Source organism: Malus domestica, chromosome 15 (assembly GCF_042453785.1).
Source record: "Malus domestica chromosome 15, GDT2T_hap1".
Taxonomy (NCBI): Eukaryota; Viridiplantae; Streptophyta; class Magnoliopsida; order Rosales; family Rosaceae; genus Malus; species Malus domestica.
This window is the reverse complement of record NC_091675.1, coordinates 45,018,862-45,162,015: the sequence shown is the minus strand read 5'-3', so window position 1 is coordinate 45,162,015 and position 143,154 is coordinate 45,018,862. Positions and strand designations below refer to the sequence as shown.

The following is a 143,154-nucleotide window of genomic DNA, read 5'->3' as shown; positions in this document are numbered from 1 at the left end:
ACCCCTATTTTATAAGGACGAAGAAAACTTCATTACAAATATATGATTTAGGCTAATTGATTAAGATATAGAATCGTTTTTCTACATTTGAATTTGAACAATACCTACTCACAAATTAGAATAATTTCGCATAGGCTTATTGATCAGCTTGTATGACACACTCCGACTGAAGTCGAGACGTGATAGCCGTCACGTGAGTGTACTATCTGTCAGTGCTAATGCTATATGGGTTCATTACTTAGGCCTCAACATCTAAGGCATCACAATCCTCTCAGTCATCTCAGCAATGCACTCAGGAAGCTCCACAACCTTCATCTCAGCCAACTCAAGCCTCTCAAACCACTTCAAAGTCTACTGTAATAGGTCAGAAAAGGAGGAGGAATGTTCCATGATGCTACTTTAATGTTTTAGGTTGTTTAATGGTTCATTTTGTTATAGTTGAATATGCCCTTAGTTTTTTTGGGAACACTTTTCGATAGATCTTTAGTGTTTTGGGCATAGTTCAATTAGTTGTTAAAGTTGACCCATTAGTGTTTTGGACAGTTTTTTGGACAGATCTTTAGTGTTTTTGGAAGAACACCTTGACCCATTAGTGTGAATTGGATGGTGTATATTGAACTTTGTTGTGAATTGAAAGTTGTTGAGAATTCAACTTTGTTGGTAGTTAAAATGATGAATTTGCATATTTAGAATTCAAAGTTTGTTTAGAATTTAATTTGCAGATTTGGAATAGAAAGTTGTGTTATTTTTCCTAGGAAGCTTGATTTTTTTTTTTCAAAAAATTTTGATGGGAAAAAAGTGTCAGGTGCATGGGTTTGGGAAAAAAAAATTTGGCAGGAATTTTTTATTATTTTTTTCACTGAAACCCCTCTCTTAAAAAAAACACATGGACACATGTGGTAACCCATGTGGCGCCCAGTCATTGGCCACATGAGCGCCACGTCACAGTTAACTGGAGACTTAACAATTTGACTAACAGATGTATGAGACTGTCCCAAAATTTACACTTTAGGTATGACTCTGAGACAAAAAAAACTTGATATACTAAATGTTGAAAACCACTCAATTTGAGGGTAGTAAACAGTCTTTTACTCAAATATCAATGTACTAAAAAAAAAAAAACTATTGATTTGTTATAAAAAAAAAAAGGTCAATATTATCCTATACAATGCTAAAAAGTATAATTAATGACTTCAGAATAGGTCTCGTTAATCAACATCTCTCGACATTAGATAAAACAACACTACCCTAAATAATACCCGTATAGGCGATTAGCAACAATTAATTACAAAAAATTTGAAACATATATCATGAATTCAAAAAGCAGTATGCATGTTTGACATGGTTACCATGTTATAAAATGATATCCGCAACCAAAATGATGAGGAAAGTGGATGGAGGACAAGTGACCAAAATAATTGGATTGACACAATGCGCCACTAAACCAACTCCTCCAATTTAACAAGTATTATTTACATTGTATATGTGATGTTGTAGAGTAGTAGCGCTGTTAGAATCTGTCTTATACCATACGTTTCTAATTTTTGAAGGATTAAGACAGCCCACGTTCTGCAAATTATGAAAGCTTCTCGACCAAGATATTGATGAATAACTCATCTTATCGACTAATTAAATCATTAATCCTCCCCACCATCTCATCTTCAACCATAATTATTTAATTAATTATCATAATAAAGAAGTCGTATGCGCGTGGCAAATGACCAAACCCTAGTTGGAGTGACACGGACTTCAAGGAGCAATGACAGCCGTTGATCTGACATGAAAAGTGGTCTTTGACGTCATGATTGCATATCTGATGGTTGAGAGGTTGTCCCTTTCTCTGTCTTCCATCAAGAGGAGCTATCCAAATTGACAATTGTTGGCAACGCGGAAAGAATGAAGCTTTGAGTTTTAGAGGTCTTAACTTAACCATGGTACATGATTTGATGTTTGCTAACCATGGTTAGGAAAATTATTATTTTTATTTGTATCGATGACAAATTTTACTGTCAAGTTCAGTAATGTATGTAGATATCATCAATACGAGTTTTAATTCATTGATACTTCCATATAGATTCAAACAAGTTTTCAGTTTTCATAAAAATAAAATTTTAAAAATAAAAACTAATAATTGAAAACTGAAACGTTATCAAGCAAACATTTAATTCAGCGTGCGAGTAGCTAAATATAATTGTCAAAATCATTTTCCAGGGTACAAACAATTGCCATGGGTGAGTTTGCTACTTCCAACTGGTGTTGTATGTTACGTCAAGAACTCACATGCAATTGAAATGTTAAAGTGATGATATTTCACGCTAAATCTACTATATCATAGGTGGCAAGCTTTCGAAAAGTTAAATTTATTCATATTCATTGTGAAAGCTAACCATGTGGCACTCCGACTGAATAGCTGTGGGAGAGACTACTTGCAAGAGTTTTTATGATTTAGAGAACCATTCGATGTAATCTAAAATGTTTTATTTGATGATAGTATGTCTATCTAATTAGTAAAGGGAAAAATTAGCTTTCGGTCCCTAGTTTCTAATGTCCATTAACTAAGACCTTATCAGTTTTTAGATTTTGATCAAAGTTCCTATCATTAATATATTAATGAATTACATGTAAATTACGTAATTTTTATAAAAAAATATTAGTAATTGATTTAGAGTTTTAATACTCACACCCTTATTAAACTCCTAATTAATTTTCAATTCAAACATTTCTCAAATAAAATAAATAAAATTAGAATAAGTTTGTACCCATTAAATTTTTATAAAAAAAATTTCAATTTTTTAAGCTTATATGTATCCATTCTTAAATATACCAATTTGTTAAAAATGTATCCTTTTTTAATTTAAAATGTACCCATTATTTTAATATAAAATTTCATTCAATCTTTTCTCTAATCCATTTTTAAACTTATATGGATACATTATATTTTCGTTGATTTGAGAATGTATCCATGTCAAGTTTAATAGAAGAAATTTAATAATGTTATTAAGGCTTTTTTTTTTCTGTGCCTTTGAAAAATGTACCCATGCTTTGGTACAATAATTTTTTGGTTAGTTTTGATGAACTTACCCATGTACACACACACACACATATACATATATACACATACACAATATATTGGAGAGTATAATTCATCTTTAATATTTTTAATCCCATAAAATATGGGTTCATTTAAAATCTCATTAATATAAATAACTACAAATTTTATTTTTAATTTAAAAATATAATAACCTACATAAAAATACATTATTACATTAATATCAGGGACTTCAATCAAAAGTTAAAAACCACTAAGGTTTCAATCAAAGAATATTGGTAGTTAAGGACCGCATCCAAAGTATCCCATTAGTAAAGTGTGTTTTTTTACTTGAACTCGAATGAAAACTCCAACAAAGGCTTTTTTTTCTGAAACCTGCTAAATTCCTTCCATCCTCTTGTACTATTTCAATCGTTATTTCAAGTAATATTGTATTTCACTTAAAAAAAATACATTATGTCGTGTGAGGAGATTAAAACACCTAATAGCTCATTTTTAATCGTTATTTTAACGTTTCAATTGCATGTAAGTGATCCATAATGTAGTTAGCTCGATTTTATACACCACATATACAACATAGAGCGCACCGCATTACGTATAAAATAAGCTCAATAATTTTTTCGTAGTTCAAAGTATGCCGGAGAATACGGTGTAGGCTGGAGTGCGAGCCCATCATGTCACGTGCCGCACCATGAGTGTGGGACAGCCTCTTCAATTGCGGCGCCAGACTAGTCTCTAGATCCTGACCCACGCGCACCGGCGCGTATCCTATAATGTACAGAAGCTCCCACACATGTTACTTTCCAGTGGAACGTGAAATCCACGCAATATCAAATAGCGTGGGAGCAGAACAACGCAGGCGTGCTACATATGTTAATGATTAAAATTGCAGTAGTAATACTAATTGTAGTGGAAGGAAACGTTGGTTAAGTTAGTTGACCAAATTGGGTTAAGAGAATCGTGAATGCATGGTGCGGCATGTCGGGCGGAACCTGGAGGCCCATCTTTTTTCCCATCGTGCTACGATTTTGTTTTCGATGCTTTTGGATCCATCTGACTCATGCCTTTGTCTTCAAGTTTTCCAAATTCTAACGTAAAGCAATGTCTCTCCCTATTTACTTTTATTTCCATTTTGTATTTTAATTATGTTTAGGGTTTTGTTGGTGGCTGAAAATTGTCTATTTAACTACAAGATTCGTATGTATTTAATACAATTATCTTCTCGACGGTTAAATATTTTTTAACAGACTCTAATTGAGAAATCATTTTCATGTTTATTTTTTGGCGAATATCAGAGGGCACGTTGAGGGGAAGCAAAAGTTGCAGTCGCACAGAGCTCCAAATTTGAAGGGGCACCTAAATTTTTGTCATCTAACATCATGTAATAATGTTCTATATTTAAAAAAATTGCTTTTGTTAGCACTTTAAAACCGCATTGTGCACTCCTTATTAGAGATTTTTTTTTCTTTCTAAATATAAAAATTTGGAGTACAATGATGTAACAGCCCGTCCCAAAAAATTATGATTTATATAATTTTAATAAGTGAATTTATGAAAATGCCCTTCGAGGTAAAAAAACGTTGACTCTTGTTGACTGCCGTGTCATTTCACGTCAGACTCGTTTCCTTGGCATATCATCTTAGTATTCATCGCTACGAACACGTGGGTACAAACAAAACGCAATTTAGAGTTATAACGAATGAAATATTAACGTTTAAAGTCGAGGACATTTTAGTAAATTAATTAGTTTCAGGAAAACACCAGACTTTGATTGAGAAATCATTTTCATGTTTATTTTTTGCCAATATTTCTTTTCTAAACTATTTCACTCGTGCAAACAAACTGCAATAAAAATATAGTTAGTCAATTGATTGTGAAAATTCCAAAAAGCCTTTGTAAAGTTGAATGGGCAAAAGGAGAGAGAAGAAATCGAAACGTGAAGAGAGAAGCGTATTTAGATAACTTTCACGTGTATTGAACAACCACATAAGATCTCTATTATCCCATCAAAATACACCATTCTCTTTAAAGACATGAACAACCACCAAATGTGTTGGCTTTTTTAGTAATCAAATTTTGGCTTTAAGTTTTTTGTTTTTATTTTCACTTTTTTTTGGAGAATTATAAGTTGAAAATAGTTAGCAAACAAGTTTTTTTTTTTGTTACCTATTTTTAATTTTTAATATTTAATATTTTATTAGTAACGAATGGATCGAAATTGACATCATATCAATCATTTATCTGTAAATCTACTCCACTAAATGTTACTTTCCATATGGGACTCTCCATAACATATGACCCCAATATTCTCCCTCAGCTCGAATAACACAAACTCACTCCAAATATTTTCCCCGCATTCAGTTATTGGTTTAATTCCTAAACAAAACCAAACCCAAAAACCAAAAAAACAAAAAAAGAAAAAAAAAAAAAACGTGAAGAGTGAGGACAAATCGGTGGTGTAACTGAAAAGTGAGACGCATGAGAGTTGTGGGCCTCTCCTCACTGGGAGCGCTTTTTACGAGGTTTCGCCTTGCCTCTTCTCTGTCACACAACGGTTCTTGCTCCTGCTTTCAATGCACCAGCCGTTAACTTTGCCGACGTTTTATTTAGACTTATTTTTAGTTAACTGAAACTTCATTTTGATTTTATTTTGTCTCTTATAATTCAAAATTTTAAATTTATTTCATTTAGACTTATGGACTCAGCTCCCAATAAGATATACTTTATTAACCTTCTTATTTTGGAGATGCGATGCATGTTATTAATCTTATCTGTCACACACGATTTTGGATATGCAATGCACGTTATTAACCTTCTTATTTTAACATTCTCTTTTAACCTTTTATCATACTTCGTAATGTTACTGTAGACATCGAAATTTCGTAAATAAATGTTGACCGGTAAATCAAAGTGTCAACGCTCATGTATTACATAAATTTTACACGTAGCGTGTGACTCAACGAAAATTGAAATGAGTTGGAAAAGTCATCAAATAGGACACGTGTCAACACCTGGCAGAAAAGACTTATTTCATCTGGAATATTATATTCAAAATTAGGCCTTGGAAAATTCTATAAATACAAGCCCATTTCATTCATTTGGGGGGAACCAATTCATATTACACCTTGAAGCTCTGAAGCTCTGAAACTCCGAAGCTCTCAAGCATCCAGGTTCCCGAAGAATCAAGAAAGTGTTATTCGTTCTTCGTTCATCGTTCTTCCAAGATCAAGCCTCGACGGCCCTTGGATCAACAATCATCCACCTTCAAGATCAAGCCCCGACGGCCCTTGAAGAAAGCGTTCTTCGTTCTTCGTTCATCGTTCTTCCAAGATCAAGCCCCAACGGCCATTTGGATCAACAATCATCCACTAATTCAAGATCAAGCCCCGACGGTCCTTGAAGAAAACACCATCGTTCATCATCCGTTCATCCAAGATCAAGCCCCAACGGCCCTTTGGATCAACAACGTCGACAAATCCACACATCCAACCGTTCTTCAAGATCAATCCCAAAAGCCCTTGAAGATCCGTTCATCACTGTTCTTCAAGATCAAGCCCAAAAGCCCTTGGAGATCCGTTCATCACTGTTCTTCAAAGATCAAGCCCAAAAGCCCCTTTGAAGATCCGCTCAAATCCACCTTCAAGATCGAGTCCACGGCCCTTGAAGAACGTTCATCCTTAGATCAAGCCCAACGGCCCTTTGGATCAATCGCACATCCACAAATACACACCTTACGGAGATCGAATCAGAGGATCAAAATAGAGAGAGATTGTAACCCAAAATCATCAAATACAAATATTTTGTTTGTGCACGTTCGTTCTTGTCTCTTTCGTTTCAGGAATTTTCCGTGTTCACAAATTGGCACGCCCAGTGGGACAATCTCTACCTCTCATCTCTTTCTCCGTTCAAGAAATTCGAGCACACTTCCAAAATTAATGGCTTCAAGGAAGGCTCAAACTGTTCCCGCAACTGGCGCAAAGAACAAGAGCGCCCTCGTCGCAAGAGGTGTCACTTTAGGCATCACGACTCGAAGCATGGCAAGAGCTACTTCTGCCGCCTCTTTCACCTCTGCATCAACTCTGTCAAGGGAATAAAAGCACCCAAGGCACGAGCCTTTGATCACCTTAGCCTCACTAAGGGCACCAAGGGGGGAAAGCCCAAGGAAATACTCCGAATCCATGCTCTCCGATGCCGATTCAAGCGACAGTTCAGCCATGCAAGTCATGACCATTGGAGCAACTTCAATCGATGAGCAGCTGGCTCAAATGAATGAAGCAATCGCAAGGCTAACCCGAACTGTGGAAGAAAAAGACTTGCAAATTGCAGCACTAGTCAACCGACTGGAGGCGCAGGACGGCGATAAACCCGACCCAGATGATGATCCACTAAAGGGAGGAGCTGGCGGAGACGAAGAACCCCCGGTGAAGAAAATCGATGGGAAGCCGGAGCCAGACCAAGCGGCGGCACTCATGGGATCTCTTTCTATCCAGCAGCTGCAGGAGATGATCACCAACACCATCAAGGCACAGTACGAAGGGAGCTCACATACCTCCTTGTTCTACTCGAAGCCCTATTCCAAGAAGATTGATGCCCTAAGGATGCCAAGGGGTTATCAACCACCAAAGTTCATGCAGTTTGATGGAAAAGGAAACCCAAAGCAGCACGTTGCACATTTCGTCGAAACTTGCAACAACGCGGGGACAGAGGGAGACTACCTCGCCAAGCAGTTTGTGCGCTCGCTGAAAGGAAATGCCTTTGAGTGGTACACGGACCTAGAGCCCGAGTCCATCAACAGCTGGGAGCAATTAGAGCGGGAATTCCTCAACCGCTTCTACAGCACCCGCCGCACTGTGAGTATGTTAGAGCTAACGAGCACAAAGCAGTGGAAGGACGAGCCAGTCATTGACTACATCAACAGATGGCGCACTCTGAGCCTCGACTGTAAAGATAGGCTCTCGGAAACCTCTTCAATCGAGATGTGCATCCAAGGCATGCAATGGGGTTTGCAATACATCCTTCAAGGCATTAAACCGCGGACCTTCGAGGAATTGGCTACTCGCGCCTATGACATGGAGTTGAGCATCGCCCATCATGGGAAGAAAGAACCGATCGCCGACTACAAGAACGACAAAGTTCTTGGGACAAATGTGGAAAAGGCCGCATGGAAACCCACCAAGGAAGCGATGACGGTCAACACAGCTCCCGTCAAAATCTCCACACGAGGCAAGGCGATTCAAACCGAAGCTTTTCGTGATCAAGAGATGCGTAGACGCACTTTGAAAAAGCTTGAGGAGAAGATTTATCCATTCCCCGACTCTGATGTAGTTGCCATGCTGGATGACCTGTTGGACAAGAAGGTGATCAGTTTGCCTGAGTGCAGACGGCCGGAAGAGATGAATCGTACCGACAACCCAAGATACTGTAAATTCCACCGCTTCATCAGTCATCCAACGGAAAAGTGCTTCGTACTGAAAGATCTCATCCTGAAGCTAGCACAGCAAGGGGAAATCGAGCTTGACCTCGAAGACACGGTGGCGGCACACACTACTACTATCGTGTTTGAATCACTCGATCCTGTGCATCTCCGAAGCATGCATGATCATTCCCGTCAATGTTCAAGTCACATGGCACCTCCTACACAACCATCACCGGGGGCAAGCAACCAAGATGCATCTAGTGGTGATAAGAAATGGCGGACATCGGTGACCTACAAAAAAACGAGGAAGCCAAGACCACAAGCCACAAGGCCAAAAGATGAGCCTAAACCCGCCCCTCGAACTTCAGTCTTCGAAAGACTGAATTATTCAAAACCTAGAATTGCAGCACTTGATCGCATCAGTGGTCGAGACCAAACTTCTGTCTTCAAAAGGCTTGAGACGCCAACACCGCAAAGATCAGTCTTTGAAAGGTTATCAAAGCCCAAGAAACAAAGCGGCACAGCTAGATCTCCTCCGCAACGGTCGGCTTTGGACAGACTTGAAGAAACTAAGAAGCCTTCTAGAAACAGGAAGACAACGCTAAAGGGAGAGAAGCTCGACAGTCTAGCAGGAAAAAACGATGTTCAAAGCTTGATTCCTTCAAGGATGAAGCGCCAAGCAACTTTGGAAGTCGACACAAAAGGACCACTGAAGGTAAGGAGGCGCACCATCATCTACACCGGCCAATCTTCACGGCAACAAACCCAAGAGGACCGCACTGAAGAGAAGGCCCGAGAAGACAAAGAAGACGAGATCCTGGAAGAAGACGTCACTTCCGGCTCTGTCAACTCAAAATTTTCACCTCAATCGCTGGGGGCATGCTCCAAAAACATGCCAGTCAAGCCGAGTGAAGTTGAAGGATGGACTTATGTCACTCCGAAGAAATTGCACAAAAAGCATATGTCTTCTCCACAAGCTCACAAATGGGAAAGGGGGCAAAACAGCTCCTGTTCACCTCTAGAACAATGTGAAAGTGTTGGAGATAATGAAACTTTGACGCGAAGATCATCCATCCCCATCACGATGTGTGACATCTTCCCAGAAGACTTCTTCAACTACTCAGTCAAGGCTCCTTGCTATGAAGATTGCGAGGAACGACTCTCTCAAATCGCTTGACGAACCAAAGCTCCTTGTCCGCACGAGCCTAAACTGTAGGACACAAAGCTCCTTGTCCGCACGAGCCTAAACTGTAGGACACAAAGCTCCTTGTCTGCAAGAGCCTAAACTGCAAGACACAATGCTCCTTGCCTGCACGAGCCTAAACTGCATGGCACAACGCTCCTGGTCTGCACGAGCATAAAAGGCAACACCAACGCTCCTTGCCTGCACGAGCTGAAACTGCAACACGGCACCAAATGCTCATTGTTTGCACGAGTTGAAACTGCAAACGGCACCAAAAGAAAATACAAAAAAAAAAAAAAAAAAAAAATCTCTCTATTTGAACTACGTTTTGACTTGATCTCTTTCTTTGGAAGGGTACGTAGGCAGCTTGAATATTCAATTTCGAGTTCAGTCACATCAAAATAAAAAAAATAAATAAATAAATGTTTTATTAAATAGAGTCAATTTTATTACAAAAAAAAAAGAAAAAAAATGAATACTTATGTTATTATGTATTTACAAAAAAAAAAAAAAAAAAAAAAGATTTCTTTTACATACATATACATACAAATATATATATATGTATGTATATCCATCAGCGGCAAGCTTCTCAAAAAGAGGCCATCCAGGCCCAAGTGGCAGCCTCCAAGCCCAATTCGTCATCTCCCCCGCCTACACAAAGTCCAGTGAGAGAGTTGCCAGAAAATTCCACTCAAGTTGTGGAAGCAGTGCCGGTGTGGCAGGTAGAAAGGGAAATGGTAGCAACAGCTCAAGCAGCAATGACAGTACAAGCAGTGGTGTATTTGCAAGTTTATTCGCTTCCTCAACAACATCGGCAAGCTTGCAACCTCGTCATTGGACCTGCATCATCCTTCAAACCCACAGAAGAACCCAGCAAACACCATGCCTCCAATCTTGCAGGACTTCTCCAACTCCGTCAAGCTCAAGTATGTCAAGCTCGGCTACCAGTACCTCGTCGACTACGCCTGTTTCAAGCCTCCGGTCACCTGCCGCGTCCCCTTCTCCACCTTCATGGAGCACTCCTGCCTCAACCTCAGCGACAACCCCAAGAGCGTCGAATTCCAGATGAGGATCCTCGAGCGCTCGGGCCTCGGGGATGAGACCTGCCTCCCTCCGGCGATTCACTACATTCCGCCCAACCCCACCATGGAGGCCGCTAGGGGCGAGGCAGAGCTCGTCAAGAAGACTGGGCTCAAGCCCAAAGACATCGATATTCTCATTGTTAACTGTAGCCTCTTCTCGCCGACGTCGTCGCTCTCGGCGATGGTGATCAACAAGTACAAGCTCCGAAGCAACATCAAGAGCTTAAAACTCTCCGGCATGGGCTGCAGCGCCGGCCTCATTTCGATCGATTTGGCGCGCGACCTCCTCCAGGTGCATCCCAACTCCCACGCTGTGGTCGTCAGCACCGAGATCATCACCCCAAACTATTACCAAGGCAACGAAAGGGCGATGCTCCTCCCAAACTGCCTCTTCCGGATGGGCGGCGCCGCCTTGTTTTTATCAAACAGGGGGTCCGAGCACCACCGCACAAAATACCGATTGGTCCACGTAGTAAGGACACACAAGGGAGCCGATGACAAGGTGTATAGGTGCGTGTTCGAAGAAGATGACAAAGATGATCTTGTATCTGTAGTTGTATAACAGCTGCTGCTGCATGCGCATACTTTTTCCATTGAATTGCAATTACGATTGCTGCACTTGAATTATCACAAAGATTGCAGTTGCAGTTTCCAAATTCTGAAACACCACCACCGTCACCACCATATATATATCTGCAGTAAAAGTTGATCGAAAAGTTGATAGCAGCGCAGCTAAAGCGGGGGATATCGTGGCAGTTCTCCACGGGGTCGCTGAAGCGGACTCTCAGCCACTACTCCCTCCATAGCACCAGCAGAACAACTCTCTGCCCATCCTCACTTGGCCCTAAGCCTTCGTCTCCGCTAGTCTCCTTCGTCCTCACTCCACCCAAACCCTACCTCTACACATGGTGTGCACACCCGGAGCTAGTGAGCCTCCAAACCAGCCACACGTCAACGAGATCAGGGTCTATTTGCCACCGCCACGTGCTGCATCGCCTCAGCCGCTACACCCGGCCTCATCGCCACCTCCGGCGAGGATGGCTGCGTTTGCTGGTTCGATAAGCGATGCAAAGATGCGATTGATATCATGGAGGTAGGAGAGGATCCCATTTTATCCTTACGTTTCAGGCCGGGAAATGAAAATATGATATATGCTGCATCCGGGAAACAAGTCAAGAGCTTTGATGTCCGTTTGGGTAGTCCATGCTCATGGAAGCTCCTGGAGAGCTTTGATTATAACAAAGAAGAGATAAATCAGATTGCGTGCAGTTGTAAGTCCTCTTTTCTTGCTGCTCATCTCTGACGGCGGATATGGGCTGACCGAAGCGGCGGGGCTAGTAGAGCCAGCGAAGCCAGCGACTGAGAAATGGAGGCTGAAGTCGAAGCAGGTAGTGAGGATGGTCGTGCTCCCTGAAGCTTGCAGGACAATGAAGTTCGTGGCTGGGCTTTTGACGACGATGTTGATTGACGGATGGTGGAGCTCGTGATGGGCAGAGATCTTCGGCGAGGCTCTCGTTGGGAGAGTAGGGTGTCTTGAGAGATTCCCTCGAGCTCGTCACTATGACCACCATGATAGCCAACAACTTCAAAGACCGCTGTCAAATGACTAGCCGGCCGAGAAGCGCTTCCTCAAACTCCAGCTCTCCGTCCGTCTTCGTCCGCTCCCTGCAAATTCCTCTACCCACCATCCTAATTTATACAGAAAGAAATACAAAAAAAAAAAAAAAAAAAGGGGGGGTGGTGCGTCTGGCACCACGTGAATAAAGAAGGGATGGTGGAGTCTTTGGTGCTCTGGCACCATGTGAAAAAAAAAAAAAAAAAAAAAAAAAAAGGAAATCTGGATTGATCTAGCACCATACCTAAAAATAAAAAAATTAAAGAATTAAAAAAGGGAAAGCAAGTAGGAAGGTGGGATGGTGCGGATTGCACCATGTAAATATACATATACATGTATGTGCATGATATGTATGTATATAGCAAAAAAAAAATATATACATCGAGAGAAATAAAGTCCGTTTTTATTTATTTCTTTCTGGAATTTTTTACATAAATTTGCATTGTACATACAAAAAAAAAAAAAAAAAAAAAAAAATCAAATCAAATCAAATTTACAAGAGGGGATCTTCAAGGACGATCATATACCACCTCACCACTCGGCAGAGCTCCAGAAATGAGAAGCGCTGGAGGTTGATTGTTTGAAGCCTCGCCACTCGGCGGAACTCCAGGAAGAAGAGGAGCCAAAAGTTGATCATTCGGAGCTTCACTACGCGGTACAGCCCCAGAAGACGAAGGCAAATGTTGTTGGAACAAACCCACAAACCTCCGATGATCAAGTAAAATCTGACCATCAGATTCCTGCATCTGGTCAATCTTCCTCTTCATGTTTGTGGCATAGTTGTGTGCGAGCTTGTGCAACTGTTTATTCTCATGCTTGAGCCCCCTAATCTCCTGTTTGAGACTCATCACTTCAGCCGCCAACGATTCAACTTGACGGGTTCGAGCAAATAGGCGTTGGGCCATGTTGGACACAGAACCTGCACACTGCATACTGAGAGCCAGAGAATCCTTAACAGCCAACTCATCAGACCGTTTGGAAAGTAGTCTGTTATCTTTGGGAGTGACAAGGTTCCGGGCCACCACCGCAGCGGTCATATCATTCTTCACCACTGAATCCCCGACGGTAAGAGGACCAGTGGGGGATATGAAGGATGGGCGCCATATGTTATCTGGAGAAGACGGGACTACCTCTTCATCAAGGTTCAAATCAAAACGACGATCGGAGGGTCCAGACATTTTCAAAGGTGTTGAAGAAAGAAGAGGTCGGACAAATCAAGATCTTAGAAGTGCAAGAAGGGAGTTTCTACAAGCGAAAATTCAAGTGTGCTTTGAAACGAACTGCGTGCCTCTATAAAAAAATCAGCACTCGACGGGATTTCAGAGATCGAAGAGGTGAGCTCAAAGTTCGAAAATGCCGATTCAAAAATCGAAGAGGCAATCTCAGAAATCGGAGAAGCATCTTGCTTTTCCAGACGCGTTAGCACCCGTCATAAGCAAGCTCAGCTTTGCGGAAATCACAGGCAACTTGTTAAAAGCGCCAATCCCAGGTATCGAAGAGGCGCCAGTCTTTTTCAGACACGTCGGCACCCGTCACACGTAAACTCAGCTTTGCGAAAATCACGGGCAATTTGTCGAAGCGCCGATCCCAGATATCGAAGAGGCGCCAGTCTTTTTTCAGCCGCGTCGACACCTGTCATATGCACATTCAACTTTGCGCAAATCACGGGCAATTTGTCAAAGATTTTCAGTGAAGGAGAAAGCACGTGAAGTTTACTGTTCAATCACGCGTTAGTTGCCGACACGAGTGAAAGAATAATACCTCTACAGGTATTAAGGGACCTCCTATAACTGTCCACCTTCACCTTCCATAGCAAGGCAGACATACAGAGCCTTTCTTCATCTCCAAAAATGCTTTCCCAACGAAACCTCTCGAGTCATTCAGTGTTCCTTATTCCTTGGGGTACCTCTGCAAGCCAATGACTCCAAAGCAAAAGTATCTCATATCACCAGGGTAGAAAGCAAGAGTATCTCATATCATGCGTTCTCCCTGTCCTTTCCTTTGTCATTGTTCTTACCTACAAAGACAAGGATAAAGAAAACAATATGTCGGAACTTCCACTCAAACTCGGGTAAGGAACCGACTGCTTGGAACCCTTCCCTGATTGCCTACCTAGCACTGCTCTCGAGTACTCGTTTCCCACTGCTGCTGTACTTCCAAAGAAGTTGCCCCATCTGCCTGGAGAACAGATAATGCAAGTGAAAATGATACCTTGCAGCATGTGGAGACAAGGTGCAGAAGGAACAAGCAGAGAAGAATGCAGTCTGCACAGTCAACTCAGGAGAAGGAGTCCGAGCTGAAGAACTCGAGAAGCTGCCATATCTGCCTGAAGAAACAAGCAGAGAAGAATGCAGCATGCTCAGTCAACTCGGCGGAAAGAGTCTGAGATGAAGAACTCGAGAAGATGCCACATCTGCCTGAGGAACAGATAAAGGAAATGAAGATGATACCTTGAAGCATGTGGAGACAAGTGCAACCAAGCACGTGCCGATTCATCCGCTACTTCTTCAAAAGCAAGAGTATCTCATATCATCAAAGTTGCAATCACTCTGACGGTGAATTCGTTTTGACCCTCAAATTCTTGGGTCGACTTACTAGGCGTTGTAGGCTGCACGTGCCGATTCACCACCCTTGAATCAAATCCTTAAAGATCAAGTCACCAACTGGAAGAAAAGCCCATCAATCTTGAAGATCATACCGTTGACCAAACTGCTCAGGTGTGAATTAGAAAGATTGAACAGAGCAACAAGTCGTCACCTTCACCTAGTGCCTGCTTGTCATGTGTTCAAGTCAACCTTCAAGGATCAAGCCCTAACGGCCCTTGAAGAAGTTTCCAACCAAATTCAAGATCAAGCCTCGACGGCCCTTGAGGAAATCACAAGTCCGATTCAAGATTAAGTGTCTACCACCCTTGAATCAAAACCTAGTTCAAGAATAAGCTGTGGAAAATCAACAATTGGAGGAATCCAGAAAATCTTCCAACCCAGTTCAAGATCAAAGCTGTGGAAAGTCAACAAGCGCAACAAAATACGTACCGATTCATCCATTACCAGAGCCAAAGATCATCTACCACATGAAGCTCCTTGTGGCCCAATTTCAACCTTCAAGATCAAGCCTCGACGGCCCTTGAAGAAATTTCAAACAAAAGTTCAAGAACAAGCCTCAACGGCCCTTGAAGAAATCTCAAGCCCAATTCAAGATCAAGCCTCAACGGCCCTTGAAACAATCTCCAGCCCAATTCAAGATCAAGCCTCGATGGCCCTTGGATCGACATCTACAGTAAGGGACTTCAAAAACGCATCTCCTACACGTGACAAGCACATGTATACGACGTGCCTTGAAGTGGGGGCATTTGTAGACATCGAAATTTCGTAAATAAATGTTGACCGGTAAATCAAAGTGTCAACGCTCATGTATTACATAAATTTTACACGTAGCGTGTGACTCAACGAAAATTGAAATGAGTTGGAAAAGTCATCAAATAGGACACGTGTCAACACCTGGCAGAAAAGACTTATTTCATCTGGAATATTATATTCAAAATTAGGCCTTGGAAAATTCTATAAATACAAGCCCATTTCATTCATTTGGGGGGAACCAATTCATATTACACCTTGAAGCTCTGAAGCTCTGAAACTCCGAAGCTCTCAAGCATCCAGGTTCCCGAAGAATCAAGAAAGTGTTATTCGTTCTTCGTTCATCGTTCTTCCAAGATCAAGCCTCGACGGCCCTTGGATCAACAATCATCCACCTTCAAGATCAAGCCCCGACGGCCCTTGAAGAAAGCGTTCTTCGTTCTTCGTTCATCGTTCTTCCAAGATCAAGCCCCAACGGCCATTTGGATCAACAATCATCCACTAATTCAAGATCAAGCCCCGACGGTCCTTGAAGAAAACACCATCGTTCATCATCCGTTCATCCAAGATCAAGCCCCAACGGCCCTTTGGATCAACAACGTCGACAAATCCACACATCCAACCGTTCTTCAAGATCAATCCCAAAAGCCCTTGAAGATCCGTTCATCACTGTTCTTCAAGATCAAGCCCAAAAGCCCTTGGAGATCCGTTCATCACTGTTCTTCAAAGATCAAGCCCAAAAGCCCCTTTGAAGATCCGCTCAAATCCACCTTCAAGATCGAGTCCACGGCCCTTGAAGAACGTTCATCCTTAGATCAAGCCCAACGGCCCTTTGGATCAATCGCACATCCACAAATACACACCTTACGGAGATCGAATCAGAGGATCAAAATAGAGAGAGATTGTAACCCAAAATCATCAAATACAAATATTTTGTTTGTGCACGTTCGTTCTTGTCTCTTTCGTTTCAGGAATTTTCCGTGTTCACAGTTACAAGATAATATAAAGCTTCTATTTTTTTAAGTATTTTTTTTTAAAATTATTTATACAAAAAATCAACTAAATTGGACTCATTTAGAAACTAATTGTTGTCAAACAAATAAACGAACCAAGTTTTCTAGTAGACAATAGAATTTTGTCAGCGGTAATTGAATGGTTAACTATTTTTCAACTTGGTTGATTTTCTATAGAGTTAGTCTTTCAAGGTGACATAAAAAAAATAAATGATTCTAATCATCACGTAACATTATAAATTTATAAAGTATAGTAATTTTTGTAAGAAAATTAGAAGGTGAATGTCCATGGTAGAAAGCAGCATTCTTGTAAGAAAATGATGTTTTCCCCCCTTCTCCATCTTCTTATTTTCATATTTTATAAACTTATTTACAATTTTTGTAGGAAAAAAAATATATGGAGGTGCCACCCACACATTTATTTTTACCTCTCACATACGTTTCTTAATTTTAGACCATCGGATTAAATAAATTGAAAAAGATAATGAACAAAATTTAACAAAGTGCGCGAGAAATAAAGATGAATGTAACAAAAAAAAAATTGAACCAAAAACAGCTTATTCGTTGTTTTCACAAGAAGGGTTATTTGATTACTTGAAGTAATAACCAAAGATTAATAAAATGAGAGTTTGTGCTTGCAATTGATTGTAACCAAATTCCAAGTAGAGAAGAGATGTTTCTTTCGCGTTCTAAAAGATTCTTCACATTTCGTGACAATAATTTGTCGATTTCTTTTTATTTTAACGTAATTCCTTATTAGGCAATTTCTTTGTCTGTAAAAGTTGAACAATTTCATCACCCAAACTCATCGAATAAGGAAAAACCATTAGTCGACAAGAATTAGCCAACTGTGTTGAGCTCACCACGAAAGCTTTTCACATTTTAGATTAGGGTTAGGTGGATTTTAAATCTAATATTATGTTACTACTCTACACAAATTTATTAATATACGAAATTTCTGGTTATTCATTCCAAATTTTAGACGCTAACATATCTTCGTTTGATCTTTTACAAAGTAAGCATAGTACTAACATAAACTTCTGGGTTCCACATACTTTAATATGAGCGGTGTCCGCATTACGTGTCATCTGTAGGTCAAGTTTCGTTGTTGTTTACAGCTAAGCTACTAGAAGAAGACCTTGATTTGATTAACCAAAAAGAAAAACAATCACTTGCATTACTCGGGACGTCCAAATCTATTGACCTTATTCAAAATAAGCTGCCTAGATATAGCATGAAATTTAAGGTTACAATTTGGCCACCTGAAACGCAACCAATACTAACAAAAGATTTGGTTCACACATACACAACTTTACACCACCTTAAGTCTTAAAGAAGTACAAGTGCAACCACCACCTTTTGTCACAAGGTTCAACCAAGTCAAACTAATTAAAGCTTCTTGAAATTTCATGTACCATGCATGATATATATGTACATTCCATTTGGGGATGGAAAGTAATTATTAGAGAAGGCATGTCATAGATGTTTGACAATTGTTCACACGTATAATTTGATCGTAATTATTTAGTTATATAGTATTATAATTTATTGATATTTTTTTTCACTTATAAGTAAGAGGTTTTAAATTTAAATATCATAAAAATGACAAACCTTAACGTAGTTTTGATTTCATTAAAGCTAGAAGCCTAGAAGAATGGGGAAGGGCAATGAGAGCCATTGAATTTGAATTTGTTTTGCGACTAAGCAAAATTTTTTTTTTTTTAACAAACGATATTATATACATTAAGAAAAATGAGATAAACTTAGCTTACAATGAACTAGTAATAATATAATTTAAATTGCCGCGACTAAGCAAAGTTATATGTTGTCATTTTCAAGGTGGTATTATGTCATTATAGCGAAAGATATTTGAAAGGATTTGGTGGGTGTCCTCCAACTCCAATCCAACTTTTTCACGACACTGCTCGATCATGACTATTGACTCCTCCGACAACATGGCTTATTTCTTGAAACTTCTTTTTTCCTGTACATGCTTTTTAAGTGCTACTCGACCCTGAGGTACAATTCAAGAGATTTTCATGGTGCAGCGGAGTATATAATATTTTAAGGTTTAATTGCTAATTTCTTTTTTTTCAAAAACATATAAATTAAGATCGAACAGTAAGAAAAAAAAATGAAATACTTTGTAGCACCGTAAAGATTTTTATGAGACAATACTAAATTTGAATGCATGACCAATTAACCTATCAAAAGTAATGTTAGACTAGGAAAAATTTTGGTACCTTGGTTGGAATGTTGCTTAAAAGTGAGCATATAGAATTCCCCAAAAGTCTTCTATTTTCTTCATGCTTTGCTGTCTTTCTCTTCCTCTTCTTCACTTTTCCCTTCCCACCTTACTTGGACTTGAATTTGAAATCAGCATGGCGTGCAATACAATACAGGAGAATATATAGTACTAAATTATTAAATTTTTTATCAAATGACGTATGAATACGAACGCATATACATATCAATAACTTAAATATCAAATTATGTATAAAATTATATGATTTATAGTAGTCCGAATTTGAATAAACGAAATATTGTTGCATATCGTTACACATTGAACAAGTTTGGTAGCTCTAGCAAGTTTGAAGATGCACTATCCTACAAAGATTGTCCACGATCTTATACGTTAGGGAGTGAATACCAAATTATCGACTAAGTTACATTTTCCCAAACAAAATTCTTATTCTTGTACAGTTTTCCCCTTTAAGAGTATAGATGAGTAGATTATTAATTACACCTCTTGATCGTGTTTTAATATCATACAATAATTTGTCGTTAGATTTAGAGTGTTGTTATGCACACTTGCGTAGCAAACGATAAATTTGTGCTGCGGAAATAGATCACTATACACCACTTGACTTGAGTGCTCTTCAATACCAAACTCAAGTGGATCACTGCATGTGTTTGAAAACAGAGAGATGATAACATACACACACATCATTAAGTTTTTTCACATATTCCTTTTTATTTATGTTATGACCATCATATTGAATAAATTTAAAAAAAAAAATTAAAGAAGATAATCAAACATGATGTGTATACCCTTGAGGAATCGATTGACACTTTACCTCCTTAAGTTTGTCCTATGATGATATATTTATATACAGTTTTGGATTAGGGGATTTGCCTTTGTGTCCACTTTTTTTACTAAGCACTCATTACACATCAACTTAATGAAATAAAAAATAAAAAAATAAAAAACCCACTAATCCATGTTCTCTTCAAGCATCTAGGGTCAGCATTTAGGTTTTTCACTCCATTTTAATTAGAAAAAAAGAAGTTTAAAGAGATAAACAACTATCAATTGTCACATCATGTGGCCTAACATTTTGTTTATTTAATATCTCCTATGTGTTCATTTCTCATTTATTTTTATTTGTGTTTAGTTTGATGACATCTCTCATATGTTTAATTTGGTATCTGACTCTTTATTTTGTTCCAACTCTGTTAGTCACAACATTGATTCTTAACCCATTGCATTTTGAGTTTAAATCTTTCCTCTTGACTTGATTTTTTTTAAATATTTTCTTTTATGATTTTATAGTCCAATTTACTTTTACAAAAAGGGGGCCAGACTATTGGCCCAACTAAAGTAAAATCCACTTTAGGGACGCTTCAGTTCGAAGCCATCGGCCCATATTATGTCCTCTCTACTGCTCCAGATAACCGCAAAAAAGTCCCTTTGTTCGCCAAACAGAAAACTTCTAGTCCTACGTGACGAGCAAAATTGTCTTTCACAACATTCTTAAATTTATAGCTTATTTGAGAGTCGGAAAAATTTACAGAGACATTTTAACTTTTCCATGATCACCATCGTATGATTCAAGATAATAAGAAATTTGAATATATGAATTATATGACCAATTAACCTATCAAAAATAATGTTAGACAATGGAAAGTTTTAGTGCATTGGTTGGAATGTTACCTAAAAGTGAGCACGTAGAATTCCCCAGAAGTTTTCTACTTTCTTGTGTTTCTCTCTCTCTTTTCTTCTTCATTTTTCCCTTTCACCCTACTTGGACTTGAGATTTGAAATCAGCATGGCGTGCAGTACACGAGAATATATAGTACTAAATTATTAAATTTGTTTATTAAATGATGTAAGAATATGAACGCATATACATATTAATAACTTAAATTTCAAATTATATAAAAAATTAAATTATTTATAGTTAATCCGAATTTGAATAAACGAAATATTGTTATGCATTTGAAGAGGCATTATTCTATAAATATTGTCCACGACCCAACACGTTAGGGAGTGAATACCAAGTTACCAAGTTACATTGTGTTGTTATGCACACTCACGTAGCAAACGATAAATTTGTGCTGTTGAAATAGATCCCTATACACCACTTGAGTGCTCTTTAATACCATACTCAAGTGGATCACTGCACGTGTTTGAAAACAGAGAGATGATAACACACACATCATTAAGCTTTTTACATATTTCTCTTTATTTATGACCATCATATTGAATCAATTAAAAAACTAAAAACTAAAAACGAACATGATTAAACATTGATGTGTATACCCTTGACGTTTGAATTGACACATTATCCCCTTAGGTTTATGTTATGAGGATATAAAAAAATACTGTTTTAGATTAGGGGATTCGCCTTTGTGTCCACTTTTTTACTAAGCACTCATTACATATCAACTTAATGAAACTAAAAAAAAAACCCACTAACGCATGTTCTCTTCAAGCATCTAGGGTTTTCACTTCAGTTTTTAATTGGAAAAAAGAAAGTTTAAGATAATTAGTCATCAATTGTCACATCATATGCTCTACAATATTCTAAAAGAAAAACTAATGAAAAAGACTTGAAAACTTTGAATTTTAATGATAATGACAAAATAAAGGGTAAAATGAATAGTATTAGGATTGAATTTTTAGTGTAAAAATGTGATTTTTCGTTAAAGTGAACAGTACCGGAAGCTTTTCGTTAAAGTTCCTTATTCTAAAAGCATGATTTTCCTAGCATTTTGTTTATTTGTTTATCTCCTCTCCTATGCGTGGCGTGGTGCATTTCTCACTTTTTTTTCTTTTTTTTTTTCTGTTTAGTTTGATGACATCTCTCATATGTATGTTTTATTTGGTATTTATTGTTGCAACTCTAGTAGTCAGGACATTGATTATTGAGTAAATTGCAGTAATGGTCCTTCAATTTTAATTAAATTAGAGCTATGGTCCCTTAACTAAAAATTTATTACTATTGGTCCCTCAACTTATCAAAATGTGTAGCTATGGTCATTTTCATCAACTTCGTTAGATTTTTGTCAAAATAAATTATGTTGGAAAAACTATTGCTACAATCGGGATCTTTTAACTCATCAAAACGTGTAGTTATAGTTCTTTTCGTCAACTTCGTCAGAATTTTGTCAAAATGAGTTATGTTGGAAGGATCATTGCTACAATTTGGTTAAAGTTGAGGGACTATTTATCTAGTTGGATTAAAGTTGAGGGACCAATAGTAATAGATTTTTAGTTGAAAGACCATAGTTGCACGTTTTTATGAGTTAATGGACAAATGATAATGAATTTTTAGTTGAAGAACCATTGCTCCAGTTGAATTAAAGTTAAAGGACTATTGCTACAATTTACTCTTGATTCTCAACACACTGCATTTTGAGTTTAAATCTTGGGAGTTTTAACGAAACACTCCTAGTACTATTCACTTTTAACGAAAATAACATTTTTACTCTAAAAAATCACTCATGGTACTATTCACTTACAATACATTTTTGTTATTTTGATTAAAACTTAAAGTTTTCAAGTTATTTTCATTAGTTTTCCTTCCTCTTGATTTGATTTTTTCTTTATAAATATTTTCTTTTATGCTTTTGTGGTCCAATTTACTTTAACCAAAAATCAGGCCAGACTTTTGGCCCAACTAAAATAAAACCACTTTAGGGACGCTTCTGTTTATTGTCATCGGCCCAAATTATGCTATCTCTACTGCTCCACAATTACAAACTCGTTTGGAAGTACTTTTAAAATAACTGAAAGTGTTTTTGGTGAAATTTGTTTTTGAAAACAATCCTTAGTAAAAATTCTAGTAAATCCTAGAAAAACATTTAAAATGCTTCCTAGAAGAAACACATAATTGATGTTTTTTGTAGAAAGCACTTCAAGTGCTTTTGGAACCTCAATACATTTCTCTTAAAACTCTTTCAGTTATTTTAAAAGTACATCTAAATGTGCCATGCCACAGTGGTGGAAAGGAGTTAAGTCTTTGCATGACGTCATGGGTTCGAATCCTGTCGGCAGCTAATTTAACATCTAATATAAGAAAATTTATTGTTTGATTGATAAAAAAAAAATTTAAAAAAAAAGGGAGAACCGCAAGAAGGTTCTGTTCGTCGCCAAACAAAAACTTATGGTCGTACGTGACGAGCAAAACAGTCTTTCACAAACATTTCTTATCGAAAATCTTGAATTTAGAGCTTACTTTGAATATTTATTATCTTTTTTTGAATAAGGATCAAACCTTTTAAAAAATATTATTTCTTTGGAATATAGGATGACTAGAATTGCTTTTAGATACCCAAAATCACGTATTAAAGTGTTTTACATGCACAATTTTTAAAGGGGAATTGTTATTAGTACTTCAAAAACCTCATTTTACACTCTAAACTTTCTATATTGGAAAAGAAAAATACAATTGTGAGGAGTGTAGAATGAGATTTTTGGAGTGCCAATAATACTTCTCTTTTTAAAGTACTAATATGTTATAGCACTAGAACTGCTTTTAGTTAATCAAAATCACTTACGATAGCAGTGCTACGAACAAAAGTTGGGCAGAGTCACTTCCAGACGGGCCCATTTGGATCCTTTTGTAACAAAAGGAAAATGAAGCTCAATAGTTGTATGATTGTATCTATTTCTGAATAAGGATCAAACCTTTTAAAAAATATTATTTCTTCAGAACATAGGATGACTAGAATTGCTTTTAGATACCAAAAATCACTTATTAAAGTGTTTTACATGCACAATTTTTAAAGTACTAATATGTTATAGCACTAGAACTGCTTTTAGTTAACCAAAATCACTTCTTACAATAGCAATGCTACGAGCAAAAGTTGTTCAGAATCACCTCAAGACTGGCCCATTTGGATCCTTTTGTAACAAAAGGAAAATGAAAGCTCAATAGTTGTATGATTGTATCTTCTAAATCCACTATATATTCATTCAACATTTTACACCACTTCCATTTTACTCTTACCAACCGCTCCAAAATCCAACTACCTTCCTACTGTCCTTAAACTAAAGCGAACTTTCAAACCTACTACTCAAGATAAATCAATTCACATAAAATTTGTTTCAAACCGACAACTGATTTTTTATTAAATTTGTGGGGCGCTACATGTGCCACCGGATAATCTGCTTGTTATGAAACTTGTAGGTCTTGTTGGTATCACACTCAGAATTTTCGGCCCACTGTAAAAAGCTTACGAGCATGAGACCGACGAGGCAACTTTGAATGAAAACCGTCAACGTATGTCTGGATTGAGCCGCACGCAACTGCATCCGAAAAATTCTCAGGCAGGTCCCTTTCATCATAGTTTTAATTTCAAATGATACATATTACACATTCCAACTAGTCAAACTTATCAATTTCTGCACCAAACATGACCTACCGTAGAAAGACTGAAGCTTCAATTCAAATCTCATGCATGATACGCTATTGTGTAGAGACAATTTAGAGCAATAGATATCCATTTCGCTTTTAATTTTTATTTATTTATTTTAAACTAAAATTTGTTTAGTAACAACAAAAATGAAAACTATGAAACAAATTTTAAAAACTCTTAAGAAAATTATTTTCACATTTTGGTTATCAAAAAGGTTTTCAACTTTCAAATAAAAGCAAACAAAAACTGAAAAATGAAAACGAAATGGTTATCAAACGAATAGCTTCTTTCTCTTCGGCTTTGCTCTCATATAACCGAAAACAAAAAAATATATAACACTTGAGATCAGTCGCCCCAGAATTTATAAGAACGAAAGACTGAACAAACTAGAGCTGTTTATAAATACACACTTGAGACTGAAATGTGCTTTACAAAACCAAAAAGTTAATTTTCTTCCATTTCTGCTTGCTCAGAAAGCACCTTCACAGACTAAGCTACCCAAAACGCCAAAACCTATATATATATATGTAGAGTATTTGCATGCAGACATGAGGGCATGAACATGGAGGCACTGTACTAGAAGACTGCTTCGAGATATCGGTTGTGATGCCTCTTGTTGAATTCTAACACGCTACCATACGTCCGATCAGCGACCCCAACAAACAGAGCTTCTGTGTCGGGGCTAAACGATATTCCTGCGATTTCACCGAACAGGTCTATCTCTTGTTCCTTGAGGTACCCAGATTGGGTGTCAAGGATGTGAACAAAGTCTGCCGGCTCAGCCATGGCCATAAACCGACCATCCGAAGTGAACTTTATGGCCCGTATTGCTCCCATTCTTCCCTTCAACACGGCTAGCGACTCTGAGAGGTTCCTTATGTCCCATAACCTGCAAGTGGTGTCTTGATTCCCGGTAGCCAAAATTTGTCCGTTCGGATGCCATGCTGAGGAAAAGCAATAGTCCAAATGACCCTTGAGGCTTCCGACAGCCTTTGCCAAGTAGGTAGGTAAATCATCAGATCTTTGCATAGGATTTGCGTAAACGAAATAAACACACCGCACCACAATAACGCTACTTACTTTTCCAGACTGAGCATCAGCAATCAAGCAGTCCGCACTATCTCCGAGTATTGCAACCAGCTTACCATCTGGACTGACAGAGGTGTTCTGCCAAGAACCATAAACAAGAAAATCTAAGACGAGACATAAAAATGACAAATCACTCGCAACGGTTTCAGTAGAGGGTACTCACATTCACGGACCAATCAAAAGAGAAGTGACTGAGGCAAGTGAAATTTTGGACATCAAAAATTCTAACTTGAGCATCATTGTTTGCAGTCATTACCCTCATTGAGCCACTGCAGAAAGAAAGTTCAGTTATAGGTCTTCAAGTGAAGCAACCTACTTCAGTTAAAGGTGGATGACTTACGAAGGGTTTTGGAAAATGTCCACTGCATTTGTGATGGCATTGTCATCTGTTGTTAATTTTGAGCAGAAAGCAACTCCAGGTTGATTAATGTGCTGGGCACATAGACGAAAAACATTAGAATAGAGAGACAATGGCTATTATGATGGGTCCAGTAGTCACAAAGGAACATGTATTTGAGGAATACCTTGCAGATTAGTTCACCTTGGAATCCCCCAGCAACCAATAAATTTTCCTTCACAGCCATAGTGCTTATTTGCACTCTAGAGAGTGGACGAACCAACAACCCAGCTCGTTTCTGAAAGAATGTACCAACTCAAAATCAGACTGGTCTTTTAGCCAGGATTTCAACAAACCCGATTTCATCAATCAAATCTTTACATACCTCAGTCGGGACAACTGGTTTTGATACGTTCAATACTTCTTTGCCTCTCCTGAGTAGGGAAGACCAATGCATTACTGAAAAGTTCTGCATAAGGTATACATCGTGCTTTGATGTGGCCCATAACAGATTCCTCAGCTGCACAGGGAGAAGCAAACCAAGTTGACGGGCACCTTAGTAACAACATTCAACAATCCAAAAAAACCAGATATGATCATCACAACAATTATGTCTGTTTATGCCAGATATGAACTAACGGTTAAAATGCTACGACAGATATACAAAAGTTTTAACCAGCCATAAGACAATAGAGAAGTATAAAACCAAAATCATTAAGGACAGTGACCAGTATATAAAAAACCATGCAATGCAGTCGTTACTTTTCAAGGACCCGAAAAACCACCAACCAAGAAATCCAAAACGAATAACGTTTCGTTGCAGACTGTTACAAGAGGATTTTATGAAAAATTGGATGCACAAGGAATGAAAAAGTAGACTATAGTGCCCTGAAGTAATGAGGAGATATTTACGCTACGCATTTTTTTTTAGATATGTGACAAAGGAATTTGTTCAGTATTCCACTTAGCTAAGGGTAAGACTACATCTATCCACATCATTAGGCACATAAATATGGAGATTAAAATGATAATGCATCAATACAAGACAAATGCATCCAACCAGGAATAAAGCACATGTAAATGGAACAAAAGGACCACTCTTCGATGTTCAAAGCAAAGACACGTGCACAGAATAGGGCTGAACAACAAAATGATCATGACCAATCCAATGGCATTTCAAGGTCACAAAAAGACGCAAAGTCTCTTGCTTGAAAAGTACCAATCCAAATTATCATGATCAAATATATAGAGGAGTATGAGCAGATAGTATGTAACCACAACATATACTTTGGATGACAGTTAAAGAATATAAAAGATGTGCAAATTTGAAGTCCCCGGATGCCTACAAAATTCTAGGGAAATTTTGAAGTCTAAGAAAGCAAGAACTGTGTTAGTCAGGCCCCTCATGAACAGAACGCATTGACTTATTATGAGGCCTCTTAATGCTCAAATATTTTCCTACCATACCATATTAACAATGTCGCGCCAGCAGCTCTAACTTCCACCCTGCTGTAAAAGCTGAAATAAAGAGAGAAATAGCAATCCTAAATGCAACAGATGGGTTAAAGTTATATATTATAGTCAACAGTCAACAGAAGCAATATATTTACCACCACAAACCACAAATCAAAATGCAAGGACCAGTGACAACATTCAAAAGTAATAATGACCGCGATATGCAAAAGAAATGGCATGCTGAAAAATTCAGAAGGTACAAAAGTGAACTGATTAAAAAATATTTGAATATTATGTGTAACCCATGGTTAACTATGTAAGATCCAACAATTTAAGAGGTCTAGTTTATCTACAAGCTCAAACACAAGCCTCAAGATGTATGAGACTTGTAAGTTCAGGTGTTCACGACTACTCTTAATCTTACACAAATGCACACTTTGTTAAGGTTTAGTTATTGATTAACTGTTATTCTAACTCCTTTAATACCAAAAGTTAAAACCGGTAAAATACAAGTTAATTTCAATTATAGTGGCTGCCTAATGAGAAAATCTATGATGCCAGTGAATGCAAAAATGCAGCAAATTTGTGACGCCTATTGTCTACAGTCTAAGCGGGAACCTTAATTAATTATAGGTTAGGCAAATAAGTTCATTATTACAATTTAGTTCTCAATAATACACACGATCTACAATACAGGCCAACAAAGAGAGAACCATTATGAACTCCATACCTTCCTGTGAATGGTTGAGGGACATAACCACAATCATAAAATAAGACACCCTTCATAAAGCATAAAACATATTTTTATAAGACCTGCAAAACTACAACAGAAGCTTATATCTAGCAGCAAGGCACACAGTTCAAACGTAACATAAGCTTTATGAACATGACACACCATCTATGATCAGTGAAAAAATGGGTAAATTATCTTGATGAACAATACCCTAAGAAAAACGAATGACCTACATGAAAGGATGAATATTTATATGCATATGATTGCGAACTGAGTACGAAGATGAAAGTTATGCAAATGTTACAACAGTACAAGTGGATGAAGTTTTGAAAAAGAAAAACAAGGGGATTGAAAAATTAAACAAACTCAACAACAAAAGACTCTTATGTTCCTGGCATCCAATAAACTCACAAACAAATTTCTTGTAAAACATTTTCCAAATAGTTTAGAGAAGCAAGAACAAAATATCTACCTGGAAATGCACAATTGTGGACTTGACAATCCTTGTATTGTAGTGAAAGTCATAGAAGGTCTTCCCCATCTCCACTGGCAAGCACTCCTGTCAAGGCAGAAGATTTACAAACAAGTTACAAAACAAAGAAAACGAATCTGGGGCAGCCCTAAAATCAGCCCTCTTAAGAATTACATAACAAACATGAAGGGAAGCATCAATACACAGGTAAAGATGAATTCTTTAAGACCAACAAGGCACTTTTCGATATATCCGAGCGATATTAATCTAATACAAGGAGCACGCTAATCTAGCCAACTTGGTACCGCCGATCTGCACCAGCAATGCAATTCTAATTAATCAGAACCTATAGCAAAAACATAAAGAGCAGGATTCATGCTATATGATGGGTAAAAATCATTTTGCTACATATTGCAAAAGATGTAGCCTTTAAGACCAACACGGCATTTTTTATTATTTATTCGAGCGATCTTCTAATTAGTCTAACCGGAAGCACACTGCTCTAGCCAACTTATTTACACCTACACCCGGCAGACCGGCAATGAAATCCTAAAGCCAATCAATCATTTCTAAATCGTATTAAAACAGTGCACATATGCAGACCCCACAAAAAATAGAGTGAAGATGGATATAAAATGGACACCTTTTCGAGGTCTTGGCGAGGCAGAGAGAGGCTTTCGTAGTTCTTGTACTGCTTCAATCGGGTCTCACGGTACCTATCTCTGGTGAAGTTAAGCCGCTCCCACGGAATCCCCTGTATGTCCTTCCCATTTCGAGCTTCCATTGCCGAAGTATCAGTCTTCTCCTTGCTCTGCAAAAAACCCCAATTATTAAAAAATTCTTGTAAAAAAAAAAACAAAAACCCAAAATTCGACACACGAAAGTAACACTGCAGGCGACCTCAGCGAAGTCGTCGTCGTCAAAGTCCGAGTCGGCGCCGTGGCTTCCCCGTAGCTGGTTACCGGCAAAAGCGTCGGTGTCTTCGAAGTCGGAGATGTCGAAGTAGTCGTCGACGACGTACTCCAGCTCGTCGTTCTGAAATTGCGCCATTTTCGACTGCGGAAAAACTCAGGGATTAACTGAAATTCACATTGGCCGTTTAATCGAAACCGAAAGTGGGAGAAGTGGCGAAGGAATTTACCTGGAATTTGTTTCCGGGGGCGGGAATTCAGCTGGCGGGTTGAGAAAAACAGAGTGTGTAGAATTTTCCCAAGAAACAAACAGAAAAAGTGAGTCTTTTTTTAGGTCGGTGAAAGAAAACGCTCACCCACGGCGCTCTACTTATAGACTTTGGCTGGAGAGAGAGAGAGATTGCTGGAAGGTGACAGCCAGTAGATTATTTACCCGCATCAATGGAGGATTTATTTCCCATTTTAATTATATTTGATATTTTGTTTTGGTAATTATTATTGCATACTCGTGAAATATGAATGCAACGTTTATTGATTTGATTTAAAACGAAGATTTTCTCATAAAATTTCCTTTCTAAAGCGTAAATAACATCTTTTATTAAGATTTAAATATGGAATGAATGCAAAACTTATTTATCATCAGCAATTCAAGACATTCATCTCAATTAGAGTAATGGTTATTTAACTAAAAATTCATTACCATTGATCCTTCAACTCAGCAAAATGTGCAAGTATGGTCATTCAATTAAAAATTCATTACCATTGGTTCCTCAACTTTAATTAAACTGGATACATGATCCCTAAATTTTAACCAAATTAGAGCAATGATCCCTTAAACTTTGACCAAATTGTAGCAATGCTTCTTCCAACATAACTCATTTTGACAAAATTCTAATGAAGTTGACAAAAAAGACCATAGTTATAATGAAATTAAGGTTCCGTCATAAAACCAATTGGCAATATGGGGAGTAGCCCAAGATCATATAAGCACATAGCAAACCTTATCCCTTACTAATGTGGGACAACTCTCAACACGCCCCGCACGTGTGGTGGATTTTCAAGCCTATATATGGACAACAACTAGGTGACGTGGAGTGCGTGTGGCCGTTGGGTTTCATATGTGGACAACCTTGCTCTGATACTATAATGAAATTAAGGTTCCATCATAAAACCAATTAGCAATATGGGGAGTAGCCCAAGATTATATAAGCATATAGCAAATCTTGTCCCTCACCAATGTGGGACAACTCTCAACAAGTTACATTTTTGATGAGTTGAGGGATTCTAATTGTAGCAATGGTTATTCCAACATAACTTATTTTGACAAAATTCTGACGAAGTTGAGGAAAATGACCATAGTTACATATTTTGATAAGTTGAGAGACCAATAGTAATGAATTTTTTGTCGAGGGATCATTGCTCCAGTTTGATTAAAGTTCAAAAACCATTGCTACAACTTACTTCTTTATTTAAGATGTTCAAACATAATTTTTTTTTTATATAAGTGAAGAAAATAGCAATGCCGTAGTACTTAGTACTTAGGGATTACGGTTAATCTTTCTCAATTCTTGTCCTCAGTTTCTTTTAGTTTTTTTTAATTTAATGGTTAAAAAATCATAAAGAAAATGAGGTGCAATTCGAGACTCACAAAGACCTGACAGCTGTCAGTTAATCTCCATGGACCCCACGGTATTAAACAATTCATGTGGGTCCCGGTACCAATGCAAACAAAATGAGGTGCACTCCACCAGGTATATATGGGGAGTCCACGTGGTGAGCTTCCAGTGCGAGCTTGACACACTTGGCAAACGCCGGTCCCAACACGTGGCTTGCGCAAGCTGGCGGGTCCCCCTTACCTCGGATTCCACGACACATACAATATAGTCCTCTAACGCGGTTGACATACCGGTGTTCTATTGTTCATCATGATTGGTTAGGGCTGGTTTGATATTCCTGTATTTAAAAAAAAAATTGATTCTGTTATGTTATGAGAATGAACTTATTTTTACTGTTTCACGTTTTCAGTTTATTTTTATCTAAAATTGTAAAAATAAGATATTTTAAAGTATTTATTAAATATCTTTTTAAGTGTAACTTTTTTTTATATTCACTTTTTATAAAAGTATCTTAATATCAAACCAGTACTAATGGATAGGTTTGGAATTTTCGTTTAGTTAGCGTACACCGCTTTCTTTTGTTTCTAAGGTCGGGGGCGATGGGTCCCGCTACAACTTGATTCAAATGGGCCCACCATGGGATCTTTCCTAGGTCGGTAAGGTGAACAAGCACTGGATTCAAAGGCTCGAAAGTGCCCTATCCGTTGGATAAATTTTCTAGTGTTTTCATGGGAGTCTCTTCCCTCGAATCCCTCCTATTACCGTCCACTTCTCTCCCACTCCCAGCACTATATTTTTGTCTTTTTACGAAAATGTTATTTTTACATTTATTTGTAGTATTTGTTTAATAGAGATGAAATCCACATGTGTTGATAGATCATACTTCTATTAAAAATATGTGACAAATAATAATATAAATAGACGATAAATGTAACACTACTCTTTTTTTTAATATATTTAGAACAAGATACTGACGTAACTTAATTGTAACAATTTATATTAGAAGAGAGGAAAGGAAAAAGAGATTAAAATGAAAGAGAATCGGTTTCATGACCTTCCCTTACGAAGGTTAGGTAAGAAATTGGATTGTGTTGTTTTCCCTCGTTCTTTGGTAAGTTTATCTTAAATGAACAACCATTTATCATGAAATGGAAACAAAGACCATGACGTAGTTAACATCAGTTCCCTTCTATTCAGAAAAATATTAGAGATATCTTTGTGGAGTTCATTTTGTAACATTATACAATAATCCAAACAGATTATATTTAATGTTTTTTATATCGTAATATTTTTTAATGATTCAAACTATTTATATTTTAACTTTATATATATATATATATATATATATATATCTTTACAAAAAATTAGACCATCTAAAATTATTAAAACATTTGTTCAAAAGAAAAAAAATATTAAAACATTATAATTGTAGTGAACAAAATAAGCGAATAAGGTGTCTCAAAAAAATACTAAAATGACCATCATTTAATCTAACACTCATATGATTTATGATTTGAGTGATTTTTTTTTTAAATGAGCTAGCTTCAAGAAAAGAAAATATCAATTGGGATTTAATTGATAAGGTCTAATAATTTTTTAACATATATGGTTACAAAATTACACCCAAACCATTAGGGGTGAGTAGCTTATCATTCCAACCGACCTAATTACGATGATTAGTTATTTAATTGAAAACTTATTACCAATAGGACGATGACTCGATAACCAGATAAGCTGTGGTCGTCGCTGTGAAAGGCTTCAATGTCAAACTTTAGCCACCCAGCCAATGAAAGGCCAGCGTATAGGATTAGCCCATGAAAAAAGTAAACTAAATTTTTATGTTTTGACAATCGATAGCATTAGATGCATAAATTGTTAGTTGTTAAGAAGAAGGATGGGTGAGGATTGAATGCGTATCAAAATGCATAGGTATCATTGCTTTCCGCTAAACGTCATCTACGAGTAAAGAGCTATAGCAGCTAGTTTTTTATATTATTGAGTATATTGATTTAAGCGATTATCCTGAAAATTAATTACTTGGTCCGTAATTTCTCTATTGAAAGGATGGTCGTAACTGTATTTCTCTGCAGGTGAAAGTCGTACTGTTTCTTCGATCTTATCAAAAAACAAAGTGGTTCGAAAAGAAGAGAAAACGAGGTGTTGCTCCCGATCAAACTTAATTATGTTAGTTAGGGTTTGTGGTGGTTCAATATGTCCTCTATAGTCTTTTTCACACAATTAAAAAGTTATAGAGAAAATCCTAGTTTAAGCAGATAATTTATGAGAAAATCCTATTGGGACTATGATTCAAGTTTCCCTGTCCAGTTAGGTCTATCAGAAAACCCTAAATTAAAACTGTCTGTCTGTCTCAAAGGGTTTTGCTGTGTAATGAGTGAGGGATTGCTGTCTTTCTGCTTCCTTGGATCTCTATTGTCTCTACTTGGAGTTGGAACCGATCCGTGTAATCCGTCGTACGTGCCCAGGCCAAAGACAACCTTCAGTATTGCAACACCGTAACTTAAAAAAGGACACACCCAGGCGAAAGGTGAATATTTCTTTTTATTTAAAACTTTTTTTATTTGTTTTGTTTACAATGCATAACTTTTTACTTTATTGTAATGCCAGATTTTGAACTTGGAACACGAAAAATAGAACATACTAGAAAAGTGTCCGCGCGTTGCTGCAGGGGTTTGAAATCGTAATGCAGGACATACATGAATCATTCTAATAGAAATAGACACAAATTATTGATGATAGCACGTCTCACCAAATTATATTGAAATGTCAGGAGTCTTAGAATTAGATTTGATGGTGCATAGAGTGTGGATTGCAAGTTTAATTCCAATAAATATGTGTAATTATGAATCACCATTATCTAAAGTCCTACAAAATCTACATCTAACCACCTGATGGCAGAAGCAATATTAGTCTACAAATATAGAACCCAACTTAGCCAATCTTAAAAAAGTATAAACCAATAGAAATGGTTCAACATAATGTGAAAACCAAACATAAAAGCTAACCGTAGTTGTAGAATAAGTATTTTAGCTTGCAATTATATCAAATTAACTTTACATAATCAGTGCATTGATATTCAAGAGGGCTATTTAGAAGTTTGACATAACCAAAAATATAATCACAACGAAATATTGTTTTAACATAAGGAACTGAAGCAACATGTAGTCCACACATATTTTGTCTGTGCATGCAACTCGACAAAATACATGTCTTGCAAGCTATGTTATCGCCTTAACGATTGGAAAAAAAAACATAAAAACATAATCTTCCAGTGCCTGCAGTGCGTAAGTTTTGAAGTAAAATGCCCAAAAAATGTACATAGGTATAATCACATGCACCAGGCCATCATTAAATCTTTGAGAAATCATTTTTTCAGGAAATCAACATCTCCAACACTGAAACGGAAATGAGAGAGTAAATCTCAATAACGGGTTGATGCAAAGATAGTATTTACATAACAGTTAAAATAATGCACCATAATTATACCTTTCTTTGAGTTTTTTGGTTTGCGACCTGCTTCTCAGTGCGCTTATAGGAACTTTGTCTAAAGGCTCTATTTTCGGAATGACTGGCTTGGAGAATTCCTTTGATATTCTTGCTAAAATTGCGGATTGTGGCTGGCTTTCCTCACATGTTTTGCTGTCAATTGATGTCCAAGTTAAAAGGTCAAAATTAAAGGTTCCAAATGTACACAGAATTCATTCATATACTGTGAAGTTGTGTGGTATAAGGAAAAATAAACCTTTGTTTTTTTGCAGCTTCTGATTCAACGAATAATGCTCTTTTAGCAGTCTTGTTTGATGCAGGTAGTTGGATTTCTTGAGCACATGGTTCTAAGGCCGCAAAGGAGGCAGGGGTTGCAGCATTAACAATCTGTTTCTCAACATTTGCAGCAGGTGTGCACAGTTCAACTAAGCTAGTTGCTGTGGCAGATGGTGGTTGGTCCTCAAATAATCCGCACACAACAAAATCCGTCTTGGGAAATTCCTTGTTTTGATTTCCAAATCGAAGCTAGAATTTTTTTGTGGTGCCAATAAATTTCTTAAGATTTGGCGGCTGCATAAAAGAATCATCGTACCCTTCTTCTATGATAAAGGAGTGGCAAGATACATGTCTTCCACAATAAAATTTATCTTGAACCTAAGTAACAGATGATGACACATTGCATCAGATTGTTTGAAAGATAATGTTTGCTGCTAAAAGTATACACAGTGTGCTGCTAAAAATATACGGAGTGTGAAGAAATGTGAACAATGTTAAAAAATTAGATGCGATTGTTACCATGGTTCAGGCAATGTTTTCAGCAACCCATGTTCATAGCACTCAAAGTCTGCAGACATTTTCTTTGCATCCTTGTGGCAAGAGGGGTATGATTTGTACCACAATCCCTTGCTTAGATCAAAACCCACAATCGTCACTCGACACATGAATTTTGTATCCTGTTATGATATAGATGCATTACTCGCATTAAAACATTGAGTAAAAAAGATGATGAACCCAAAAGGTAGAACACAATTGGTGACAACTTGTTTCCGCAATCAAAATGCAAGAATGGAAAACAAATAAAACGCATTTGGACCAAAACTAAATTCAAAACAGAAGAAACATTTTCTCATAAAAAATGGATCAACCACTTGAAAGACATGAACACCACTAAAACTTAAGTAGATACCAAGATATGCATTTATCATGCTTTTGTGTTCATGTAAAAGAGATCAACTAAAATGCATAAGGTTTATTAAAAGGATGGTGCAAACATAATAATGTCAGACACAATCAACAAATGACACGTTTTTTTTTCATATTATGTGAGTGAATCAAGCAAGAAGTGGTTGCAACACATACAATTCACAAAAGAAGAAACATTTTATTTAACAGTGCAAAGATAGTGAACTAACTTTGTTCAGTGTATGATCAAGGAGAAGCAACTCTTCAATTGTCTTTAACTCAGAATCAGCAGTCACATGGGGTTTTGCATAGCTTTCAACAGAGCTAGGTAGAATCTCAAGGGGCAAGTTCAGGTATTGAAACCTATTTTGTACATTTTTAGTGAGAAGAAGATGGTTAGTAAAATAATAAATTTGTAAAACAATAAAGAAGACTTGTTGATTTACCTTTGTTTATATTCCGTGAGCTGCGGGATGTCGGGGTTAAAAAAGCACATCGTTGAGCCTGTGTTTCCTAAAACAGGTTTTCCTGTAAATACAAAGATTGCAATTAGTAAAAAAGAATTTGAAGTTGTCACATTAAACGATGGGGTGGTATAACCTTGGTACTGGTTGACTTTAAGAGCAGTCAAAGCAATGAACACAGGCGGCGCCAGCGATTTGAGTGCAACCTCCTAAAAACCTGTTGCACTCTCTGCCCACAGGGTGACCCTTACTTGATCTCCTCTATGATAAGAAAATGCAGTTAGTGTTTTGTACCTCATGTTTATACGGTCATTTATGTATAAATTTATAACACCAATTTAATAAAAAGATCATTGACCTTATATTTTGTATCTGCAGGTTTCGTTTTTTCGCAACCCTAACATTTTGCACATTCACCTCTTCAGTTGGTTGTAAGGCCATTAAACAACAAAAAAACATCTATGCAGAGTATAGTCAAAAGAATAACGGTAAAGTCAATTACATTAAAACTGCTAAAAATGAATTTAAAGGTTTACCGACCAAAAAAATGTTATGGTTTACCTGTTAGCTCCACATATCTGTCAACTTTTTTGTGAAGCTGATCAAATTCAACCAGATTAAACCACTACATTGGGATGACTTGGCCAATTCTCTCAACAGGGACTATGGTTGTCCACCTGTTCAACTCAATCATTGCATTATGAGGGACAATTTTGCTCGAAGTTCTGTTTTGGATGACACGAAACTTATTTATCTCATAAGTACAACCGACATTAAGCTACTCAAAAAAGAATTGGATATCCCAGGAGTTCATAGTTGCATGGATCGCATTTCCCTTATAGTATAAAAAAATAAACAATATGAGTACTGCAAGCAGGTTTAAAGCATTTAATAAGTATTAAGTATAAAGTTTCAATTTTGTAACCTATTTATCAACAAACACAGAGTCCAAGATTGCAGCCTGGGGATCAGCTCCGATAGTCTTCGTGACCTAAATTCGACATACTCTAATTTCAAGTTTCCTTGCTGGTTCGTATGGCACCAAGGACCGAATCAATTGAGGTTCCATTAATCTACAGATGATCAGATTTTATAAGCAAATAACAACTGTGAAAACTACAATATCATGTTCATGGAACATAAGATAGATTAACATTTAGAAAAATAGATGGTGAGCGAAAGAGAAACTAAAATTGCCAAAAACGAACACATAGACCTTCACACAATGAATTAAAACATCTTTATAAACAATGTTTTTGGTGTATCCATAAGGAACATCAGCATCATGAGCAATCACAATTTTAAGACCTCTTTTTGATATATGTCATGTCAACTCTATGCAACTGAATATATAAAATTTAAGCAACTCCAGACAGTCTCCTAAGCATCTGCAAACCATTAACATTATTTCCCCAATTTTCTTTCCCAATTTTATCGAATGTTGCATAAATGATCACACATTTACTCCCTTCCAATTTCCACTTAACCCCGAACAAACAATATTGATAAGTCTTTATCATAACCTTTAACAAAACAGATTACAGCGAAAAAAAAAGAGTCATGTGCAAACAAATTTAAGCAGTTTTAGATAGTTTATAAGCACAAAATTATAGTTCAATAAAGAAAAATCCCAATCCAAAACTCCAACTTTTTAACCCAAAATGAAAATGAAAAGCATGGAACAAATAATTCAGTTTTGTTATTAAATTCTCTAAATCCCCATTTTAAATCCATTGTAAAGATAATACCACCAACTAAGGGTGGCAATCTGATTGCGGCTGTGCATGTTAGTGGACCCTATGCAACTCAACATATAACATTTAAGCAGCTTCAGATAGCCTACCAAGCATCTGCAAACCATTAACACTATTTCCCCTATCATCTGCAAACCATTAACATTACACCAGCTTAAGAGATAGCAATTACACATTCCACTATTATCACGGTCATACATAGTCAAAGGATGCCACAATTATATAGCCAAATCCAGTACTAACATGCATGAAAAAAATGTAACAATACAGTTACAAAATCATTGTAAATAAATATACCTCAAAAGCCAAAGGGTCAAGTGCTCCCTCCAACAATCCAAATTTCTAAAAATCACAAACACAACAAATCCATCAGCACTAAGTTACATGACAACAATGCAAATATTATATTACAAACAGTGTTGAAAAACCATTAACACCAATTACTCACTGCCGGAACAGAGATCACAACAAAGCTACACCACTCAAATGACAAAGATTAATAACCAGACACCCATCCATTTTCTAAAGTGACCTCAATGACTAATTCTCTAATAAAAAAAATTATGGCCTCCGCTCAATTTAAAACCACATATAGAAACATTTGCTCTAATTTGTGCATCACGCACAACATACTCATTTTAAAACAAACAATAACAATCACAAAAGAACCAACAGAGTGATGGCATAAAAATCTCAAGCCTGTGGCATCATCTATCAATGAACAAAAATCAGATGCATCATGTATTCTAGAGGAATAGATAATTGAGAATTCCATTCACAGGGTCACCACCACAACAACAAACAATAGAAACATGAACAAAACAGGCAAAACACATACAATGTATTTTTGCAGAGAGGTTGTAACACTAAAAAATCAGCAGAGCAGGAAGAAAAAAGAGGAATGGAGAGCAAGGTGGTTGGCAAAAAAGAAAACCAGAGTTATCAGATAGCAATTAGCACAAAATATCTTCTTAGCTCTCCTAATTTAATAATTTAAAAACATCTGTTGTACCTCAACCAAAAGGTGGAGAACTGAACCATAACCAAACAGTGAACAAACCAGAAAACAAAAATAAAAGCTCTCTTCAATTAGGATCAAACCATAAACAACCAAAGAAGGAAAAAATTGGTTCGAAACAGGAACTATCTTTTGAACCGAATGAAATTGCCAGCTAGGATCAATTCTGGTGGAAATGACCCTCATCAATTCTTATAGAAATCACTTCCAGCTGGAACAAAACTCCCAAAAGCAACCCTCTCCCTCCCTCCCTCCTTATGAGAGCATTAATGATAGAAAAAATATCTATGACAATTTTAATAAATGCAATGGCAAAGTAAACAGTGAACAACAATTTAAAACAATAAGCTGAAATAGAGTTAATCCTAAGGTGATCTAAACAATCTACAAAGATCTATGATAAGTTTAATGAAGGAATATAAAATCTGTAACAATTGCTAAATAGAAAAATGATGAATCATACAAAAATTTATGAACAAACAAATAAATTAAATCAGTGCAAAGCCCTAATTTACAAAATTTGAGACATAATCCTAGCACCCAACCGAAAAAATTATTAACATGCATTGCAATTTGAATGAAAGAACCAAATAGCAATTTTAACAAAGCAAATGACAAATTAGACACTAAACAATTAAGGAAATACAGTGTGTTACCCTTTGAATCAAGGGAGAAAGCTGAAAACCCACACCCTACCATTCCTCCCTCACCCATCCCGTCCTCACCGACTCTGTACGTAACCTCTTAACCCTAAACAATGCACACACGCATGCTTTCCGTTATGTATCTCTCTCTCTGTTCATTCCTTTCTCTAAAATCGCAGAAAATCCTAGAAATCTTGGCACTAAACCCGTAGCTCCCATCTCTCTCCAATCTGTCAGTCTCTCTGTTTCCATCCTCTCCACTCCCTTTATCCCTTTCCTCTCATGTCGGCACAGCCACACCCAGCTGTCTTCAAGTAAAAAATCAGAGCCATGGTCTTCTCTTTCCAATTTGTCAGCCGTTCTGTCTCCCTCCGCTCTCTCTTCTCGAGTCAAAGGTTGAAATGCAGAGGGTGGAAATCGGGGTTAAAGGATGAGTGGCAGTTTTGTAAATAAAGAGACAATCGATTTAAAGTAATTCCAAGTTTTTCTCTGACATGTGGCAGTCTTGTAAAAAAAATGAAATGTGGTTGTAATCCGTCCTAAACCCTAAACCCTGCTGACAAAATTACCCTTCTAAGTTCTAATAATTACCCTTCAAACCCAGCCCAAATCTCATGGTTTGTTGTAAATAAAGTGAAATCGAGTGGCAAACAATTGACTGTAGCCATGAACAGTCCAATTGCCCACCAACTTTAGAATAGATAATTTATTGGTTTTCATATGTGCATAGATCATTGTTTATATATATATATATATATATATATATATATATATATGTAGGTTGTTCCTTTCTCGAAATTGTACTTAAATGAATTATTAGATCATTAGTTCTTCATCACCTATGAAGCGCGGATACGGATATGGCCAATAGATACGACAATTAAAATTATATAGTAATATAAAAAAATAAAAATATATAATTTAAAACATATTTTGATAACACAAGAATTAGATTTCATCATTCAAATTCAAGTTCATTTGATTTGTTGGAGAAGCAAAGTTGGAAATCTAATTCCCTTGTTGTATAGAAGAAGCGTGATAGTCGTATTGTACTTATAGTTTCAATTAGAGGCTAACTCTTTATATTCATCAAATTTCAAATGAAGCTCCGTTTCTTAATAATTTTTTCCTTTTAATTTATTACATGAAAGTGTAAAAGTATCCTAAAATTATGATACATGGGATACGTGTATCCATCAAGTCAAAGTCGTATCTGTTGACCATGATACGTATCCGATGAGTATCCAAGAGTATCGGACAAGTATCGTATCTAATCCGTGCATCATAGTTCATCACTGAATATTTATGTCCCTCATATATTTTATTTTTGTTTTGTTTGAAGTTTCAGATAATATATCGCAGAGTTGGTTAATTGTTATAGGAGGAGGTAGCGATCAATGAAGGTAGCGATCAATGAAGATTTGTATGAAGACAGGGAAGCATTTGGCTGGAGTAGTTGCTTTGAAAATTAGAAGTTTTCTCGTTATACTTGCAGCTTACCGACTATCAACACTATTGTTGTTATGGTTAGCTCTAGATTTTATTAGCCTTGAGCTCACTTTGTCCTTTAGAAGGGTTCCAATGGAGACGAGGTTGCCCCTTCCAAGGCTTTCGTTGGAGACAAGGAAGAAATTGGGTCTAGTTTTCTCGAAAGCTTTTTTGGTTATATCACATACAATCGCTTCTTAAGAACGTTTGTCATAAAGCTCTTCACTCGACATATTATAGGTAATGTCAAGCTCATCAAAATTATGATTCGACATAACGTTCAAGAACTTTATTATTATTTCAACGACGAAGATAACAGGTGGTCCAAGCAACTCCCGGAAGAGATCATGCAGTCGATTCTACATCTGCTTGGCGTGTTGGATTATCCATGATGTGGTGTAGTGTGTCAATCATGGAGAGTCGCTGTTGATAGGGCAATCAAGAGGAAGTTTTGTTGTCCTGTTCCAGAACTCCCTTGGCTCATGCTTCATTATCATGGGTACTCCCTCAAAGATCATGGTTAATGTTTAAGTTTTGTGTCCCGAGGGTTTTGTGGATCTTTGGTCGAAATTCTACTATCATGATATGAAGACTCACATTACTATCAACTTCTTCGTGAATCCAATCTCAGGTACCTGAGTGATGCTCCCATCATAATGCACAATTCCATGCCAGTATAACATTTTACCTCAATTCTTAAGAAAAGTGGTAACCTCTTCAGTACCAACAAACACCAACTCCTCCTCATCACCATGTATTGTGGCTAGCCTTTGTTGGGGTGGTAAGTTGACTTTCTATAGTCCCACTGACAAAACATGGATTCTCATTAATGGCGAAGAGGCTAAAGATGTACCTTTCTCGATATAGAAATAATTGATGGAAAATTATATGCTGCAACATGTCGAGCATTCGAGTTTTTAATGGTATTTGACATTCACGACCCTCCGAGTCACAAGGTTGAACGCTTGGTTATGCTTCACCCTAGACCAGTTCGTGCAATGCATCAACATGATACAAGAGATGGAGTCGTGTACATATATAATGCATAGTTAACTTAACCTAGCAAAGGATCATACATCAAATGAGTTGCTTGTGATTATTATTGCAAGTTTAATAGTTTTTCTAAAGAAGAGGATCCAATAATTCCTTATTCCATCAGTGGTGAAAATTTTGTTATCCCACCTCTCGTCGAAAGATTTCGAGTGTTCAAGCTGGACTTATGTGATGAAGGTGCTGGTTGGTTAAAGGTATATGACTTGGGTGATAAGATACTGTTTTTGAGCAAGGTAAGCAACAAACTCATCTTTGTTGGGAGTCATGATTCTGCTCGTTACAATAACGTTGAAAGAAACTGCATATATTTTGCTTTCTATTATCTTTGTTTAAGAACACCTTCATTGGCGCGCGATTTTGGGACGTTTTTCTTGGGAAACAAGAGCATCACATGTTTTGTTCTTCCTGAAGATCATTCTCACGCATAATTGCATACTCAAACTGTTTGGTTTGCACCAAATCTTTTGGTAATTTTGTTATTTTTGATTAGCTATTGGTGTTATCTTTGTTACTTGGAGCTTAGTATAAATCTCCTCTGTAATTTATTTTAAGATGAACAAATATCAATTTTCAGAATTCTTGCATCTCTCTCTAATTATTTTTTTCCTATTAAAAAGACTATCTAACATAATTCTATTCATATATGTTTTTAATATAGAATAAACTTTTTTTCTAGTTTACTTGCAATGCATACATAATGAAAATGAAATTAAAACAGTATATGAAATATACAATAATATTAAGAAATGTAATATTAAATCAAGTATTTTGAATACAAACAACGTTTATACCAAAATTAAATCTGATTGAACCGTAATTTGGACAAGTATTTTAGAACACGAGCTGTAGATATTAGAGATCCTTTACATCGCCATAGGCTTTCATGTGTCCAGAACAGGTTGCTTTGCATCAATGAAGTAATGAGACAATCAATTAAGTTTAGGCAATAACATCATTCAAGGCAACATGCATATGGGGGGAGATGGTGGAGGTGAAGCAAAAAGAAAGCAATTAAGCAACTGGAAACATCACCTCCTTTAGCTTCAGTTCAAAATAACAGTCAACAATGACAAGTTTCCATCACTCACAAGCACTCCAACACTTAAATCCCATAAAAAAGTTGGCAAGGTGTGACGACCCATTCCTAATTTTATGTTTTTTTATTAATTTTAAAAGTGTGAATTTACGAAATGCCCTAAAGGCAAGAACTTTGACTTCCATTGACCATCGCCGAGAGAAATGTATGACTTATTCTTTTAGTGTACCCTCATAGTGCTCGTCGCTACGAACACGTGAGCGCATGTTAGACTTGAATCAGATCTATAACGAAAAAGTTACACTCCGTTAAAGTACGTTAGTCACAGGTAGTTTTGTACCCGTGCGTACGAGTTTACGGTGTCGAAACATGTCGAAAGGATATATTTGTACATTAAAATTTGTACAAATCCATTCAATCCCTAAGAGCAGTTCCACCGGAGGTGGAATAGCCTGGCACCCAGTGGAAAAAACAAGCTGAGACTCAGCCAATTCAATCCAACCCGTGGAATAGACTGGCACCCAGCCCAAGCCAGTCCACATGCCGGCCAAAAATCGACAGAGGAAGGAGACAGCTCATTTGATGCCATGTTGACGTCATGGCTACCATCTCTCTTATCCAGAACCCCATCTGACGCCTGGAACCCGATCCTTGGAACCCCATCAACTCCATTTCCCCGATAAATCCATATATTCAACACCATGTCCCCCTTCCCCTTACGAGCTCCGGCGAGGAGACGACGACGAGGTTGCGCTGCCTTATGCGGAGGAGGAAGCAGTCGCCGAATTTCTTAGCAAGGTCAGTGGGATTACGGTGGTTGAGGTCATTGTCGACCTAAAGCCAGTTTCCAAAAACGGGTACGGGTATGAGACCAGGCGGGAGCTTGAATTTCTTGCCACGGGGAGGCCCAGAAGGTTCTTTTCCAGGATGAGGAGGTCCATTTTTTGGGGAGCGTTGGTGTGGTGAGGAGGAGGTCTATTTCCAGAAGAAGAAGAAGGGAAGAAGAAGTCAGAAAGTAAAAAACCAAATTAATATTTTATAATAAAAATTAATAATATTTTAATAAAATTGACTAGGCTATTTAGTTTTAGAGGTGGAGATTCATTGGTCTATTACTGTTCATTAGAGTCTATCACTGTTCACTGAAGTGGATAAATTGGCTGGGTGTTGGCACAAAGTCCTTAGGGGTGGACTTGCTCTAAAAGGGATCCGGTCCCTTCTTTCACACTCATCAACCATCAAACTTTTGCTTTTTCCTTCTTTTCCTCTCCACCAATCAAATTGTTTTCCCTCAACCTTGCACCCAATCAGAAATCAGAAGGTTCTCTTTCTCTCCCACTTCCTTATTTCTCTCTCCCTCTCAAAACTCTCTTTTCTCTACAACAAGGAAGACCAACCCCAAATCTTCGCTGTTCAAGCTTAAAAACCTTTTCATTATGTTCACCTTACCTCCACGAACACAACCATACCAACCAAACTAAGAATGGACGAGTTTTGACTCGCCAACTCGGAAGGTCCGAACTCAGATGAGTTGAGTTCGACGTGTTTTCAACCGAGTCACGATGTTTTAGGACTTGGGAAAGCCTCTACACAACTCCCTAGGGTCCCTAGTCAAGGTTTGGGAAGCTTTGACGTGAAACAACTCGGTTTGGAGAAGTTCAAGTTTCACCCATGCCTTTCGAGCCAATTTTCGGCCAAACCATGGAAATTTGGCAGGCGTCCAAGGTATCAATTTCTTCGTCTCGCTGATTACTACAACTTTCCTTTTTGTTTCATCCAATTTCGTTGAGTATTGAAGAAGTTATACTCATTTGAATCTTACCCAGTTTCCGATGACCTCCACGGATTTCGAGGAAATTTCCGACCAAACCACGATGAGTTAGACGTTGTACGAGATACCATTCTCTTCATCGATTTGAAAACTACAACTTTCGTTTTTGAATCACTCAATTTCGTTGAGTATTGACAAAGTTATTAACGTTTAAAGGTTGTTCAGTTTTCTGGCCGAATCCAGCCTTCCCTTCCGTTTAGCTTTGACGAGCAGCAACCCAAACCCAGGCCCTTCGGGCCGTTCCTGCCAAGCCTAAAACCCTGGGCAGCCCAACCTAACCCTTTATTTATTTATTATTATTATTTGGTTAATTAAAGGCCTTTGGGCCATTTCCTTTTAGGGCTTTAAACTCATGCATTTGAAACCCTAAACCCTTTTAGTTTAGGGAGTTTTAACAAAACATGCCCGGTACTATTCACTTTTAACGAAAAACCACATTTTTACCTTTAACTGGCACTATTCACAATATCTTTAAAAAGGGATTTTTGTTAAAAGAGAAGTTTTTTTGGATTTTTCGTTACTTTTCCTTTTAGTTTAGGCCTTTAGGCCTAGAACCCTTAAGTCCAACCTATTAAACTAACCTAACCTAATAACCCTTAACCCAGATGAAATATTCTGTTAGGGAATATCCCATCTGTCTGAGAATATTTCGTCATTCAGGGAATATTCATCCTGTTGACTTTTCGGAAATTTAAGCGGGACCCTTCTTAGGGTAATTCGACGTCCTGAATCCGTTTTTGACGTCCATTTTCCCAAATTCAATTGTTATAATATAGTTTTATTAACTTTACCTTTATGTGCTTAGGGGCAATTATTAGCGGTGTTTCCATCTTCGCTAGGTTGTGTGGCTCGTCAGCGGCGAAGTATCTATGAGTGGACAGTTTATTTTATACCTATACATATTGACAGTTTCCCTAAATGCGTAGTTACTTCACTTTTAGGCTTATATTGCCAAGTATTCGATATTGTGATATGAAATGTGTTAAATGCTATTATATGGTTGAGATACTATTGTCATGACATTCATACATATTTGTTCATGCTCATCTTGTTGCACCCCGGTGTTAGTACTCCGCCCAGGGCCAGGGCCAGTCATTCACGTGTATGTTCACATCCGCACCATTCGCTCACCTTGGACTTAAGTTAGGTGCCAGTCCTGTCGGGTAGATTGCATTAGGCAATCCGACTTGTACGTGACCGTGCTTCTGCACCAGTTTTCGTGTGATCGTAGTACTAGAGTGCCTTGATTACACCCAGTCCTATCGGGTAGAATTGCCTTAGGCAGTTCTGACTTATGTGCTAGCTTAGATGATGAGCAAACTGCTTATAATTGATTATCACATGATTATATTACTTTGGCATTTGATATATCATGACTTGGCATATTTCTAGTTATATTGTTGTTATATTTGATTACATACTTACGTAGTATGTTTTAAGGAATCTATACTTGTTTTACGGCGAGGAGTTAGTATATTCAAAAATAAAGGTTTTCGTATAAGCATTGTTTTGCTGACCCACTCAACTTTGTTTTTCACCCCTCCAGGTTTAGTAGCTATGTTTACACGTATATGAGGATTCTGGCAAATCTCACGAGATGGTTACCTTCAGTGGTATAACCCTCATCCTATTTACTATACTGTCTTATGCTCTGACATCACGTGTGAAAATGGTTCAATCCCGCTCACCCGTGCACTCTTTTGATTGGGCACTTTTAGGTTTAATTTATTCACTTTTTCACATCACTACACTTTATGGCTTCGTCACCTTCCAGGTGTCGGCTAGCACAACTCGATTCGAAGTCCAAGTAGACATTCTGGGTCGGGGTGTGCCAGAAGGGGACTACACAAATCAATAAAAATATTGCACGCAATGGTTACAGGTTTATAACGTCTTTCATTAACGTGTTCAGTAGAGAATTTACACCATTGCTAATTATCCATACAGCAAACAAGGTTTGAAATAAACAGAAAATAAGGGTATATTTACTTACTGCTTATATCATCAATTAATCATGTACATAATGTTGGAAACATTATCAACATATCTGATAATCCTAATCACTTGTATATACTAATTAGAACTCTTACATGAAGAAGACATTGTCTCAAGTTCACATCAATTCTTCTACTCACTCAAGGCCTTAATATTCTTATGGTGATAGAATCCTATGTCTAAGAATGAATGCTTTGAGAGCAGGGAATCACACATATATATTGAAAACAATGACAGCCAACTCCCATCTATCGTGGGGTGTTGGTTATAGTCCCATTGTATCAACAACTAAAAGTAGTGGAGTATTGGTGAGGTCTGATTCAAAGCACGATGAATATGTTTCCACTAATATAGGAGATTAATTTATCCACGTATTTAACTCTTAATGAATTTGAAATACCAACATATATCTTAACCTTTATCACAACAAGTTGAGTCCACGTAGTATTCTTACATTCTCCAATATATACGTTAACTAGTTGTGGTTTACAAGATGTATGTCAATGCAAATTCATTACTTAGTGATCACAGAGAGTTTACGTCACTAATCATCATATACACATTTGCCAATATTCATTAGAAACTTGAACTTCAAGAAATAATACACTACTACATTGACCCTGAAATCACAAGTTTTAAATTTATATCGCATAATGCAAGTGAAACTGCATTTATACACAATCTATATTTTTTCACTTTATTGCTCCAAATTATTATCCAAATCCCTTTCATTGATTGAACTCAGAATGCTCAATTACAAAATAATGATTCAATACCATTTCAAGTCCATGCATTATAAAATTCAGTCAACGTGCTCTTTGGAACAAGGATTAGACATTTTATTACATGCTAATAATTAAGAAAAACTTATACTTGCAATGTCAGTGATGAACTTCAAATAACCTAAACTGAAAAGCAATCAGTGAGTACTCTACACTTTTACTCCCACACTTATGCCGAGTAAAACCCATCATGCACTCCCATATTCGAAACATGATCTTTGACAATTCCCATAGCAAGTGGCTTAGTCAAGGGGTCTGCAAGCATCAGTCTTGTGTCAACATGCTCAATTTTGATTTCCCTTTTCTTCACATGTTCCTTCACTGATAGATATTTGACATCCATCAATTGAGTGGCCTCAAATTTCTTGTTGTTTCTTGAAAAGAATATGGTTGCTTTGTTGTCACAATGTATGGTTACTGGTCTTTGAATGGTGTCCACTATTCTCATAAATGTTATGAGAATTTTCAGTCATAAACATTTCTTAGTTGCCTCAAACAAAACTTTAAATTCAGCTTTCATAGTCTATGTAGCCAGGGCCTTTTGCTTGGCACCTCTCCATGACACTACAGCTCTTGCCAAGAAAAATAAATATCCACTAGTTCATCTTCTATCATCGATGCAACCTGTGAAGTCGGAGTTTGAGTATCCCACAAGCTCCAAGTCTTGCACCCTTTTGTATGTTAACATGAATGCCTTGGTCCTCTACAAGTACCTTAACACCTTTTTGGCAGCAACCCAATGTTGTTCCCTAGGATTCGATTGAGACCTTCCCAATACACTAATTGCAAAAGCAAGGTCCGATCTCATACAAACTTGAGTATACATTATACTCCCAACCAATGATGCATAGGGTTTGGTTGTCATATCTTACTTTTCGAGATCATTCTTGGGACACTGCAACTTGTTCAACCTATCTTATTTCCCCGCTGGCACTTCACCATTCGAGCACCCATGCATATTAAATCGTTGAAGCACATTCTCTATGTATGATTTCTACGAGAGTCCAAGCATCCATTTAGCTCTATCTCTAATGATTTCTATCCCAAGGACAAAATACGCATTTCCGATGTCTTTCATCTCAAAAGTTTTAGATAGCAAAGCTTTTATTTCCATCAACAGGTTCATACAATTGCTTGCTAGAAGAATATCATCCACATACAATATGAGAAAAATGTACCTTGGGCCACAAATCTTCAAGTATATGCAGTCATCTATTCTATTCTCATTAAACCCAAAAGCAGTTACTTTCTTGTCAGACTTAAGAAACCATTGCCTCGATGCTTGCTTTAATCCATATATGGATTTGTTGAATTTGCAAACCATTCATTCTTCTCCTTCTTTCACCAAACCAAATGGTTGCTCCATATATATTCCTCATCCAAATTGCCATTGAGAAAGGCTATTTTGATGTCCATTTGGTGTCAAGATCATAGTGGGCCACCAGTGCAAGGATAATTCACAGGATGTCTTTTGTTGAGACTGGAGAAAATGTCTCACTGTAATCAACCTCTTCAGCTTGAGTGAATCCTTTCGCCACCAATCTCACTTTATATCTTTCAATCTTGCCCGTTAAATCTTTCTTCGTTTTGAAGATCCATTTACACCATATTGCCCTTGTGTTCTCTGGTGCTTGTACTAGGGTCCAAACTCTATTAATTTTCATGGGGTCCATGGAGTTCATTTCTCCATAACTCTGATTGTTCAGATTGCATGGCTTGATCAAATGTTGTTGGATCCTCAATCATTCCCTCAATCATTCCCCCAGTCATCTCAATCTCTTGATAATAAACAAAATAATCGTCGGGAATCGATGATCTTTTTATTCTTAGTGGCAGCGTTCTTCTCTCAACAATGGCTTGTTGCTCAAGTGACTTGTTTCATGCTTACGATGAAGAACCTGCTATTTCCATTGCTTGATTATCATTGATTGCATGATTGTCATCTTCTAGTAGTAACTCATTCAATACTTACTGTATAGGTAGAGTTTCTTGATTGTGTTGCAAGTCATCGAAATTAATTATTTGACCACCAAATGGTCCATCAACACTTCCTTTTGGCAACACCACCTCAGTTTCTTCGAACCATGAACTTGAACTCTACCCATTTGAACTCACTGAATTATCATCTTCCTCAATAAATTTTGCTAAGCCAGTCTCAAAAATTCTGAGAGGAAGATTCGGAGAATAAAATATATATCCCTTAGACTTGTCAGGGAGCCCCACAAAATTACATGAGACAGTTCTTGGATCAAGTTTCTTCTCCATGGGATTATACATTCTTGCTTCTGCATGACAGCCCCAAACATGCAAATAATTTAGGCTAGGCCTACGTCCAGTCCATAGTTCGAACGAAGTTTTGTTCACTGCTTTGGAAGGAACTCATTTGAAGATATGGTTTGCCATCTTCAAAGCTTCGCCCCATAAGAATTGTGGTAGTGTCGAACTGGTCATCATGCTTTTAACCATCTCTTTAAGCATTCTATTTCGCCTTTTTGGGACGCCGTTTGTTGTGGCATGCTTGGGTTTGTATACTACTATACTGTGCTTTTATTCCACATTGCTCCAAAAATAATGCCAATGGCCCCTTAGCTTAACCTGCCTCAATATACCTGCCATAATATTCTCCTCCTCTATCCGACCTTAACATTTTTCATTTTTAAATCCAATTGATTCTTTACTTCAGTTTTTAAAACTTCAAAAAAATTCAAAACTGAAGATTTTTCCGAGATCAAATAAAGATATGCAAATCGTGAATAGTCATCTATAAATGTCAAAAAGTATATATTTCTACAAAAAGTTTAGTGGAAGGGTTCACAAACATCGGTATGGATTATCTTTAAAAGCTTTAGACTCCTTGTTGAACGCTTCTTCTTTATTTTTGTCAATTTTCCTTTAAAACAGCCTACGCAATTCACTAGGTAATTGAAATCCAGATTAGGTAAAATATGTTCTTTTATTTAACTTTCCATTTTGGCTTTAGAAGTATGACCTAGTCTTTTATGCCATAGCATTGATGAAGATTCATTTGAATTTAATCTTTTCGTTGGCAATGAGGAAATCACATTAAAACAATCCAATTCATTTGCAACTGAGCAAATAAACTGCCAAAGACCATTCATTAGAAAACAAACTCCCAGATTTTACAAGTATGACCGGATTTATTTTTCAAGTAAATCCGAATACTTTCATCGTCATCAGTAAAAGCATAACCGGATTTTACAAGTTGTGGAACCAAAATTAAACTCCTTCTTAAAGAAGGTACATATAAAACATCAAATAACTCCAAAATAAAACCACTAGACAGTTTTAGCTTGAGGTTGCCTACTGCTTCCACAGCCACTTTATTTCCATTGCCAACGTAGACTTGAAAAACTTCATTTCTTGTTGTTGTAGTTCCTCTGGTAAACACCTGCAAGGAATTGGTGATATGAAGCGAACAATCAATGTCAAACCACCAAGAATTTGGAGAGACTTCAACAAGATTAATTTCAAAACACACAAAGACATTGACAAAAATTTTACCTTTCTTTGTTTTCCAAAACTTCATTTTATCACAAATTTTCTTAATGTGACCATTTTCTTGCAAAAAATAGCATTTTATATAGTCCAAATTCTCCTTATGTGTCACAAGTCCATTAAAGGAGGATTCATGTATGGTAGTTGGATAAGGAGAGTTAGTTTTAGGGACCTTACCAACATGATATGCAAGCTTTTTACCCTTATTAGCAAGCACGAAGTTCACAACACCATAAATTTCAGCCCACTTGATTCATGCTTCCTCCTGCGCACAAATGGAGATTAGTTCATCCATAGTCCACTTCTCATTTTGTTTGTTGTAGGAAACTTTCAGTTGATCAAACTTGGGAGGTAGGGAATTGAGCACCATGTGCACAACAAATGCATCATCCACTGGAACCTTTAGGTCCTTGACCTTGCCAGCAATTTTCACCAGTTTGAGGATATGTTCCCTCACACTTTTGTTCTCATCTAGCTTGAGAGATGTCAAGGTTGTCATCAAATCTCCTATCTCAGCCTTCTCGAACTACCTAAACTTTGCCCTCACTGCATCCAAGAAGTCCTTAGCTTTGTCACATGTTGCAATGCTGCCCCTCACTGACTCGCCTATGGTTCTCTTCATCACCAGCAAGGGCATTCTGTTACCCTTCTCTCATTTCTCGACTTTCTGCCTATGATCAGCAGTTGAATCTTCAATCAATGGTTTCGGTTCATCTTCCTTTGGTGCTAAGTCAAGATTCATAAGACCCAGCACTATCTCCACATCTTGTTTCCATTTTTTGAAGTTTCCCCCACTTAAGTGTTCAAGGGATGACAGGTTCATGGCTGAAGTATTCACTGAAGAAGACATTGAAATCAAACATTAAATACATAAATGCATGTTCGCATCACATCTCTGGGCAAGAGATATAAACTGTCATTTATGAGCTTGTTTGGATGCGCTTTTAAAATGACTGAAAGCGCTTTTGGTGAAAATATTTTTGGAACCAATTCTTAGTAAAAATGCAAGTAAATTATGGAAAAGCACTTAAGGTGCTTCCGGGAAGAAGCACATAACTGGTGCTTCTTGCAAAAAACACTTTAAGTGCTTTTGGAACCAAAAAATATTTTCTCTAAAAGCGCTTTCAGTCATTTTAAAAGCACATCCAAACGAGCCATATTACTTCACTGCATAACCAACAATACAGAACCTTTTCATGCATTTATATCATGCCCTTGGACAAATATATAGCCTGATCAATGTTATGTTCTGATTAGAAAACTCTGAACAATTTATGCATGCTCTTCTTTAGAAAAGTACATTAATATTTCATGAGTTTAAGAACCACAATTGTGCATAATGCACACAATCATATCAACAATACAAAAGAACATTGCATATTTAAAAAAAACAAGGATAAGGATCAGGTATGTTGGCTCTGATACCAAATGTTGGAAACATTATCAACATATCTGATAATCCTAATCACTTGTATAGACTAATTAGAACTGTTACTTGAAGAAGACATTGTCTCAAGTTCACTTCAATTCTTCTACTCACTCAAGCCCTTAATATTCTTATGGTGATAGAACCCTACGTCAAAGAATGAATGCTTTGTGAGCAAGGAATTACACATATATTTTGAAAACAATGACAACCAACTCCCATCTATCGTGGGGTGTTGGCTATAGTCCCACTGTATCGACAATTGAAAGTAGTAGAGTATTGGCGAGGTTTGATTCAAAGCACGATGAATGTGTTTCCACGAATATAGGAGATCAGTTCACCCACGTATTTAACTCTTAATAAATTTGAAATACCAACATGTATCTTAACCTTTATCACAACAAGTTGAGTCCATGTGGGATTCTTACACGTAAAACATCTTACCATTTACTACCAGTAGATGACCATGATTCCCTGAAAAAGTCCAGTCCCAATAAGTATAACCTGAATATACCAAAACCAAACCTATAACTAAAATAGTCCTGGACCACACCCAACCAAGAAATAGAATATTCAGGACTAAAACTGTAGAGTCCGTCACCTCGCGGCATGCTCGCTGAAACTCTTGGTTTATTTCTGAATGACTGCGTTGATTACTTTTCAGCTAAAGGACATATGCCTATCCAAAACCATGTTGAAAAATTCAGATATGTTTCATATACTTAGAAGGGCAGAAAGCTCAACAAATAGCAGCATTGCTATACTGGTCAAAAACTTAAAAAAGACATCTTCAGAATGTTCATAAAGGCTAAAAAGCCAAACAAGATTTTCACATTCAATACTTGACTCATATTTCGAACTAGGGAAGTTAACAACTTTTGAAATATATCACAATCCCCAGAAAAGAACGGGCCAAGCAATCACACTAAGAAGGTACACAGCTAGAGCAACAAAATATACCAGAGGAAGTGAGATCATACCTAGCAATTGTAGGGAGACGAAAGACTGATTATTTCCAGGTTTAAGGAAAAATCAAAACCCGCAAAACAAGGACAATAACATAAATGAATAAATGAAAATCAAAGATTACAAAGAGAAAGCATCGAAAATGAATCAAGCTCATACGAACCCAAGATTAAACACCCATAAAAATAGAGAAAATGAATCTTACTCACATGAACAACGAAATAACAGACCATGTTAAAGTTATCAACAAACCCAAATAGAAATTACTAGCCATTTAAAGTTTGTTACCTAATCCAAATAACCAAAGGTCAAAGCAGCAACATCCTGCATTAAAGCATCAAAATATATTATAAATTGGAAACCTAACCTACTTTTTGGTAATTTAGTAACGAAAGCACCTGGATCCTTGAATATAACTATGAACATTTTTTAAAACCAAAACCGAGGTTATGGAGGGTGGGGTGAGTTTTTGCGGTATTGGAGATGAAAGAGTCGGTACGGTGAACATCTCAAAACCATGACCATGAATTGAGACCAAAAATCAACACCCAAAACCTATCAACACAATATGTTAAGACCAAAAATCAACTCTTAAAATTGAGAAAATTAAACTCCAAATGAACACCCAAGAAATCAAATTTTCAAAAGAAAATATTGGAAAGTTATATCAAAACAAAACAAAAGCTAAAGTTTTCCAATTACCTTGAATGATGGTGGCTCAACGACATGTATACGAGATGGGGTGGTGGTTAGCTTGCTGAGATTGATTAAGAATGATTTTGGGAGTTGAAATTCCAAATGGCATATTGACAGGCAAATGGCAAAATGAGAGAAGTATATAAATCAATTGAGCAAAATACTAGAGTATCTAATTCACCATAACCCATCCAACTTAATTCCTATAGCTAAATATTAACAATCATTCCTCCTAATTAATGGTCAAGTTCCCCTAATTCACATAGTATCCATAACATCTAAGATTGCTAACATATTCTCACATGCTAGCCATCCATGGCATCTGATTAGCTAAAACAAATACTAATTCATTAAGAACATCGAAAAATAAATCAGCGACCACATGAACCCTAGTGCATGACATCTACATCAAGAAATTCATGGCATCAACTGCAAGAAGCTTAAATTCAAATTGAGCATGGTGATGTGTATGTAAACTAACCTAAACAACAGATTAATTTAAGCCAAATTAAACTCGCAAGTGCACGAATCAATTGTAGTAAGATATGCAAATACAAGGCCGATATAACATGGATTGCTTTAACACCATTTATCTGATTAATCACGCTAGACTTTATTAAACAAACAAAGGATAAATTGAATTGTATAATTGAGTATTTGATTAAGACTAAAATTGTGACAACCCATCCCAAATTTTACATTTCTATTAATTTTAAAAGCGTGATTTTACGAAAATGCCCTTAGAGGCGGGGGTATTGACTTTCGTTGATCAACGTATAGCGAAGTATATGAATTAATCCATTAGCGTTTTCAAGAAGTACTTTTATTTTGGTTACTATTTATATGTATACTTTTACATGTATATAATGAGAAGCATTATTATTTTATTAATTGTTGTTAGAATTAGGGGAAAAGGGAGATGAAGGCGTCAGAAGAAGAGGAAGGAAAAACAGGGAAAAAGAACTGGGTAGAGCTGCCCAATTGGAACATGAGAGAGGGAAGAGTTGGGCCAACCAAAAAGAAGAGAGGAGTGAGGGACCAATGGGAGAGGAGAGAAAGAAGAGAAATGAGAGGAGGAGAGAAGGAGAGGAACCCAACGGGTTCCCCTTGACCCAGTTACGACCCGCACCACTACTAGCAATTCCGACGGGTTTTCCGTCCAATTTTCAGTGTTTTACGACCTCCCACCACCTGCAAACATCATCACACATTCCCTCCTTAGTTAACCACCAAAAAAATTCGAAGTAAATGAAGCTATTTCATGGGGTATGGCAGCAATGGTGTCGTGGAGCTTTTGGCGACAATCCACTCATTTTCGAATGAAATACATTCGATCTTCACCACCAAAATACTCCTCTAAAGACCAGGAACAAAGCCCAAACAAGTTTGGAGGCGTCCGAGTTGCTATGGAGTCGAATTGAGGACACCCAAATTCTAGGGTTCTGACGGATTTTGATGAAATTGGAGCCTTTCTAGGCCAAATTGGCCTTGGTCATAGGTATGAAAGTTGTTCTACTCATTGAGATCTTCAAATCTAAAAATTTTGGTAACTTTTAGAAATAGTTGATTTTTCCGGCAAGTCGGGGCGGCCAACCGCCATCCACGGTGGCGCGTGCGGTGGCGATTGGCCAGAGGGCCGCAATGCTATTTTTAGGCTATACTTGACTCCTTGCATTCAGTTTTGAGAATTTAATGATGTAGATTGATCGTTAGAACCAAAATTCTCTAAGATACGTTAATAGGCCATTATATGAATTGACGAACTATCCATTGGATCGTCATCGAACTTTAATAGGTTATTATTCATAATATTTAAGGAATATAGGAACTTACGGATTGGGAATCCGACGTACGGATCTTCTCAAATTAGATTTGTAAGTTCGTAAAATAAAATGCTAACCGCCACTTGGTTTTGGCAATTGGTGGAGATCCGACTGTTGGATCGTTCCGAAACTTTAGTATGTTATTCTAGAAGCATAATTTGGATCCTTCGAAGTACGGATCAGAGATCTGATTTGTAGATCTTCTGGACCGAATTACGTAGACTCATGTGCGATGTAAGTTATATATTGTATCAACGAGAATTATAAGATATGGTTTGATAATTAGTCACAGGCGCCGATCGTTTATGATGCCTCGATGTTTGTGCTAGGAAGTTGTAGCGTGGACTCCAGGTGAGTGGATCCTTCCTTGCTTATCATATTTTTCATGATTGATAATTCTATAAATGCTTTTAAATAAAACTGAAAAATCTATGCCATGATATATCCATATGTGTATTACTATAAATGATTATACGAACTACGAATGGCTTGATCCTTGTTTAGGGTACGTAGGCAGTCTAACAAGACTTTAGATGCAGCCATATAATAAATGAGAACGAATAATCGAGACAATAGTCTAGTTTGGGAAATTGAGTAGTTTGAGGGACATTGGTGGAAAGAGTATAAGAGTTGACCCTATATTTTAGTGGTTAAATGTTGATCATAAATCATTGCGTGAATAATCAAGAAATTGAAGTAAGGATAGGGAATTAATTGATAGTTAATTTAATAGTGTTTAATTAGGCTTATCATCGATGATTACTCTCAAAAGTAAATAGTTTGGGAATGGGGCACTACAGTTTAGACATTCTAGACTAATTGTTTATATGTTTATATATCTGGAAATATTACGAAATGCTTTAAGTTTAGATTTCATCATGGCATATCCACACGTATATTCCTTGCACATAATTATTGTGAACGCTCTGAAGTGCAAAGGTGAACGCATGACACACAGGTAAGTTTAGGTAAGTTCAAGTAAGTATATGGTATTAGTTGATTGATGAGATATGTGATGAGATATGAATATGTTGTATAAGTCACTAGAGGTGACTCCGATTTAGATGCTAGCCTATATGTGATGAAATACTAGCATATATAATGAATATACATGATGAGCTAGCATATGTGGTGAATACGTGATAAGTTAGCAGACGTGATGAATATGCGATAAGTTAGCATATAATTATAAATATGTGAAGCATGACTTGAACTGATATATATATATATATATATATATGTGTGTGTGTGTGTGTGTGTATTTTTATATTCTAATTCTGGAAATTATATAGGTGTTGTAGTGAGGGGTTATAGAAATTTATATGGTTTCTATTAAAATTTTATCTACTGGGCCACTCACCTTTGTCTTGTCTTCACCCTCCAGGTCTTCTTAGCTGAGCTTTCTTATCGTCGAAGGTTCGTGGCGATCCTTAGTACTGGAAATTATTTCGAGGGTATGATTCCCAATTCACTCTTCTGTACTTACTCATGCTCTAACATCACGTGTGCAGTGGGTTTATTCCCGCTCACTAGTGCACTCTTAGGTTTAAATTTATTCACAATTCTTCCACATCATCATACTTTATGGCTTCGTCACCTTCCAGGTGTCGGCCAGTACAGCTCGATTCGGAAACCTAGTGGACATTCCGGGTCGAGATGCGTCAAAAATTAACAAGAAAAATAATAGACAATTGATTAAATAAACACACGACACAAGAAAACCTAAGGTTATGAATTCACCAATAACAATTCTATTTACTTTTTCTAAAGACAACTGCTATTAAATTACCATGCCAATGTTAAAGGTTGTTCTTTCTAAGGTATGAATTAATTTGTGGCCAGACATCAACTCTTGTATCTCTACATGATAATTACATCCTATTGATTACACATATAATTAGACCCATAAAAACCCATTAAGTGTTGAAGAATCATGTCAACCAAGTAGGACTAGCTTGTCTACTCTTCTTAATCTTAATGCCTAATTGATTGGTCATCCTCATAGATTTATCTAAATATCTAGAAGCAAAGGTGATCAGTCATTAGAAACTCGAACCTAGAAAAATACACACAAAGATTCAGAATATAACATGGCATATAATGGGATAATAATTAACAAGTACTTGGTAAATATTCATGTCAAGGCTTCATCTACACCTTAGAAAATAATTTAGTTACACATATAAATAAAAGTAAAAGAAAGATAGAACCCGGAGTCCATGATAAAGCACCCTAAGCTCTTCTTCATGAATTGTGTAAGTGGTGAATGGTAGTATGGTGTGGGGGTGATGTGGGGGGACACCTTATTTATACTAGAAAACCCTAAAAGGTCTGGGAGACACTCTCCTAAAACAAAACAAACTCCTAAACAATTAATGACATAAACTAGGAAAAAATCTTTCTTAGCTTGGGAAACACGTCATCTGTCTTGCACATCAGTTTTGGGGTCGATTTACCTTCTGGAAAATTCTATAAAAATATTAGAAACATAGCTTTATGTCTTATCTTTCTAAGCATATATCGCATGCCACTAAGAAAAACCAGGAAAGGCCCCGAATCTTCATTCTCCCACAACTACACAGTTTTGACGTGAAAGCAACTTCTAAGGGATTAACTTGCAAAACTGGAACATTTGGCTTCATGGAAAATTATGAAATTCGGACACAATGATCTTCAACCTATTAGCTTACCTCTCCAATTGGTCTTGCATGAAAAATCCTCCGGAAAACCGATTTATCACTGAAAAAGTTCTAAGTGCGCAGATTGGTTGAAATTAAAGAAATGAAAGTAATAAGGCTCTTTTATAATCAATTCCTTAACAAAAGCTAGGGATAATTAAAATGAAAATATGATAAATAATGCACCTATCACATGGCATCTACTATAACTTGCATCGGATAAACTCGATTAAAAGCAAGATGGTAGCTAATCACCAAGCACATACATACAACAAAAGACAATTAACATGGAGGACAAACCAGAAAATAATTAAACAAAGGTTTTATAATCATAGTTATGGGTACACCACAGCCATAGCTATAGAAAATTTGCTCATGATCATAATAAATAGGTGTTTGATCACAAATGGTCCCTGAAATTGACTCTCATCATTAAGATGGTCCCTAAAATTGAAAATCAATCAATGTAGTCCCTGAAAATAAGTGCCGCAAATCAATGCGGTCATTCCATCGCAATTCTGTTAAAAATTATGTTAAGTGCTGATGTGGCATATAAATGGGCCCCATAAGCCCTATTTTTTTTTCTTTTTTTTTTATCACAAATGGTCCTTGAAATTGACCCATGACCTCAAAATGGTCCTGAAATTGACCCGAGAAATCAAAATGGTCCTTGAAATTGAAAATTGACAAATGTAGTCCCGCAAATAAGTGTATCAAATCAATGTAGTCATTCCGTTATAATTCTGTCAAAATTTTTGTTATGTGCTGATATGACACATAAGTAGGTCACACAAGTCTAATTAAATTAAAAAAAATTACAAATAGACTTAATAATTTAATAATTAATAAAAAGGTTATCAACCAAAAAACCCAGTCCCGCAATCATCTCTGATCTCAGTCCACATTCCTCAACCTCCATCTATGGTAGCCTTCGCTGTCTATTCTCTAGAGAAAAAAAATTCTCATTACACCCACATTTACACACTTTGACACCTTTCACTGAATTGGACTTGGACCGGGATCACCTTTGGTGACGGCTTGGATTGGTGATGACTTATGTGACATCATTGTTAACATTTAGACGATCAACATACTTATAACTAATTTTGAAGAGCTTGTTGGGCGCTCCCCTGGTGGTCTGGTGACCTAGAGAACGGCGAGGTTTGCCTTGAGATAATAAGGTTCTAACCGAGGTGGGTCTATTGTTGGTTGAAAAATATTTTCAAACCCCCTGTTAGGCCTTGGTTAAGTCTTGTGTCTTTGAGAATTTATGGAACTGATCTCTCTTTGGAGTAGGCCCTCCTATAAGAAAAACAAATTCTATTGTGCAAAAAATGTATTTAGACAACTTTTTGAATTAATTATTAAAATATTAAACTCACATCAACACATAATAAAAAAATTATAGAGTTGTGACAGAATGACTATATTGATTAGCAACGTCGACACTTAACATAATTTTTAACAGAACTGTGGCAGAATGACCACATTAATTTGTGACACCTATTTTCAAGCACTATATTGATCAATTTTCAATTTCAGAGACCATCTTGATGGTGATGGTCAATTTCAGGGCCCATTTGTGATAAAAACCCTAATAAAAAAACATATCTAAATCAATCATGAAATAAGAAAGTTATTTTGACCAATCAAGATAACATACAATCAAAACATAAGGAATATAATAAAAAATTGCATTAGGAAACACATGATTCAACCATTTGTAGGAGAATTGCTAACAATGAAAAGATATTGAATTCTTTCTTCACTATTACTACACAGGGTACAACAGCTGTCAATATTTGGAAGAAATTGAGCTAGAAATGTGAATTCCTTCTAGTTTGCAATATGTTTTCTAACAACAAACCGAGCAAATGTCCTTTGATGATATTGATTACTCTCATTTGCAGATTTAACAAAAGCATAAAAAAAATAAAAAAATTCTCGAAATTTCACATAAACATAAACATATTTGTATCTTGCACCAAAACATATTTGGACATAAACATAAACCGAATTTGCACTGAATTATTATTATATCTCAATTCAAATATACATTTCTTTAGTCTATAGAAGTTTAGCACTAGTAAACACATGTATTTCTGTTCACTACATAAGAAACCCAAATGGATATAGCATATCAGACCTAATACAAGCAAATTCCATATATTGATTTGAAAGTTGACACATTTCTAACTTTCATGCCTCTATGTAACCTCTTTAATCACTATTCTTCACTAACAGAATCAAGAACCACCCACTCACCGAAATTGGAACAACATAATCCGTACAATGACCCCTACCACCTAGTGAGTCCTCGACTAGAAGGAGGCAGAGGCGGCAAACCTTAGGATGGGCATTCAGTAGCCGCATTAGGTAGGAAACGTAGTGGCAGGTGGGCCATTGGTGGTGGTGGCGGTGATGGTCTTACGCGTGCTAGTTTGACTTTCAGCTGTGGTTGTCGTATTTCTCCCTATAGGTCTCTGAAACAACCAATTGACAAGTATTAATCCAAGAATGGTAGAAGCAACGATGAGAAATTGCATGAGGCTCTGTTGACCCTAGAAACTACAAAAGCCTACGTGGCGCGCAGGCCGAGTATTTTCTAAGCTAACTACGTCCTTCGGTGATTGCGGGGCGTGCCAACTCGTCGGCCGAGCTCGGCCGAGGAGTAAATTTGATGATGTTGCGTCGAGCGCGCTGCTGACTTCTGTGTCTTGCGATTGCGGCCGAGGAAGGAACAATTCTCGGCCTCTTGGGTTCTAAAGCCTGAAGACAAGGCTGCTAATTTGCGAAGTTCAATCTCAAATTCGGCTGTCAATGTGCCGAATACAGTAACCTGGTAACACCTCACTTCGCCGAGAAGGCTGATGAGATGACCTCGACCAATAGGGATTCGGAAATCCTTCTCGACCGAGACTTGGATAGGTAACCAGTCGTCCTCGCCGTAGTGCTGTTGATGCCAACGGAAGATGCTGCGAGATCGGCTGATTCTACGGTGACAGAGCTATCTATGCCGACTTAAGATATCACCGGTTGCCTTCACAGTGCTGTTGATGCCAACGGAAGATGTGTCGGCGAAAAAAGAAAATAAAAAATCTCAAGGTGTTGAGAAAGTTTGCGCAGGGCAATTTTGTGTGTGTGTGTTGGAGCTCTTTTGAATGATCTGCCGCTTAGTATTTATAGAGATTTGCATGCTCAAGTCGTGGAAACCAATCCCAATTGTACTGTGACTCTAAGTCTTTATCTGTTGCTAATCCCACACCTTATCACATCAACCACAACTTGCCGACATCTTGAGAACCTGACCTTCCATCAAATTCGGCTTTCACATATTTATCCTGATGCAATCTTGGCAATATTCAATGCACTTTGTTGTTTTGATTATGTAGAGAATAAAAGAATATTATTTTATTCTTTACCATCTCTATCTTTCGCATGCCCCAAGAGACCATATCCATTTTAAATTATATCTCCTCTTAGATGGCACTTATCACTAACTTTTTGCTTGGTCAAGTTCCAACTTGATCCATTCTCATCCATGCAGATCTTTTTTCATATCTTTGTGCTGATCACTCCACGTATACACAAATTGCATGAAAAGTCCCTCACCCACACGCATATGCATCTCGCATGGAAGAAAATCTGTAACGCTAAACGGCTTCGATCACTCGAGCCGATTGTGTAATTTTAGGCCCAAACAAATTCATTATTAAAGATAATTATTATGATTAAAAATCATAATATTATCCTAACAACAAAATTATCCTAACTTTTCTATCTGACGGTGTGGAGCTATGCTTACTCAACGGCCTAGATTACTTGGGCCGATGATGTAAAATCGGGTCCAAACAGGCTCTAAAGAAGAGAACCATGTTTACTACTCAAAACGGTTAGAATCCTCAAAATCTTAATTGCCTCTGCTTTGATTTTTTTTCAAGTATTCGATCCCAAAATTCTTCCGAGAGGAAATGTGGGTTTATGGGAATTCTTCTAAGAGGAAATTTGATGTTTTTTCTGGGAAAGTGTTGGAGCAATTCTTGGTGGTAGCTTCAATTTAGGAATTCTTTTGAATAGAGATTTAGGGTTCTGAGAATTCTTGAGACTTCCTATGTGATATGTAACCTCTTTAATCAATATTCACAATCGAATCTAGCACAACCCACTCATCGAAACAGAAAGAACATAATCCATATAACCACCCCTCACCACCAGTGAACCCTCGACAAAAGTAAAGGGTGATAAGGAGGTAGAGGCAACAAGCCTTAGGATGCACGTCCATCGGCCTTGTTACGTAGAAAAAGGTCGTGATAAGTGTGGCGTCGATGGCGGTGGTCATGGTGAGGTAAGTGGCGTGTCGTGTTGACTTTCAGCAATGGTCGTAAGTTTCTCAATGCATGTCAACAGGTTGACGAATATTATTCCACAAATGGCAGAAGCAGCGATGAGAAGTTATATGAGGCTCTGAAAACGAGAACCATCTTCACTGTTGAAATCCTCGATTTCCAACATGATAGAATCATTTTCACTATTGAAATATTGTTCCTCGGAGTGAAATCTTTACTAGAAATTTAGGAAATTTGGGTTTCTGTGAAATCATAGAAGAGTTTTTAGTAGTTTCATCGAAAATAGAATTGTGTTCTTCAATTGATAAATTCTTTTTTGACATAATGTTCTTGTGAGTGGAATCTTGACTGAAAATTTGCGGATATTGGGGTTTTCCGAAATCTTAGAAGAATTCTTGAAAGTTTCATCAGATACAAAGTTGTGTACTTTAATTAAGGAATTCTTCTTCGAATTATTGTTCTTCTGAGTGAATCTTTACTGAAAATTTGTGAAATTTTGGGGTTTTGAGGAATTTGGAAGAATTCTTGAAGATTCATCGAAAACAAAACTTTGTTCTTCAGTTGAGGAATTCTTCTTCAAAATATTATTCTTTTGGGTGGAACCTTAACCTAAAATTTGTATTTTTTGCAAAATCTTGAAAGAATTTTTTGACGTTTCATTGGAAACAAAACTTTGTTCTTCAATTGAGAAATTCTTCCTCGAAATATTATTCTTCTAAGTGAAATCTTTACTAAAAAATTGGGAAACTTGTGGCTTTTGAATCTTGGAAGAATTTTTTAAGGTTTCATCAGAAACAAAGAATTGTTCTTTAATTGATGAATTATTCTGTTATTGTTCTTCTAAGTGGAATCTTGACTGCAAATTCCGTATATTGATTTGAAAGTTAACATAATTTTGACTTTCAATATTAGGAAAATAAATACCATTCATGCATCTTACATTTACTCTCAATCAATTAATTTGTGATATGTAACCTCTTTAATCAATATTCACAATCGAATCCAACACAACCCACTCATTGAAACAGCAAGAGCATAATCCATGTAACCACCCCTCACCACCAGTGAGTCATCGGCAAAAGTAGAGAGCCACAAGGAGGTAGAGTTGGCAAACCTCAGGATGCACCTCTAGTGGCCTCGTTACGTAGAAAAAGACCATGGTAGGTGTGTCGTTGATAGTGGTTGTGCCTGTGGTCATGGTGAGGTAACTGTAGTGTTCTGTCGACTTTCAGCAATGATCGTAAGTTTCTCCGTTCAAATATAAACTGAATTTGCACTGAATTATTATTAAATCTCAATGTAAATATACATTTCTTTAGCCTGTAGAAGTTTAGCACTAGTAAACACATGTATTTTTGTTCACTACCTAAGAAACCCAAATGGATATAGCATATCAAACCTAATACAAGCAAATTCCATATACTGATCTAAAAGTTGACACATTTCTAACTTTCATGCCTCTATGTAACCTCTTTAATGACTATTCTTCACTATCATAACCAAGAACCACCCACTTATCGAAACTGGAACAACATAATCCATATAATGACCCATACCACCTAGTGAGTCCTCGGCCAAAAGTAGAGGGCCACAAGGAGGCAGAGGCGGCAAACCTCAGGATGGGCATTCAATAGCCACATTAAGTAGGAAAACGCAGTGGTAGGTGGGTCATTGGTGGTGGTGGCGACGATGGTCCTAGGCATGCCAGTTCGACTTTCAGTTGTGGTCATCGCATTTCTCCCTATAGACCTCTTAAACAACGAGTTGATGAGTATTAATTCAAGAACGGCATAAGTTGCAATGAGAAATCACATGAGACTCTAAAGATGAGAACCATCTTCACTAGTCAAAACTATTGGAATCCTCATAATCTTGATCGCCTACGCTTTGATTTTTCTTCAAGTATTCAAACCCAAAATTCTTCCGAGAGGAAATTTTAGGTTTCTGGGAATTCTTTTAAAAGGAAATTTGGGGTTTTTCTGGGAAAGTGTTGGAGCAATTCTTGGTGGTAGCTTCAATTTAGGAATTCTTTTGAATAGAGATTTGGGGTTCTGGGAATTTTTGGAAGACTTCCTATGTGATATGTAACCTCTTTAATCAATATTCACAATCGAATCCAACACAACCCACTCATCGAAACAGGAAGAACATAATCCATATAACCACCATTCACCACCAATGAACCCTCGACAAAAGTAGAGGGCCACAAGGAGGTAAAAGTAGCAAGCCTCATGATGCATGTCCAACGACCTCGTTAAGTAGAAAAAGGTCGTGGTAGATGTGGCGTTGATGGTGGTGGTGGTCATGGTGGGGTAACTGGCGTGTCGTGCCAACTTTTAACAATGGTCATAAGTTTCTCAATGCATGTTAACAAGTTGATAAATATTATTCCGCGAATGGCAGAAGTAGCGATGAGAAGTTATACAAGGCTCTGAAGACGAGAACCATCTTCACTATTGAAATCCTCGATTTCGAACAGGATAGAATCATTTTCACTGCTGAAATATTGTTCTTCGGAGTGAAATCTTTACTAGAAATTTGGGAAATTGAGGTTTTTGTGAAATCATAGAAGAATTTTTAGTAGTTTCATCGAAAATAAAACCTTCAATTGATGAATTCTTCTTCGACGTATTGTTATTGTGAGTGGAATCTTGACTAAAAATTTGCAAATATTGGGGTTTTTCGAAATATTAGAAGAATTCTTGAAGGTTTCATTGGAAACAAAGTTGTGTTCTTTAATTAAGGAATTCTTCTTTGAATTATTGTTCTTCTGAGTGAATCTTTACTAGAAAATTGTGAAATTTTAGATTTTTGAGGAATTTGGAAGAATTCTCGAGGATTCATCGAAAACAAAACTTTGTTCTTCAGTTGAGGCATTCTTCTTCAAAATATTATTCTTCTGGGTGGAACATTTACTAAAAATTTGGGAAATTTGTGGCTTTTGAATCTTGGAAGAATTTTTTCAGGTTTCATCGGAAACAAATAATTGTTCTTCAATTGATAACTTCTTCATGTTATTGTTCTTTTAAGTGGAATCTTAACTACAAATTCCGTATATTGATTTGAAAGTTAACATAATTTTGACTTTCAATATTAGGAAAAATAATACCATTCATGCATCTTACATTTACTCTCAATCAATTAATTTGTGATATGTAACCTATTTAATCAATATTCACAATCAAATCCACAACCCACTCATTGAAACAAGAAGAACATAATTCATAAAACCACCCCTCACCACCAGTGAGTCATCGACAAAAGTAGAGAGTCACAAGGAGGTAGAGGTGACAACCTCAGGATGCACCTCTAGCGGCCTCGTTACGTTGAAAAAGATTATGGTAGTTGTGCCATTGATGGTGGTTGTGCCAGTGGTCATGGTGGGGTAACTGGCGTGTTGTGTCCACTTTCAGCAATGATCGTAAGTTTCTTTATGCTTGTCAACAAGTTGACGAATGTCCCGAGAATGGTAGAAGCAGCGATGAGAAGTTGTACGAGGCTCTAAAAACAAGAACTATCTTCACTGTTGAAATCCTTGGTTCCTAACAAGATAGAATCATCTTCATTGTTGGAATCCCTCAATTTTCATGGAATCTTTGTCACTTTACCTTAGTTTTTCTTGAAATTTTCTTCACCACTTCTCTGAGTTTGGTTGCAAACACGCCTGAAAATTCGATACCAAGAATTCTTCTATGAATTATTGTTTTTCTTAGTCGAAATTTGAGGATTTTGCAAAATTATGGAAGAATTCTTGGGGATTTCATTGAAAACAAAGCTTTGAATTTTAATTCAGGAATTCATCTTCAAAATATTGTTCGGGAATTTAGGGTTTGGGTAAGATCTTATAAGCATTCTTAGAGGTTTTGTTGAAAACAAATCTTTGTTCTTCAATTACGGAATTCTTCTTCAAATTTTTGTTCTTCTAAGTGGAACCTTTACTAGAAATTTGGGTCCCCAAATTCATGGGAGTTTCATCGGAGACAAAGCTTTGTTTATCAATTGAGAAGTTTTTCTTCAAATCATTGTTACTATGAGTGGAAATTTTTACTTGAATTTTAGGGAATTTGGGGTTTTGGTGAAATCTTGGAGGAGTTCTTAAGGATTCATCGGAAACGAAGCTTTGTTCTTAAATTGAGAAATTCTTCTTGAAATATTGTTCTTCAGAGTGAAATCTTTACTAAAAATTTGGGGAATTTGGGGTTTTTGCGAAATCATAGAAATATTTTTAGTAGTTTCATCGAAAATAAAACTTTCTACTTCAATTGAGGAATTCTTCTTCGACATATTGTTCTTGTGAGTGTGATCTTAATTGGAAATTTGGGGATACTGGGGTTTTTCGAAATCTTAAAAGAATTCTTGAAGGTTTCATTTGAAACAAAGTTGTGTTCTTTAATTGAGGAATTCTTCTTCAAATTATTGTTCTTCTTAATGAAATCTTTACTGAAAATTTGTGAAATTTTGGATTTTTGCTGAATTTGGAAGAATACTTGAGGATTCATCAAAAACAAAACTTTGTTCTTCAATTCTTTATTGAAAATTTGTAGTTTTTGCTTGTTTTTAAGATTTCATTTGAAATAAAGCTTTGTTCTTCACTTGATAAATTCTTTTTCGAATTAGTGTTCTTCTAAGTGGAATCTTTACTAAAATTTTGGGGTTTTTAAATCTTTGAAAAAAAATTTGGGGGCTTCATTAGAAACAAAGATTTGTCCCTCAATTGATAAATTATTCTGCTATTGTTCTTCTAAGTGAAATCTTGATTGGAAATTTGGCAAAATTGGGGTTTCTGCAAAATCTTAGAAGAATTCTTGGAGCTTCATTGGAAAAAAGTTTTGTTCTTCAATTGAGAAATTCAAGTTCGAATTATTGTTTTTTCTAAGTGAAATCTTTAATGGAAATTTGGGGTTTTTGCAAAATCTTTGAAGAATTCATGGGGTTTCTTTAGGAACAAAGTTGTGTTCCTCAGTTGAGAATTCTTCTTTTAAATATTGTTCCTATGAGTGGAATCTTGATGGAAATTTGGGAAATGTTCGGTTTTTGGCGAAATATTACAAAAATTCTTGGAAATTTCACCGGGAACGTAACTTTGTTCTTCAATAAAGGTGGAGCCATTGGGAAATTGCTGCTAGATAGGGAGTCTCTGTCGAGGGGAAGGTCAAATTCGAAGGTGTGGGGGGCTTAGGCAATGAAGGCGACATGACAAAGGATGAGCCTCAACACAAACAACATTTTACTATGGTGAGAGGTATATGGATTTTACACAGAGCGACGAGGTAGAGAATTAGTTATTTTGGGGATTTGAAATTCAAATTGATAGGAAGTGATGGAAAGGAAACATAGAGAGTCGATGAGAAAGAAAAAAGAAGATTTCTTTCAAAATTAATGCGTGAGGTGACGAGTGAGGGAAACGAAAAGCTAAGATCGAGAGGGTTTTATTGAATATTGAATTTAAATGCCAAGAGACAAGGATGAGAAAGGGAAACAGTATTTCAATATTTCACTCAGATAATGCAAATATAGGTACAACGACAATAACAACAAAACCTTATTCCACTAAGTCTTATTTTTTGCACGTGCTGATGCTACAAAATAATGATAGAGAAATTAATAAATCATGTCCTTTATCGACATGTTTAAATAAAAAATACCCTTACTTGAGGAATTGGGTTGGTCTATCTTACATGGGTCGAGCCTTTTAAATTTGATGTGTTTAAAGGTAGCTCATAATTTGTTTAACAGGTCAACAACGAAGGATTATCTTCATGCAAAATCAAAGGTAAGCAATAAACACTCAAGCTCTAGTTAAGGCCATCTCTAAATATCATTCGTTTAAATGCAAGCAAAAACTAACAACCAAAAGAAAGAAAGAAAAATTTGAAAATTAATACACAAGTGATTTACAAATTGTTTACGGATTGTTTTTGGGAATTGTCTTCAATATGTTTTTTGCTCGCACCCTTCTTTTTCTTCTTTGCCCTTTTTTTGTTGCTAGGTATTTTGCCAATCTTGGCTTCGGGTCCCTTCTTTTATTCTTGTTCACTGGCACAACCGGGGTGGATTAAGGTGAATATAGATAGCTCTTGTTCTATGTGAGTTTTGGAGGGATTTTTCGTAACAGTGAGGGCCAAGTCCTTGACTCTTTTTTTTCTTGTACAGAATTGCGAGTTAGGTGGCAGCGAAAATTTTAGCTTTTATTGAGACAGTTCATGTCGTTGGGTTTGTGATTGGAAACTCCTTAGATTGAAACTAATTCCACTTTGGTTCTGCATTACTTATATAAGGCTATGTCTAAAGTTCCATGGTTTTACTGACATATTGTAATAATTGTTTATGGTGTCTTCGTCAGATGAATTTTGTTCCTACACATATGTATCTAGAAGGCAACCAGGTCGCCGACTTGCTAGCCTGTTATGGTGTTGCAGCTTACGTTTATCGTTGGTGGTCTACTATCCCTCCATTTGCAGTCTCTCCTCAAATATGTGATTTGTCTTATTTTCTTACTATTTGCGGTGATTATTTGCTTGTGGGTTTTAGCTTAAGTCCCCTTGCTTGTACATTTTTATTCTTCTCTTTATTAATAAAATTTGATAGGGAGGGGGTTTTTGGATGCAATGGTCATTTTAACTTTGACAAAGAATAGATGTCTCACACTAATCTCATCTAATCTTTCGTTACTTTAAAAATAATTAATTTAGTTTAAACCACAAAACAAAGATGATTTTCCAGAAAATAAATTCGTGATGGATGTTTTATTAAATGAAAACTCACTCAAAAACAATTTTCCATACAAAAGAACATTTTAAGCAATGAATTAAAATTTGAATTAGAGGTCGATCTCAAATTAACACTGTATTTTCAACCAAAAGAGTCGGTTCAGTCACGAGTGAAAGAGACCTTTTGTCCATGCCCAGCGGCTGCCCTTATAAACTCTCCCTCTCTTTCATTCCTTCTGCATTCATTTCTGCATCTAACCAAACCACTCACAATGAAACTCCATTCACACGCTCCTCCTCCCTCAGCCCTTATCTTCTTCTTCACCACCGCCCTCCTCCTCCTCCTCCTCCTCCACCCTACCGAGTCAACTCAGCCTCCATATTCCTGTGACTCGTCCCAACCCTCCACCAGCTCCTACCCTTTTTGCAAAACCACTCTCCCCATCAACCAGCGAGTCCAGGACCTCATCTCCCGCCTCACATTGGACGAGAAAATCTCCCAACTCGTCAACTCGGCCCCTCCGATTCCCCGACTCGGTATCCCGAGTTACGAGTGGTGGTCCGAGGCTTTACACGGCGTCGCCGACGTCGGCAAAGGCATTAAACTTTACCCCACCATTCACAACGCCACGAGCTTCCCTCAAGTCATCCTCACCGCCGCTTCTTTCAACGACCATCTCTGGTACCGCATTGGCCAGGTGCGTCCGATTCACCGAGTCAAAAGCCCAACTCGGCTTCGATCAGTTACTTTTTTTGGCCGAAATAATTACAACCCAATACGTTTTTTTTTAATGCAGATCAAAACCCAAGTTCTAATTTTGTGCTCTTGTTCAAAAACATTAGAAAATAAATAAAAATGCCCTTCTTTTCCCTTCATTTTTAGGTGATTGGGACTGAAGCTCGAGCGGTGTACAATGCGGGACAAGCAACAGGGATGACATTTTGGGCACCAAACATCAACATCTTCAGGGACCCGAGATGGGGGAGAGGGCAAGAGACCCCTGGCGAAGATCCAACGGTCACAGGGAGATACGCCGTGTCGTATGTGAGAGGGGTTCAAGGTGATTCCTTCTATGGCGGGAAGCATAAGCTTGGTGCCGGTGGACGTCTTCAAGCTTCAGCTTGCTGCAAGCATTTCACAGCTTACGATTTGGACAATTGGAACAATATCACTCGATTTGGCTTCGACGCTTGTGTGAGTTCTTCTCTTTATTTATTTTTTCATCTATTGGTCGATTAATTATCGAAAATATTTATTCTTTTTATCTAAAAGTATTTGGAATGTTTTTTATTTTTTCTTTTAGGTTTTCAGTCCTTCTGTGACCTTATTGGACCAAATTCAAGATTCCTCTACTTGATTGGTGTGCCATAGATCTATATATTGGAAAATGATTGTCTGCACTCTTATTTTGGATGACCTTCTTTACCTTCCTATTTTGTATGATCACGGTTAAACCACGTTAATATTTTATATTATTTTTTTATTAAAATAATAAGATAAAAATAAATAGTAATATAAAATGTTACGTAATTTAACAGTGATCACACAAATAGAAAAGCATGAAAATGCATCAAAAGTGGGCCGAAAGTGCAAGGGCCCTTGTCCCTATATATTTGTTCCGGTAATATAAAAAAAATTAAAAAAAATTAAATCTTTATGGGGTTTTGAATTTGTCGGTGAATAATTCGTTTCAATGAATTTTCCTCATGTTCCCGTGCCGTGTGGTCGGCCTGAAAACGGAGATGGCAGTTCATAATATCTTGGTGTTCTCCTCCGCTTAGGTCTAGGTGGTTAGCCGTCGTTCTGATTAGTTCTTAGGCGGTTTAGGCGGCGCCGGTCTAGGTCTTGTCTCTCATTTAGACAGAAAATAGATAATTTTCATTTTGCATTTTAACTTTTCAATAAGATGTAAGAGATTTGTTAAATATTTAGATGAACGCTTATTATATGTTTATTTCCATATTTTCATTATGTTCTAATACTTTATAATATATATCTCGTTTTATTTTTGTAATTTATGTATAACCAATATGTGTTTATTTTAAGTATAAATAAACACTTATTTATACAATATATGATAAATTTACTTAAATTCACTTAGCTGCCTAGGCGTCAGGCTCCAGTTCCTCGTCCTACTAGTGCTTAGTGTTTTTTAAGTACTTGATTTATTAAAAAAAATAACGAAATTATATCTAATTAACTTGTAAATGTGTATTTTTTTTATTTTACTTATATTAGATTTTAACACTTGTATAACTCTATGTATTTGTTGGATGTGTTGTGCAGGTGACACAGCAAGACCTAGCAGACACGTACCAGCCTCCGTTCCAAAAATGCGTGCAGGAAGGCCAAGCTAGTGGCATAATGTGTGCCTATAACCGCATCAATGGAGTTCCAAGCTGTGCAGATCACAATCTCCTCACCAAGGTTGCAAGAGGACAATGGGACTTTCATGGGTACTACTTCACTATCACTAAACTCCATTTTTCTTCACCCTTTTCCTTAAACTTTAATCTTTTTGTCATTTTTTGTTTTACTTTTTCCGTCAAATATATTAGCCAATCATAGATAGTTGTCGACACGTATGATTTAGTCAGTTGTTTATAGTTGTCGACGTGTATTAAATCATGTGCTAGTCATTAAAAGGCATATTTGGTACTCTACTTGAATTTAACTTTTTAAACTTAAAAACAATTTTTCAAGTTTTAGGCCTTAAAAACTTGTTTGGTATGACTATTTTCAAAAACTGAACTCAAGATTAACTAAAAAATATAGTCTATTATCTAAAAACATAAAAAGTGAGTTTTTAAAGTTTTTAAATTTAAACTCATTCATTTCTTTTATATCCCTTCTCCCCTCCCACTCGAAATCTATCTCTCTTTTTTCCTCTCTCTTTCCTCTTTGTTTTACCTTTTTCGTCTCTCCTCCAATCCGTTATATTCATTCTCTTGGTTCTCTCTCATTCCTCTTCCTTTCTATCTCGTTCGATCCTCTCCCTTTTTTCTTTTTCATTCAATCATCTCTTACTTTCTTTTCTCCTCTCTTCTCTTTCTCCCTCTCATGCGACCCCTCTTTTTAGATTTCTTTTTCTTGTTGAAATCATACGATTTAAAATTTTTAAATCGCAAACCAATCACCTTTTTAAATCTTAAAGAAAATTGTTTTCAAGAAATGTTACGAAGAAATGTTTTGAAAAATGATAAAATTTTCAAATAGGATACCAAATAAGCCCTAAAATTTTAGTTGACTAGTAGCTAAAATTTCACAACCATAATATTTACCAGATCAGAATTTGGTACAAAGAGTAACGTTGTCTTGCCAAGTTTACAAAGATTCGAGTTCTTAATCTAATAAATGAATCGAGAAAATGCTAATTAAAGAAAAATAAGGATTTATTTATTGATATATTGAGCTAAATTGGGAAGTGATCAGGTACATCACATCGGACTGCGATGCTGTCTCCATCATCTACGATGTGCAAGGATACGCTAAAAAGCCCGAGGATGCAGTCGTTGATGTGCTTAAAGCAGGTATGGACCACCATAGCACCAATCTCCTATCTTATTATCCATTTTTTGTTTTTTTCCTCTTTTTTCTTATATCTTGTTTAGGGTAACACGACATGTGTCTATGTTTCTCACTTTTGTTTTTTGGCTTTTTGTTGGGTAATTGTAAAATCTCCTCCTGGCTGCAAGTGACATTTTACCATATTGATGAAAATGTATTATATCTTTATATGATAGTGTGAGTTTAAATTTCGTCAATGATTAATCTAACATTTAACTAGTGGCCTTTTATCATATTGGTAAAAATATGTTATGCATTTGCATGACATTGTGAGTTTAAACTCCGTCTATGACTAATCAACATTTAACTTACAGAATTGAATCCTCCCGGGAGGCAAAAGCCTCGGGATCCTCCTAACCCACTAACACGGGCCGTTGGATTTTGATTCAACGGTTACAATTATTATAACTTTTAGAGGGATATCCTATTTGTAGCTATTGAATTTTGATCTAAAATCTAACGGTTCATGTTATTGGATCAGAAGAATCCCGAGGATTTGTCTCGAAGAGGATCCGATTCCTTAACTTACTTAATGCTCGAATAAAATATAAAAAAAAATCCACTCCTAGTTGTCATGGCCCATTTATGAACTCATGTGGGCCCCAATCACCTTAAATCTACCTTTTGGGATTTTCAATTTTTTTTTACTAAAGTCAACAAAATGGAAACTGGCCCTCCAATGCATGATCAACTTAGAGTGGCCACTTTCTGAGTTTTGCTTTACGATATTATATGAAGCCCAAAAACTGTGTGTAAATATAAAAATTTTAAAAATTATTATATATATATATATATATGTATATATATGTAAAAGAGAAAAGTTGGGGAGACGTGTGAAAGAAAGGAGAATTACACTACAACTTATGATTTTATTTTGTAATAGAAGATTGAATTATTTTTTCGTTTCTTTTAGTTGAAAAAGAGAATTATATTAATAGGTATTTAGATTTGATATATAATGTATATTGTATAGAGCCAAGGACTAAACAGAAAAAGAAAAAAAGGAATCTTGAATTATGGAGTCTAATTAGTCCAAATTTGATTGAGATATTTCAAAAAACTATAGCTCTAGCCTCTAGCATGCTTATCTACTTTAATTAGTGTTGCAAAAATGAACTTACTCTTTTGGGCAAAAATGAACTTACTCTTTTAGATTTAGGTAATTTTTATTTTGATACTCCTTGTTCAGTCAGTTTTATTTGTGAGGATCGACTTGGGCTATCCCGATCTAGATTTATTATTGAGTGAGTTTGTTTGGACTCTTGCTTTTAGCCCCAGATTTATTATTGAGTGAGTTTGTTTGGACTCTTGCTTTTAGCCCCGTTTTTTCAACAAAAAAAGAAATATGTATGGATAGAACCAGTTGAAAACGGGTTCTATTTTGAGATATTTCTAGTATCATTTCCCCTTTTTATAGTAAGAAGTGAACAGAAAATTGGGTAAAGATCTAAAACAAAAATTCAGATTTGAAAGAATTGGTTTCTGATTAGTCCAAGTTTAATTAAGAAACATCAAAAAGCTAGCTCTAACATGATTATATATTTTATACAAATGTTGCAGGCATGGATGTGAACTGTGGATCCTACTTGAAGGATCACACAAAATCAGCAGTGGACCAGAAAAAGCTTAAAGTGTCAAAAATAGACAGAGCACTCCACAACCTCTTCTCAGTGAGGATGAGGCTAGGCCTGTTTGATGGCAATCCACTCAACCAACCCTATGGCACCATTGGTCCAGACCAAGTGTGCTCCCAACTGCACCAGGCTCTAGCCCTAGAAGCTGCTCAAGATGGAATAGTGCTTTTGAAAAACTCTGGCAGGCTTCTCCCACTCCCAAAAGCAAAAGCCATTTCACTTGCTGTCATTGGTCCCCATGCCAATGCTTTAGAAGCACTTCTGGGAAACTACCATGGTCCTCCATGCAAATCCATCACCCCATTAGAAGCACTTCAAGGCTATGCTAAGAACATAAATTATCACCCGGGTTGTGATTCGGTTAAGTGTCCACAAGCTGCTTTTGATGAAGCTGCTGGAACAGCAAAAGAAGCAGATTATGTGGTTTTGATTGTGGGATTGGACCAAAGTCAAGAGAGAGAGGAACTTGATAGATTGCACTTGGGATTGCCTGGGCAGCAGCAGGAGCTAATTAGCAGTGTGGCTAAAGTTGCTAAGAAACCTGTTATTCTTGTGATTCTTAGTGGGGGTCCAGTTGACATTTCTTTTGCTAAACATAACAAAAATATTGGAAGCATCTTGTGGGCTGGATATCCAGGTGAAGCTGGTGGAATTGCCCTTGCTGAAATCATCTTTGGTGAACACAACCCAGGTAAAAGTCAGTTTGATTGACAATTCAAATCTTTGATTAACAGTCGGATAACATAACATGTTAGGTAGAGATGATCTTACTGATAAAATGTTTGACGCGTGCTACGCAGGTGGAAGATTGCCAATGGCTTGGTACACAGAAGATTATGTCAAAATGCCAATGACAGACATGAGAATGAGGTGTGAACCCAAAACAGGCTATCCTGGTCGAACTTACAGATTCTACACAGGCAAAAAAGTTTTTGACTTTGGTTATGGCCTCAGCTACTCAAACTATGTTTATAAGTTTTCCTCTGCAGCATCCCAAAACAAGCTCTACTTAAATGAATCATCAATTAGTCCCACTGCTAAGTCATCGGACTCTGGGCGGTATCAGTTAGTCCAAGACCTAGGTGGAGAATTCTGCGAGCAAAAGAAGTTATCGGTCAGAGTGAGGGTTCACAATCACGGGGAGATGGTGGGCAAGCATCCGGTGCTGCTTTTTGTGGGTGAGAAAAAGCCCAAAAATGGAAGGCCAATGAAGCAATTGGTTGGATTCAAAAGTGTGATACTGAGTGCTGGGGAAAGAGCTGAAATTGAATTTGATTTGAACCCTTGTGAGCACTTTAGCCATGCAAATGAGGAAGGTTTGATGGCGGTTGAAGAAGGTTCTTATTTCTTGGGCGTAGGAGATGCAAAGTACCCTCTTGACATCGTAGTGTGATACATTTAGGTTGATTTTCAGTGCCGTATTCATTCACTACGAAATTATGAATGCAAATCTTAAAATACGGAAGAGCCAACTTTGAGCTGTTTCTGGTTGTCATGTGTTCGTAAATTGCAACGATTAAATCGATTTTTATAATTTTGTCTATAATTTTCGTGATGGATTCGTTTAAGTTTATTCATCAAATGAGACGTCTTGAAGACAAAACCTAAATTCCGATTGAATATCCCACAAAACGAAGAAATAACACTTCAACGAACATATCAAAGTAAAAAAATGCAAGTAGGAAGCATCACAATATATCATATTAAGAAAACTGCAGAAAGATTGCAGAAGAAAATGAAGAAAGAAGCAGAGAAGGAGAGAGCTTAAACTTTGATTATTTGACTGAATGAATTAGCAGTATACAATACGCTGACTTGGCACTTTTTCTGTCAACTTAAGCTGACCTGGCACTCCTCCAATCTTTCACTAACATGTCAACAACTTTGTCCGAGTCCAAGATTCACACCTATGTGTTTGAAACCGTTTTTCGGCCATCAACTCATGTGTTCTAGACCGTTGGATTGAAGAATTTTTAAGATAATTTTCGTGTATATTATTGCGATATTTATAGCCTCGGTAGTTATCTCTAAGATTTTGTTGAAGTTATCTTGACATCTTGATAATTAATCACTCTAAGAGGACCTCTAAGAGGGCCGGATGAAGATAATGATGAGTTCGGAGATGGTTTATCATCATATTTGAAAAACGAACCCTGATTTAGCTTATTTTTATTAGCTCTACAGAATTGGGCCGAATGCCTGGCTTATGAACTCTGTCACTTTTATAGGCTTGGTTAGCGGGGCTACTCCAGGCTTCGCTAAATCGCCTAGTGCAACATTAAGGCCCTGTTTGGCACACCGTATAAGGCACCGGATAGTACTAATAATACGGAGTACGGTGTTTGGTGTCCATTTGGATTAAATAGCCACCGAATTAAATAACCCGGGCCCACCTTTTTATCCTGTCTTTACCCGCTTGCTTATACCGTCCAAAACCACGGTACAATTTAGTCGGGTTGAAATCTCTCGCTTTCTCATTCCTCTCCGGACGCCCTCTTGCTCTCTCGAATCCCAGGTTCGTCTTTCAAGTTCTTTCTTCTTCGTTTGAATCCCACTTCGTCTTTCCAGTTTTCTTCGTCAACCCAAGTTCTGCCGCTCCCTCTGTTATTCCCCTTCCTTTTATTCTTCCCCCTCCCTCTGTTCTTCACAGTTGGCCAAATCACCATTGACCCAAAATAGCAGCACTAATTCACCAATCGTGGGGTTGTATTTATTGCAATTCTATATGTTACAAAGCACCCCATCTGAATCTGCCGCAAAGAGGAGATAAAAAAAATAAAAAATCACCAATCGTGCGCCAAACCGTTGGCCCTCCTCCCTCTTTTCTTGTTTTTCCGACGAACGGGAATCGATTCTTCTGGTAGTTTGTGGATTTTGGTTTAGTTAATATGTTTCTGGGCTTCTTCTGCAACTGGGTCTTGCAAAGAAACATGGTGTATTTGCAGAGAGGTTCTTGACTGAAATTGCAGTGAAGGAAAACTGAGTCTGTGGGTGTTAATTGCAGAGCTTCGGAGTCGAAAATCAGTCGGGGGAAGAAGAAGGGAGGGAGTTTGGGGGGTGCGACGGAGAGATCTGTGGAAAAAAAAGATGATTTCATTTTTAAATTTTTTTTTTTTAAGTTTGATTCCTCCTATCCGGTATAATACCAAACACAGTATAAATAATACGATCATTAGTCCGATACTGCACCAAACGTCCGACTAATTTAATCAGTACTGTCCGATGGTTATTTATCCTATCCGACAGAAATAGTCAGTACAGTCCGAGCTGCCAAACGAGGCCTAATGGTAATACATGAATGTTAAGTAGACAAGTGTTTTAAATAACATTTGCAAATTATGTGATGTGTCATCAATTGGAAATAAACACGTGAATCAACACTTTTAATAATTCAAATATCAACAATCACACCATATAGTTTATAAAATATAGTTTATGCGATGTTTTCGGCTAAGCTGGAGAGTGGCGGAAACTCTGCTTATACACTTTTTCGAGGATCGAGGGCCGTACAATACCTGCAAAACGAAAAAGCCCTAATTTCAGACCCCGTATTTTAGAGCCGATAGCCCGCGGAGCGTTTATCCGATTTACCTAAGAGCAGTTCCAGCCATGCTGGTTGCTCAGGCCACAGGGGAGGAGAAAGGGCCCTCGGGCCGGTGGGTGCAGCTCCAGCCGTGTGGAGGCCGAGCGACGGTGGGAGCCCGAGCGAAGGGGGGGTGGGGAGTCGACGGGCCTGTGGCCCGAGGGTTTTACAATTTTTTATGTTTTTTTGTGTCAGAGAGAGAGAGAGAGAAAGAGAGAGGGAGAGAGAGAGAGAGGGGGGACCGGTTGCAATTTTTTATTATTTAGACAAACAAAAAAAATTATTATTTTAATTGCTTATTGCCAGGGGGAGGGTTCCAAGGGTGGAGATGTAAATGTCAATTACTGTTCATTAATGGTAGTTACTATTCATTTAAGGCAGTTACTGTTCAATAGGGTGGATTAAATAGTGGATTGCCAGGAGGGAGGGCTCCATTGCTGGAGTTGCTCTAAGTTCTCTCTAATCTCTCCCAGTTTTTCTATAACCTCTGTTCCACACTTAACTTGTTTTTCCTTTGGTCCAGCAGATAGAATGTAGCAGCAATTAACAGCTTCAGTGTCTCGATAACAAGAGCGAACAAGGATGGTGAGAGCCAAGGGTACCAAAAAAAAGGCAACATATGGTCAATAGACTTTACCGATACAGCATTGTACATACAAAATTTTACGATAACTAATGCACAACACAGATTTTAGTACACGCATCGGGTCATCTTTGTCTTAAACATCTCGGAGCAGGTGTTGAGAAAATTATCGTTGATAACAAAAGAATCAGAAGAGATACATAGGCAACAAGAACGTGAGATTCCCTCGCAAGTGAGCAATAGCTGACGCTTACTGCTCCTTTGTTCCCCCGGAAAATGGCAACAACAAATCCAGGATCGTCCCTTGCATTCCACGTCATGGCCGGAACAGTCACCTCGCGAGTTCCATCTGGATGGAAGTGATCATAGAATTCTTGGGTGTGAGCGCTGAAAACAATCCTGCAAAGAAGGAATTAACGATGATTAGCTTACAGCTGAGGATGCAAGCTCGATACTTGAGATACGCTTTGTTTTAAACTTTCATTACGGGAAATGTTCATTTCACTTTTACACTTTAGGCATACACGTCTACAGTAGGATTGATACAGCACCAACATACTGGGGTGACTCACAAGTCGGACATATGCAGACATCTAGAAGGGAAAGGAATAAGCGTCAAGTTGAGGACTATCAGGCAAATATTAAATCCGTAATTTCAAATGCAAATGGATCGTGAAGCAACTTCTGATTGACACATCGCCAGGAATATTTTAGGGAAAGAAGGAAACAAATGTCAGAAACAAAATATAAAAAGGTGACTCCTGAGGTTTGGAGAACTTATCCCCTTAACATCAAAGCAAAAATATTGTACCATACCCCACCACTATAGCAGTGGAAAATCATAAAAGGTTCCAACAAGGAAGCAGCACGGAAACTTCTCTTTTAACAATAAAACCCTATTTTTCTTCACACAAAAAAAGACCATAAAATTCCTAGGGACTGTTACTCTCTTCGTGAGGACTGGTTTAGCGGAGCTTTGAGATGGCCTCTGTTTTTCATCAGCCATTTGGGTTTCTGTTTCCCCGGAGTTCAAAGGAATCTCTTTTTCCTTAACATGGCTAGATTGGAAAGCTGCTATCTCCTAGTTCGTTAGTAGTTTTTTAGTGTTTTGGTGTTGCTTCATGTTCTGTTTTGTTTCTGGTTCTTTCTTGTTTAATATAACCGTTTCTTCATCACAAGTACAACAACAACAACAACAAAGCCTTTTCCCACTAAGTGGGGTCGGCTATATGAATCCTAGAACGCCATTGCGCTCGGTTTTGGGTCATGTCCTCCGTTAGATCCAAGTACTCTAAGCCCTTTCTTAGAGTCTCTTCCAAAGTTTTCCTAGGTCTTCCTCTACCCCTTCGGCCCTGAACCTCTGTCCCGTAGTCACATCTTCGAACCGGAGCGTCAGTCGGTCTTCTTTGCACATGTCCAAATCACCGGAACCGATTTTCTCTCATCTTTCCTTCAATTTCGACTACTCCTACTTTACCTCGGATATCCTCATTCTCAATCTTATCATTTCTCGTGTGCCCACACATCCCACGAAGCATCCTCATCTCCGCTACACCCATTTTGTGTACGTGTTGATGTTTCACCGCCCAACATTCTGTGCCATACAACATCGCTGGCCTTATTGCCGTCCTATAAAATTTTCCCTTGAGCTTCAGTGGCCTACGACGGTCACACAACACGCCGGATGCACTCTTACACTTCATCCATCCAGCTCGTATTCTATAGTTGAGATCTCCATCTAATTCTCCGTTCTCTTGCAAGATAGATCCTAGGTAGCGAAAACGGTCGCTTTTGTGATCTTCGCTAGATTGCTCCGGTCATTAGTGTGGATAAGTATATAAATGGATAGAGATAGGAAAGCAAACACAAGATGTACGTGGTTCACCCAGATTGGCTACGTCCACGGAATAGAAGAGTTCTCATTAATTGTGAAGGGTTTACACAAGTACATAGGTTCAAGCTCTCCTTTAGTGAGTACAAGTGAATGATTTAGTACAAATGACATTAGGAAATATTGTGGGAGAATGATCTCGTAATCACGAAACTTCTAAGTATCGGAGTGTGGTATCATCTTGACTTGCCTTATCTGTCTCATAGGTAGATGTGGCAGCTTCTCTGGAAGTACTCTTCCTCCATCCAGGGGTGGTATCTTTAACTGGTGGAGATGCACAAGGTACTGTATCAATTTCACTTGAAGCTTACTTGTAGTTTCAGGCTTGGTCAAGCGCGATACAAACCATGTAGTAGGAGTCCCCCAAGTCGCCGAGCTAGGGGATCTGCTGAAAGAGGTGACAGACAAGGTAAGCAATCAGAGCTCCGGCTGAATGTTCACCTTCTCCCCATCTTGCAGCAGCATGAAGGATAAAGAGAAGAAAAATGAGAAGAGATGATATGGGATACTTTTGCTTTTGAAGAAGTAACTTTCCACAGGCTTATTCTTGAACTGAGCTGGAGGGTTTTCTGGTTTCCTCCAGAGTATAAGGCCGACTGAAGAATTTGATGGTCAAAACAAGTCCATCAAATCTAGAGTACGTTCGACCCTGCTGATATGGGATACTTTTGCTTTTGACAGAGTAATGGATGTATCGGCACGTGTGCTGTTACGCTTGCCTCCACATGCTTCCTTGTATCCTTCGCACTTGCCCTATCTGTTCCTCAAGCAGATGCGGTATCTTCCCTGGAAACATAAGATGTTGAAGATGAGTACTCGAGAGCAATGCCAGGTAAGTAATCAGGTAAGGGTTCCAGGCAGTCAGTTCCTGGCTGGGAGCTTGATTTCAAGTGCTGACTGATTGCTCTTTCTTCTTGTCTTGCAGGTAAAAACAAGGCCAAAGGAAAAGACAGGGAAAAAGCATGATATGGGATACTCTTGCTTTTAACCCTAATGATATGAGATATTCTTGCTCTAGTATAGCTTGTTTGCAGAGGTATTATCGGGAGGAAAGAAAGCTGAATATTTCGAAAGGCTTCGTTGGGAGTGCCCTCTCAGATATGAGGAAGGGTTGAGCATTTTTGCAGGTCTGCCTGTCCGTTGGGGATGGAGGTCGACATATATAGGAGTCTCCCTAACAACAAGTAGTAGTGCTATTCCTTTACCCTGCTTGGTCATAGCACGGTAGTGGAAGCTGCCAGCTTCACATGTTTTAACTCTGTCAGAGCACTTTGAAAAAGTGGTATGTGGTATCTGGCTCTCGAGATTCGGAGAACGATGCTTCTTCGATTTTTGAGAAAGCAATCATGCTGGGGGTCTGGCTCTCGAGATTCGGGGAGCAGTGTCTCTTCGATTTTTGAGAAAGTAATCATGTTGGGAGTCTGGCTCTCGAGATTCGGAGGGCGGTGCCTCTTCGATTTTGGAGTAAGCAATCTTGTTGAGAGTGTTTTCTCGGATGTGAGTAAAGGTTGGGCATGTTTGCTAGTCTACCTTGCCACGAAGCACGGAGGTTGACACACAGGGACTTTCCAATTATCCAGCAGTGGTACTGTTCCTTTACCCTTGTGGGTAATAATATGGTAGCTAGACCTTCAAAATTTATGTGTCTAAACTTTGTTAGTGCTGTTTCTTTGCTATTCTTTTACCTTTCTTGGTCAGAGCGATGTAGTGGGAGCTGCAAGCTTCACGTGCTCAACTTTGGCAGAGACTTTGGCAAAGTTATCTGTGGTACCCATGAGCTATTGTTGTGTGTGGGAAGTGGGTGATTGAACAGTAAGATTCATGTGCTTTCTACTTCACCAGAAGTCTTCGACAGAATGCCCATAATTTCCGCAAAGCTGAGTGTGCGTGTGACAGGTGCTGACAAGGCTAGAAAAATAGGTGCCTCTTCGATTTCTGAGATCGGCCCTCGTGGTCTCTGAGCAGCCCAGCTTTTGAGAAAGCGAGCGCCTCTTCGATTGATTCGGAGAACGATGCCTCTTCGATTTTTGAGAAAGCAATCATGCTGGGGGTCTGGCTCTCGAGATTCGGGGAGCAGTATCTCTTCGATTTTTGAGAAAGTAATCATGTTGGGAGTCTGGCTCTTGAGATTCGGAGGGCGGTGCCTCTTCGATTTTGGAGCAAGCAATCTTGGTGGGAGTGTTTTCTCGAATGTGAGTAAAGGTTGGGCATGTTTGCTAGTCTACCTTGCCACGAAGCACAGAGGTTGACACACAGGGACTTTCCAATTATCCAGCAATGGTACTGTTCCTTTACCCTCTCTTCGATTTTTGAGAAAGTAGTCATGTTGGGAGTCTGGCTCTCGAGATTCGGAGGACGGTGCCTCTTCGATTTTGGAGCAAGCAATCTTATTGGGAGTGTTTTCTCGAATGTGAGTAAAGGTTGGGCATGTTTGCTAGTCTACCTTGCCACGAGGCACAGAGGTTGACACACAGGGACTTTCCAATTATCCAGCAGTGGTACTGTTCCTTTACCCTTGTGGGTAATAATATGGTAGCTAGACCTTCAAAATTTATGGGTCTAAACTTTGTTAGTGCTGTTTCTTTGCTATTCTTGTACCCTTCTTGGTCAGAGCGATGTAGTGGGAGCTGCAAGCTTCACGTGCTCAACTTTGGCAAAGTTATCTGTGGTACCCATGAGCTATTGTTGCGTGTGGGAAGTGGGTGATTGGACAGTAAGATTCATGTGTTTTCTACTTCCCCAGAAGTCTTCGACAGAATACCCATAATTTCCGCAAAGCTGAGTGTGCGTGTGACAGGTGCTGACAAGGCTGGAAAAGTAGGTGCCTCTTCGATTTCTGAGATCGGCCCTCGTGGTCTCTGAGGAGCCCAGCTTTTGAGAAAGCGAACGCCTCTTCGATTTCTGAGATCGGCTTTCGTGGTCTTTGAGCAGCCCAACTTTTGAGAAAGCAAACACCTCTTCGATTTATGAGATCAACCCTCGTGGTCTCTAAGCAGCCCAGCTTTTGAGAAAGCAAACGCCTCTTCGATTTCTGAGCAGGCGCCTCTTCGATGTCTGAAGCTCCGTCGAGTGCAGCTTTTTATAGGGGCTGGCATTAAGTTCCAAAGCACACTTGAATCTCCACCAGTAGAAGCTCCATTCTTGCACTTCTAAGATCTTGATTTGTCCGACCTCTTCTCTCTTCAACACCTTTGAAAATGTCTGGCCCCTCCGACCGTCGTTTTGACTTGAACCTTGTTGAAGAGGCAGCCCCACCTTCTCCAGACAACATATGGCGCCCATCCTTCGTCTCCCTTACTGGTCCTCTTACCGTTGGGGATTCCGTGATGAAGAATGATATGACCGCTGCGGTGGTGGCCAGGAACCTTCTCACTCCCAAAGATAACAGACTACTTTCCAAACGGTCTGATGAGTTAGCTGTTAAGGATTCGCTGGCTCTCAGTGTTCAGTGTGCAGGTTCTGTGTCTAATATGGCCCAACGCCTATTTGCTCGAACCCGCCAAGTTGAATCATTGGCGGCCGAAGTGATGAGTCTCAAACAGGAGATTAGAGGGCTCAAGCATGAGAATAAACAATTGCACCGGCTCGCACATGACTATGCTACAAACATGAAGAGGAAGCTTGACCAGATGAAGGAAACTGATGGTCAGGTTTTACTTGATCATCAGAGATTTGTGGGTTTGTTCCAAAGGCATTTATTGCCTTCGTCTTCTGGGGCTGTACCGCGTAATGAAGCTCCAAATGATCAACCTCTGATGCCTCCTCCTTCTAGGGTTCTGTCCAGTACTGAGGCTCCGAATGATCCCCCTCCGATGCCTTCTCTTTCTGGGGCTCTACCGACTGCTGAGACTTCTCCTAAGCAACCTTTGTGAAGGCTCCATCTTGTTTGTTTATTTTGACTCATGTATATGTACATATTTGTAGCTTATCGGGGATATCAATAAATAAGTTTTCCTTCATTTCAACGTATTGTGTTAAATACACCAAAGTCTTCTTCGCTAAGTTCTTTGAATTTTCTTTTGTTGAAGCTTGTATGTTGAAGCTTTCTGAGTGGAGCATGTAGGTTGGGGTAGTGTTCCCTTAATTTTCCGAGTGAGGAAAACTTCTCGGTTGGAGACTTGGAAAATCCAAGTCACTGAGTGGGATCGGCTATATGAATCTTAGAACGCCATTGTGCTCGGTCCTGTGTCATGTCCTTCGTTAGATCCAAGTACTCTAAGTCTTTTCTTAGAGTCTCTTCCAAAGTTTTCCTAGGTCTTCCTCTACCCCTTCGGCCCTGACCCTCTGTCCCATAGTCGCATCTTCTAATCGGAGCGTCAGTAGGCCTTCTTTGCACATGTCCAAACCACCGTAACCGATTTTCTCTCATCTTTCCTTCAATTTCGGCTACTCCTACTTTACCCCGGATATCCTCATTCCTAATCTTATCCTTTCTCGTGTGCCCACACATCCAACGAAGCATCCTCATCTCCGCTACACCCATTTTGTGTACGTGTTGATGCTTCACCGCCCAACATTCTGTGCCATACAGCATCGCCTGCCTTATTGTCGTCCTATAAAATTTTCCCTTGAGCTTCAATGGCATACGGCGGTCACACAACACGCCAGATGCACTCTTCCACTTCATCCATCCAGCTTGTATTCTATGGTTGAGATCTCCATCTAATTCTCCGTTCTTTTGCAAGATAGATCCTAGGTAACGAAAACGGTCGCTCTTTGGTATTTCTTGATCTCCGATCCTCACCCCTAACTCGTTTTGGCCTCCATTTGCACTAAACTTGCACTCCATATATTCTGTCTTTGATCGGCTTAGGCGAAGACCTTTAGATTCCAACACTTCTCTCCAAAGGTTAATCTTTGCATTTACCCCCTCCTGAGTTTCATCTATCAACACTATATCGTCTGTGAAAAGCATACACCAAGGAATATCATCTTGAATATGTCCTGTTAACTCATCCATTACCAACGCAAAAAGGTAAGGACTTAAGGATGAGCCTTGATGTAATCCTACAGTTATGGGAAAGCTTTCGGTTTGTCCTTCATGAGTTCTTACGGCAGTCTTTGCTCCTTCATACATATCCTTTATAGCTTGGATATATGCTACTCGTACTTCTTTCTTCTCTAAAATCCTCCAAAGAATGTCTCTTGGGACCCTATCATACGCTTTTTCCAAATCTATAAAGACCATGTGTAAATCCTTTTTCCCATCTCTATATCTTTCCATCACTCTTCGTAAGAGATAGATTGCCTCCATGGTTGAGCGCCCTGCCATGAACCCGAATTGGTTGTTCGACACCCGTGTCTCTTGCCTCAATCTATGCTCAATGACTCTCTCCCAGAGCTTCATTGTATGACTCATTAACTTAATACCCCTATAGTTCATGCAATTTTGTACGTCGCCCTTATTCTTGTAGATAGGCACCAAAGTGCTCGTTCGCCACTCATTTGGCATCTTCCTCGTTTTCAAAATCCTATTGAAAAGGTCAGTGAGCCATGTTATACCTGTCTCTCCCAAAACTTTCCACACTTCGATTGGTATATCGTCTGGGCCTATTGCTTTTCTATGCTTCATCTTCTTCAAAGCTACAACCACTTCTTCCTTCCGGATTCGACGATAAAAGGAGTAGTTTCTACACTCTTCTGAGTTACTCAACTCCCCTAAAGAAGCACTCCTTTCATGTCCTTCATTGAAAAGATTATGAAAATAACCTCTTCATCTGTCTTTAACCGCGTTCTCTGTAGCAAGAACCTTTCCATCCTCATCCTTGATGCACCTCACTTGGTTTAGGTCCCTTGTCTTCTTTTCCCTTGCTCTAGCTAGTTTATAGATATCCAACTCTCCTTCTTTGGTATCTAGTCGTTTATACATATCGTCGTAAGCCGCTAACTTAGCTTCTCTGACAGCTTTCTTCGCCTCTTGCTTCACTTTTCTATACCTTTCACCATTTTCATCGGTCCTCTCCTTGTATAAGGCTTTACAACATTCCTTCTTAGCCTTCACCTTTGTTTGTACCTCCTCATTCCACCACCAAGATTCCTTTTGGTGTGGGGCAAAGCCATTGGACTCTCCTAATACCTCTTTTGCTACTTTTCGGATACAACTAGCCATGGAATCCCACATTTGGCTAGCTTCCCCCTCTCTATCCCACACACATTGGGTGATTACCTTCTCTTTGAAAATGGCTTGTTTTTCTTCTTTTAGATTCCACCATCTAGTCCTTGGGCACTTCCAAGTCTTGTTCTTTTGTCTCACTCTTTTGATATGTACATCCATCACCAACAAGCGATGTTGATTAGCCACGCTCTCTCCTGGTATAACTTTGCAATCCTTACAAGTTATACGATCCCCTTTCCTCATTAGAAGAAAATCTATTTGTGTTTTTTACGACCCACTCTTGTAGGTGATCACATGTTCTTCTCTCTTCTTAAAGAAGGTGTTGGTTTCTTCATCACAAGTAAAAAATAAAAAATCTTATATCAACCAGAGAAAAGAGTTATTCTTAATAATATTGAACCAAGATATATGAGATATTAGAACACCCAGAAAACACACATACAACAATACGCATATAAATTATGGCATTCAGAGGAGTCAAGAACATGAATTCTTCCGATGAAAGTATCACTCTTCTGTTTTACATATGAAACACATATACATAAATGGGTGAGACAAAGGCCATGGCAGCATTATTAAAAAGCAAAGGAAGAACAAGAACTCACCTTGGTTTGAGAGCTTGAAAGATATACTCAGTAGCATTTAGCGGTAGCTTGTGCGACAACTTGTATGGCCCTGTACCAACAGCCCCCCTGGAGTAAAAAGAATATACATTACGCACTATGTAAAACTGCTATCCGTTTTAAAAACTAGAACAAAACAAAATAAACGACACAAGCATGGCAATGAATAGTCTTTTTTCTGTATGTAACATCAATCGAATCCATTCAATCAAAGTCTAATTGTATTCACTATCTCTAGTTAAACAACATTTTCTTATCCCAAGGTGATCATGCTCAATAAGATAGTACAGAAATGGGATTAAAATTAAAGACCATAGCTACTACACTAGACTGCTTGTCTAACAACGAACTTCTATGAGATGGAATGTAAAAAACACAGCTGAACTAGGTGTACTTGCATCAACTATCGTTAATAAAACAAGATTTCTCATTCGAAGGCGATCACTATCAACACACAGAAATGGGGATTAAAATGACGATAGCTTTTACACGTAGGTGTTCAAATTCAATAAACAGAAAACCGAAAATGACTATTGCTTAACAAGAAACTGATAGCTACAGATTCGACTACTACTTCTATGAGATCAAACGTAAACCCAAGTTCTACTAATTCCTATCAAACTCTCATAAACCGATACAACAACAACAACAACAACAACAACAAAGCCTTTTCCCACTAAGTGGGGTCGGCTATATGAATCTTAGAACGCCATTGCGCTCGGTTTTGTGTCATGTCCTCCGTTAGATCCAAGTACTCTAAGTCTTTTCTTAGAGTCTCTTCCAAAGTTTTCCTAGGTCTTCCTCTACCCCTTCGGCCCTGAACCTCTGTCCCTTAGTCACATCTTCGAACCGGAGCGTCAGTCGGCCTTCTTTGCACATGTCCAAATCACCGGAGCCGATTTTCTCTCATCTTTCCTACAATTTCGGCTACTCCTACTTTACCTCGGATATCCTCATTCCCAATCTTATCCTTTCTCGTGTGCCCACACATCCCACGAAGCATCCTCATCTCCGCTACACCCATTTTGTGTACGTGTTGATGCTTCACCGCCCAACATTCTGTGCCATACAACATCGCTGGCCTTATTGCCGTCCTATAAAATTTTCCCTTGAGCTTCAGTGGCCTACGACGGTCACACAACACGCCAGATGCATTCTTACACTTCATCCATCCAGCTCGTATTCTATGGTTGAGATCTCCATCTAATTCTCCGTTCTCTTGCAAGATAGATCCTAGGTAGCGAAAACAGTCGCTTTTTGTGATCTTCGCTAGATTGCTCCGGTCATTAGTGTGGATAAGTATATAAATGGATAGAGATAGGAAAGCAAACACAAGATGTACGTGGTTCACCCAGATTGGCTACGTCCACGGAATAGAAGAGTTCTCATTAATTGTGAAGGGTTTACACAAGTACATAGGTTCAAGCTCTCCTTTAGTGAGTACAAGTGAATGATTTAGTACAAATGACATTAGGAAATATTGTGGGAGAATGATCTCGTAATCACGAAACTTCTAAGTATCGGAGTGTGGTGTCGTCTTGACTTGCCTTATCTGTCTCATAGGTAGATGTGGCATCTTCTCTGGAAGTACTCTTCCTCCATCCAGGGGTGGTATCTTTAACTGGTGGAGATGCACAAGGTAATGTATCAATTTCACTTGAAGCTTACTTGTAGTTTCAGGCTTGGTCAAGCGCGATACAAACCATGTAGTAGGAGTCCCCCAAGTCGCCGAGCTAGGGGGTCTGCTGAAAGAGGTGACAGACAAGGTAAGCAATCAGAGCTCCGACTGATTGTTCACCTTCTCCCCATCTTGCAGCAGCATGAAGGATAAAGAGAGGAAAAATGAGAAGAGATGATATGAGATACTTTTGCTTTTGAAGAAGTAACTTTCCACAGGCTTATTCTTGAACTGAGCTGGAGGGTTTTCTGGTTTCCTCCAGAGTATAAGGCCGACTGAAGAATTTGAGGGTCAAAACAAGTCCATCAAATCTAGAGTACGTTCCGCCCTGCTGATATGGGATACTTTTGCTTTTGACAGAGTAATGGATGTATCGGCACGTGTGCTGTTACGCTTGTCTCCACATGCTTCCTTGTATCCTTCGCACTTGCCCTATCTGTTCCTCAAGCAGATGCGGAATCTTCCCTGGAAACATAAGATGTTGAACATGAGTACTCGAGAGCAATGCCAGGTAAGTAATCAGGTAAGGGGTTCCAGGCAGTCAGTTCTTGGCTGGAAGCTTGATTCCAAGTGCTGACTGATTGCTCTCTTTCTCATAAACCGATACTGAAACAAAAACAAATGGATTGCACCCACCTGCCATCCAATATGCTTGAACTCCCACCATTGTTAGCGGCATTCACATTCCGGTTTAATGGGAAGTGAAGCAAGAGCACAGGACCGGACCCAGATGACATAGCATTCTCTCTCCACCCAAACTCATAAACCCTCTTTCCTAATCGGTCGTTTTCATCCCCTCCCTCATTCACTCTCTCCCTCTCCATCTGAAAATCCATGCTTTCTCTCTCCACCACCTTCTCGACACTGAACCTCAGCTCATTGTTCCCACAAAGCAACGCCACCGCACTAAGCGACACAAAGCTCACATTTCCGATTTCGAAAGCTCCGCAGCCGGCGGAGTCCAGACCCGGCAACCTCCTCGAAACCCAACTCACCGACTCCGCACTCAGCTCATCGCATTCTCCGATATCCCGGTCTCCAAGAACAACGTGGAGCGGCAGCCCCAGAAACGGACCCAGTACCCTGTGGAACTGGTGGATCACCGAAACGTACTTGGTTTTCGGCAAATTGTGACCCCGCGCCGAGATATCGCCCAAAACCAGCAGCATATCGGGCTTCAGAGTGTGGAAAGATTTCTGCTTGGATACAAATTGATTGGATTCAGATGTAAAAAAGGAGGTGGGTTGGGGCAAAATCGGGAATTGGGTTTGTTGGAATTACCGTGAAGAACTTGGAGAGGTAGTAGTCTCGGAAGAGGTGGTTGAAGTAGCCGGAGTCGGAGCCGAGGAGGAGGAGGTCGGCGACGAGCATGACCTTGAGGTCGTCGGGGTGGTGTTCCGGGATGGGTTCGGGAATATTAGGGGTGGGTGTGGTTTTGCAGGAGGGGGTTGAGACCCACTCTTCGTAGACGAGCAGAGATGAGACTGCGATTAGCGGCAACAATGGCTTCCACGAAACCGCCATTGTTGCTGCAAGTTGAGGGCTTTTGGGAGTTTGGAGGTTGTGGGGTTTGGGCCTTTGGCAGCAAGCATAAATTTGTCAATCAAGAAACGCCAAGCATTGGATTGGACTATTGCCCTTTTTTAGGCCCCGTTTGGGATTGAGGTGATTTTAAAAAAAGTCACTGTGAAAAAAGTCATTTTTGAGTTTTGTAAACTGAAAAAAAGGGCTTATTTTGGAAGCTGCTGTGAGAATAAGCTGAAAATCAAAGGAAAAGCTGAAGCTGCTATTTGCTGCTTTGAAAAAAAGCCAGTTTTTTCAAAGCACACGGAGCTACAGTGCTCCTTTAATGAAAAGACACACTATCATCCTGCTTTTTTTTCCAAAAGCACTTTCACAAAAAAGTTTACCAAACACTCTACTGGCTTTATTTCACAGCAGCTTATTCTCACAGCACAGCCGCTTATTCTCACAGCAGCTTTTTTTCAAAGCACAGCAATACCAAACCAGCCCTTAATAAGCCAATTAGGATGCGTTTGTTTGCGCTCACTAGCATTTACTAGACTGAACTAGACTAAGTGGCAGTCTAGTCCTGTGTTTGATACAAACCGGAAAAAAACTTTAATGAGACTCGTCCTGACTAAACGGACTAAGCACTTCACTAAAGGGTCTTAATGAGACCCCTCGAAATTGGCCAGACTGCTAAGCCAACTCCTCCTTGCTTCGTCCATCCTCTCTTCACCCCTCCCATCTACTTGTCCTTCGCAAGATTCGGAACCTGCTTCGTCCATATATAAACTATGCCCTGCTTCGCCCCTCCCATCTACCATTTTCAAATCTAGATCCGCAAAATTCGAAGCAAAATAGGCAAAAAATTCTACAATATTTCCACTTTCAAAACCAGATCAAAATCCAAAATTATAAACAAAAAAGCCAAATTTTTTTTTACAAAAACTGTTGTGCGTCTGAAATGCATAGCAATCGCTCTAATCACACTGCACCTAGTCCAAACTCCCTGATCACAAACCTTCGTCATTGACGCCGGAGAAGTAGACCCATGGATACCCAAATGACTTAGACTCTGATTTGGGTTCTGATTCGCCAATTGTGTCCCCAAAAAAAATTAGGAAGAAAAAAGGAAGATGAACGGAGAGAAATACAACGAAAAAGATGGAAATGAAGAAGGAGATGGACGAATAAAAATTTGGAAGAAACAGAGGGAGAGGGACGGAGAAAATAAGGAAGAAAAGGGGGGATTAGCATAAAAGAATTGGGAATAGAGATGGGAGGTTTAAATCAGACAGTAGTAGTAATAAAATATTACTAAATATGTATTAAATAATATAAAATATTAATAAATATGAATTAAATAATACAATATTAGAATTTGTTATTATCCAGCTTTTTATCTGGCACTGCATCAAACGTTTCACTAAGTTAGTCTAGCTTAATCTAATATAAGCCAATCTAGGTTAGTCCTTAAAGCTAGTCCAGTCCGAGATAGTCCGGTACAACAAACGCACCCTTAAATATTCCATTGATAAACAAGTGCCAAGTACAAAGATTTAGACTAAATACAAGCACTCCAAAGTAAGGAGGGTTCAAGTAATCTCTACAAATATATCATAGGAGAGAGACACTGGGAGTTAAACTTCTTATTTCTGAAGCAAGACGAAAGGGGTAATGAGTTATTAAAATAAAGCAGTTAAATGTTTGGTAAACTATATTTTAAAAATATTGTGATTATGAAAAGTAGTGTAGAAGCGTTAAGTAAATTATGATGTAAAAGTGTTCTAATTGTATATAATGACGAAAATAGATATAGTAGGGTGGTTGCAACAACGACGGTGGCAGAGTAGTGGCGGTTGTTGAATCATATTATAAGGTCGGAATAAGGTGAATCGGAACATATATACCTTAGAAGTTTGGTCATGGACTCAACAACTCCAATTTGATTGAACTGCTTAAACAAACCAGACATGCCAACACATCTTATTGTACTCCGTAAAGGTAGGTGAAGTTTCCTAATTGCATTGAGATTCAACATTCTTGTTTCCACAAGACATGAAAACTTGATCTGATTGGGGATCAGACGAGTTTCCTACATCCTTGGAAATTTCTACAATCTAGGGATTGATGTGCACTACAAGTAATCGCATTTCTAAGAGAAAGCAATATCTATCTCTAGATATCCTCTTAGATTCTCTATGTTTAATACGGATTTGTTGCCACTTAGTAATACGGTTTAATGGTATTCATCTTCACTTATAAGTGAGAGATCTTAGGTTCGATTATTGCCAAAGTTGAATTTGAACCACATTATTGCTAGCCCACTATGAGGCTAAGCCCACCCCCGTCCCCATAGCGTAGATAATATCGTTTGTAAAAAACAAAAAAAATACAAATTCATTATCCTAAAAGAACTCTCTCTTGACTAGTATAAATACCTTCATATAGGGCAAATATCTGGTAACGCAATTCTCGCATAGTGCATACTTTGCTTATTCTCTTGTCCATTGCTTGAACCTAAGGTTAACCACGATTGCTTTCTTTTTGTACAGGTGGCCCATCCACAACGATGTGTGATTTTGGTTCCAATAATTGATGTTTTAATTGAGAGTGAACTTATATTTTAACGACCAAATCACTCTATCACACTATGTGTGCGGAGGATATCTCTGTGAATCTTGACACCAACACTCAGGGTGGAAGCAATCAACTCCCAGATTTCTTTGTCGTTGCAGGAAACAATGGCGCTCCTGTTAATAGAGCTCCCCCTACCATGGATCAGATATGGGAAACCCTGTTGAAGATCAGTGCTTTTGTCAATGAATAACAGAAAATTTTGAAGGCTTTTCAAACTAAGAACCTTTTGAACTTCATCGATTTTGAAAGACATATGAAAGCCCCAAAAAATGCTCGCGAATCTACTATGCAAACCCAAGTCCAAATCTTACGATTTGGAAATCTAAATCCCATCACTATGAAAGGACATCCAATTATGACAATGCCTAGTTTTGTCCCTAGAAAACATTGTTGATTCGAACTCGCATTTGGAAGAACATGATGGTCGGACTATTAGTCACACTACAAACGGAATATGAGTTTAGCGCAACTTCAATTCCTTTGACACTGCAAAAGCCTTCCCGTATGAAGCCTAGGCATCTTTACTTTGACGATCCAAAGTAATCTGAAGAGCCTTGAATGACCGTAAACTTAGGGATGCTCTGAGAGACGCTTAAAATTGCCTCTCTAGTGAGGTTGTCACCAAGGCTAGAAGCCTTCTTTCTTTAACCATCAAACTTGCGCTTAAGTTCACTCAACCTAGGTTTAACTACTTCCTTGGGGACTCCAATCTAGATTATCACATCATGCTATATCAAAACATTATAGCCCTGTATAGCAACAACAACACTTGGATGTGCAAGATGTTCCCATCCACTTTAGAAGGAAACGCTATGAGGTGATTCTTGGAGTTGCCAACCCACTCAATTGACAACTTCGAAATTCCGGCATCATTGCAAATACATTCTCCATTTATTGTGATGTCGCAAGTGCCACGAGGCCATATTTAACATGGAGTCTCAATTAAAGAGTAAAAGTCTCAAAAATTACTTGAAGCGTTTTCGCGCGAAACTAGTTGAAGTGAGGGACTAGATGACAAGCTTGCTACGATGGTTTTGAAGCAAGGCCTCTACATTCACTTGCTTCTCTCCTAGAAGCTAAATAATATAAGTATGACTGTGCCACCCTGGCAAAATGCTTCGATATAGCCGATGTCATTACCGACTGGGATGATAGAGCTTGAAATATGAATTCAATCTCGGATCACGATAGGAGGTCCGTGCAAAAGAGAGAGAAAACGTGACACTCCACCTCCTTCTCAATATATTCTCTAAATTCTCATTATAGGTCTATGTTAACATGTCATTAACACCAATATATCAATAATAAAGAAATCACCCACCAACTTTGAATTCAATTGAAATCAATAAAAATTTGTAACCTAAAAAGCAAAACGATCAATTTTTTTTCTTTGAAAGTCAACATGCATTTACATGGCTCATCTAACAACAGCTTTGATAATACTTGTTCTAGCCTACATTAAGATTTCAATGAACATATACAGAAGTTTTGGTCATTACAAATATAGATGAATATCCAACCACCCTCAACAAATGCCATCATGGAATGTAAGGCTATAGTAGTCTTTTTCTCAGTAATTTTTCTCCAAATTTAGATTTTTGCCCACAATTTCTTATTTTCTATAATTAATTAAAAAAATTTATCCCCAAAAAATAATTAATTAAAATTTTATGGCTTTTGGCTCTAGTCATGATTCACGGCATTATGCACTAGTCAACTTTAAGTAATTTACCAACAAACGAGGAATACGAGAGGTGCTTTTCTTTTTATAAAATTAGGGACTGCATCCCCACGCGTCTTGGTTACGCGTGTTTCACACTCGATGCCTCACTCCGCTTTAAAAGCACGTGAGACTGTACTCCCTCCATCGTCCGAATGACTTTCCTACCCTCACCATTTCGAAAATATTACACCCGTTCCATCCGCGAGTATTGAAAATAAAATTTAAAAACCCGCACAAAAATCCAAATTAGGAACCAATTGATCGATCAGAAATCTCCTCCGTCAACGTGTCATCTTAGTGGGCCCAAGGCCCGAATCCAAGAGATGTCTTTTGAGAGTAAGATACTTAGGTGTGAGTATGCACACGCAAGTATACCCTTGGATTACGGTAATCCACCGCTAACAAAATCCCAAATTTACCCTCGTCCTTATTCCTGAAGTCAAATTCAAACCCGGATAACAGTGGTCGGTTATAAGCAGAAAGACGGGAGGGTGATTTGGGAATTTCAAGAAAAGATTATAAACTAAAATAATGGGTAGGAAAATAAAATTTGCCGGGAATAAAATAACGGTGGCCCGGTGAAAAGCCCGGCCGGCGAAGGCTTTGATATTTCCTATATAAACCCGTCACCACGCCTTGTATTCTCACATATTTTGCTCTCTCTCTCTCCTCGTCTTTCTCTCTCTAGCTAAGGTCGCTCTCTCGCTAACCCTTACCCTACAGAGAGCCCTCCTCCGTCTCCCAAATTTATTTAAATTTGGTTAAATTAAATTATTATTTTTCCATCTGATAAATACACGACACGAAAGCTCTAAAAAGAGGTAAAAATTCTGCCCAATATATTTTAAATTTTAATTTTTTTTCGAATTTTATTTTGTTGATGCGGAAGACCAGGAACATGAATAATGGGATTGGATTAAGGACTGAATGTTTAGGTGGGAGTAATTAGATGAATGCAAGAACATTTTGGTGAACAAACTGTGGATCTGTTTGGGTGGGAGTGGGATTTGGGGATTTGGAGTCTTTGGTTGTTGATGATGAAACCCTAGAAACGAAATGCTAGGTCTGCTGGTTGGGATAGGGATTTCAATCCGAGTAGGCAATTTTGAATTTAACTGGATCAAGAACTGGGTTTTGGGATTTGGTTTTTTTTTATTCTTTCTAGTTTTGTTAGGGTTTCGTGTATGCTTATTCTGCTAGGTTGTAAATCCGTAATATATGCTTATTTGACTATAAGTGCTGTTTGGAAAAGCAATTTATGCATTTTGAATTAATAATAAATTTGTGCAATTTATGTGTTAATATGATTTTGTTTTATTTTCTTGTAATCGTTTCGGGTAAATGTTAATGTGTGTGTGTCTTGTGGTTTGGTTATTATTTTTTTGTTACTGGGTCGCTTCTTGTATGAGTCACCTGACTTTTAAAACTCAGTTTGATTAATGTTTTGATATCTTTTGGGTTCCGTTTAATGCGCGTGTTTATCCTGTGGTGTTTTCGTGTTGCCTAACCGGTTGCGTTTCATTTGAATTTTTTTCGTAGAAGGGAATCACGAATCGTCTAGCACAACCTTCTTGGAAATACGGTTTAGTTTGTATGTATTTACATATGAGATGGGTTCTCGAGGAAAGTTGTTATTTGATCTCAATGAACCCCCTGCTGAGGATAATGAAGAGAGTGATAGTGCCCTCAGCTTCCAGCCGCAAAAGGCACTTCCTTGTACAAATCCCAACACTACTGAAGTGCTTGCAGTAGCAGCCGTTGCACCAAGAATTGTTAATAATCATGCTTTTTCACATGCATCGTCTGTGTCAGGTTTTCAACCTTTTGTTCGGCCTAAATACGCTCACGGCTCTGAAGGTGATGCTGACGAGAAGTCAAGAGATAGTAATCCCAGAAATACATTAGTATCTGAATCAAGTAATGATGAGGACATGAAACCTGTACCATCTTTAGCTTCTGCTTCCGCAAATGCTCCATCTCTGGAAAGAGAAGAAGGAGAGTGGTCTGATGATGCTGAGGGATCTGCTGAAGCAGGTGGAAGTGGCAGTTTGCATGAACAGGGTACCACTTTACAAGTACAAGGAAAATCGGGAGGGATTGTTGGACGTGTTTCTGGTGTTGCTCCAGATAGTAGTTCTTGCGATATTAAAACTTCAGAAGGTCTCAAGGATGAGAATAGCAGTCGTACATCTTTAGGAGTAGATAATGATCAGAATAGTAACAGTAGCCGCAACTCAGACGGCAATTTCAAAGGTCAGGCATCCATGGATTGTCAGGACGAGCCTGGCTTGGTTTTGAAACAAGACAAAGTTAAGGGCATTGAAGCAACCCATGCACTCAAGTGTGCAAATAATCCAATGAAGAGGAAGATGAACCAACAGAATGAAGCAAAGCTGGGAAAGAAACGAAACAGACAGACAATGTTCCTTAATTTGGATGATGTTAAGCAAGCTGGCACTGTCAAAAGTTCAACACCAAGAAGACAGAACTTTCCCACACCCGTTACAACTCGCACTTTGAAGGAGGTTCGTACCATTACTGCACCTGCAGATCGCAATGGGGAAAAGCAGTCACAGTTGATGATTAAGGACCAGAAACAAGTTGATGTTTTATGTAATGGAGGGACTGCTGCAGAGTCCAGTGATTCCAAGTTTGAATCTAATGGGGATGTTAATTATGGATCCCTATCTAGGACGAGAAGGCAAAATGGTGACAATGATCCTTCTGCGGAGGTCTTACCACTAATTCCAAGACAGAGTTCATGGAAGCAGCCCACGGATACAAGGCAACTGAAGAATTCACAGGTTGCTAATAGGAAGCCAGCTTTGATCACTCAAAGCTCCATGGATTCCAAATCTGGAAACAAGAAACTTCTTCTTGCCAAGAAGCAAACGACAGTCAGTAACACATACCAAGACACATCAGTTGAGCGTCTTATACGGGAGGTCACTAACGAGAAGATTTGGCATCACCCAGGTATAATGTAATGTGGGTTTTTTCTGTTTATGTTCATTACTGTTGAATAGTTGTATATGTATCCCAGTTTTTTTTTCTTTGGAACTTTTGGCCATGTGTGTTGACAGCTTTCCTGATTTTCTTATGCCAGTGATCCATGCCCTCCAATTGTTACATTATGAGACTCGTAGCACACAAAAGATTGGAAGGTGATGACAATTATAGCGTGAAATCGAGATTCCAAGTTAACATATTTCATTGATTTTCTCAATTTCACTTTGTAATTCTTATCACCATCTCCTGTGTGCAAATGCTCTCATAGTGTAATGTTCCTTCTATTTTTTTATCTCTTTTGTTTGGTGGAGGGGGTAAATGCTTCAATTGAAGTTTTACATGCTTTGATATATTTCTGCAGGCAATATTTTGGTTTTTATTTTCTAATAAACATGGAATTTGGTAAACTGTGATTCCCTATAGCTTTTAAGTAGTAAAAGTTGATATTGTATTGCTCAGGCCCATATACAGTGGAGAGGATCTCCATAGCTTCATGTGGTGGGTGCGCAATTATCAGGAGGGCATATTGCGAGAATATTCTTCATACTAAATTCATTGTTATTCAGCCAAGATACAATATTTAAATCTACTGCTAGTACAAAGAACAACTTCAAGTTTACTTTTCCAGTGTGGAATTTTACCCGGTTATTGTAGGTTTAAGTATGTGAAGTTTCAACTGTAATCTGTAATTTTTTTATGGTAATACTTAAGCGATTATTTGTTTATTTATTTTCTAAAGCTTACATTTGCCGAAAGCTTGTACAACTTCCAGTTTACGTTTAAGTTCTCTTTGGTTGGTAGGCTGCAACCAGGGTACATGTTAATGGTTCTTATATTGTCATTTGCTTTTTATTGCTTTTTATGTGATGTGTTCTCATAGCCTGGAAAATATATATTGGTCTTTTATTCCTTTTGGTTTAATCTTTGTCTCCCCCCTCAATATCATTTATCTTTCCTCTGAATTTATATGTTTTGTGCACCAGGGGAGACTGACCTCCAATGTGTTACTGAAAAGTTTGAATCTGTTGAGGAGTATGTTAGAGTATTTGAACCACTTCTGTTTGAGGAATGCCGGGCACAGCTTTACAGCACCTGGGAGGAATTAACTGAGGGTGTTTCTAGAGATGCTCATATAACTGTTCGTGTAAGAAGCATTGAAAGGAGAGAAAGAGGTACATTGTTCAGTTTGCTTCCACCTACTTTCGTGATACATCTGGGTACAAGTTGTAGAAGAAAAAAAATGAAAATAAAACAGTCTAACCATGTTTAGGGTTGGCCAATATAGCTTCTAGTACCTGTTTTTTTTCGTGGTTCTGTCAACTGACTGAGGTGTAACTTTTTGTGGCATAGGGTGGTATGATGTAATTGTCCTTCCAGTAAGTGAATGCAAGTGGACATTTAAGGAGGGTGATGTTGCAATTCTTTCAACTCCCCGGCCTGGATCAGGTCTGATACGTGAATACATTTCTGTCAAATTATTGCATTCGATATTAGTTCTTTTGATATGTTACTTACATTTACTCTTATTATGTCAAGCAGTCAGATCCAAAAGGAACAATTCTTCAGCTGAGGGTGACGAGGAGCCTGAAATCACTGGGCGTGTGGCTGGTACTGTCCGGCGACATATGCCTATCGATACTCGTGATCCCCCAGGAGCGATCCTTCATTTTTATGTTGGGGATGATTCTAATAGGTAGTCTATTTGTTTTTCTATGATTTTGGATTATTAGTTTGATTTCCTTTTGTATTTTTGTAGCAAATATGCTTACATTTTTTTCTTTTCTCTCTCTCCTTTTGATATTACTTTTCCAGCTTGGTTGATGATGAACATGTTCTAAGAAAGCTACAGCCCAAAGGAATTTGGTATTTAACTGTTCTTGGTTCTCTAGCAACCACCCAGCGAGAGTATGTTGCACTGCATGCATTTCGTCGTCTAAATATGCAGGTGACAAATTTTTGCATCAGCAATGACTATATATTCTGGTTTATTCTGGTTTTTTGTGCAAATAATAATTTGAGCGAACAATTTAACAGATGCAAGCAGCAATTCTTCGGCCCAGTCCTGAACACTTTCCAAAATACGAGCAGCAGTCCCCTGCTATGCCGGAATGCTTCACACCAAATTTCGTTGATCATTTGCATAGGACCTTTAATGGACCCCAGCTATCAGCAATCCAGTGGGCTGCAATGCACACAGCTGCTGGTACAAGTGGTGGAAAGAGGCAAGATCCATGGCCTTTTACACTTGTTCAAGGACCTCCTGGAACTGGTAAGACACACACAGTCTGGGGAATGCTAAATGTCATCCATCTGGTTCAGTATCAGCAGTACTACACTTCTTTGCTTAAGAAACTAGCACCCGAAAGCTATAAGCAAAATAGTGAGAGCAACGTTGATAATGTTGCTACGGGATCAATAGATGAGGTTCTTCAGAACATGGACCAGAATCTCCTTAGAACACTACCCAAGCTCTGTCCAAAGCCTAGAATGTTAGTTTGCGCCCCTTCTAATGCTGCAACTGATGAGCTTCTTGCCCGTGTTCTTGACCGGGGATTCATTGATGGTGAGATGAAAGTTTATCGGCCTGATGTAGCCCGAGTAGGTGTTGACTCACAGACACGTGCTGCCCAGGCAGTATCTGTTGAGCGGAGAACTGAACAGCTTCTGGTCAAGAATCGTGAGGAAGTTTTAGGGTGGATGCATCAGTTGAGACTTCGTGAAGCGCAGTTGTCTGTGCAGATATCGCATCTTCAAAGAGAACTTACTGTTGCAGCAGCTGCTGTCCGTTCACAAGGATCGGTTGGTGTTGATCCTGATGTTTTGGTGGCTCGGGACCAGAATCGGGATGAATTGCTGCAGAATCTTGCTGCTGTGGTTGAAAGCAGGGATAAAACTCTAGTTGAGCTGTCTCGCCTGTTTATTTTAGATAGCAAGTTTCGTGCTGGTGGCAATTTCAACTTGGAAGAAGCTCGAGCGAATCTTGAGGCTAGTTTTGCCAATGAGGCTGAGATTGTTTTCACTACTGTCTCAAGCAGTGGTCGCAAGCTGTTTTCGCGTCTTTCTCATGGGTTTGATATGGTTGTGATTGATGAGGCAGCCCAAGCCAGTGAAGTGGGAGTTCTTCCGCCCCTTTCTCTTGGTGCTGCACGATGTGTTCTTGTTGGGGATCCTCAGCAGCTTCCTGCCACAGTTATTAGCAAGGCTGCTGGAACCTTGTTATACAGTAGAAGTCTGTTTGAAAGATTCCAACAAGCAAAATGTCCAACAATGTTGTTATCTGTGCAGTATAGGATGCACCCTCAAATACGTGATTTTCCTTCAAAGTACTTCTACCAAGGACGCCTTACTGACAGTGAAAGTGTTGCTAATTTACCTGATGAAACCTACCACAAGGACCCTTTACTTAGACCTTACGTTTTTTTTGACATTTCCCATGGGCGGGAATCCCACAGAGGGGGATCAGTCTCTTATCAGAACATACATGAAGCTCAGTTTTGTGTTCGTTTGTATGAGCATCTTCAGAAGTCCTTGAAAGCGTTGGGGTTGGGGAAAGTTTCTGTTGGCATAATCACACCATATAAACTGCAACTCAAATGCCTCCAACGTGAGTTTGAGGATATTTTAAATTCAGAAGAAGGGAAGGATATATATATTAACACCGTAGATGCTTTCCAAGGCCAAGAGCGTGATGTGATTATCATGTCCTGTGTGCGTGCTTCAACTCATGGTGTTGGTTTTGTGGCAGACATCCGCCGTATGAATGTAGCTCTTACTCGTGCAAGAAGGGCTCTTTGGGTATGGATTTCTTCTATTTTGTCATTTTTTTAGTAATTACACACAAGTTTGCACCATCTACTTGCACATAATTTGCATTTCTAATTTCAGTATGAATCTTTTAACAGGTCATGGGGAATGCAAGTGCCTTAATGCAGTGTGACGATTGGGCTGCATTGATTACTGATGCCAAAGCCAGGAACTGTTTTATGGACATAGAGACTCTTCCCAAAGAATTTCGGGTACCAAGGGTACCTTCTTATGCTCAATTACCAGGAAAGCCTTCTAATATGAGGGGTTTCAGGTCTGCTGGACCAAGGCATAGATCAATGGATATGCACAAGGAATCCAGGTCAGGAACACCAGCAGAAGATGATGAGAAGTTGGGTGCATCAGTAGTTTCTAGGAATGGAAGTTACCGGCCTATGAAACCTCCATTTGAGAATTCCTTGGACGACTTTGATCAATCGGGTGATAAATCTAGAGATGCCTGGCAATATGGCATACAGAAGAAGCATGGTCCTGCTGGGGTTATTGGAAGGAGAGACATCTAGCTATTGATTGTTGGTTCTGAATCCTATGTTTGCGTCATTGGAGCTTTTTGGCATTCTATATTTTTCCAATAGTGCAATTCTTGCTCTTTTGTCTGCCAGAAGGCTCCTGGAGCACTAGCTTCCTGTGCTGATCTCTGAAATGGATGCCATAAATCTGAAAGGCTGAACTTTGTGTCGCATATGCTTTCAGTTACCTGAGGAGTTTGGCAGTAAGGGGGGCTTGGCAGGGGCTGTCGGCCTGTGCGTAAAGTTGCTTTTGCAGACGATCCACCACCTTACAATCTTCAGAGGTAAGACGAGAAAAATCATTTGATGTGCTGAAAGCCTGAAACATGGATTTGTAATTTGAGTAATGCTCTATAGCTCTGTAGTTTTCCTTTTCATATTTTGTATAGAATATCAAATAACTCAGGAATCAAATCGCCCGTGTTTTGATTGAGTTGATGATTTCAGTTGCAGAGATATAAAGAGGAAAGCTTCCGGATGACTCAATGGCTCTGTTCTCTCAAGCATACTCACCGACTCCTCCTTTTTTGGCGCCGTGACAGGAGTTAAATGAAGCTATGTACATTTTGGGACGCGCAAAATGCACGGTGACGAAATAGTAGATGAAGGGCGAATGTAAGGTTGTGGTCTGGTTAGGGAAGAATATGTTGTTTTGTCCTCCTGTTGTTTGAAGGTTAGTGACGTACATACATGCCAAAAGGTGGCATTTACTACAATCTTCTGTGTAGAAATGGTGGAAGTATAGAAATTGTATTAGGAAGAAAAACAATCAATCTGTAGTGTCAACTAACATGTACATAACATCTTTCAGCTGTGGAATCAAATATAAATTATGCTTTATGCTTTTACCTTGCAGTTTCCTTTGCATTTCTGTCCAAAGACACCTTAGCAATGATGAAGCACTCATTTGAATTTTGGTTCCATTTCTCATTTTTGGAATCGACATGGAGAGGGGGATTTGAACTTGGGACGTATTTTAACATTATGAAAGCAGTACTACATACTAAGAGTGAATTAGTTGTTTCTCGACTTTAATTAAAAAATGATGCGGTCTTTTTAACATTACTCTATCATAAAGATTATATTTATTTGTACCATATTATAAATGTCTCTAATAGATATGTGACTACTTGCTTTGGTAGACGCTTCCTCTTCTATAGGAGGGGTACACAACGTTTTTTATTTTTATTTTAACAAACAACATTATCGACACTAAAAGGGTAGAGAGTAGGTTAAGCCCTACAATGGACTAACGATAATGTGGTTCAAGTTTGCTTTTGTCGAGAATCAAACCTAAAACCTCACTTACAATTGAAGAGGAATATTACTACTATACTATTGTACTAAGTAGCTAGCAGTACACAATGTTATTTTTTTTTCTTTTGAGCAAACAATATTATCTACGTTAAGGGGGTAGGCTTAACCTTAGCCTTATAATGAGTTATTAATAATGTGGTTCAAATTTGCTGTTGGCGAGAATCAATTTAAGACATCTCACTTACAAGTGAAAAGAAATACTATTATACTGTTATACTAAGTAGCTAATGATACACAATGATAGGGAGGCTATATTATGCAACCTTTTTAATAGAGTTGCATACCCCATCAATAGAAGTAAGTCTCACATATTAGAGAGATAATGTAAATATTTTCCTGCACCATACTAAAAAATAACCAAACAAACATTTTTCGTTACAAAAATGTGATTTCCCTAGGACCCGCGTTTATGTAAACGTCACACCCACCAATATTTAGCGCTTCAAATTGAATGAGTATGGGCAATTCAGACTTTTAAGCATGAAACAGTCTGATGCGATCCACACGTAAGTAGATGACAAATGGGTTATGAAAATCCAGAGCAGACCAGCTGTGTCCTTAAAACCCAAGCCACAACATTAACATTACTGTTTCGAAAAGCACATGTTTTTGGACATTCAAACAGATGTCGGTTCGATCCAAATAATATTCTTCAAATATATAATCCAAACCTACCACATCTCCGCCTTCTCTCCCCCTCTCTCTCTCTGTTTTTTTACACAATCATACTTTCTTGTTTTTCACGGTTGACCATTTCTATGGTTTGGGAGAGCTGAGGAGCTCCGGAATACTAGTTTATCTCACCGCTTCCTGAGAAGCTCCCGCAAAATTCCTGAATCTGTTTGGTCAAGGTGAGATCTTGTCTTTTGTTTCCTAGATTTATGCCCCTAATTTTTGTGGGTCGGTTTCGATTTGCATTCCTAGTACCTGAAAAGGTTGTTTTTCTTTACCCATGATGTTTGTGATTTGGTGTGTTGGGTTGCATGCTTGTGTTGATTAAATATTAAAATGCGGTTTTGTAATAGTTAGTTATATACGGAGATAACCCATGATTGATTTTTTATTGTTTTATGAATTATTTTATGTGTAATTTACTAAAATAATTGACAAGAACACAGTACGAAAACCCACACGGTATTTTGTGTCAGCAGATCTCCCATTTGTTTGGGTGTTGGTTGAATGTCGATGGAAACATTCTGGTTAGGTTTTTGGATGCTACTGTTAGGAGAGTGGTGATTCCAATTTTGTCACGTAAATTAACAGAAAGGTTTATTAAGTTGATTGGTTGAGTAGATGGACTAGTAATTTGGATGAAGGTAAGACATTCTATGGGAATTTGGAACTAACTTATGATCCCATGTGTTTCTGCAAAGGAGGGAAATAGAGGACAATCTCGGGAGAACACGTCCAAGGAATTTTGTTCTTCTTTCAGCTAATAAAAGGTCCATGATAAGTGAAGTGATGTAATCTTGTTGCAATCCACCATAAGTTTTGTTTTTAAAGAATTAGAAAGGAACTCTCAGGAAGGTTCGGAGTGATTTGTAAATCTGATAACTGGAGAGCCTAATGTGTAGTCTTTGGTTTTATTAAGATCATATAAATAGGCACTTGGAAATAAATTTTCCCAATACGAGGAAATGAATTAAAAAACATGACAGATGTAACATACCTCCTGACAAAGCGAAAACATTTACATGGTACTCGTAGTGTAATACGTCCTGACAAAATTAAAACTTTATGTAGCACTTGGATCAGTAATTTCACCCCTCTAAAAATGATTTGAGGGATTGAAGTAACTAGCTTGTAAAAATGTATACCTTCTGATAACTAAAACGTAATATAGATAAGTTACGACTCATGCACGGCGAATTTCTATCAGAATAGATACACTTGAGATTTGCTAGTCATTCTTGATTCTTGAAGCATGCCTTTTGTTTTGTTTTCTGAAATATCTGTTTAATTATTTTGATAGATCGTTCTCTAAGCATGATTGCTTAATCAAGTATTTTATAGCTTAACAACAAAGAATTAAGCCCATTAATTGAGTTGACAGTTTTGAACAACAGTATAAAAAGGTTTGATCTAAATCATGAATGCCATATCCTAGTTTCCATAGTGGTCAACTAAGAATAAGTTTATTCCACGCATGCCTTTGTTGTGATTTTTATAGGATAGAGAACAAGCTTTTTATTACAGATCTTGCACGTTTATTTTATATGTTAAAGAATTGGGGATGGGAGACTAAAATGGGTAATTGACACTAGTACTTACAGAGTCTTTATTGTTGATTTACAGAGTTTTCTTCGAAAATTATGAGTGCGGGAATGAAGAAATCCCCTTCAAATGGTTCTGAGAAGATATTATCATGTGAAGAGCAGCAGGCAAAGGTATCTCCAGTAAAAGTTCTCCTGTTAGCATTCTATAAATGCTTTCTTTAATTTGTGTGAGTCCTATAAGTCGGGGTATGATGATTCTACCATTATTGTGGGGAGAAATTTTACTTGCCCTGTAACACTCTTCATGTTTGCAGATTAACGAAGTGAAAAAGCTGATAGGAACATTGCCTGATAAGTTGTCCATCTATTGTTCTGATGCCTCCATCTCAAGGTATCTAAGGGCGAGAAACTGGAATGTCAAGAAGGCAACTAAAATGTTAAAAGATACCTTAAGGTGGAGGTCAGAATACAAACCAGAAGAGATTCCTTGGGTACGCTTCATTCATAGCCTTAATAGTCAGAATTCATCCAGATTGTACCTTTTCATTATTCTTAGAACAGGATCTGTTACTCCTTAAGTTTCTGTAACATGGTTATTAGCCGCTCTGATGGGGTACTAGTTGTCAAATGAAGCCTGATAATATTCTGCAGGTTGTTCCTTGAATCTATGTTAAAGTGCCATGAAATTTAGGCTAAATTTATTAGGAATGCACTACAGAAATTAGATAGAGGAACTTGAAATTGACTAGATGCAATACATTTGAGAGAAATTTCAGATGACACCTTTCAGGTTGTTATTGTGGAAGTCCCTTGTTTCTTGTTTATTGTCTTTGGAGTGCATTTGTTCGGTAGTTTTGTAGTGCTTGAATAGTTCAATGGCGGTGTCCATGTAGTGTATTTTTAACAATTGAGTCTAAATTTCCTTGGCACTATGAAAGTCCCTCATACAAACATAAGGTTTTTATCTTTGTTCTACAATGCATCCTGAGCTGGCTTATTTGGTTCTCGTTCAATGCACGCAACGAGGGCCAGTTGTCATCTCTGTATTGTGTAATAGTTCATCCTAGGCTCACCAGCAGTCCTTTCTGAATCCAACCCCACGTATCACGTGACTGTAAAGAATTAATAGACCAATTATCAGACTCCAGCATTGCTATAACTACTTCAAACCCAGAAACCCAGATACTACAATAGTCAAGTGCAGTTCTTATGGTTGAGGTTGTAGTCCCAACTCAAATTCTTGCAGTATGTGGTTACACTTAAGAGGATGTTCTTACGAATTCATCGTTTCATTTTTAATATAGAAAGAGGTAGCTCGTGAAGCGGAAACAGGGAAGATTTACAGATCCAATTATTTTGACAAGCAAGGGAGACCAGTTCTCGTTATGAGACCACGTTGTCAGGTTTATCTTCCAAACTCTTCTGATACCTCCATGAATATTGTGTATTTTATAAGTTAGGCTACAATTTTAGATCAGAATATGTTGTTGGTCTTGGAGTGGCTACATCTGGAATCTTATCCTGCTGTCAAACTCTTTTTATTTGTCAACTTAATTCATCTCACCTACACAAAAAATCATTTATTGAAGCAAATACTTTATGCAAAAAGAACTAGTATGATGGTCCGATAATAAGCATATCGACCACAGTGCACCATTATTGCCAAAGTCATTGCCTATATTCATCTTGCTGAATTCCTGTATGTGGGATCTGCTGTTTTGTAGGCACATTTAATGCTCTAGAGATCCAAGTTTCAGAAGAAAACTAATCTTCCTTGTTAACTTTTTGTATTGTTATTGCAGAACTCAAAGTCAACAAAAGGACAGATTAAATATTTGGTATATTGCATGGAGAATGCTGTTTTAAATCTTCCGCCAGGTCAGGAACAGATGGTTTGGATGATAGACTTTGAAGGTTTCAATATGTCACATATTTCAGTGAAGGTGACACGGGAAACTGCACATGTTTTACAAAACCGTTATCCAGAACGCCTAGGTCTTGCAATACTGTACAATCCACCCAAGTTTTTTGAACCATTCTTTTCGGTAAGTTCTTTTGATGCTTTTTATTCCTCTTGTTTTAACTTTTTCGCTACATCTATACTCCTAGAGGATCATCATATGAAGCTGTAACACTATTGGTGTGCTGTTATACAGCTTTGGTCCTTGTCATAGACAATGTCTTGTTTAGGGAATATGAAGTACAATAACCACCTAAATTTGGGAGCCGGAAGAGTGCCAAAGTTTTAGCCTGATAAATTAATAATAATAACCGGTTTCTTTTTATCTTGTGCCATTCCAATTTCCAAGGAGCTGGCCGTTCCCTTTTCCCGGTATAGAAAAGTTCCAAATAGAGAGGATCCTAGTCACTTGGTGCTTGTAGATTTCCATTAATGTAGGTGAAATCTAGAGCCAAAATGTATCAGCTAGGTTCTTACGATGCGGATAATGTCTTTCTTTGTTACAGATGGTAAAGCCTTTTCTAGAGCCAAAGACTTGCAACAAAGTCAGGTTTGTTTACTCGGATGATGTTAACACCAAGAAGATAATGGAGGATCTGTTTGATATGAATAAACTGGAGGCTGTATTCGGGGGAAACGATACGTCTGGTTTTGATATAAATAAATATGCCGAAAGGATGAAGGAGGATGACAAGAAGATGCCCACAATGTGGACGAGAGGAAACCCTTCTTTGGCTGCTTCCGAACCTGCCGTTACCGGTGCTGCTCTTTCATTGGATTCTCTCAAGTTAGAACCAGATTCCGATGCTTCTGATAATGAGAAAACAGACGGCTCTTCATCCCAGGGGATAGAACCAGAAGTTGCCTCAGACCACGATGAGCCGGTGGCTGCTAGTACTGGAAATGCTACCCAAGGTGTACATTAAGAATGGCTCAAGGTGGATGATGGTGACTGAACTGATGTATCTCGCTGACCCTTTTGGCTGTCTGGTTAGGTACTTCAAATATATGGTTCCTGTCAACTCTAATCGCCAATTTATTTTGAGAAATTTTGGAGACTCAACGAATGAATTCGCCATTTGAAGTTAGCCGTAACTCCTTCACAATTCAAGTAAGAGATTTTTGCAAGTATATATTCTTTGTTGGCCCAAATGTTAAAATGGCCCCTCTATTTATGCCTTCTTTCTTTGTTGTGGTTCATTCTTCTTCCCATGCATTTTCTGCACATGTGAAAAAAGTTTTAAGAGCAATGATTGAATTTGCGCATCATGACATTTAAATCTCTCACATCGAAAAAGAGATGCCAAGTATTTTCCGATTGTTGAAAGCGCGTCTTAAAAAAAAAGGCTAATAGCACTGCTTTTGGGAGTAGGATTCTCTCTCCTCTTTTTTCTCCTCCCCTTCCCTCATTTCTTTTTTGAACGGTCACGGTTAAATCATGATAATATCTTATATTAATTTTATATAGAAAGAGAAAGACAAAAAAGAGAATGTGAGAGGACGGAGGAAAGGGGATGGAAAGAGGGGATGGAAAGAGGAGGGAGAGATAACTAATCCATGCTTTTGGGAGGTCTGACAACCAGAAACTCTTGAATGCGTTTGACATAAAAATTTAGAAGTGATTCCTAACTCATAGAGGTGCTTGCACTTGAATTTTTAACAAAAAATTCAACATGTTTATACTAAAAGCACTTCTACGAGAAAATCTTGAGTAAAAGTGCTTTCCAAAGAAGCCATCCATAAGAGGCTTAGGTAATTTGAAATGTAGCCCCTAGATTTTTTTACACGAAGGATGCCCCTCCATTTAAAATATTTTTATTTAAAAAAAAAAAAGAATTAACCCAACAAATAAAATGGATCCAAGGAAGACGATTACAAACTGGGAAGACAATAACATACACAACAACTTTCACTCCCATCTAAGACATTAACTTTAACTGAATTTGCTTGCTACACATACACAAAGTATACAGAAACAAGTAGCCAGGTCCGCGAGATTGAGACCCGTAACAACCTACTTCATATACACGTAAAACCTTGAGCTAAAGCGACCGGTACAAGACTGATGAAAGACAAGCCCCCCTGAGGAAAGCAAATGAATGTGCAGAAGCATACTTGAGATCTCGGAAGCATAAGAAAACCCATAATGTAGGTTACCTATGCTAGGAAGTAGCACACTAATGAACCATCTCATCTAACTTCTGCCTGTAAAGAGCCAAATTCTGCAACAAAATTCAAACAGCAGAAGCGTTACTTCGTTCCTTTTTGGATTAAAATTGTAGAAACTGGAAACAAAGAGAAAAGACGTTGACACTGATTATTCAATAATCGGTGTCTTTGCTCATATATATACTGAGAGCTATAAATCAATGCCAATTTGAGATGATTAAGGTCTAATCAAAGCTGTGTATATGTATGTTACAGCCTTCCTTGACGGGAAGAAGTTGAATCTTTAAAGGGAAGAGCAGAATCCAGTTTCTATGACTTGGAAGCTCCCTTTCTTTCCTCCGACAAAGGGAAGAGCAGGCACATTGTTTTTCTCAGCTGAAGTACTAAGAATTTTTTTCAAATTGCACCATCATAACTGGGTTTTATGCCTATACTATAAAATTGAACTGCAGAAAGGTTGCAACTAATACGAGAGGTTGCTTACCTTAGTGTAGGCATAAACCCCAGCCTCAGCAGGTCCCGCAGGACTTCCCCTCCGAATGAACTTTCCCTCTTTGGAAATGTAAAGCATAGGAATTCCAGTTGATAGTTCCAAACTAATAACCTGCAAAAGATAATAAGACAACATCAGTCTTTCTTTTCTCGTTCTATATAATGATTAGTCCCAAAAACCAGTGCATAGCTCAACCAAAGTGATATATCACCTCTTGAGAAGTCAGTTTGTCAAGATACATGATTATGGATCTCAGCGAATTCCCGTGGGCAGCAATCATAACATTCTTCCCAGCTAACAGTTGGGGTTCAATCTGCAATGTAATATTTTTGCAGTTAGATATTCAGAACGGCACATTGTTACTTGAGTTGAGACTCAAAAATGATACAAAATCCTTATAGCATACTGGATGTAACAAAAACAGTTAAGAGGACAAAGAGATATAGGTAAGCGCATGGTCATTCTTACTTGATCTTTGAAATAAGCAACAGCTCTTTGAGCGCACATTTCCAAACTCTCGCCATTGGGAGGAGGAATGTCATAACTCCGACGCCACTCATGAACTTGTTCCTTCCCATATCTGTCTGCTGTTTCCTGCTTATTAAGACCCTGTAATTCCCCATACCTAAAAACAAGATCCATGTCATGCAAGTACAGGGAAGAATAACAGATAAGAATAATAATTCAAAAATGCAGAGATGGAATGCTACATTCTTTCATTCAATCGCCAATCTGCTACAACAGGAATGGTTTGCTTTAATGTGTCTTCACTGAAAATCTGACTCCATGCCCTAGCCCGTTCACTCTCGTTATGCATTATAACTGGGACCTGCAGGAAAACTGATATAAAGAGGCTGCCAAATGGATATATAACCAGAAATTATCTGTCATGCAGTGGAACATATTTAAGCGAAAAGAGTACAACCTGGAAAATCAAAGGAGTTCAGACATTAAATCAATTTTGAAAATGCAGCTCAAAAAAATAGCTTAATAGTTTTTTTTCTTTTTAGGGTACAGAAAGATGTTTTGTCTGCGTACTCCTGCTTAAATATCACGAATGGTATAAAACCATTTCAATAATCCAAGAACATCATTTTCCACTTTCCAGTCCCACTACCATAAAGCCGCCAAATAGTCATTCAAGTGGTTCCTACTGACACTCAACAAGATATTTTTCTCCAAATTACCTTCTTCCGACGGTGCTGTGTCATGGCAAGCATGGCAGTCATCTGTGCACGAATCAGTGCAGATGTATAGATCATGTCGACAGGTATGTTGCTGATTCTCTTGCCAGCTTCAATTGCCTCTTCTACACCCTTCTTGCTCAGAGGGACATCAACACAGCCTGTGAACAAGTTCTTTTCGTTCCACAGTGACTCACCATGCCTAATCAAAATCAAAGCTGCTTCATCTGAAATGCAGGGGGAAACAGGTGCAAAATTTTACAAACAGAAATTTAAACTTCAAACTCATTAGGATACAGCATATATAAAAAATAAGTTCAACAACCATTTTGTTTCTAAGAAATTGAATTATATGACCATGTTATTAAAGAATCAACAACAAAGAATTAACATGGGTTATTTACTATTCACCATTCAATCAATCAAAATAGAATGGTTAAAAATGCGTACTAGACTTTTTCCGAGAATCATTGGCTTTGGTATGTGAGGGAGATGAAACTATATCAATCACTGAAGCCTGGGAAGCTGAGGCTCGAATTACACTAACGTTTCTCTTGGAAGAGATGTAGCATCCTCTTTTTGACAGTCCAATATCAATCTCAAAACCCTTTGAAATGAAACTCACTGAGCTTTTCGCAAGCTCTTGAAGCAGGCCGGAATTATTAACATGCCCAACAGAGTGAGGAGTCCCAATGCTTTGGTGAAATGCAGCAGCAGCAGCAGCCATTCTGAAAAAATCATAACATCCCAGGTGATGACATAAGTACACAAATTATACAAAATCTTATAGTACAAACAAATTATCAAAAATTTTGGGACAAAAGAACACTGTGTAGTCTTTCTATGGTAAAAAAAATAAAAGGATGCAAAGTGAAGGAAAACATTATAAACAAATGATGCAATCGATATCAGGGAATGGGGATTTGAACTCAGGACCTCGAACGCAGAGTAAGAGCTTTTAACTTACTGAGCTACAAGCCCCTTGCAACGAAAACGTGGTTGAACTATTGTAACTTGTCATGCTTTATAAACAATGGCAAAAACCATTTTGTACTCCAATATCAGATCATACATGAATCGTTATAAAGTTATAGAGCTCAGAAAAACATGTTTATCCATCATAATCAAGCCCATTTGACCGACACATGGAAGATTAATTAGCAGAAAACACTTGGCACTGATTATGTAACAATAATTTTAAATTATCAGTAACAGATGCAAACCCAATACTCTTGCTCAAACTAATTCCCAATGAAAATTAGAACCAAAAAACCCAGAACAAACTGGTTTTCCATATTTTCTCAAATATTCAAGCACATTCAAACCAAATCTAAAAAGTGAAAAAAGTACAGACCTTTGCAGAGACTAAGAGTATCAGAGACAAACCCAGAAGCTAAAATCCGCAGATGGAAATGCAGAAGCAATCAAATTTGAAAACACAGAAAGGGTGGTGGGTGCACTTTGAAAATTACCTGGTTTTATAAATATGAAAAGGCGACGAAACCGAGGGAAATGGGGCGACAGAGTTTATTACGAGAGAGGTTGACGGAGAAGAAGATGGCTGATGAGTTGTTTGCTGAAAGAGAAAGCTAATAGCTACAACATGATATCAATGTCTGTCCATCTCTCATAACATTGACCTCCCAACAAGTTTCAGGAGGAGAAGGAAAGAAAGGAAACTGGTTTTTATTTTACACTAGCATCTAACGCGTGTGTCAATTTACTCTCTTTTAATTTAATAATTATTATTTTCTGAATATTTTAATTTATTTGAAAAAAATAACTTAATTTACAGTAGTTTATATTTCTAAAAAATTATAAAAAAAAGGTGGCTAGTCACTCTTCCATGTGGGATTGTTTTCTTTTGATTCTTTTAATAATTTGCCTTTATTTGATAATTTGTTCATGTAAAAAGTTGTAAAAGAGAGAGGCACTTAGGGGCACTTAGATCTTGTTCCAAAAAATCAACATAGCTACTAGGTTAAGTCCAGAATATACCTACAAGCAAGATACATTAATCTTTGATACATGTTGATTATAAAAAAGAATATATCATATAGATAGATAAATGCAGTAACCTGTAATATATGTTGATTTTAAGGTACAAAATATAATATACCAATAACCATAAGCATGACACATTAATCTCTGATATAAGTTGATAATAAAAATAATTTGTCATGCATGTAAATAAAGACAATTAACCTATGATATAGGTTGATTATAAAAACTAAAATTAAAATCTATGAATGAGGTTTAGAGTACGAAGGAGAAGAAGAAATAATAAAAAGAAAATAAAATAAGAAGAAATAAGTAAAGAGATAACTAGGAAGAGATCTAATTCCTACAATAAATTTTATCGTTAAAGAGAATTTTGATAATAAAATAATTTTAAATTCAAGGAACCGGACCTATTTTAATAAAATGACTTATTCTTAATATTGGCTAAAAATTAAACTTATATCCAAATTTTACTTTAATAGTACGAATGTTTCATCAAATATGTCATATTTTTATATATAGAGATGTATATAATTATTATATATAATAACATATAATCAATATTTATATTTATAGAAGAAATCGTCGTAGTTTGTCTTCGTCATTAAAAGCGTTGTAAAGCAACAGTGTATTGACAAAGGGTTTGCCAAAGTTGGCGGCAGGCTGGTGGGCTTTTCTGCCTCTGACCATGTTAGGTAGGTTTGACTTCAATGCTTTTTCTCTAATATTAGGACAAGTTTATTTTATTTATTTAATTTGGATGATATAAGTTTTATTTTATTTTAATTTTGTTTTTGTTTTTGTTTTTGTCAATGGATGATAAAAGTTGATTACGTGGTTAATGAGAGGATAAGTAATGGGTAACTGCTAAATCCATATGCTAATGTATATGTGTTTGTTCCTTTATTTTTGACTTGGATAAGAAGGTTTAGATAATAATTTGGGCAAAGAGTTAGTTGGAGGAGGTAAGGACCAATGGATTTAATTGATAAATTACAAGTTAACTAACAAGTTTATAGCAAGATTTTGTAGATACATTGGCGTATTATTTCAACATTAACAAACCTTATGTGGGTTTTCGATTATCGTTTAGTTTAACGAGCTTAAATACATTTGCAATGTAGGTTCTGACTGACTTCTGAGATCAAATATTATAAACGACATACTAAATTGATTATATATATATAATAAAAGAGTGGTAGATTGTTGTACTTAACATCACGTTCTTTGTAGGATGACCAATTTGGGTTGGCCTCATCACCCACTAGAGGGTTTAATTTTCATGTGGGCATACTTGAAAGGGCCAGATTGTAAATGATCTAAGTCTATTTTATTCATTTATAAGACAACAAATGCTTTCGAAGGGGCAATAATATAGCCTCCTAATTAAGTAATTTGCTAAAAATACTCCAAACAAAGCAAACCTTTAAGCCACTTAGTACTATGATTTATTGATATTTCTTTTCATTTGTAAATAAGATGTTTTAAGTTCGATTCTCATTAAAGATGAATTTGAACTACATTATTACTAGTTTATTGTGAGTCTTACCTCACTCCATTTCCTTGAATGTACATAATATCACTGGTTAAAAAATAAAAAAAATAAAAAATAAAAAGTCACCAAAGTTATACCACCTACCTCCAATACTAATACCACCAACCCCACACACACCACCTTCCTTTTTGGTGGTTTTTTTGGACAGAACACGTGCTTGTGTTGTTCGTGCACAGCTTACGCATTGATGCATTGATGCGTACCAAATACATGCAACCATGTGACACCTAACTCCTCCCTCTGCATTCACATTTCACATATTTTAATACTCAACGGTTTCAGATTTTGCCACGTGGAAAATTAACAAGAAAGGAAAGGGATGGTGTGTGATAAGAATATTCTGGCATGGAGTCTCTGATGATAATGGAATATGCTTCTCTTAAACGTGTTGGTTTACGAAAGGTTATAATTTATTGGACGGTCCAGAGTAAACCTTGGAGCTTGTGAATGTGATGTGATCCACAACGCTCTGATTTAGGTGACCTTGACTTCAAATTATGCACTTGTGTTGGGCTTAGTTGCCTTTTGCATTATAACACTTTTTTTTCTTCATCTAAAGTTGAATTCTTACGTTATTTAATGCTACAATGTAATGATATTTTTTTTTTCACTTGTAAGTGAGAAGTTTTAAGTTCGATTCTCGCCAAAGACGAATTTAAATGATATTATTGCTTGCTCATTGTGAGACTAAGTCCATCCCCTCTTATTTAGTATAAATAATATCGTTTGTTAAAAAAAAATCAACTTCTTACAATAAATAAACTATAATCTCTCCTTTGTCAGAAAGGGTTTTCTGTGTAACTTTCTTTCTTTTCCTATATTAAAAAACTCTAATCTCCTCCAAATTTAGAGAAATGCAGGTGTTATAGGAAGAAAGCACGTATATTTTTAATAAAATTATGACACACTTACAAAGCGCTTATTAGCAATAGTGCTAACTAGGTAAGTATTTTCATGCTAAGAGAATTAAGAATAAGAATTGGATCATTTCATGTAGTGTTCTTGTCAGTGGCGGAGCCAAGAATTTAAGACAATGGGGTCAAAAAATAGCTTTAAAAAATCGATCATACTTTCATTCATAATTGTCCACGACGTGTTCTCATATTTTGGAAACGTCGTATTACAACATCATTACTAATAGAATCATATACATATTTCTCAATGTACACAACCAAACTATCATTCAACCATTGATCACCCATCCTATTACGATGTGGATTCTTCACAATTTTCATCACCGAAAAAGCTCTTTCAACTGAAGCAGTCGCAACAGGTAAAATCAATGCTAATTTCACTAGCAAGTACACCAGGGGATACTGTCTATCCATCTTTGTCTCCACCAACTTTTGTGCAAGGTTATTAATTCCTTTCAACGCAGAAAATTCATTATGCAAACGCATATCAAATATATAATTCTTCAGTTCATCTTCAAGAAGTGTGAGCTCCATATCAGAAAAATCCTTTGGATAAAATTCAGCAAGTTGAACTAACTTTTCAATGTCAAAAGCTGAGAATGAGTCATCTGGGCTTAAGCATGCAACACAAAGAAGCAACTCTGTACTTGTCTCATTAAAACGATTGTTCAACTCTTGAAGTTGCTTATCAATAACATCAATAAAGAGATCAACACGGTAGTGATGAAGGTTTGTCAAATTTTCAACTCTACGCCGTGACCTCCCTCGAGCTACAAAGATGTCATTCATATCAGAAATATCAATATCATGCTTGCCACAAAAAGAAGAAACTTCATCAAGCCAAGCATCCCATCCATTAGCCCTCATCGCTTGTAGTTGTTGCTTACATGCTTTGACTAAAGCCATAACACTCACTATATCGAGAACTTTCTTTTGCAATGCATGTGACAACACATTTGTGATTCCCAATATTTCTTTCATCAGAAAGAGACTAGAGACAAAATCAAAAGATTGCAAAAGATTCAACAAAATATCCGCTTCACCTCTTTGATCAAGACTTACACCATCATCTACAATCATCTCAAGCACCTCAATTACAGAAGAAAACATATTAACCAAGCTTACCAAGGTACCATAGTGTGAGCCCCAACGTGTATCACCTGCACGTTTAAGACTAGTTTCTTGGTTCAAGCCTTGCCCACTTGGAAGCTCATAATTTTGAATAGCTTCCATAACTTTGGTTTGTTGTCTTTCTCTAACCATGTCTCAACGTTTACATGATGCTCCGACAATAGTAACGACATTATTAACCAAGCAGAAAAAGAGCCAATTTGAATATGATTTTTCGCTACGGCTACAAGAGCAAGTTGAAGTTGATGTGCAAAGCAATGAATATAAAATGCACTTTCATTTTCTTTCAAAATAAGTGTCTTAAGGCCATTAAACTCACCTTGCATATTGCTAGCCCCATCATAACCTTGTCCATGCAATCTAGATATGCTTAATCCGTTTACAGAGAAGAATTGATCAATTGCCTCTTTAAGTGAAATAGCAGTGGTATTAGGAACATGCTTTATGCCCACAAATCTTTCAACTACTTGTCCGTTGGTATTCACATAGCAAAGTACAACTGCCATTTGCTCCTTGACTGATATATCACGCGATTTATCAACCAAAACAGAAAAGAAAGCATCATCACCAATATCAAACATGATAGCATTAGTGGTTTCACATGCTGCTGCATACACAAGATCTTTTTGAATATCAGGTGATGTTAACTTGAGATTTTCAGGAGCATTTTTAAACACCACATCTTTAATACCCTCATTATGATATGCGAGAAACTTCAAAAGCTCAAGAAAATTACCCTTATTGCTTGAATCTTCACTTTCATCATGACCGCGAAACTTCAAAAGCTCAAGAAAATTACCCTTAAGGCTACTAGGGTGGCACTTATGGATTAGGATTGGTGTACATTTGGGAATGTAAAGAAGGAAATTGGTAAGATGAGGGATAAATTAGCGGTGTTGTTTGCGCAACTTTATACGGGGGTGACCATTGCACAAAGGAAGGATTTGATGGAAAGTTTGGAGGGTTTGCTTTCTCGAGAGGAAACATATTGGTGACAACGGTCATGGGTGACGTGGTTGAGGGAAAGAGATAAGAATTCGAAGTGGTTTCACTGTAAGGCTTCGAATAGAAATCGAAAAAATTGCTATAAAAGGCCTGCAGGATGATGCATGACTATGGCAGGAGTTGGCGCAGGGCATTGAAAGGACAATACTTCAATATTTTCACCATATTTTCACTTCCTAAAGGTTGCTTCCAAATGCACTTGGGGAGGTTATTGGGAGTGTTGCCCCGATGGTTATTAATGAGACGAACGACAGTTTGTTAAGTCCTATTAGGGAGGAGGAAGTGAAAGGTGCTTTGTTTCAAATACACCCATCCAAATCGCCAGGTCCTGATGGGATGTCCCTTTTGTTCTATCAAAATATTGGCATGTTGTTGGTAGTGATGTGGTGGATGTTGTGCGTTCTTTCTTTGAGTTAGGGTGTCTATTGCAGGAAGTGTGCTTTACACACGTGGTATTGATCTCGGAAGTGAAGGAACCCCAAGATATGTCTCACTTACGTCCGATCAGTTTATGTAATGTTCTTTACAAGATTTGTGCTAAGGTGTAGGCAAACCGTTTAAAGCCTATTTTAACTACTTTGATTTCTCCTTTCCAAAGTGCTTTTGTTCCAGGACGTTTAACATCGGACAACTCTTTGTTGGCGGCGGAGGTAGGTCATTTCATTCATAATAAGCAGAGTGGACGAGATGGCTATTTTGCACCCAAGTTGAATTTAAGTAAGGCTTATGATCGAGTTGAATGGCATTTCCTTAAGGAAATGACGCGATGCATGGGTTTTGTCGAGGCTTGGGTGAAGCTTGTTATGGCATGTGTTTCATTCGTGTCGTACTCATTCCTTATCAATGGAAAGGAATGGGTACTTGATCTCCTCGAGAGGACTGAGACAAGGCGATCCATTATCACCTCATCTCTTTCCATTGTGTGTGGAGGGATTATCTGCCTTTATCTCACAGAAGGAGTGCGAAGGGATTCTTCACCAAGTACAATTTGCGAAGTCGGCCCCAAGGCTACATCACTTGTTATTTGCAGATAATAGCTTCTTCTTCGCCCGGGCTATGTTGGAGGATTGTGGAGTCGTGCAGAAGGTGTTGGATGTGTACTCTCAAGCATCTAAGCAAACTAAAAGTTTCCATAAGAGTAGTGATGTCAAATGTTCTGGAGACTTTACAAGTTCAACTAGCATCTTTCTTAGGAGTACAGAAGGTGGAGTGACATGATATATACTTGGGGCTGCCAACGTTCGTTGGAAAAAAATAAGAAACAAACATTTTTGTTCATTAAAGAACGAGTGAATCAGCAGCTCAAAGGGTGGAAAGGCAAATTGTTGAGTAGAGCGGGTAAGGAGTTACTTATCAAAGTGGTAACTTAGGCTTTGCCAGTATACGCCATGCAAAGTTTCTTATTGCCTAAAACATTTTGTGAAGAGCTCTAACAACTAATGGCAAAAACATTTTGTGAAGAGCTCTAACAACTAATGGCAAAGTTTTGGTGGAGTAGTGATATTGAAACTCAAAAAATTCATTGAATTTCATGGGAGAATGTGTTGTCCAAAGAGTGAGTGAGGTATGGGCTTTTGAGACCTTTATCCGGAGTCTTTGATGAGTAAGGTGTTAAAGGCAAAGTATTTTCATGATGGAAACTTTTGGAGTGATGTTGCTCTTCTTACGACGTCCTATGCTTGGAAGATCATTGTGCAATCATGTGGAGTATTGGAGCTCAGGGTTGCGGTGGGATATTGGTAATGGAGAAATTGTTCATGTTTGGAAGGATAAATGGATTCCTAGACTGTTTACTTTCAAAATATGTACTTCGATGCCACCGATGCTCTTGGACTTAAAGGTGAAGGACCTAGTTTTAGTTGATGGGATGCGCTGGGATGTGGCGCTGCTGCAACAATTATTTTTGAAGGACAAGGTGAGGTTCATTTGTTCAATTCCGCTTAGCTTTCGAAGGCCGTCAGACATGTTAATGTGACATTATGGTAAGAATGGCGTTTTCTCGGTTAAGAGCACATATCAAGTTGCAAGACATATGATTGCTCATTCACATATTGTTGCTTCTTCATCCTTTGATAATGGTGGCGCCTATCGTGGTCCTTGGCATGCCATTTGGAAGCCGTGGGTGCCACCCAGAGTAAAAATTTGTGGGTGGAATGTGTGTAATGATATCCTCCCCACAAGGAGGAGTTTGTCAACCAAAGGTGTTAGGCTTGATGTATCTTGCCCACGTTGCAATGCAGTCCTTGAGTAGGCACAACATGTACTTTGGGATTGTCATTTTGCTCGTGCGGTCTGGTTTGTTGCACCATTGGGGTTAGGAGGGATATGGAGGCTAAGATGGTGGAGTTTGATGTGGTTCTAATGGTGATTTGGGCTTTATGGAAAGGTCAGAATGATGTGGTCTGGGAAGGGCAGCGGTCTAATCCGTTGAAGGTGGTTCAACGCACGACTAGTTGGCTCAATGAATTTCAGAAGGCTAACCATCAACCCAGTCAGGTAAGAGAACCCGTGCCACTGCGTTGGGCAGCGCCAAGTGATGACTGGTTTAAATTGAATGTGGATGGAGCAGTGAAGGTGTAGGAAACAGTAGGGGGAGCAGGATGGGTGGTTCGAGGGGTGGGTGGTTTGTTCAGGGTTGTGGTGGTGAGGCTTTTTAGGGGACTGCTTCGGTTAAATAGGTGGAGCTCCTTGCTGTTTTGGTTGGGTCACAGTTGGCGAAGTTCCTTGGCGTCACGCATGTTGCAATGGGAATTTGACTCCATGGAAGCGGTGGCATGTTGTTGCAAGGCGAGCGGGGGAGATCTCTCCAGCCTTGGTTTCTTATATTCCTCGTAGTTGTAATGGAGTCTCATTGTTTAGCTAAGTCCAGTTTAATTAGTGCGGACTCAAAAGTATGGTTCGAGGAACCCCCAGATTTCCTTTGGGTTGTACTCATCAACCATAATTTAGCCCATTGAGGGTGTTTCCAATAAAATATCGTATTTCCTTAAAAAAAAAATATTTGGTTACATTTTGTTCATTGTATTTATATTAAACATACATTTATATATTAAAAAGGATAAGCATACTAGAATACCACAAAATTAATTGAATTGATACATAAACATATACCAAATATTAAGAAAGAATAATAAATTGCATGTATGGAAAAGTTATAAAAAAATATCAAAAACTTAAATATTATATGAATTTCCAATTTATGTTCCGAAATTTCTGAGATTACTCAAATTCCAAAATTTCTAAATATGCCAAAAATTTCGAATTTGAAAATTATGATTCAATTCGTCCGATTTCGAAATTTTGATACGAAAATGGGAAATGTTGATACGAAAATGGGAAGCTTTTTGAGTCAATCACAGATGCAGCCTACCAAGTCGCTCATACATTATCTTCTGAATGATGAACCTCTCAGACCTCATGCCCGAGCACGCATTTGCTCGCACAACTTGGTTAGACGATCAAGAACTTGTTCATACGACTGCTGTACACAATCGAGAAGATTTATGATCAATGCCTGCATCCGAAGTTGGTCTTTGATGCTGATAAGTTGATGATATGAGATATCAGGGAGCTTCAAATTGTACTCTCCTTTACCAGAAATTTGTAGTCCGAAGATTTGCTTCATGATTTTACCTAGCTTTTAAGATTAATTAATCTTTTCCTATTTTTAATCGCGATATTATTTCGATTGGCTCATTGTTCCATGCGTATGGTGCAAGACACTACACGATAACATCTAATTTTTCCAAGAAATTTTCTATGCGATGCGATGTATTAAAACAACATTGAATTACATTGAGAAAATCAATTTAATCAATTATTAATATATATATATATATATATATATATATATAACAGAAACCATATTATCCAGTCCAGAAGAGACCATGAAATAAAATTTAAAGAGTACAGCAAATAAATCAAGAAATCACTAGGTGTTGAGATAACAAGCCATCAAACAACAGCAAACATTAGCAGCGTGAACCAAGCAAGGTTTAAAAAGTAGAGACACAAACTAGGAACTCAAACCGACACCTACACGTCGAGCTCCTGCAGTTCCTTCAGAATCTGGGTGCAACCAGACAAGGCCTCGGTCCTCATGAACCCCATTGCATTGGCAAAACGGGTGTATGAAGCAATGCCATTGTAGCCGGTGAGGATGACCCGTGCACGCTCACGCCCCGGGGAAACTGTTGCACAGTCCTTCTGAGGGCTGCTAACAAGGACTGCATCACAGAACTGGTCCAAATGGTCCTCTGCGACCGGGATCTTATAGCAACCAGCTGAGTCGGTTGTCCCTTCTTTGGTGTACACGAGTGCCATGCTGCTTTTGTCTCTGCATTCCAGTCTAACCTTGGCACCTATAATTAACATCACCAAATAAAACTTGTTAGAGGAAATCTCCAATCCAATCGAGAGTTCGAAATAGTTTCTAATATTTCCTTCCAAATTGTCAGTTTAAAGAATCAATGATACCGAGGATGAACACAACCAAACCCTGAACTAGTAAACCAAAACGGTTGGCAAATCATCAAAACCTATGCTAAACATGAACATACGATTCAATAACTATCAAATCACCAAAGTTTTCCTAACAAACCGATGTCACGAACGACATTAGTTTTAGAAATCAATGCAGCAAAGAGTCGATGCACATATGATTTTTTTTTTTTTTTTTTTTTTGAATCTAGTGTCTCCGGGTCTTTGACCCGACTACTCACTAGGCCACCCGCCTAACCCCACAACATTTGGTAGGCAAGAAACTCTAGCAATTGCTAGGTGGGTACCTTGAGAGGTGTCGAACCCCAGACCTCTTGGTAACAAACCAAGGGCCTGACCATTAGACTAAACACTCTTAGGTGTCGATGCACATATGATCAACGAATCATTACAGACAATGTTTAGCTTTCTCAAATCGTACGATACTGTACTCCCCAACTGTCGACCTACAACAATGCTAATTCTCGAAACAATATCCCCACACCGAAATCTTGTCAAAACATGATCATAAACTAGAACCAACAACCATGGAGCAAACAAAACTCTTCCTAACTATTTATTCCGAAAACGATGTCACGAACGAACGACATAACCGTACGTTAGAAATGTATCCATTCAAAGTTGACCTAGATGTGAACAAAATCATACCCTGCAGATAAGATGTCCTTAATTTTCAATCAAAGATCCAAGATGGGTTCTTTATTTGTGTATTGATGAACGGTTGCAGGGGCCGGATCGTATATTATTATGTAAAGTCAATGTCACCATCTATCAATCTAACGTCAAATATTCTTTGGCATGCACTAACACGCACACATAAGAAAATAATAAACACAACAAACCCCAAAAGCATCATCATTTGACCATACAGTCCACCTTATTCAAACTTCAAACCCAGTCAGATCTGAGATTTAAAAAACCAAATCTTGCAACTAAATTTACAAACAGAAGACGCAACATTTCCAGATCTATCAAATGAGATCCAAATTTCTAAAAGCAAAATTAGAGCTAAAACCAAAATCGGAGTTAAAAAATTGTTACCGGCAATGTAGGTGATGGCTTTGGTCTCGTACCCAGCGCGGCAAGTGTCGCAGTAGACCTTCCCCTCCACCGTGAACGGGGTCTTCATGGGACGCGTGGCGGCGGCCAGAGCCGGCAGCACGCACAGAGCAATTAGCAGAACCAATTTCGCCATTGAAGCCCTTTTCAGTCTTTTCACTTCGTTCCAGCAGAGAAATTTGAGAGAGAAGAAGATTGAAGAAACGAAATGCAGAGGAGCGAGATATATGAAGAGAGAGAGAGAGAGAGAGAGAGAGAGAGTGATGATGCCGCTGGGGAAAAGGTTTGAGTAATAAGCGGAAAAATTGATTGCCCAAACCGCGTAAACTCGGCTTTTGCCTACGCGCTTAGGGCGGTGCACCGTTAAGTCAGCGAATTAATGGATGCCACGTGGTGAGGTGTGGGTTTTCGGTCATTGCGGTTGGGTAAGATTGGGGGATTTGTGGGAGGGTGCAAGGGGATGTTGTGGGAACGGGTGCACAGGAAAGAACGCGGGGTGGGGTCTGTGATTGACAGCAGCTGGCGATGTCGGTGCTCACATGGGAGCTCTACAGCTACGGGAAACTTGTGAAAGCAATCAACTGAATCAAGTGCTGGCGATTTGACCAAAAACAAAAACAAAAACAAAGTGGTGGCGACGATGTAAACCTACGTCGTTCCGGCTGTACTCTTTAGTGTGTTTTATTATTATTTGGGTTGACATCCTTTGTAAACTTCTATTTCATCCTTTATCTATCAATAAAAGAGTAAGTGTACATATTCAAGTAATTCTCCACTCTTAAGTAAGTTTTCATTCTTTCTTTAGTGTGTTAGTTTAATTAGACTTTATGTCCAAAACAAGGAAACACTATTATTGTTATATTATTAATTTGTTAAACTGATGATCATTCTTTTTTCGAGCACTATGTTGTAGTTGAATGATTGCTATACAAATAACTGGACATTAACTAGGGTACCTTTGAGTTCAGCCTTTATGGTTTTATACTTGCATTGTGAGCGGCCGTCATCTTGAAACATGTTTAGATTCATGTGTAAGGTTTCATGTCTAATTGTTATAATCGTCATTTGGCTATTTAAACGATCTGCTTCGAATTTGGCATTAGAGCTAAGTTTAGCATTTTAATGCCCTTTAAGGGAAGGGATCTTCATTTTTCAAAAAAAAAAAAAAAAAAGGGACCACAAGATTTCATTAAAGCCAAATCTAACAGTTATTCCTTTAATAGTATGCCTATAATAGTATAGTACCTTAAGGACGGAAGTCATCAACACACAGTTGCTTATTCTTGCTTGAACACTGTATATTATTGTCCTCGCAAACCTTGTCAACCAAAACCACTAGAAATTTATTGTCTTAGACATCCCGCTAAGACTAGCATATATTTACAAGAAAATTAACAAGAATCTGAAGAAACAAAACTTTTATCTTAAGTTATATTGAACACTTGCCATTTACTAGTAAAGGTAAATAAGTGCAACATAATGTATTAGCAGCAAAACGAGCAACTGGTCGTACTTTAGAGATTTTGAGAGAAGAAAGAGAGTTTGTAAGAAATCAAGTAGCAATAACCTTAGAGAAAGCTAAACTATAGTTTATGATAGATAACCTTAATTTTTTTAATCACAAATATCCCTAAATAGACCCATCCTATCAAGATGGTCCCTAAAATTGAAAATCGATCAATGTAGTCCTTAAATATGGGTGTCAGAAATCAACGTGGTCCTTCTGTTATATCAAGGTCGTCTGATTCGACTCAACCACTGATCGATTACGACGAGTTAGGATTGAGTCTGGGTGGGAGTTGGGTGACGAATCAGTGTTTGAGTTGTCGATGAGTTTCGGTGAGGAAGAGAAGACGGTGGTGGCGAATGGAGGATGCTGGAGCTGAAGCCTAAGAGATCGTCGGTGACTGAAGAAAAGTAGTGACTGGTATTGAGGCAATGAAGGTTTAGAATTGGGGACGAGGAAAAAGAGTTTTTTTTTTTTCTTTTTTCCTTAAGAAGAGTTTTTTTTTCTTTTTTCCTTGTTAAAGTATAAAAATAAAAATATTTTGCCATTCAATGCTACAGTCTGGTGATATTCCTCTTTACTTGGAAGTGAGAGGTCTTAGGTTCGAATCTCGTAGATGACGAATTTGATACCAAATTAGGTTGCCCATCATTTGGTTAGCCGAACCCCCTTCCCTTAGTGTAAAAATATCGATGTACTCAATTTTTTTTATTATTTAATTGAAATATGTAATTAAACTTGTGGGACCTAGTTATGTGACACATCATCACATAACAAAATTTTTGACGGAATTGTGATGTAAATACCAAATTGATTTGTGACACCCATTTTAGGGACTACATTGATTGATTTTCAATTTTAGGAATCATCTTGATGGGATGGTTCAATTTCAGAGACCACTTGTGATAAAAACCCTTTAGAAATTAGTGAACAACAAAGGAGAAAAATCACCCTAGACCAAAATAGTTTAGTTTTTTATTTTCCAATAAGGAAGCATAATCATATTTTGCATAGTAAGAACATCCCCGAGAAAATAGTATTGTGGATCTTATTATTAGTTAAGCAAAAGGTATAAAATTAGAAAATAATAAGCAAATATTTATTAAACCAGTTATTGGATTTGAATCAACTTATGCAGCAGAGGAGTCGGGCCCAAGAAAATGGCCTTGGAGGGGCTTCACTTGGCTAACCCGATGCCATTTGGGCCAAATAATGGTTTGTTCGACTCCATAGGAATATGCCCCATCCATCTATTCGAGATGAATTTTTGGGCAAATTAGACTATTTTTTTGTTTTTTGATCTTTAGCCTTCTCCAATGAAGATGGCTGATGAGTCTATGCTTAGAATGCTTTGGTAATTATTTAGGTGAAATTTTGATACTTTGATTTTTATTTTTAATGTAGAACATGCGACTTCCTCTTGAGCAAAAAGTTGTAAAGTTGTAATTATTTTTTTATTTTTTATTTTTACATTTGTAACTCTTCTACATTAATTTTGCAATCGAACAATAAACAGTATTCGTGAGGGTTTAGAGGGTTTTAAAAAGCTAAACGATGATGTAACTATCGTCTAAGCATAGACGATTCCATCACAACATTTGTATATTCTTTTTGTATTTTTCTTCACATTTTTGCATTAATTATTATAAATTTTTATTTACTTTGGAATCCAAACAACGATGTAGTCATCATCAAACGACGATGTAGCCATTATCAAAGAGTAGAGGATCCAATCACAAGAGTTTGCATATTTTTTCACACTAGTAAATTAATTATTATATTTTTTTAATGTGCTTTGGTATTTTTAAATTGCTTTGGTATTTTTAATGTGCTTTGAAATTTTTTAATCCAACTCATTTGAGATTAAATACTATGGCTATTCTAGTAAGGTTTTTATTGGTTTAAAATTTAAACTAACTTTTTTTCGGGTTGAAACGAGTTATCTACGAGTAAACTTGTTAAGAACTTGTTATGCTATGGTTGTTATTAACAGGTTCTTAAAGTGTGGCTCGATAACAACCGATTGGTTAATGTGTTGACTCGAAATCCGTTATTTTCGTATCGTTTTGGATCAGGTTTACATGTCGTGTAAGAAATTGTCGGGTGCAATCTGATGTGAAAATTTTGTAATATGAATTGGAAACTTTTTTTTGAACCGATAATTTCGAAAATCAGCCTTAATGCTAAATTTAGTGTTATATAAGAAATGAATTAATTAGCATTACACATTTAAGGCTATTTAAATGTGAGATTTAAAGTCATTTAGGTCATCTCCAACCGATCCGGCCATAAAGTTAAAAGGTAAAAAATAATTCGAAATAATACAAAAACTGTCACCAATCAAAGATTAAGTCAAAAAGCTCGTGGGCTCCCCCAGGCCGAAAAAGAAGAATCAGATCAACCGGCTGGCTCAAAGAGCCAGCCAGCTAGCCCCGGGCCGGCCTCTCTTCCTCTCGCAGGCAACGACTCAAGCTTCTCTCTTCCTCCTCTTCTTCTTCTGATTCATCTTCTGTCTCTCCCATCGAGCTTTACGTTTTGACGATCTTTAGGGTTTTGAAATCTGAAGCTTCAAAACCATGGAAGACGCTTCAAATTCGAACCCAATCTCTGGAATTCGAACTCAATCCCAGGCCGAGGGCCGAGCGGCATCTCTCACTTGTATAAATACCAAACAAACGCAGCCCTTCATTTGCTTGCTTGTCTGACCATCTCACCCGGTTTTCGAGCTTCACACCAGACACAAAGACGCAGAAGCACCAAAAATGGAGAAAGCGATCAACAGGCAGCGTGTTCTGCTCGACCACCTCCGCCCTCCCTCCGCCGACTCTTCTTCTTCTCTCTCCGTAAGCCTCTCTCTTTCTCCTCCTCGTCTTCCCCAAAGTTCGATTCATCCTTAATTTGATTTGATTCAACAAAACATACATACGTGTGTGTGTATATAAAAGATTTGAATTCGATCGAATTCCAGCTCTCTAATTTGATAAAACTGATTTCGGATTCAAATGATATGATATGATGCTTCTCGATCAGGTTCAATTTTGTATATGTATCGATTCCTAGAGATTTTTGAGATGTTTTTGGGTGACAAATCTGAACATTTTTGGTTTGCAGAGCTTATCGGACTCCGATTTGCAAGGCGAAACGCAGCGGCCTCAAGGATACTCATGCTGATGATCTTCTTGCACCTGTTTTGAAGGTTTGTTATTACCATTATCTTCGTTTTTGCATTCTCGTTTTTGTTTCTGGTGAAGTTTGATAGGAACAAGTATTATTCCATGAACTATTGTTATCTTGAATTGATAGAAAGAAGTATATTTTTTTCTTACCGGGACGACAATTGCTTGCTGTAGGCAGTTGTGGAAAAGACCAATGTGAACCCGAGTGAAATTGGAGATATCGTCATTTTTGTCCTTTGTTTCCGTTTTAGAAAAATAGTTCCTTGCACAAATGATGTCTTTAACAGGATTGTAAGATTCATAAATTTAAGCAACCATATTAAGTCAGTTAAAATAATAAATTATGTTTAGCCTTAAGGTCATTTCGGTTGGAGATGATTTTTTGTAGCAGAGTTATGTTTGGCTTATAGACCTTTGGCCTCTCGGTTAGAGATGGTAAGAAATATGCCCTGATACTGTTTATTAAAATATAATTTTTTGGAGGGCTATAGGGCTAAAACAAACTCTTTGGCCCTCCTTCGGTTGGAGATGACCTTAGTATTATAGTCTAGTGATATTTTTATTCACTGATAAGTGTATTATAGTCTAGTGGTATTTCTATTCATTGGTAAGTAAAAGGTCTTAGGTTTGGTTCTCGCCAAAGGAAAATTTGAATCACATTATTGCTAACTCATTGTGAGACTTAGCCCACTCCCCTAACATTTAGTGTAGATAATATCGTTTGTTAAAAAAAAATGAGACTTAAATATGATCAAGTCAGGGCTATCCAAACAATTCCCTACTGTCAGTCCAAATCAAGTCTATTACATGCAACAAATACCCCCTTATAGTACTTACCTGTGTCCAAAAACTTAAATGTGTATTCACGTAATCAATCATCAAATGGTACAAGAAAAAACCATGAAGAAATCATTTCATGGATAGTTTTCACCTAATGACCATCAAGAAAAGAAAAAAGGTCATGGATACATGATAATATACAAATACAAGTACATCTAACTTTCTCACAGTTTTTCCAGTGAGCCATCGGTACGAAAAAATAAAAATATTTTCATGCATTTAAGCAATCGCGCACATGGGTACAACCGCACACGGGCCGGTCCAATGTTTTAGAAGGCCCTGTGCAGGATTTAAAATGAGGGCCCCCTTCTAAACAACTTTGCATGTAAAAATGTTATTTGAAAAAATAAATGTAAAAGAAAATTATTGGCTAGGATAATGTACATCCATTAAATATAGTAATTAAGAGTAAATTATATATCATTTTCTTTCACTCCTCATTCATCTTTAATGCGACATTATCTCACTGTACAAATATCATAATCAGAATCGTACAAATAATTGTAAACACAAAAATTCTGTAACGAATGAAACGAGAACATGTGTACAAAGCAAATTTGTATTGATGAATTTGTAGGGTTACAAACTTTGTTTACAATTTTCCTCTGATTCAGTCTTCAAATTTGATGCAGATACCTATGTTGTTGATCCAAGGGTCGCGATGACTTGTTCTCGGACCAATGGTTGAACAATTGCTTCAAGTTTTGAGCTTGAAACAATGCGTTGATAGTCTTCACCTTTAGGGTTGTGTATGACCTGCGACAAGGTGATGTTGATGTGGGATTTTGTTGATTTAAGGGTCTTGGCAACTTGATTTTGAATCGAACGTCGTTATAAGTTTTAAGCTTGTAACAAAGTATTGAAGGAGTCGGCACAAGTGCTTGTTGATTCTTCAAGAGAATGCTTCAGCTTTGGTCGAAAGAAAACTTCGGCTTTGGTATACGTTCTTCGAAGAGAGCTTTGACAGCGTATTAGTCTTCAAAGATTTGGCAGAGGTTATCCTTTTGTGAGAATTTCAGCCATTCAATGTAGAAATTGTGGACCCCTATTTGTGTTTGGGGACCTTATATTTATAGACTTCCAAAGCTATGCCTTTGGATGGATTTGACTTTGATTTGTGTCTTGATTCATCCATGGGAGAATTTAGACATGTTTTGTGTCTTAATTTAGCCACTTTCCCTTGCTTGGTCAAATTATAGGGCTTTCTTGCCTATTTTGTGAGTAATATTCAATTCTTGCTTGTTTTGTGAAGATGCTTTAGCTTTCTTTCGGTTTTGGGAGCAATTTGGGTCCTTTAACGATTTTAAGAAGATTTCTTCCCATTTGCCGCATTTTAGGAATGCTTTTGAGCTTCATTTGCTTGATTTGTGCCACATATCATTGATGACTTGTCCATTTGTGATGAGTCATATGCCGTGTGGAGCTTTGTTATGCATTATTTGCATGCAACGAAATTTTCATGTCTATAGATGCCCCCACTTCAAGGCGCGTTGTAGGCATGTGCTTGTCGCATGCAAGAAACGTGTTTTGAAGTCTTGCGATGTGAATGTGCTAATTCAAGAGTCGTCGAGACTTGATCTTGAATTAGTTTGCTTCTTCAATGGCTGTAAAGGCTTGATCTTAAACGAAACATTTCTTCAAGGGCCGTTGAGGCGTATTTCTTGGACAAAACATTTCTTCAAGGACCATAGAGGCTTGATCTTGAATGAAATGAAAATTTTCTTCAACGGCCGTAGATGCTTGATCTTGAATGAAAATGTAATTTTCCTTCATGAGCCGTAGATGCTTGATCTTGAAAGAAATGAAAATTTTCTTCCAAGGTTGTAGAGGCTTGATCTTGAAAGAAATTTTGGAAATAGATAAATCGGCACATACTTATTGTGCGTATTGATTTTCCATAATTTTGACAAAATACATTTGGTGTATTTTGAATTTTTTTCCTTGTGGTTGTAGGAGAAAAAAAAAAGTTGTTTCCTTCATTAGGTAGGAACCTCCTTCAATTTTGGTAATGAGGGTGATTTCCTTCAAAGTGTTGGAAAACTTTAGTAATTTCCTTCAAAGCTTTGGAAAGATTTAATGGTTGTCCTTAGGTAAGTAGGATTTGCATTTTTTTCCTTTTTACGGCAAGTAGAGTGTTTTCCCTCTTAGTTTGGGAAACTTGACAACTTGTCTTTGCTTTGGAGGGATTCCCTTTTGTATTTTGGCAAGGAAAAGTACTTTCCTTTGATGTTTTTGGGAATTTTAAAGTCGTTTCCTTATTTTTTTTTTGTTACCCTTTCTTCTTTTTGTTGATTTTTTGTGCCAAAAACAGCATGCTTTTCCCTTGTTGGCCGAAATTACATTGCCCTTTTTGCTTGGAATTTGCTTCCTTCTTGCAGCTAGAATGTGCTTCCTTGTTTTGATTTTCCTTTTGGTATTTGGTATGTGTTCTCCCTATAGCATTAGGAAGCAATTGACCCTTAATATAGGGCAATTGGGTGTGTTTTTGTCACAAAACATCCTTGTCGTGCACTGTTTTTGTGCTTGTCGTGCCTTGTAGCTGCTTGAAGATGTCGTGGGTTTGCTTGTTGCTTGGTGCCGTGGCTTATAGCTGCTTAGAGTCGTGCCTTTTTCTGCTTAGTGCTTGTTACAATGCGTCACTTTTTACCGCGTGGTGCTATGCAAAAGATTGCAGCAGGGTTTCGCTGTGTAGTGCCTTTTGGTCACAGTTTCTCTTGGTGGTGACGTTGTCGTTCAGTGCAAGAAATTGTTTGCGTAATCGCTACGGGGTTGCATAGTGCGATTGCGTAGTATTTTGGTTTTCTTTGCTACTGTAGTGTGCTTTGAATGACCTTCTCAAGCTTTATGGCTGATTTCTTTTCATCCTTGTGACTTTGTCATCGTCATCCTTTAACGCTCGCGAGGTTTGTCTCACATGTATTTTTCTTTAGTGAAGCAATTTTTTTTTCTCCTTCTTGCCGTCCCACTTTTTATGTTTATGTTGCCTTATTTGTTTTGTTACAGCCATGGTATTTTTCAAATGCTTTAAAAGTAATACCATCACCATTCTTGCGAAGGAAGGCAATTCGCAAGATAAGGGAACGACGTTGAAGCTTTGTGCACTGTTGACTAGCCCTAAGGCGCTTGTTCTTCCTGTAAAAGATAATTCGATCCATATCAAGTCGTGGTCGTCTGAAGTATCTTGGGAGGTGATAGATTTTGGTCGACCAAATACGAAGAAGAAGGCATGTACGTTGAGGATTCTTATCTTGAATTCTTCGCACCATGTTCGTGACAATTCACCATCTTCATTTAAGCTTCTTCATGATTGCATCCGTAGCGGAGCAATGACTTGAAATGACATCTTGTCTACTATTGGAGAGGCTGTCTTTGCTGAGTTTTATTGAGAGTGACTTGAAGATGTCTTGAGCCGATCTAAAGATATGCTTACCAACGTAGGCCTTTATCTCCCTGTGTACGTATGTTTGTTTAGTTATAATCGTCATCCTTCCGTCCTTCGTGTGTTCTTTAAGTATTAGTGTTCAGTGGTTAACACATTTCACACATCATAAAGGGAAATGTCGATTTCACTTTGGGATCTTCACAAGATAGGAGGCTTGCCGATCCATGGTAAGTTTTATGACAAGGTTGTTCCTAGCGTGGAGGAATTTTCTCATCGCAACAGCAGAGGATTTCTTGCGAATTGTCATTATTTGTTTTGGGCGTATCACAAGCTTTACCACGATGCTCAGGTTAAGTCAGGCATGATGGATCCGATTTTGGTATTGAGATGCCATGAAGTACAAGAAGCCTTCGAAGAAAAATGGCCGTAACATGACCACTAAGCCAAAGGGAGACTCAGACTCATCAGGTGCCATTGGTTCAGCTAGGCGCCGTGCCCCTTCCGAGTTGCAAGTGTTCAAGGATCTTGGTGTAGCGTCATAGCACGTGCAATAATTTTACCTAGTCGTTTTCTTAGCTTGTTGGCTTTGTAAGTTTATTTTCCTTAAAGATGACGTCAACTTACCCTAGAGTCTTTAAAGTGGCTAGCAAGATGGCTGCAGGTGAATCTTTCAGCCTTGCTATTCCGGTCTTAGTCATATTTATAATGGCTTAAATGTTGTTTCGAACTCGGCGAGCATCGAAGATAGTGGTGCAGTATTTCCCTACAACTATGTGTACGGTTGGTTGGGTGAGTATTTTGGCACTAATTTTCTTCGTCGACTTTTCACAAGTCGGGCTCTTCTTCAACAACTTTAGTCAAGTTGGGGCCTTTAATGACAAAGTACTATGGCGTGCTTTCTGCGTAGAGTTTTGATGATTTGCAGGCGCAAGCGTTGTTTAGAAGTTGTGACGGTTTGAGGATGGACCATTTGGCAAGAGTTGGCTCGACGCAGTGAGGTCTTATAGATGATTCACACCTTCGTTTCTCAAACTTGTCTTACATCATAAGTCTTTGCTCGGGGTATGTTTCTTTGCGGCAAGGAGACCGATGTATTGTTCAGCTGTATAATCCTTATCGTTTCAGCGGACAGTTTGGTTTTGTCTAACATGTGCCGGGTAAGTTAAAGGAAAACGCACGGTCAGAATCTTTGCAAGCCGTGTATATTCATTGAGAGTCTTGTACCCATGCATGCACAAATGCTTTTATCACCTTGTCGACCAAGGACGAGTTCAAGAGTAATCTAGTGACCTGTGCTTATGTAGGTTGGTGGTTAAAGATACACCATGAAGACTTAGGGACGACAAGTGGCACTAATTATTCTCATTCATGCAATGATGCATTGAGAGGGTTGTTCTGCGGTTTCTATGTAACTGGCACCTTTTGATTGTGCGAGTACAGCTCATTTGCAAGGTGGACTTGTGGCTTTAGCTCATCAACATCTGTCTTTGTCTTCTCAACATTTCGATGCTTCTGAAGAGGCAGGTGACGAAGTTGATTCACATGAAGATGAACTTGTTTTGCAGTAGAATCAACAAGTTTTAAATAAGCGATCGCTTGAAGGCCTTCAGGATGATAGGGACGTCAATTTTCGTCATAAGAAGAAGAAAATGTTTAGGTATCCTCAGTTTGATGGCTATGTGTCACTTGAGAAAGATGTATGTACTTCATTATTTCTTATGATTTCTTCTGCTTTCATTGGTTTAGCTTTTGTTTCTAACATCTTTCTTCGTCTTCTTTAGGCTGGGCCCTCTTGTTCTTTTGATTTGGTGTACATGTGCATTCATTCCTTTACGAAGATGTTATTTAGAGGCAACTTACCTACGGATGAGGAGATTAGGGATCTGCTTGGTGTAAAGCTTGCTACAAATCCGTCAAGTTGCCCAAATTTGCCGTGTGTAGGTGTAAGTATGCAAGAGCCTGTCATGCATCCAACATCTTTGCTAGCTAGCTTCGATCTCTCTTAAATGGCCGAACCTTAGTGGCACTGAGCAACTCATCCATCGCATCAACCTTCGCGCGGCTATGGATATCAAGAGAAGAGGATTTCAAAGTGCGCATCGGAGGACCCTGCGTTGCTCAAGGAAGACTTATTGAAGCTTGTTTCTGCGATCGATAACCTTAATGTTGATTCCTCAATCTTGAGAGTCAAGAATATCGAACTTATGGCTACCTTAACGAGTATTCTTCTTTGCATGCTGTTTCTTTGAAGAAGTTGAATCCAGAGGTTAGAGCTCAGCAACTTGTGGCAATGGACTTATCAATTGCCCAAGTTCGGTCTTCTCAGCAAGCCGTTTCGGAAGGTTATCAAGCCACAATGATTTCTTTAGCTTCTGTCTAGGCGTGTCTAGAAGCATTGGCGCGAGAGTGAAAGCAGTTGGAAATCGAAGCATCACGACTTTAAGGTTTTCTTTTGGAGCAGGAAGCTACATTTTCTCAACATCAAGAGGAGATTTCGTGCTTATAGCAAGAGAAAGACGCGGTTATGGAGGTGCCCACCTTGTCCCCCACCGTCATCGTAGTTTTACGAACATAGCTTTCAAGTAGTGTCTTCCGTTCTTTGTACTTTAAGCCTTCTTTATTTTTGCTCATTTTGTAATACGGCTTTGTAGCCAAATTCTTCCTTTAAAGAAAAGTATTCACAATCTTGAATTTGCTTTTTATTCTTCAAAGTGTTTGTGTTTTGTTGATGATGTGACTGTACTTGAAGTTTTGATGTTTCAAGTTGCCTACGTACCCTCGGTTGAGGAAGGATCAAGTCATGACATAGTTCAAAGGAAATAATGGATTGTTTATTTTTTATTTTTTTTTAATTTTTTGATGGTTTTCCATTGAAGGTAAGAAGGCGCACCATCATCCACATTGGCCAATCTTCACGCCAACAAGCTTTAGAGGATGACACTAAAAAGGAGGTCGAAGACGTCTTCCACATCACATCCAAAAAGACAAAGAAGATGAAATCCCCGATGAGGATGTCACTTCGTGCCACCACAGCTTGAGGATGAAGGGCAAGCCATGATTGATGATCTTAAGGAGCTCAACTTAGGCACAAGCAAGGAATTGAAGCCTATCTTTGTAAGTGCATTACTAAGTGCGGACAAGATCGATGAGTATTACCAATTACTAATGGAGTACAAAGATGTCTTTCCTTGGACCTACAAAGAAATGCCCGACCTTGACCCTACCATCGCCGTTCATCATCTTGTAGTCAAGCCTGGAACGCGACCGATAAAGCAAACTCAAAAGTGTTATCGATCCGAGCTCATCCCACAAGTTGAGGCTGAGATTGACATGCTAATTGAAACAGGCTTAATTCGAGAGGTGCAATACCCTAAATGGATCTCCAACATAGTCATTGTTCTTAAGAAATCTAGACAAATATGTGTTTACGTAGATTTCCGTGACCTTAACGATGCTTGCCCAAAGGATGACTTTCCTTTGCCAATCATCAAAATCATGGTAGACGCAACCACTGGTCACAAGGCACTATGGACAAGCTCTGTGAGAAATACAAGCTTAAGCAGCACAAGTCTTCCATGTATTATGCTCCGACCAACGGTCTCGCGGAAACATTCAACAAAAAGATGTGCAACATCGTGAAGAAGGTAATCGGCCGAACAAAGAGAGACTGGCACGAAAGAACAAGCGAAGCACTTTGGGCATATAGGACGACACATATGACTCCTACCCAAGTTATGCATTATTCTCTCGTATATGGCGTAGAAGCTGTTCTACCGTTCGAAAGTCAAATCCCCTCATTAAAGATGGCTATACAAGAAGGCTTAACTGAAGAGGAAAACACAAAGCTGCGACTTCAAGAGTTGGAAGCACTCGACGAAAGAAGGCTCGAAGCTCAATAACACTTGGAATGTTACCAACCACAACTATTCCAGGCATTCAATAAAAAGGTCCGCCCAAGGTCTTTCCAAACTGGAGATCTTGTCTTAGCATTACGAAGGCCCATCATCATAACTTACAAAACAGAAAGCAAGTTCACATCAAAGTGGGATGGACTTTACGTAATACAAAAGGTCTACACCAATGACGCTTACTTAATCATGGCGGAAGACGGCTTAAAGATCAGCCCCATCAATGGCAGATTCTTGAAGCGCTACTACCTCTAAACCAAACAAACAAGCTCATCGCCTGCATAAGCCTAAACTGCACACTGCACAAAGCTCCTCGCCTGTATGAGCCTAAACTGCACACGACAACAATGTTCCTCGCCTGCAAGAGCCTAAACTACAAACGACACAATGCTCCTCGCCTGCACGAGCTTAAATTGCATACGACACAATGCTCCTCACCTGCACGAGCCTAAACTGCATACGACACAATGCTTCTCGCCTGCACGAGCCTAAACTGCATACGAGACAATGTTCCTTGCCTGCACGAGCCTAAATTGCACACGTCACAAAGCTCATCGCCTGCATGAGCCTAAACTACACACGGCATAATGCTCCTTGTTCGCACGATCCTAAAAGGTGACACCCAATGCTCATCGCTTGCATAAGCCTAAGCTGCACATGGCACAAAGCTCCTTGCCTGTATAAGCCTAAACTACACACGACAACAATGCTCCTTGTTCGCACGAGCTTAAATGGTGACACCCAATGCTCTTTGTTCGCACCAGTTTAAAAGGTGACACTCAACGCTCCTGGCTTGTAATAGCATAAACTGTGTATAGCAAAATCGCCATCAAAAGCAATCCATCATTCTTTTGAACTACGTCATGACTTGATCCCTCCTCAACCGAAGGTACGTAGGCAACTTGAAGCTTTAAAACTTCAAGTACAATCACACCATCAACAAAAACACAAACACTTTAAAGAATAAAGAGCAAATTCAAGAATGTGAATACTTTATTACAAAGTAAGCAAAAAAAAATAAAAATAAAAAAAACATGGAAAGCTTTAAGCACAAAAATGGAAGACACTACTGAAGAGTTATGTCCCTAAAACTACAGCGATGGTCTTTAAGCAAGCCGTCCAAAGTCTTCAAAGTCTCTACATCGGTGAGAGACAAGGTGGGCATTTCCATGGCCGCGCCTTTCTCTTACTATATTTGGGAAACCTCCTCTTGATACTGAGAAAGTGTAGCTTCCTGCTCCAAGAGTACACATTGAAGTCGTGACGCTTTGGTTTCCAACTGCTCTCGTTCACGCGCCAAAGCTTCTAGACGTGCTTGGACGGAAGCCAAAGAAGCCCATGTGGCTTGATAACCTTCCGAAGCGGCTTGCTATGAAGATTGAACTTGGACAATTGATAAGTCTATTGTGGCAAATTTCTGAGTTCTAATCTCTGGATTCAACTTCTTAGAGGAAACAACATGCAAAAAAGAATACTTAGTCGAGGTAGCCATAAGCTCGGCAATCTTGATTCTTAAGAGCGAGGAATCCACGTTAAGGTTGTCAATCGTAGAAACAAGCTTCGACAAGTCCTTATTGAGCAACGCAAGGTCCTTCAATGGGCATTTTGAAATCCACTTCTTAATATGGCTCTTGATATCTATGCCCGCGCGAAAGTTGATGCGATGGATAAGCTGCTTAGTGCCACTAAGGTTCGGTCATCTCAAATACATCTCAGACCTAACTGGCAAAGGTGTTGGACGCATGACGGGCTCTTGCATACCTTCACCTACACACTGCAAACTTGGGCAACTTGGCGGATTTGGAACAAGCTCTGCATTGGGTGGATCCCCAATCTCCTCGTTTATAGGTAGATTGCCTCCAAATAGCATCTCTGTGAAGGAATGAACACCCATGTTTGCCAAATCAATGGAACAAGAAGGCATAGCCTAAAGAAGACAAAGAAAGGTGTTAAAAACACAAGCGAAAACAATGAAAGCAGAAGAAATCACAAGAAAGAAGGAAATACATACATCTTTCTCAGGTGACATATGGTCATCAAACTAAGGAGGCCTAAACACTTTCTTCTTATGACGGAAATTAACATCACTGTCATCCAGAGCACTTTCATGTGGTCGCTTGTTCAAAACTTGTTAATGTTGTTGCAAAACAAGGTAATCTCCGTGCGAATCAACTTCGTCACCCGCCTCTTTAGAAACATCCGAATGTTGGAAGACAAGCACGGGGGTTGAAGAGCTATAGTCGCAAGTCCATCTTGAAAATGAGCTTCACTCACATAATCAAATGGTGCCAGTTGCGTAGGAATTGCAGAACAACCCTTTCTCGACACATCATTGCGTGAATGAGAAGAATTGGTGTCATTTGCCGTCCCATAGTCTTCACGATGTATCTTTGACCACCAACCTGCTTAGGCACAGGTCACTGGATTACTCTTGAACTCGTCCTTGGTCGACAGAGTGATACAAGCATTTGTGCATGAACGGGTACATGACTCCCAATACATATACACGGCTTGGAAAGATTTCAGATGTGTGTTTTCCTTCAGCTTGCCTAGCACATGTTGGACAAAACCAAATTGCCTTATGAAATGGTAAGGGTTGTACGGCTGAATAATACATCAGTTTTTTTGCCATAAAGAAACATACCCCAAGCACAAACTTGTAATATAAGACAAGTCTGAGAAATAAAGGTGTGAATCATCTACGAGGCCTCGCCATGTCGAACTAACCTTTGCCAGGTGATTCATTCTCAAACCTTCACAACTTCTAAACAATGTTTGCGCCTGTAAATCATCAAAGCTCTTTGCGAAAAACACGCCAGAGTACTTTGTCATTAAAGGCCTCAGCTTGGATGAAGTTAAGGAAGAAGGCTCCGACTTGTCTAAAGTTGACGAAGAAAAATGAGTGCCAAAGTACTTACCTAACCAATCGTACACATAGTGGTAGGGCTCGTTGAGTTCGAAACAATACTTAAGCCATTGTAAATATTGGCTAAAACCGAAATAGCAAGGCTGGAAGATTCACTTGTAGCCATCTAGCTAGCCACTTTGAAGACTCTGGGATGGATAATGTTGATGTCGTCTTTGAGGAAAACAAACTTACAAAGACAACAAGATAAGAAAACAGCTAGGTAAGATTCTTCCACGTGCTCTGACGCTACGCCAAGATCCTCAAACACTTTTAATTCGGTAGGGGAACGGTGCCTAGTTGAACCAACGGCACCTGACGGGTATGAGTCTCCATTTGGCTTGGTAGTCTTGTTGTGGCCACTTTTCTTTGAAGGCTTCTTATACTTCATGGCATCCCAATACCAAAATCCGATCTATAAAGAAATCTTCATGCTTAACTTACCCTGAGCCTCATAGGAAAGCTTATGATACACCCAAAACAAAGAACGGTAACTCACAGGCAATCCTCGACTATTGCGATGAGAAAATTCCTTCATACTAGGAACAACCTCGTCGTAAAACTTACCCTGGATCGGTAAGCCTCCTATCTTGTGGAGATCCCAAAGTGAAATTTACATTTCCTTTTGTGACGTGTGAAGTGTATTGGTCGCTGAACACCAATGCTTAAAGAACGCATACACAACATGATAAAGGCCCTTGTTGGTAAGTACATCTTTGGATTAGCTCAAGACATCTTTAAGTCACTCCTAGTAAAACTCCGCAAAGACGGCTTCTCCAGTAGTCAACAATGTGCTATTCCAAGTCATAAATCCGCTACGAATGTGATCACCAAGAAGCTTAAATGAAGCCGGTGAATTGTCACGAACATGGTGCTAATGATTTAAGATAAGAATCCTCAACGTACACGCCTTCTTTTTCATAGTTGGTTGACCAAAATATGTCACCTCCCAAGACACTTTAGAAGACCACAACTTGATAAGCATTGAGTTGTCTTTTGTAGGAAGAACAAGAGCCTTAGGGCCAGTCAACGACGCACAAAGATTCAGCGTCATTTCCCTATCTTGTGAATCATCTTCATTCGCAAGAATATTGATGGTATTGCTTTTAAAACATTTGAAAAATACCATGGCTGCAACAAATTAAACAAAGCAACATAAGCATAAGAGTGGGGCGGCATGATTTTTTTTTTTTGCTTCACTAAAGCAAAAGACATGCGCGACAAACCTCGTGAGCGTTGAAGAATGACGATGGCAAAATCACAACAATGAGAAGAAATCAGCCACAAAGCTTGGGCAAACATGGCAAAGAGGGCAGTTACAAGATGGTCCTTCAAAACACACTACAGTAGCGAAGAAAATCAAAATGCTACGCAATCGCACTATGCAACCTTGCAACGATTACGCAAGCAGTTTCTTGCACTGCACGGCAACGTCACCACCGAAGGGAAACTGTGACCAAAAGGCACTACATAACATAACACCGTTGCAGTATTTTAAATAGCACTATATGGTAAAAAGTGACGCACTGCAACAAGCTCCAAGCAGCAAAACCACGGCAAAGCACAACAGTAAGCACACAACAAGAATGTGAATTGTGAAAAAAACACACAACCAATTGTCCTATAAATAGGGGTCAATTCTTCCTAATGCTATAAGGGAGAGTACATACCAAATATCAAAGGAAAATCCAAAGAAGGAAGTATATTCCAACCAAAAGAAGGAAGCTAATTCCAAGCAAAAAATGACAAGTTTTAGCCAATATGCGCAAGTAGGACGTTTTTGGTGATAATTCAACTTTCCATAAAAGTTTTGATGCAAGGCCAATTATAGAAGGAAGCTAAGAGGCTGATGATCATTGTGTCCAAATTTCATAATTTTCCCTAAAGCCAAACGTTCCAGTTTTCAAAGTTAATCTAGCAGAAGTTGTTTTCCTGTCAGAACTGTGCAGCTGTGGGAAAATGATGAGTTGAAGGCTTTCCCGATTTTTCCTAGTAGTGTGTGATATATGCCTGAAAAGATAAGAGATAAAGCTAAGTTTCCCATATTTTTACAGAATTGTTCAGAAGATAAATCGACTCAAAATTGGCATGCAAGTCAGATGACATGTTTCTTAAACCAAGGAAACATGCTGTTTTTCCTGCAACAAAAAAAAAAGAAAAAAAGAAAAAGGAAAGGGCTTCAAAATTTCCAAAACAACAAAGGAAAGAATCCCCCCTTGCCGTGGAAAACAAAAGGGGAAAGGAAAGAATCCCTCATTGCGGTGGAAAACAAAAGGGGGAAGAAAACAACACCTTCCTTGCCGTGGAAAAAAAAGAAATGTACATCCTACTTACCCAAGGACAAGCATTAAATTTTAGGAACTTTAACAAAAAGCTCACAGTACTATTCAATTTAACAAAAAATCACAATTTTACACTAAAAAGTCAATACTGGTACTATTCACTTTACCCTTTATTTTGTCTTTATCGTTAAAACTCAAAGTTTTCGAGCCATTTTCATTAGTTTTCCTTTAAATTTTTCCTAAATTTTGAAGGAAATCACCAAAGCTTTCCAATACTTTGAAGGAAATCACCCTCATTACCAAAATTGAAGGAGATTCCTACCTAAGGAAGGAATAACATTTTTTTTCCTACAACCACAAAGAAAAAAATTCAAAAAAATACACAAAAAATTATGGAAAATCAATACGCACAATAAGTATGTGCCGATTTATCCATTTCCAAATTTTTTTTCAAGATCAAGCCTCTACGGTCCTTGAGGAAATTTTTTATTTCATTCAAGATCAAGCCTCTACAACCCTTGAAGAAATGTTTCATTCAAGAAATACACCTCAATGGTTCTTGAAGAAATTCCTCATTTCATTTAAGAAATACGCCTCAACAGCCCTTGAAGAAATGTTTCGTTCAAGAAATACGCCTATACGGCCCTTGAAGAAGCAAACAAGTTCAAGATAAAGTCTCGACTACCGTTGAGTTAGAACATTCACATTGCATGACTTTAAAACACGTCCCTTACATGTGACAAACACATGCTTGCAACACGCCTTGAAGTGGGGGCATTTGTAGACATGTAAATTTTGTTGCATACAAATGATGCATCACAAAGCTCCACATGGCATATGACTCATCACAAATAGACAAGTTATCAATGACATGTGGCAC

The 143,154-nt window shown here is 38.1% G+C and overlaps 10 protein-coding genes across 17 annotated transcripts; 5 read left to right on the top strand and 5 right to left on the bottom strand.

Moving 5' to 3' along the window:
* Window positions 1-10,065: 10,065 nt before the first annotated feature.
* On the top strand, window positions 10,066-12,759 carry LOC103409257 (3-ketoacyl-CoA synthase 5-like). The gene has a single exon (XM_008348068.4). The coding sequence runs from the start codon at window positions 10,531-10,533 to the stop codon at window positions 11,290-11,292; it is 762 nt and encodes a 253-aa protein (XP_008346290.2). The 5' UTR covers window positions 10,066-10,530; the 3' UTR covers window positions 11,293-12,759.
* Window positions 12,760-24,626: 11,867 nt separating this feature from the next.
* On the bottom strand, window positions 24,627-29,842 carry LOC103444472 (uncharacterized WD repeat-containing protein C2A9.03-like). Of its 5 annotated transcripts, XM_029093607.2 has the most exons (10): window positions 29,586-29,842; window positions 29,345-29,500; window positions 29,088-29,255; window positions 28,445-28,531; window positions 26,170-26,304; window positions 25,972-26,082; window positions 25,788-25,879; window positions 25,611-25,716; window positions 25,439-25,525; window positions 24,627-25,348 (listed from the first exon to the last, which is right to left on the bottom strand). In XM_029093607.2, exons 2-10 carry the CDS (start codon window positions 29,492-29,494, stop codon window positions 24,935-24,937), a joined length of 1,350 nt encoding a protein of 449 aa, XP_028949440.1. In that variant the 5' UTR covers window positions 29,495-29,500; window positions 29,586-29,842; the 3' UTR covers window positions 24,627-24,934. The 5 variants fall into 5 exon arrangements, with proteins under 5 accessions (XP_028949440.1, XP_028949447.1, XP_070669678.1 ...); XM_029093614.2 differs by lacking the exons at window positions 29,345-29,500; window positions 29,586-29,842 and adding an exon at window positions 27,252-27,328 and having other exon boundaries at window positions 29,088-29,125; XM_070813577.1 differs by lacking the exons at window positions 29,088-29,255; window positions 29,345-29,500; window positions 29,586-29,842 and adding an exon at window positions 28,648-28,700.
* A 40,142-nt stretch (window positions 29,843-69,984) lies between these two features.
* Window positions 69,985-76,631, top strand: LOC103438988 (probable beta-D-xylosidase 7). Its single transcript, XM_008377568.4, has 6 exons — window positions 69,985-70,581; window positions 70,767-71,078; window positions 72,171-72,340; window positions 73,317-73,414; window positions 75,012-75,776; window positions 75,886-76,631. Exons 1-6 carry the CDS (start codon window positions 70,156-70,158, stop codon window positions 76,476-76,478), a joined length of 2,364 nt encoding a protein of 787 aa, XP_008375790.2. The 5' UTR covers window positions 69,985-70,155; the 3' UTR covers window positions 76,479-76,631.
* Window positions 76,632-79,286: 2,655 nt separating this feature from the next.
* On the bottom strand, window positions 79,287-91,193 carry LOC103438891 (uncharacterized). 2 transcript variants are annotated; one of them, XM_070814649.1, is made up of 4 exons: window positions 90,840-91,193; window positions 90,195-90,754; window positions 87,863-87,949; window positions 79,287-79,844 (listed from the first exon to the last, which is right to left on the bottom strand). In XM_070814649.1, the coding sequence occupies exons 1-4, from the start codon at window positions 91,080-91,082 to the stop codon at window positions 79,820-79,822; spliced, it is 915 nt and encodes a 304-aa protein (XP_070670750.1). In that variant the 5' UTR covers window positions 91,083-91,193; the 3' UTR covers window positions 79,287-79,819. The 2 variants fall into 2 exon arrangements, with proteins under 2 accessions (XP_070670750.1, XP_008375688.2); XM_008377466.4 differs by having other exon boundaries at window positions 79,287-79,650; window positions 90,840-91,188.
* A 4,873-nt stretch (window positions 91,194-96,066) lies between these two features.
* LOC103439081 (uncharacterized) lies at window positions 96,067-103,618 on the top strand. Of its 2 annotated transcripts, none has more exons than XM_008377659.4 (9): window positions 96,067-96,248; window positions 96,967-98,403; window positions 99,420-99,608; window positions 99,787-99,882; window positions 99,976-100,129; window positions 100,249-100,381; window positions 100,471-102,231; window positions 102,339-103,054; window positions 103,218-103,618. In XM_008377659.4, the coding sequence occupies exons 2-8, from the start codon at window positions 97,038-97,040 to the stop codon at window positions 102,762-102,764; spliced, it is 4,125 nt and encodes a 1,374-aa protein (XP_008375881.2). In that variant the 5' UTR covers window positions 96,067-96,248; window positions 96,967-97,037; the 3' UTR covers window positions 102,765-103,054; window positions 103,218-103,618. The 2 variants fall into 2 exon arrangements, with proteins under 2 accessions (XP_008375881.2, XP_017187454.2); XM_017331965.3 differs by having other exon boundaries at window positions 96,074-96,248; window positions 96,970-98,403.
* A 1,007-nt stretch (window positions 103,619-104,625) lies between these two features.
* LOC103439177 (uncharacterized) lies at window positions 104,626-109,434 on the top strand. Its single transcript, XM_008377754.4, has 6 exons — window positions 104,626-104,938; window positions 106,383-106,474; window positions 106,618-106,794; window positions 107,608-107,706; window positions 108,106-108,348; window positions 108,770-109,434. The coding sequence occupies exons 2-6, from the start codon at window positions 106,400-106,402 to the stop codon at window positions 109,187-109,189; spliced, it is 1,014 nt and encodes a 337-aa protein (XP_008375976.2). The 5' UTR covers window positions 104,626-104,938; window positions 106,383-106,399; the 3' UTR covers window positions 109,190-109,434.
* A 665-nt stretch (window positions 109,435-110,099) lies between these two features.
* On the bottom strand, window positions 110,100-113,819 carry LOC103439272 (2,3-bisphosphoglycerate-dependent phosphoglycerate mutase 1-like). 2 transcript variants are annotated; one of them, XM_008377845.4, is made up of 8 exons: window positions 113,582-113,819; window positions 112,560-112,837; window positions 112,113-112,336; window positions 111,636-111,754; window positions 111,394-111,550; window positions 111,137-111,238; window positions 110,917-111,036; window positions 110,100-110,485 (listed from the first exon to the last, which is right to left on the bottom strand). In XM_008377845.4, exons 2-8 carry the CDS (start codon window positions 112,834-112,836, stop codon window positions 110,441-110,443), a joined length of 1,044 nt encoding a protein of 347 aa, XP_008376067.2. In that variant the 5' UTR covers window position 112,837; window positions 113,582-113,819; the 3' UTR covers window positions 110,100-110,440. The 2 variants fall into 2 exon arrangements, with proteins under 2 accessions (XP_008376067.2, XP_008376139.2); XM_008377917.4 differs by having other exon boundaries at window positions 113,464-113,817.
* A 2,922-nt stretch (window positions 113,820-116,741) lies between these two features.
* LOC103444555 (uncharacterized) lies at window positions 116,742-118,638 on the bottom strand. The gene is made up of 3 exons (XM_070813000.1): window positions 118,627-118,638; window positions 118,030-118,486; window positions 116,742-117,649 (listed from the first exon to the last, which is right to left on the bottom strand). The coding sequence occupies exons 1-3, from the start codon at window positions 118,636-118,638 to the stop codon at window positions 116,742-116,744; spliced, it is 1,377 nt and encodes a 458-aa protein (XP_070669101.1).
* Window positions 118,639-122,581: 3,943 nt separating this feature from the next.
* Window positions 122,582-124,923, bottom strand: LOC103417539 (pollen-specific protein C13-like). The gene is made up of 2 exons (XM_008355716.4): window positions 124,257-124,923; window positions 122,582-123,076 (listed from the first exon to the last, which is right to left on the bottom strand). Exons 1-2 carry the CDS (start codon window positions 124,408-124,410, stop codon window positions 122,751-122,753), a joined length of 480 nt encoding a protein of 159 aa, XP_008353938.1. The 5' UTR covers window positions 124,411-124,923; the 3' UTR covers window positions 122,582-122,750.
* A 1,046-nt stretch (window positions 124,924-125,969) lies between these two features.
* LOC103439566 (uncharacterized) lies at window positions 125,970-136,372 on the top strand. The gene is made up of 5 exons (XM_070812999.1): window positions 125,970-126,077; window positions 127,775-127,869; window positions 128,463-128,624; window positions 128,893-128,977; window positions 136,056-136,372. Exons 1-5 carry the CDS (start codon window positions 125,970-125,972, stop codon window positions 136,215-136,217), a joined length of 612 nt encoding a protein of 203 aa, XP_070669100.1. The 3' UTR covers window positions 136,218-136,372.
* Window positions 136,373-143,154: the final 6,782 nt, after the last annotated feature.

Excerpts from the sequence above, each read along its gene's own strand:
- LOC103409257 (XM_008348068.4), top strand. The coding sequence starts at position 10,531 with ATGCCTCCAATCTTGCAGGACTTCTCCAACTCCGTCAAGCTCAAGTAT.
- LOC103439566 (XM_070812999.1), top strand. The coding sequence starts at position 125,970 with ATGGGTGTCAGAAATCAACGTGGTCCTTCTGTTATATCAAGGTCGTCT. Across the intron at positions 128,625-128,892 it reads ACTCTTCTTCTTCTCTCTCC|AGCTTATCGGACTCCGATTT; the intron begins GTAAGCCTCTCT and ends TTTGGTTTGCAG. Across the intron at positions 128,978-136,055 it reads TTCTTGCACCTGTTTTGAAG|GTAAGAAGGCGCACCATCAT; the intron begins GTTTGTTATTAC and ends TTTCCATTGAAG.
- LOC103438988 (XM_008377568.4), top strand. The coding sequence starts at position 70,156 with ATGAAACTCCATTCACACGCTCCTCCTCCCTCAGCCCTTATCTTCTTC. Across the intron at positions 72,341-73,316 it reads GGACAATGGGACTTTCATGG|GTACATCACATCGGACTGCG; the intron begins GTACTACTTCAC and ends GGAAGTGATCAG. Across the intron at positions 73,415-75,011 it reads CGTTGATGTGCTTAAAGCAG|GCATGGATGTGAACTGTGGA; the intron begins GTATGGACCACC and ends CAAATGTTGCAG.
- LOC103444555 (XM_070813000.1), bottom strand. Across the intron at positions 117,650-118,029 it reads TGGGGCTAGCAATATGCAAG|ATGATGGTGTAAGTCTTGAT; the intron begins GTGAGTTTAATG and ends AGATGATTGTAG.
- LOC103417539 (XM_008355716.4), bottom strand. The coding sequence starts at position 124,410 with ATGGCGAAATTGGTTCTGCTAATTGCTCTGTGCGTGCTGCCGGCTCTG. Across the intron at positions 123,077-124,256 it reads AGCCATCACCTACATTGCCG|GTGCCAAGGTTAGACTGGAA; the intron begins GTAACAATTTTT and ends TGTTAATTATAG.
- LOC103444472 (XM_029093607.2), bottom strand. The coding sequence starts at position 29,494 with ATGGCGCAATTTCAGAACGACGAGCTGGAGTACGTCGTCGACGACTAC. Across the intron at positions 29,256-29,344 it reads ACGACGACGACTTCGCTGAG|AGCAAGGAGAAGACTGATAC; the intron begins GTCGCCTGCAGT and ends GGTTTTTTGCAG. Across the intron at positions 26,305-28,444 it reads CCACAATTGTGCATTTCCAG|CTGAGGAATCTGTTATGGGC; the intron begins GTAGATATTTTG and ends CTCCCTGTGCAG.
- LOC103439081 (XM_008377659.4), top strand. The coding sequence starts at position 97,038 with ATGGGTTCTCGAGGAAAGTTGTTATTTGATCTCAATGAACCCCCTGCT. Across the intron at positions 99,883-99,975 it reads AACTCCCCGGCCTGGATCAG|TCAGATCCAAAAGGAACAAT; the intron begins GTCTGATACGTG and ends TATGTCAAGCAG. Across the intron at positions 100,130-100,248 it reads GTTGGGGATGATTCTAATAG|CTTGGTTGATGATGAACATG; the intron begins GTAGTCTATTTG and ends TTACTTTTCCAG.
- LOC103438891 (XM_008377466.4), bottom strand. The coding sequence starts at position 91,082 with ATGGCGGTTTCGTGGAAGCCATTGTTGCCGCTAATCGCAGTCTCATCT. Across the intron at positions 90,755-90,839 it reads ACCTCTCCAAGTTCTTCACG|AAATCTTTCCACACTCTGAA; the intron begins GTAATTCCAACA and ends GTATCCAAGCAG. Across the intron at positions 79,651-87,862 it reads TTTCAAGCTCTCAAACCAAG|GATTGTTTTCAGCGCTCACA; the intron begins GTGAGTTCTTGT and ends CCTTCTTTGCAG.
- LOC103439272 (XM_008377845.4), bottom strand. The coding sequence starts at position 112,836 with ATGGCTGCTGCTGCTGCTGCATTTCACCAAAGCATTGGGACTCCTCAC. Across the intron at positions 112,337-112,559 it reads TGATTCTCGGAAAAAGTCTA|ATGAAGCAGCTTTGATTTTG; the intron begins GTACGCATTTTT and ends CCTGCATTTCAG. Across the intron at positions 111,239-111,393 it reads TTGCTTATTTCAAAGATCAA|ATTGAACCCCAACTGTTAGC; the intron begins GTAAGAATGACC and ends ATTACATTGCAG.
- LOC103439177 (XM_008377754.4), top strand. The coding sequence starts at position 106,400 with ATGAGTGCGGGAATGAAGAAATCCCCTTCAAATGGTTCTGAGAAGATA. Across the intron at positions 107,707-108,105 it reads TTATGAGACCACGTTGTCAG|AACTCAAAGTCAACAAAAGG; the intron begins GTTTATCTTCCA and ends TTGTTATTGCAG. Across the intron at positions 108,349-108,769 it reads TTTTTGAACCATTCTTTTCG|ATGGTAAAGCCTTTTCTAGA; the intron begins GTAAGTTCTTTT and ends TCTTTGTTACAG.